The sequence below is a fragment of the Engystomops pustulosus genome, chromosome 3, assembly GCF_040894005.1.
Source record: "Engystomops pustulosus chromosome 3, aEngPut4.maternal, whole genome shotgun sequence".
In the NCBI taxonomy this organism is placed as follows: domain Eukaryota; kingdom Metazoa; phylum Chordata; class Amphibia; order Anura; family Leptodactylidae; genus Engystomops; species Engystomops pustulosus.
The window spans coordinates 79195708-79339886 of NC_092413.1; the positions used below are offsets into that span (position 1 = coordinate 79195708).

The following is a 144179-nucleotide window of genomic DNA, read 5'->3' on the forward strand; positions in this document are numbered from 1 at the left end:
CTATAGCAACTCTGGGATCCGACCTGGACCCCAGTGGGCAGATTGACTATACATCCAGCCACTCCATTCAATACTGTGAGAGCAGTGGGAATTACCAAGCAGAATGTCTGGTTATCTCCAGGCTTCTAACATACTGTGAATGGGAGTGCAGTACATACCAGAGGGCTATATGCAACAATTTTAGAGACGCCCTTAGTTATGAATGGCTTGGTTGGATACATGTTGCACCTGCCAATCTTGTGATTGGTGGGTGTTCCAGCAGTCCAACCCCCATAAATAGGTTTTGTTACTATGGCTATCCTGTGGATAGGGGATCACCATAAACTTAATGCAATCACTTAAATGAAAAAGACAAGAACAACAGCAAAATTCCCTTGTGAATTCACTGTGTGTAGATCTGTCCGATGGATGGACTGTGACCACTGTGATCAGGGATTGGCTGCAGCAATCACAGGATTGCTAGCACGTCTGGCACAGTATACAATATAGGGGCTGTGCTGCTGGAACTTTATTTTCCTCATGACACGGTCTCTGATGGGTTCCATTGAGAGTCTACGATGGTCATGTGGAGTAGAACACAGGTGTTATATAATATATACAGTATATATATTCAATATATGATGCTTATACTCTAAACTACACAATGAGTCAGAAGACAGTTCAACCACGTAAAATATCTTTTTTTTTTAATTCAACTTGGAAAGGGCAAATAACCTCATGTGACAGCAATCAGAAGGTACCACAGGGCGAGACTGATGAGCACAGATTTTGTTGTGACAGCATTTTATTTGTGCACAATCCATATATCAGTTTATAAATATTTGTGTTGCCAAATTTCCCATGATCCTTCATTGTTATAGTATAATTTTCTTTTGTAAATATCTTTTATCTTTACAGATTCCATTATTCATGAGCTTCCTAAAGTGGTTATAAAGCTGAAGGGTGTGAAAAAATAGACAAAAGGAAACACATGATCTAAAGAAACATAAAAATCACACTGCAATGTTTCAAGACACCTCATCTGTCGTATAAACAATAACAAAGAAATAGGTCATAACCACATATACAACAGGTCACAAAAATGCAAATTCCCTTTAAAATGATCAAACACCAATAAATATATTCTACCATGAAAAATGTACTGGACCAGCCAGTACCAACATGTTCAGAAAGAAAACTCTTTTACACTTAAAAGACATACGTTGTTATGAGCTTTTCTCATAAAATGTACAATTTTATCATTTTGTGTAGAAGTATCTTTTGGGTAAAATATTCTCTTACTCTTGTAATATCTAGTACCCATATAATGATGTCCTGCGTTAACAAAGCGAAAAATGAACCTAAAGCAAAAAAAAACTAAACTAAAAACGAATGTAAAACAAAACTAGAACAAATGTGCATTATTGTGAAGATGGAGAACGGATCCATTTTTTTTCTTTACAATGAAAGAAAATCTATAAATTTACATCATAATCTAAAGTCTGATTTATAAAGACACTAATGTTTCAGTGTACAGACCACAGAAACCGAAATACACAACACACAAAATAAAATACGATAAAAAATTCAGGGTTCAACTTTACAGACCATACATACATATTATATTAAAATGCAAATTGTAAAAAGAGTAGGTGGATTGTACATCTTCAGTGATCATGTCAGTGGGCACCTCCGCCTTGTCGCCCCATTGCTATAGTTTAGTTTTCCTAATATTATTTTAAAATGATACAACATAAACATCTTCTTTTACATCTTCGAACGAAATGTTTATAGAGTTTATATTGAAGGATGAAAGTCATGTAAGATTGGGGAAAGGGGAAAAGGAGGGTCCTTTCTGTTATGTGACAAACAGCCAGTGCTTCAATTCCTCCACTCCCTGTACGGCCTGAGTGTAGTAAAAGTCCATATTTGCGGTAAAATCTTTACATACAGAAGATTCCACGTCACCGAATGTGCAGTATAATGCAGTCCCGCCAATACTTAGAAACACAGTCGCAAGGCAAAGTGCGATTAGAAGAATACAGGATCCTCCACCCATTTCCTCTGTAATAAAAATATATTTAGATTTAGAATATATGATAATTCCTGTAGAACAATGTACATAACTAGCAGGAGCCTAGACTTACTATACAGTGGAATACCGAGCTGCAGATCCCTAAACATTCCTGCTGACCACATATGTATACATTTCTTCTAGATGCCTTTAGTAGCTACATAAAGGACATTGTCTAATACACAAAAGTAGGGAGCATGAACACTGTATCCATAAAAAAAAATACTATGAACACAATAAAAACCTGTCACCATGAAAATTCAGTCTGCAGGTAGCATGTAATAGAGCAGGGGAAGGGGTTTCCATCCCCTCTGTGCTGCAGATTCATAACTATTACACCATCATCACCCTCCCACTGTGTGCCGAAACTCTCCCTGCTTCAGGGAGGTTACAGCAGACAGGAGGGGGAAAGGGAAGCAGAGGGGAGGGAGAGACATGCTCCTATACAGTGTAACAGCTTGTGAAGCTACAGCACAGAGGAGCTCTGGTAAGGCCCCAAGAACAAAGATGGAAAATTAGCATAATTGATTTTAGAAGTATGGAGACCATTGATAACAAATATAAGAAGGCATATATATATATATATATATATATATATATATATATATATATATATATATATATATATATATATATATATATATATGTGGTTAGTCACAGAGTGTCCCTGGTTTTTCATGCTTGATTTTTATGTCCCATCATAGCGATACAGAATATAGAGAGTAGTCTAAAGAAATTTTGGAAAATAATTCCAGCAATAAAGTCATGAGATATTTTACCCATTCAATCACTACAAGTGTTACCATTCATACAAACCTTGGTCAAGAACATCTTCTGTTTCCAGGAATCTTACTTTCCTTTTTGTCTGCTTGTGGTTCTCCCCATCACTTCCATTGCGCTTCTTCAATATAGAGACTAAACCAGCAGCAGGGCTCACCTAGTCATAAATAGAAGGGAAAAGATAATTAACTGTATTTATAAGATATAGTGCTAAAATATGCAACTATAAGGGGTTCCCTGTACTTTACATGGCAAAGTGCCCTAGTCCCAGGATCTAATTTTAATACACTTGCCCAATATATTTTGTATATGCAGATATTTGATCATCCATTCTGACAAACCTATGAAAAACAACCCGACACAGAAAAAACAAGATTTTATTAATTCCTCAACTCTATCTCTATATAGATAATAATTAGAGAGTCAGCTCTGCTGCATGTCGGGGAAGCTGGAATTGAGTTTAGTCCCTGGCAGAGTGATCAGGGCCTGGCCATGGGGGTAATTTGCAGGGCCCCCTGTGATAAGTTATGACTGTGGTAAAAGACACTGAAATCCTAAACTTTTAAGGACTGTAAATGAAAATACAAACTGTTGTTTTTGGTCTCCCCTGCTTGTACACTATAAACTAGAGAGGAGGTGAACCACTGCCTACACCCTACGATCTGAAATAGACGGGATTTAGCTAAACCATCACAGGTGCAGTAAATGCTGAATAGGGCTTACAGGTTTATTTTAAGGTTACGCAGCATTTGAAGTTAGAGCCAGGACATCGTCTACTGGATATTGAAATGTGCTGCTTGTGCGCTCTGCCATGTATCCTACAGCCGCCATAGCTAGAAGGGTGCCTGCCACGTTCTGCTTTGTGTAACCCCTTAGTTTGCTAACAATTTTAGATAAAATTACGGTATGTAAAGGACTACATGGCTCATACAGCAGAATATAAGTTATAGACTTGCCAGATGCAAATCTGCTGCAATGTTCAGCAATAGAAAAATGTACGAGAATTCAACACAGATCATCCAAACATTGCAAAAAAAAAGCCACAGTGTAGATAAAGACATATAATAAATTCACATTTGCTTATGCTGTGGGTTTTCTCTGGCCAGCGGCACACGTAGCGTTCTGAACCCGTTTTTGGGCCGATTTTAAGCAGTCTGTTAAAAAACCGCATGCATTTAAAAACGCATCCGTTTTTGACCAGTTTTAATCAAGATAATTAGTTAAACCTGTCAAAATAGGACGCGTTTTTGAAAAATGCATGCGCTTTTTAACGGACTGCTTAAAAATGGTCCAAAAACTGGTTCAAAACGCCACGTGTGCTGCTGGCCTGTGGCAGTGCCCATACAGCAGAGAACATCCAGCACATTACACTACAACAAGCATGTAGTCCTGCAGCACACGTCTCATGTGATTCCAGAGGCCACATGTTTATACAGTCTCATGAGAAACAAACAGTCCCACATCAAGTGTCTAACGCATGCGGTTCAAAACACATTGCACCAGCTGTTAACACTTGTGTTTACAAATGTCAACACTTAAATTAACTCATGTGTTAACATTGCATAGACAAATTAATGCATTAACACAATGTTAACACACGTGTTAACAGCACATTAACGGTTGCATTTTGTAAATGCAAATGTTAACAGCTATTTAACAAAGAAAATCTCTCTCCAGCCGTTGCAATGAGTTTTGAAACGCATGTGCTAAACGCGACATGTGACTGCACCCTCAAGCTGCGTTCACACACGGCGTTTACATTTTTAAAGGAAATAGAACAGCTCACATATTTTACTAAATGTTATGAGGTTAAGAATTTGGGTGCCATTTTTTAAATTTTTTGGAAAATCACCAAACCCTGTATTTAGAGGGACCTGCTCAACTTTCAAATGAATCCAAGGGGCCTAAGTAATAGTAAGACTAGTAATTTACCCCATTGTGGAAACTATAACCCTCAACCAGGGTCGGACTGGCCCACCGGTATACCAATGAAAATACCGGTGGGTCCCGACACATTTCAGCCCTGCCCCCTGTTGTCGCCGACTTCGCCTTCCGTTTCCTCTGGCTCTGCCTCCCAACGCCAATCACTCCGCCTCCAGCTGCCGTGCTGTGTGAGCTCTCTGCATCCTTACTGGTCACCCGCTGCATCTGTGTGATGAGGCCAGCAGGCGCAATGTGATGATGTCATCACGTCTGCCAGCATCACTACATGCAGGAAGATGAGAGCTGCCAGGGAACAGGAAAGGCGAGTATGTGTTTTTTTTTATCACTGGATGAGCAGTCACAATATAGGGTTGGGGGGGGGGTGAGGGTAGCATAATATGAGGGGAACATCAGGGGTCAGAAGCTGAGTAGGAGATGAGATGCCACAATTGCTACAATATGGGGGCTGGAGGTTTGAGGGTGTCCACATATGAAGGGGGTATAAAGTGGCACATTAGGAGCTTGGGGATGAACTAATGGGAGGCCCACAGGATGAGATGGGAGGGGATGAGGAAGAGATGAAAGAAAGTTATATAAGGGGAGAAGAGGGCCCACAATATGAGGAGATGGGGGTCCACAATATGAGGGAGAGAAGATGGGGGCCCACAGGATGAAGGGGGGCCAAAATATCAAGGGGAGATGAGGGGGCCACAATATAAGAGAGATAGCAGGATCCACAAGATGATGGGGGCCCACAATATGAAGGGGAGATTATGGGCGCCACACGATGAGGGAGGCCAACATATAAAGGGGGGATGAGAGGCCACAAATTGAGAGGTAGGATGATGGGGGGCCACAAGATGAGGGGGGGAGGAGAGGCTGCAATATAAAAGGGGAGATATGGGGCCACATATGATGGGGTGATGATGGGCCCACAATATGAGGGGGAGATGAAGGTTCCAAAATATGAGGGGGAGATTATTGGGGGGGCCACCAAAATGAGGGGGAAGATGACGGGGCCACAAGATGATGGAGAGATGACGGGTCATTATATGAGGGGAGAGATGAGGGGCTACAATATGAGAGGAGGTGAGGGAGTACAAAATTAGGGAAAAATGAGAAGCCATAAATGTGAAGGAAGGTTATGGAGGCCACAATATAAGCGAGAGATGAGGGGTACAAAAAGACACACTATGAGGGTTTGAGTGGCCACAGTATGAGGTGGAGAGGGCAAGAATATGAGGGGCACAAGAGAGGTCACACTTTAAGGGGTTGAGGGGACACAATATGAGTGGGAGATGAGGGACCACAATACGAGAAAGAGTTGAGGGACGGGGGCACAATATGAAGGGCCACTTTATTAGGAGGAGGTGGAAATTGAGATTAATAAGAGGTCCTCATTGTGTCTATATTTACACAATGAGATTACACTATGGGGGGGGGGGTCATCTACTGTATCTTTAGTCAGGAAATTTGTGCGTGTCTTGGTTTTGCCAGGTTTTTAAACTTTTTTGATTTACCTTACAGGTAAATATATATCAATGTTGTGGGATGTTGTGAATTTTTTTTTTAAAAAAGTCGTATAAAAGTCACAAAAGTAGTAAATTATTCTGCAACCCCTTCTAAAGCATTTCTAATGCCTGTGCAGGACTGCTGTTTATTTGTGACTTTTTTTTAACCATGATTGGTAACAAAATTGTGACTTTGTCATAGGTCCACATCTGGATCTTAAAGTAATATCAGACTTTAAATGTGCCAAAAAATTTGGCAAAAATAAGAAAAAAAAAAAATCCTAAGATAAATGACCCCCTGTGTGTTTGAATTGCATTTTCTTGTTGTGTTTGCAATGTTTTAAAATGCAACTTAAAATACATATGCGTTTTACCATCATTAATACTAAATGGTAAGTTTTGTGATACATTGTGCATTTGCTGTGCATTTCAAAACTCCATTAACCGGTTAAGGACCAAGCTCTTTCTTGTTTTTTAATTTCCATTTTTCACTCCCCACCTTCAAAAATCTATAACTTCTATTTTTCCATGTACACATCTGGGTGATGGTTTGTTTTCTGTGTAACAAATTGAACTTCATAGTGATGGTATTGAATATTCCATGCCATGTACTAGGAAGCGGGAAAAAAATTCCAAATGAAGTGAAAATGGTGAAAAAAACGCATTTGCGCCGTTTTCTTGTGGGCTTGGATTTTACAGCTTTCCCTGTGCACCCCAAATGACATGTCTACTTTATTCTTTGGGTTGATACGATTATGGGGATACCAAATTTGTATAGGTTTTATAATGTTTTCATACATTTACAAAAATGAAAACCTCCTGTACAACTTTTTATTTTGCCATCTTGTGGCGATAATAACTTTTTCATACTTCGTTGTACAGAGCTGTGGGTGGTGACTTATGATAATGATTTCAATGGTATCACGTTTAGGACTATACGACCTTTTAATCACCTTTTATAGATTTTTAAAATATTTTTCAAAATGGAAAAAGTGCCATTTTTGACTTTGGGCGTTATTTTCCGTTACGGGGATAAATGCTGTGAAAACCCGTTATTATATTTTGATAGATCAGGCATTTGCGGACGCCGCAATACCTTATGCGTTTATAATTTTTACTGTTTATTTATATCAGTTCTAGGGAAAGGGGGGGGAATAATATTCCGCCACTTCCCATAATATTACACCTTCCCGAAGCAACTCCATTGTAGACACTAACGTGGTAGCAGGATCCACCCTGGGAGCCGTGTGTGACCTGGAAGCTAACTGTCTCTAGCTGGGAGCGATGTGCTGCAGCGCATCGTTCCCGCCACAAACATACAGCTCACAGGGACTGGGAAGCCTACTCGCGGCAGCATGATTGTGCAGCTAGCTGTCATTGCAAGCTGACTCTCCCTGCCTGGCTGGGAGCGATATGCTGTGGCACGGTCACTGTGCATCGCTCCCAGTTCCAGAGAGTGACAGTCAGCACACTGTCTGGCGAGGCACATGTCATATGTAGAAATGTCTGACTGACAGTGCCATTGGGTGGGGGGGCCTCCTGCGGGGGCAAGATGGTGGAGGCCCCGCCTATAATCTGGCCCTGCATATGCACATTTTAAAGGAAATCTACTACATGACGCAGTTCTTCTAAACCAAGAACCCTTAAATACTGGGGTATGCCAACTGAAACAGAATACATTGTTCTTTTTGCTTCTAATATCTTAGCTTTTGAGAATAAGGATTTTGAAAATTCTTCAATTGAGCTTGAGGGTCTCACTAACCTCCCCAGCCCAGAGAGCTGGTAACGTAAGCCAGCTCTGATGAGGGAACCAGAAGGGGCTTCTGTGAGGTAGACAAGATCCCCTGAGGCTAATTTGCATAATTTTACAAGAAGTTTTCTCTCAAAAACAAAGCTATTAAAAGCATAAAAACAATGGATCCTGTTGCAGGAGGCACATGCCAACATTCCATTAAAGGGGTTTTCCCACAAATCAAAGGGGGTAGGAGGTAACTTGCTGATTGGTTGGGGGTCTAAGTGATGAGACCACACAGATCACAAAAACAAGGTGTCCGATGGGGGTCCCAGTTACCTCAGTCAGACCCCTTGCCGCTCCCGGAGATTAATGGAGCAGGCAGCCGCGCGTGACTGTTGTGCTCCATGTATCTCAATGTAGCCGACGTAACTTGTCGAGCACCACCCTCGCGATCTCCATCAGCCCCAGGGACACACAATATAACAGCAGCAGTGGCTGACGTCATAGCCTGTGTGCCGCAACGTCGCATGAAACTGTTGCTGCCGGACGTAAGAAGAGGAGACCTGCAGGGGGGTGTTGGAAAGGTGAATATGGTCTTTCTTGTTTTATGTGCTGGGCATAATGTGGATGGCTGGCTGGCTATATACTGGTGTGCAGGTGGCTGAATAGCTCTATACTGGGGGGTGTGAGCAATGTGTTTCCCACCCTAGGCTTATTCTTCGAGTCAATAAGTTTTCACAGTTTTTTTTTGTGGTAAAATTAGGAGCCTCGGCTTATAGTTGGGTTGGCTTATACTTGAGTATATGCGATATACCCTTTTAGCTCTATGTGCCAGAAACACATGAACAGCAGTGTATGTGAGCATGTCATTATTTAAAAATTATTCAAAATTATGTAGATTTACTTCAATTTACATTTTTTTTGCAAAAACAAGGACATTTGAAGCTAAAAGAAAAGTGTATTTTGCCAGAAGGGGAACACAGCATGTACGTTTACTTGCTTTACAATCCTTCATCCTGGTGGTAGATTAACTTTAAACTAAGCCACACCCCTTGTTCAGTACAAAAAATAAAAATTACCAAAATACATAATAAATCTCTTGCATGGTTTCTGGTGAAAATTTTGCCACAACATACACTCACCGGCCACTTTATTAGGTATACCATGCTAGTAACGGGTTGGACCCCCTTTTGCCTTCAGAACTGCCTCAATTCTTCGTGGCATAGATTCAACAAGGTGCTGGAAGCATTCCTCAGAGATTTTGGTCCATATTGACATGATGGCATCACACAGTTGCCGCAGATTTGTCGGCTGCACATCCATGATGCGAATCTCCCGTTCCACCACATCCCAAAGATGCTCTATTGGATTGAGATCTGGTGACTGTGGAGGCCATTTGAGTACAGTGAACTCATTGTCATGTTCAAGAAACCATTCTGAGATGATTCCATCTTTATGACATGGCGCATTATCCTGCTGAAAGTAGTAATCAGATGTTGGGTCCATTGTGGTCATAAAGGGATGGACATGGTCAGCAACAATACTCAGGTAGGCTGTGGCGTTGCAACGATGCTCAATTGGTACCAAGGGGCCCAAAGAGTGCCAAGAAAATATTCCCCACACCATGACACCACCACCACCAGCCTGAACCGTTGATACAAGGCAGGATGGATCCATGCTTTCATGTTGTTGACGCCAAATTCTGACCCTACCAACCGAATGTCTCAGCAGAAATCGAGACTCATCAGACCAGGCAACGTTTTTCCAATCTTCTACTGTCCAATTTCGATGAGCTTGTGCAAATTGTAGCCTCAGTTTCCTGTTCTTAGCTGAAAGGAGTGGCACCTGTGTGGTCTTCTGCTGCTGTAGCCCATCTGCCTCAAAGTTCGACATACTGTGCATTCAGAGATGCTCTTCTGCCTACCTTGATTGTAACGGGTGGCGATTTGAGTCACTGTTGCCTTTCTATCAGCTCGAATCAGTCTGCCCATTCTCCTCTGACCTCTGGCATCAACAAGGCATTTCCGCCCACAGAACTGCCGCTCACTGGATGTTTTTTCTTTTTCGGACCATTCTCTGTAAACCCTAGAGATGGTTGTGCGTGAAAATCCCAGTAGATCAGCAGTTTCTGAAATACTCAGACCAGCCCTTCTGGCACCAACAACCATGCCACGTTCAAAGGCATCAAATCACCTTTCTTCCCCATACTGATGCTCGGTTTGAACTGCAGGAGATTGTCTTGACCATGTCTACATGCCTAAATGCACTGAGTTGCCGCCATGTGATTGGCTGATTAGAAATGAAGTGTTAACGAGAAGTTGGACAGGTGTACCTAATAAAGTGGCCGGTGGGTGTATATCTGACCACAGCATTCCCGATTATGGCTGGTATACTTGACAAACCAAATAGAATATTCCATGAAATGTATAGTGATGGGCCATATGCAAGAGAAAAACAGATGCTTGGCACATACCAAGCTCTATCACTACTATGGTATGAAGTTATCTTACAAGTCTATTGCTTTTACTATAATACTCACACAAAACCAGTGACTTACCCCGGCCTTGCACTGCAGGTCCTTTCTCATGCTGTAATGCACTAGAACATATGCAGGGCTCTATATGGGGGAATAAGTATGACAGGACAGGGTGTCCTTCACCCACAGGAGGAATAAGAGTAATATCCTTGGAGGGCGGAATGTTGACTTATTGTTGCATGTACAAGTAAGTCATAAAGATCAGACTTCAGACACTGTGCTCTGTAACCCTTTCATTGTCAAATTATATGAAGTCATTGTTTGATAAAATTTGTCAACTCTAGTCAACACTAAGTAGTTTTATGTGTTTTTCCCATAAAAGTTTTGGACTATGGAAAATACTCTAAATCTGACTTTTATCCATTTTAGTGGATTTATTTTCCTCTAACAGCACTTTAAACAAAAAAAAAAAGAAATGTCTCATCTTTGGCAGAAAAACCCAAGAACATTCTTCCTGAAATGCATTAAGAGCCAAGAGAAATGTGCTGCTCCAAAAGGACTTCATACAGATTGTGAACGTTTTGGTTTCCTTTAGAGGGGTTAGCTCACTGCAAGTCTAGGTTAGGCTGTATACCCAGCACCTAGACTGACACTGCGCCAAACCCTATTATGTTTAATTGCTGTATCTGTGATCCTCACTAACATAACATAAAAAAAAAAATAAAAAATCATTCACTATTTTAGTATCTAAAATCCTCTTAAATGTTTATAATGTAAATAAACCTAATTTTCCATTTGAACCTTAGTAATTAACTTTTTCTGTAACACAGTAATATTTTTATTCATGCTTATTTAATTTTATGTCCCGTATATATTCGAGTATAGGCTGAGTTTTTCAGCACAATTTTTGTATTAAAAATGTTACTCTTTAAAAAGAGTACTCACCTTTCCGACACCCTGGGCAGGTCTTCTTACTTAATGGCACCAGCTCAGCGACAGGTCCATGCGCAAGGCCTGGCTGGCGCACAAATTATGTCAGCAGCATTTTTTAAGAAAGGGAGGTGACCTCACACCTGGTGGCGTGAATAATAAACAGCCCGGAGCGCCAGACATTCTGTCCCCGCACTCTGCATTTTCTAACGCTATTCTGACCCAGCATGTCAAGATTAAAGACGACCAGGATCAGGATTGGGATGAATGAGGTCTATAGGGAAGTATGTTCAGTCACTGCAATATATGTACAGTATTTCACCAGAAATTACTGAATATATGGTAATATCATAATGTCCTGATTCATAAAAAAAATGTCCCATAACTGAAACTCAAATTACTGGAGCAAAGCCTGAACCTGTCCTACGTGTACACCAGTTTGTGCCACTCCTTCTGTACACAGATAGAACTACACTTTCCTACAGATAAGACATTTTTGAGATAAGTAGTAAATTTATATTTGCTCTGTCATATTAATAAGAGGTCCTCTAAGAAATGACAAAAAGAAACACTATGATACATTTCCATGGTGCATCCACAATTTCACAGGGAGACATAGTAGGGGGGTGTAGCTGTAGCTGTGAGTCAGTAATGTGGACAGCTCATTGTCAGAAGTCACACTCCCAACCCCGCCCCCCACCCCTCGATCATAATGTAATGACATGTACCAGAAAATTGACATCACAACAAGAGCCATCAACATAAATCTATCTTGGACGTAATATGTCCGCTATGTCAGTTCCAATAAACTCTCTAGGAGCTGCTTACTAAAGTAAGCAGCTCCTTAGCCCTACCCCAGCAATAGCAGTGTTAAACTGCTAGCTTTATCGGAACATACCAATAAAGCTAGCAAGCTGCTTTAGCCCTCTGAACGCCAGACCAAGCTTACAGCAGTATGTTCCGATAAAATGAGTGGTTTAATACTGCTTTTACTGAGATAGGGCTAGGGAACTGCTTACTACAGTAAGCGGTTCCTACAGAGTTTATGGGGGGGGTCCTCTTTAAAGCAAATCCTGCCAATGCCATCATTGGTCCATGTCCAGCTTTAGAAAACTGACCCTCCAGTGAAAGGAACAAGACTGACAAGAGTCCAGTTAGACGGACATGCCAGTCACTTTACAGATGGCAGACTGATACATCTTCCATCACATACAGTATGTGAACAATTAAAGCTTGTTACGGTGCAGCACCAATAATTAGATATACATGATGAAAGAATTAGCAATATGTTATTCTGAACCTGTGCCCATCAGCTGAGGACACGCCATAGGTAAACCTCCCAGAATAACAGCATGGCACCACAAACTATGTGCCCCCCGCCAGCGCTCATTTCTAAAAGAAACCACTGCTGTACTGAACCTAACACATTAGTATAATAATCAGCACAGATATATTCTTACCATCCTGCATCTTTATCACACAATACACAAAGTATCTAATATCATGAAGGTCCAATACAGAAATATCCATTGCTGCACATGAATTTTTCCATGGAGGTTTTCCTGATATGAATCCACTCAGGGACAAGCTCTTTTATGGCACCCTGAATTCTGCTGACAGCCCAGTAAACCAACCATGGGGCAGTCACACATGGAAGTGCGAAATACATTGTCTAACACCGCTAACAACGCAGAGGACATGCTAACCTGTAAATAATGCACTTGTTTATATATCTATAAAGCTTGTTGCTTTTAAATAAAAGATGAGCATTCTACTTTACATGTTTTGGAAGTTTCAGCCATCTCTTCTCGCCTACACTTTTTTACCCTTTCATGCCACTCTTCTAAAAAATAGGCCAGGGCTTGGGTTTTCCTATATTGACACCAAACGAGTATAACATCAAGCTCACATCAGCAGTAGGCACAGAGAAACGTGCCTAAATTTACGTAGGCATGTGTCCAGAGATCGCATTAACGCCTCACCACGCGTCATAGACGCGTGATGAGGCACCATTACCCCCCAAAATAATTGCCATGCGTAAAGATACGCTTGGCAATTATTCCGTGTAGCGCGCAGGCAGAATGGCCCGGCGCGCACTGTACAGGAGGGGAATGGCAGTAGAGTGATTGCATCGTGCGCGGGACCGCTCAGCAGGATGCAGCGATCTCTGGGATCTGTGAGCGCTGGACCCAGGGGAGACATGTGAGCCGCTGCTACTCGTCCTGCTCCAATTCTCTCTGCCTGCAGCAGCGGCCAGCAGTTATGTGATCCCGGGTGAGTGTGAGCCGCGGTACACTGCACTCTATGTGTATGTGAGTGAGTGCTGTGTTGTGCCAGTGCAGGGCCCACTTAAGGCGGGGGAGGTGTGTGACAGGGATATAATAATGATACAGAGAGCGGTTACTCTCTGCATCCTCAGTATCTGCACTGCACTCCCGTACGGGCCATGGCCGAGCCTCCCACTGTGAGCACTCAGTGCCTCCAGCCACCAGCGCTGCTCAGATCGGCCTCAGCATTATCAGCGTTCAGGTAGAAACAGACAGGAAGCAAAGCCCACTACTGTTTGATGTATGGTGACCCTGTGACCTAGCTGAGGAGGACAGCATGGTAGGAGTCAAGCCCTGTGTGTGCAATTAACCCTTTCAGTCTTGACTCTGACAGAGTCGGTTGTGGTTTTTTTATGCCCACTTTCTGCCCCCTGCAATGTTACCTGTGTGCCACCTGTTCCACCACTCCCTTCCTCTTGACCTCCTATCTCTTTGCCATGTACAACCACCTAACTATATTTGCCAGGTCACCTTGCCTCCAAATTATGTCCCTGCTGCCATTCTATCAATGCTTCTCACATTAACCCTGATGGTGCATTCACACAAGGCACATTTATTAAAGTGTCTGCGACAGTTTTCTGTCTGACTTTGCACTGAAAAGAAGGTGCAAACTGCTTGTACATGTATTTATGAAGTGTCTGCGACAGTATTGTGTCACGGCAGCTGTGTCCGCTGTACCACAAAATCCTGCACAAAACAGGGTGTTCTGGTGCAGAGTCGGACCGTGCTCCATATTTTTTTACTGCGTCTTGACCGAATTATGTCAAAGGTGCATAAAAAAAAGTTGTTGACACTCCCCGAGCAGTGCAGGGGGCGTCAGATTCATGAAGAACGCGCCCCAGTTTTGATGAATCTGCCGCACTTGTGAGGAAACTGCACATAGCACAGGCTTCTCTACTTTTGATAAATGTGGCCCACAGTGTTTGGACATATGGGTAAGAACGCATGTGTTTCTAATGTTACCATGTGTTTGGATGCTTTCAAATCGTATTCTTTCATTGTTAGAAATGTATGCAAATGTGAAAGTGTTAACACAGCTGTTTACGTGTCCAGCAATGAAGAAAAAGGCTTTCAAAGCAGCCAAACACATGATAACATGTAAAACACATAGTGGGGTTAGGAGAGGGGGCAAAAGTGGGGCCATAGGACACGTTATCTGCCACAAAATTTGGGAGCTATAGCAAAGGGGCCCACTGAGGTTCTGTTGCCCAGGGGCCTACTCAAACCTAGAGCCGGCCCTGTGCCGTTGTGTGTGTGTGCGCTGTGTTGTGTGTGCGCTGTGTTGTGTGTGCGCTGTGTTGTGTGTGTGCGCTGTGTTGTGTGTGTGCGCTGTGTTGTGTGTGTGCGCTGTGTTGTGCCAGTGAGTGTGTGTGTGTGTGTGCGCGCGCGCTGTGTTGTGCCAGTGTGTGTGTGCAGTGAGCAGACAGATGATTCTTTTTGTATAAATAGCATCTATTAACATTATAAACACCTATGAGATGTGTATATGTATTACCAAAATTTTCATACTCCTCATCGGCTAAAAATACTCCTCAAAAATGGTAAGAGGAGTATTATTACCCTTCAGTAAAAATGTTAGTGCGACCTCTGCATGTGTCTTCAATGGTAAAGTTCAGGCCTTTACAACAGAGATTCAGGCAGGCACACAAAAGTCTAAAATCACCCCCATAGTCTCTTGTCAGGTTGGAAAATACCTCCATCACATGAGGGCTAGGTATGTAACAGGAGATAGCCATACAAGAGAACCCTTTCATGCCCTTTTACCACGCGAGTATCACCATCATCAAAGTCTTGTGTCACTGCTGCAGTGGATTGTGGTGGTTGTGCCTTCTGGCTTCTCAGCTATATTTGGAAAAACCATGGAAGAGGGAAGTTTTTTGACGGATATAAAGCTCCTACCAAAAGAGCGCACTCTATTAGGTGAACACTAGGTGTCCCTGTAGGGACCCGATGGCTTTCTTAATTCTATTACCTTTATGTTTAACTGCACCCTAATTAGGTTATCTATGCCTTTTTTATGTTAAAAAGTGGCATAGAGGGGCTTAACCTACTCAGATGAGACTCCCTACAATATATTTAATAGGGAGCCGTTCAGAAGCCAGAATACGGTCTCTTTTACTGAGCTGAATCTAATGATCCAGCTCCCTAAATAGAGTTGGACTTCGAACACTACAACTGGTTACTGAGGGTATAGTATTAATGCAAAGAGAAGTGACTACAGCAGACTACAGCAGTGACTCATAGCAGAAAGAGGTCCGTGCAATAACCCATACACCACTGAACAATCCTGGAATATTTTTTCCCCCACAGTTCTGCAGCTACTAACAACATACACATTGGTATGGCACAGCTCTAGTGGCCCAGTACCAAATACGGTCTGTAGATTTGTATGGTCAAAAATGCTGACAAATTCTTTGTGGCCCTTTATATGGTTACTTGTTAAATCTTCTAGATATATAGATAAAAACCCCTGCTGTAACAGCAAAGAGTGTGATATTGATGTTCAGAGACAGCCGGCATGACACGAGAGGGGTTCATTTTACACTTATGTGTATCATATCTACAGGTGTGAGCATCACAAAATATACGTCCTGTTCCACAAAGGCTTGGCAAAACCCATACAGACATTAGCATTATACAGTTACCATACCGGACACGTAGGATGACAGGGACTGTGTGATAATGAAAGCATCTTGTACAGAATATGTAACAGCTTTACATAAGTGCATTCCTAGGTCAAGCTGTCCACACATACAAATGGGATGAGATCATATGACTAGTAGAAGAGATGTTCTTCCACTTGTGTTACTACTTACACGTGGATGTGATCTGCTGAGCAATGACACAATAATAATACACGTCATGGGGAAATGTTCCAACTTCTCTTGTCAGAGAAGAACAGAGCATTTATAAAAGTTACACGCGGTACAAATAGTGTATTAACGGGGTTCTCTAGGATACTGATGCGGATGAACAATCCTTAGGATAATAAGATAATCTTAGCGCAGCCTTAGTGTGTGGGACGCAGTCACCTGGGGACAGTGATGACATGAAGTACAGGAATGGTGAGCAGTCTATCTGAAGTCACTGAAAGTCTGCATTATGTGGGTTGCTTCCCATTAAGATCAATGAGGTTTCTTATTAAGTAGTTACTGACAAAAGAAAAAAAAAATGTTGTTGGTCACTGGGTACAAAATGGCCACTAAGGAGTTCACTTGACTTACACCCCCTTGGCTTGTATCCTAAATGCTGGCATTATCCCTACAAACAAGACTGACAAGTGGCAATGATGTACAAATAGAAGTTATTTTTTTAGGTATGGGCACATCTGTGTACAACATAGTGATAAGAGACCCTCTTGTTTCCTACAGAGCACTGATAGAGGCCATCAAATAAAGAAGTGGTTCTTTATTTGGAGTTTCATTGTTGTTCCCTATCCAGTAAGGCTAGGATCACAGGGTGTTTTTAGTGCATGCGGAAGATACCCGCCGCAAAAAGCTCTTAAATGTATACGCCAAGAATTTAAATGATGCAAACAGTGTCTTTCTACCCCGCTCACTGCTGCGGAGGCAATGAGGTCTATGGCAAGTAAGTGATAGGAGCTAAAACAGCAATAAAACTGAGTAAAGTAATTTTAAAGTGGTTATTGTAATGGGGTTAAAATTATCTTTATTGTGTAAACATCACTAGGGGATTAAAATGTGAGAACTTTCTTTCATGGGCAAACCCCTTTAAGTCTGATGAAGAAGGACTATAGCTTATTGCAAGGCTATGCTGTTAGGAAAGCTAAATAAGGTCAATAAAAGATAGGCCGCTAAAAATAACAATGTGAAGAACTTTTGAAAGTCTATGGTAAATTCTGTGCACCTTCACACATTATTACTGTTACATCATGGATATCATCGATGACTATGCAGATACTATGCTTGAGTTATAATTAATTATATTGGCTACACACTGAATTTCTGGTCTGTAAAACATCTTTGTGTATATACAGACCTATAGTAACACATGTTTTATAGACTGTATAGCAGACATCATGGAATTGAGGACACAAATTTATGAAGGTCTCCTTTTCCATCTCCTGCACTCACATATAAAGACAACTCATAATTTTAATTCTTGATAAATAAAAAAGACCTGAGTGAATCAGATGCAACTTTTTACAAGTACATCAACCTGGCTGTAAATACAATGAATATGAACTCCACAATTCACACCAGAACACCAACAAAGCAAAGCAAAGGAATCAAGTTATTAAAAAATACCTAAATATTTTAGAATAATATGAGCAAGTACTCATTTTATTTAGGTCCGTTTTCTGCAAATGTCTCCAACTTTATGAAAATAAAAGTGTTGCCTGGACAAATTGGATCATGGACTTCTTAAAATCTATGTGTCCATTTCTTCACTTTACCAAAAACTAGAACTGAAAATGTACTAATGAACATTTAACAGCATACACAACTTTTTGTGGAACGACTGTTGTGCTGGATACAATAGTTTGGCCCATAATGTTCTCCAGGTGTAGAATCCATTCACCCAAGGTGCATTTTGCACAAGCATTAGGTAGACTTAAAAAGTTTATAAGAATAAAACAACAACCAGTGCAAGCAGAAATAAACCAAGAAACCCAACAACTTACCTCCTCTATCTCTATTCTTTTGGCCAGTTCGTCTAGCGAGAGGAGGTTATCCCCCAAAACAGACTCCCCTGGGCTTGGGGACATTTCTTCTTCAGAATAAGTCTCCTCCTGGAAGTCCAAGTGAGCCAGGAAATTCTCACTGTCTGTCAGGTTCCCGTTGAGGAGACTTGCTATAAACTCAACTGTTGCCTGACGCTGTGACTTGCTGATTTCTTCTGGGCATTTCTGGTTAGCACTTCCTTTTAGGCACAGTCCTGTGTCACCTACTTGGCTTTCTGTATTAACACTCTTTTTTGTGCCTCCATCTCCTGCGGATGAGTAGCAATCCTCTGAGCTGCTGCTGATAGTTTGGATGAAACTCGGGCATTCTAAGGAACTGCTCCCTCCCGTGCTGCCATCCTCACAATCTGGAGGAACTGGCGATGCTGTAATAAATTTGTCTACCATTGGGTTATCGGCTTGTTCTTCTGTCCTGTCCTTGGGGAGAGCTTCTATTTCTGACACATTATTGCCGCGTGGTGTTGCTTCTGGTTGCACAAGGTTGTTATTCGTCCCAGCATCCCCAGAAGGAAAGCTGCTACTAGGATTAGCCCTGCCTCCTGTCCCTGTAGACTGGGTAGATGACTCCAAGGTTGTAAACGGCTGCTCTTCCATGAGGCTCTTCCCGGGCACAGGCTGATGCTCTGCCACCCTAGTCAGGTTGCTTGCTGTGCTGACATCAGGAAGGGAGTGCTCTGTCATCTCTGCCACGCCAGGCTTCCTGCCTGCTGATGTTGAGCCAGATCCACTTTCTCTATCTGAACAGAAACAGGAAAAGAGTTTTAGTTTCTTTATAAAAGAACTCTGCCCAGCTGCACACCAAGTGCAGACCGCATTGTTTAGGGCACATTGTATCCCAAGGTAGCCATGACTAGACCAACGCTAAAATTAGAAATCAGACAATGAATAAATAATGAGTATCCTCTCTCTCCTCCTATGCTGGCACGTGTCATTGGTACAGATGTAAGGTAAAGTACAATTAGCAATGACACACTACAGGATCATCCCCGCAGCAGGCACTTGCTGTACAACAGCTGTAGAAAAATGTGCTCTGCCCTCCCACTGCTTTCATCATGCCTGCACTACTCAGTCCATCGGAAATCAATACTGCTGTCAGATGCGGATGGGGCACAGAGCAAAGGTCAAATTAAATGGAACAAGAGCAATATTATTGGTTCCATGTCAACTAATCATAGATCATAAGATAAAGCTTCATAGCACATGATATTAACCAAAACATTAACATTTTTCACTCTTCTTTTCTTTAGAATTCAGTACTTCAAATATCTCTAACTACTCTAACTAAAGACATTTAGAAAGCAGCAGATGAAGACAATAGTTTACTGGATTTAGGTTTTTATAGCTTTTCTTTTGCAACAAATTGTGATTTCTAGATTTAAAAAAAAAACAAATCTTTGCTTTTCAGATGAGTTTATGAATACCATTCTTCCCATTAAAGGGGTCTTTTCAAGTTTAAAGGAAACCTTTCACAAATACAGCTAGAACCCTATTAACGAAATGTCAATTATGTAATTTTTTTTTTTTTACAGCTGTCATGTGGCCAGGGTGATGTAATCTAAGGTACTTTTATCTTATAATATTTCCAAAGTCTACCCCATGTATGTATCTGATCACAAGATGTCAAAGCATGCCTCTATGGAAGCATTGGGAGTACTAGAAGTCAGTGGGGCATGTTGTGATTTTGTGTGATCAGAACATACATGGGATAGATGTTAGCGTAGCTGGGTAAAGCAAATGTTAAGGAGTAAATGACCTTAGATGATATCACACTGGTCATATAACATAAAGGGATCAATGATGTAACATAACTCTCTCTCTCAACAGTCCAGCAAGGCATAGTTTAAAACATGTGACAAAGCATTTTCTACATCTCTCTAATAATAAGTAAAACAGAACTGTAAATGTCTGTAGTCAAATATTAGCAGAAGCCCCCCCTCCCCAAGTACTAATTCATTAGAGTAGGGTATCATAGCAGTGAGACCTGTCAAGCAGGAACAGGGGGACACGGCAATGCAAGTGAAAATACTCCATTAATATCATTGGACTCACCTCATGTAAGTTGCATACAAGTATAGAATGCTTTTTAATAATAGTTTTTTATGAAGTTTTTATTTTGGGTGCCACTACTGTTTACTATGTAGTGGCAGCCTAGGTAACAGCAAGTCAGACCTCATTCACTACTAAATAAATCACAAGTAGGGGTGTAGTAGACTGCAAAAACCAGGGATAATACACACTTTACCACTCACCACACATGCGACTGTTAAGGGTAACTCTTCTTTCAGTTGTATTCACAAATGCTACCAATAACATGCTGTTATAAACACCATAATAAAAAAAAAACAACTTTATCAATTTGTAAATAAGTCCAAAGACAAATTAAAGCAGCATCAAAATTTGTGCCATGTTTGGAAGAGTGTGCTGTCAAATCAAGACAAATGGAGTCGTGCAGGGCAAGAGAACCACCTAATAGACACAGGTGGCGCAGTAGCCTATCCGATAAAAGTTAAACTACTGCTAAATCAAAAGAAGCGATCCTCTTCATCTTAGGATACTCCACTCTACTGACATTAAGAACGGTATTCTTTGCGCTCTTTCTGCACTTAATTGGACCATTTACCGGATTTGGTTTAAAGAAGACCGCTCACCAGAATTCTACCCCTCACATCAGAAATACCCGCTGTTAAAGGGTTAAAAGTCCTCTTGATGTCACCTAAAATTATCTGCCTCTGCGGACGTTTTTTTTCTGATATGCAAAAAAGCAGACAGAGTAAATTCTGAAGAGAAAAGTCACACTTTCTCCGGGCTGACAGTGAACCATGCCACTTCATTTTACTGACAGCTTTACGTTTCTTCAAATCTTACTCTGGGTAGACAGGAAGTCCTCTCTCTGTCCACTTCCTGTCCTTACCAGAATACGGTCCCTCTCACTGCATGGTAAATTTACCACTGGTGCTAGAGCAAAAAAGGAAAAAACACAGGCACTTCCTGGTGCAAATAAATATGGTTTAACGAATGTTTGTGAATTACAAACATATTGTGCTCACCTCCGGTAGTGCAGGCAGACACAACACATCAAATCGTGCATGGGATGCTGCCTCATACTTGCCGGAGGAGTTCTCCCAGGTATAGAAATGCCAGAAGTATATCCAGGGTAACAGAAGGGTTCCAGAGTGATTCTTTTTTTCACTTTGATATCCATGGGATGAAGAAACCCTTCCGCTACCCTGGATATATTTCTGAAATTTACCACTGAGCACCCCGTAATGGCGCCCATCACTGCACTGCACTTTTCAACAAAGGCTCAGTGGGAGGGCGAGTAAGGTTTATTGTGCGTACTCTTGATGACAGGTTCTCATTAAGGATACCTGACATTCAGATGACCCCAGTTACAAATGGACCTCTGTGGTCACTTAGACCTCTGAAATTTTGTTATGCAAGGTGTCTGCAAAAAAGTTATAGTTAACCCTTGTTCCTTTGACAGCCCAAAACTATGAAAATCCAATTATCACAGTGAGTGTAAAAAAATATACTTTGCCTGTAGTTACATTTAAAAAACATACCAGTTCCAACTTGCATACAAATTCAAATTAAGTACAAACCTACAGACCCCATCTTGTGTGTAACCCGGGGACTGGCTGTACGATATTAAAAAATATTTCCCCTGTAGTATTATAAAATACCAGTGATATTGTTTTTTCATCATATCCACTGTCTGTCTGAAACAATCTTTTAAAAACAGCAACCTTAAAGTGTAACTTATTTTTTTTTATTTCAGAAATGAATAGAGCAGGTGATAAAAGTAAACTTTGCAATATACTTCATTAAGCAAAGCAGCTTCACATTGTCTTTTCTACTTTTCCTCCTGCGGCGATCAGCCGAAAGCCTTTTGAGGTCCCTCCACTTCACATAGATAGAAGACCAACGATTAACTTTTTCCATACCTAGAACATAACTCCCTTGATGATTCAGCTCTGTAAGGAGATCTATCCAGGGACTGTCAAATCCATGTGTGTAGGACTGCTAAATAGGACCCTGACTGCCTCTTCTAGGAGTCCTGTTAAACTGTTATATCAAAGAGCTTCCAAGATAGGGGAGCACAAATTACCTAACAGGTTCACCTTCAATTCAGCAACACAGCATTTGACTGATACTTACCAGCTGACACCAGAACTGAGACAGAGGGACACAAAGACATATTCCACAGGTAAACACAGGTGCAGTAGCAACAATTCTGCGGAGATCCAACCTATGTCTGCTAGAACATGATTGATCAGGATCACCTATAGAGTTCATCTGGAGTAAACAGGGAAGGCAGAAGGCTGGGCATATGGCTCAATACATTCTGATGCCTCAATCTCAATGTATCATAGGGCCAGTGCCTTGACGGCAAAGATTATCGTTGTGACATTAACAAATACCAACACAATCCTGTTATTGCCAACCCCTTTTGTATTCAGGATACATTTTCAAGCAAGTCAAGGGGTCCAGACACAAGACACATGACTTGCTGCCCCAATCCTAGCAGAAACAAGAGCCTGTAGCACTAGTGTAGAGGGAGCTCAGGGCATGGAACCTGCGTGATTAATGTTGATCTTTTTAGGATTAGGAAGAAAACACCAGCTGCTGTTTCTGACTTTGTATCCAGTGTAGTCATGGTGTTAGCAAGCAAAAGCAGTTGCTGAGCACAAGAGATAGTAACAAATAAATTGATGCTTCATGTTGTGGAATAAGGTAATACAAATAGCTTAACAATGATTATTCGCTCTATAATTAAGAGGTGTAGAGATTTCATGGCTTCATTCAACAATTAGCAAACAACTAAATTTATTTAAGAACAGATAAAAGTAGACAATACATTGGGGGCATTCATTAAAAGAACTACTAATAATCTAAATTTTGTGGGGGGTGCATGTTGCCACTTTGTCCTTTTTCCAATGGTAACCAAACTTATGGAAAAAAGGGAGGAGCACAGTGGGAATAAATGTGTGGTAGGGCTCCCACAGATTTCTGTGAAACATGAACTAGTACGATTTGTGATTCACTGAAGAACCACTGAAAAGCCCTTAGGCAGTGCTCCGTGCTGCTAAACGGTCTAATCCTGGTGCATAGGACCTTCCAAATTGCAGAAGACGCTGGAGTCTGTCTTGCACCAGCGACAGATCTAATCGTACACAATTATCCTGTAATTTCATCTGCTAACCAATGCAAGATGGATAAGACATAAAATTTAAAGTGCAGAATTGGGCCACCCCCACTAAAATGGGCTCCAGCACCTCTCTGAACTTGTTGCATGCTGTTCATTTAATCCAAAAAGAAAGCAATTTTTAACATGTGAAAGGGTAAAAAAAAAAGCATGGACGAGAAGAAGCCTTATCTAGTCATTCACTCATTGCCCTAAATAGTGTCCTAGAAGGTGTGACAGACGTGTCTGATTTTCTGATGTCAGCCAGTAGGTTTCCAGAACTGCCAGATAAATATTGCTTGATGAATGCTGCTCCTGTTCCTCACAACTAGTTAAAGAGAACCCGTCATGCAAAATAACCCCCTAAACTAAATATATTTTCATAAACTGCCATTAGAAAGCACCTCTATCGCTTCATTGTCCCTCTACATGCCTGTATACTTAAGCAATGAGGTCCTAAAGCTGTGTGAAATGTCCAATGAGTCATTAGCATATTCAAGCTGTCCAGCTTATTCATGAGTGGGAGGCACAGCCACACCCCCAGTGACTGACAGCTGCTCCATGTAATGGCTGCTCCATGTGCTTGTTGGTGGCCACGCCCCCTGCAGCCTGTGTGTGCATGTGTATGTGTATGTGAAAGATACAACAGCTCCAGGATGCAGCCACGTTATAGCAGAACATGCCAGGTACTTGTGTAGCTGATGTCTGTGTCTCTGTGTATTAGGTGGATGCAGCATGTCAGCAGATGCAGCACAGACACTAGCAATGCTTTACTATACATTACACACAGACATGAGCAGCGGGAGGAGAGGAGAGGGGTAACAGGGGTGACATCACTGCCTCTGACCATGTGACCTGCCTCATTTACATAATAAAGAATAGATGATTTTATAATGATTAATGTATGAAATAACTAGATAAAGGCTGGGATGGGATCCTTGTGAGCTGCTCCAACAGGTAGTGGTGACAGAAATAGTGACACAGACCTGATGACAGGTGTCCTTTAACCAATTCCCCTCACCGTGCTGCCTTATCACATCATAATTCTCATGCTAGTCAATTAGTGATAATGCAGTGTCAGAAGTCCTATTTCTGTATGATGTAAAAACTTAAAATGCAATGTAATAATTTTGTAGGTTCTGACAAACATATGGGTCAGTTACCACTGGTTGAACATGTTAATGGGCAGCCAGGCCCAACTCTGCAGACACCCTGCATCATGCTCACTGGGATGTGTCTTCTTAGCACGACAGCTGGGGGCCTTATAATGGCTCCCAGGTCTCTCCTTAACACATAACTATTAAACACTGCCAGAGGCGGTCTGTCAGTAAGGTAAATTAGAGAAAAAGTAAAAAATAAATCCTCAAATAAATTAAAAAAAAAAAAACAACAAAAGTTTACAAATTTGTGGTCTCTAGACCTGTATGGAAAATGCTTATTTCATTTAAACTAGGAGGATTTAACACTTTCTGTGCATTTATTTATCAATTTAAGATTTCTGTTAGTTATTAGTTAATTGGAAACCAACATCCAGAAGCCTAAAAGGTCCAAGCACTAAATCTACAAAGTACATTACAAAATTCCATATTTTCTTTAGCGCTATGAATAATTTAATGTTCTGAATGTGGAAAACTCTGGATAATGAACACATCATTGTTGGAGGCAAGCCTCTGCCTGCATTGATTACCTTGTCCTCAATCATTATGTAATAGCCTGGAATGACATAGTGTACCCTCTAGCACACATACAATTTCAAACTACAAGGTAGAAACAAGTTCTGATATTACTCACTATTTCCTCAATCATTTCCATGAGGTTCACTACATGTGATGCTAGTAAATCAAGGGTATTAGGAACTGAGAGGGTTACACAGGCATTTGAGAGGTGGAAATTGTCCCACTGCTCTATTCAGAGGGAACGATTCCCAATTTTTAATCTTGATAAAATAACCCATAAAGATATAAATTTTAGGGTAGATTTGATGTATTAGTATTGATTACTATAAATGTGTTTTTATTACTTACGAAACTGTTGGTCCTTAGTACATCAGTTAGTATGACACAAACCCCCAGGGAGAGGCTGAATGATATTTCCTGATGTCCTGGTATACAGTGTTATATAATATAATGTTAACTGTGACCAATAATCCAAAATGGGTTTAAAACGTGAAAATGATATCTGAAGTCATAACTTTTGTTACATTCATTGTGAGATTATTTATATAGTTTGTCACAATTGTGTGATATTTATGTGTACTTTAATAAAAGATATGCAGAGTTGTATGTAAATAAATCTGTGCCAAATACAGATACAGGGAGTCCCCGGGTTACATACAAGATAGGTTCCTTGGGTTTGTACTTAAGTTGTATGCAAGTCGGAACTGTATCATTGTAGTTCCAAACAAATTTTTTTTGTCCCAGTGACAATTGGATTTTCAAAATTTTTTGCTGTAATAGGACTAAGGATTATCAATAAAGCTTCAATACAGACACTTTACAGCTGATAATTGCAGCCTGGGACTATAGTAAGCATCCATAAATCACATTGGGCAGAGGGGTCCCTCTGTAACTCGGGGGTCGTCTGTAAGTTGGGTGTTCTTAAGTAGGGGACCACCTGTACCTGCACACAAACCAAGTTTCTTTGCTATAGGAATGGAGATGGGGTTCCTTGAGAGCAGACTTTTTTTCTGGGGTTTCCCACGCAGCTTTATTATATCTGCACTGTGTTATCTGCTTCTATATCCAGATTTGCTTTGAGCATTAAAATGATTTCGCTTGGATGAATAAAAATCAATAAAAGCCAAGTCTTAATTTCCACTTTCAGAAAGGCATAGATATAGATCGTTTCTAACTCTCAATAACATTAACAGGCATCTGCAAATAGCCTGCCTGGAAGAGACTGCTGCTATCATATTGCACTTGGTGTTCTGTCCAAGGAGTTATCGGGGGATAGTAAGTCTAATCTGATGGGATGCTCAGTAAGGCTTCCTAGCTGTGACCTTTATAATAGAGACCTGGTTGTAACCTGGTCACTAAAATTCCTGGGAAATATTCTACCCATTATAGACCAGTACTAAAAGGTCCAGAGATAGAAATGGATTTGGAAGAGAACAACTAATCCTAAACCCTGCCCTTCTCTGTTACTCTTTCCAGGTCACCTCACAGTACCAACAGATCATAAATAAATGTGGTCAATTTATTTATTTACAGGCAGTCCCCGGGTTACATACAAGATAGGGTCTGTAGGTTTGTTCTTAAGTTGAATTTGTATGTAAGTCGGAACTGTATATTTTATCATTGTAATACCAGCCATAACTTTTTTGGTCTCTGTGACAATTGGATTTTAAAAATGTTGGGTTGTCATAAGAACCAAGATTAACACTAAATCTTCATTACAGAGACCTGTGATAACAGTTTTAGATGTTTATTGTAGCCTAGGACTAAAGTACAATAAATTACCAATATCCAGTGGTCCGTTTGTAACTAGGGGTCGTATGTAAGTCGAGTGTTCTTAAGTAGGGGACCGTCTGTATTTATTTCAATTTAGTGGATGATCATCGGGATTACAAGTCCTCTGCAGTGGTATAAAGTGTATTTCCTTTTTTGTGAAGTTATAGGATCTCTTTTTCATATGTTGCACTTAGTTCAGCGAGTTTGTTGAGTAAAGTTTTATTTTATCCAGGGGATAAGACACCATCACAACACCTAATCTTGGATTCTAGAATCAAGACCCCCCTGGCAGTGGTGGATTAAGTGTCCCATGGTCCCTGTGCTGTTCACACATCTAGGGCCCCCCAGCGTCCATACCAACCTTGTGCCCCAAGGCCTAATTTCCCCCGCCCCACGACACCACCACAGCCCGTACTGGCCCACCTTAAATGAAATGTCCACAGCAGAGCCCCCCTTCTCCTCTTGTGGCCTTCTACCCACCACGTCATAGTGTATGACTGTGAGGAGGAAAAGGAAAAGCCACAGCTGCTGGGCTGGGTAGATGAAGCTGAAAGGAGAGTACAGGAGGTCCCCTACTTAAGAAAAACCTGACTTACAGGCGACCCCTAGTTACAAATGGACCTTTGGATGTTGGAAATTTACTGATCTTTAGTCGAAGACTACAAAATTCAGCTGTAAGAGTTATCTTTGGTCACAGAGACCAAAAATTTTTTGTCTGGAGTTACAATTATAAAATATACAGTTCCAACTTACATACAAATTTAACTTATTAACAAACCTACTGAACCCATCTTGTACATAATCTGGGGACTGCCTGTATAGCAGTTTTTTTTTAAACCAGACAATCTTCATATAGAGCCCGAGTATGGGTGGATGTAGACCCCTGGGAAGCCGAAGGCCCGGCCGTCCACCTATATCCGCTATCTGAAGATCTGCCATTGCCCCCTGGCCTCTCATAGGTTTATCTCACAAGAACATGGACTGCTGTGCACAATCACTTGCAGAGTCATGTCCTGGCTCAGTAAGCTCTTGTATACCATCCAAGTCACATATGAAATGGAATGGTCATTCCTAAATTCCAGTGGTACAAAAAGAAAATGTGTGTTCTGGCATTGTGTGTGGTGTGCGAACAATTATTAGAGCCATCACAGGAACATAACAAAAAAATTGTATCCACTGAAAGTAAACAAAGGAGGCTCGGAAAGAAATCCAAGATCTCGAAAACAGTAAGGAATTGATAACGAAAGTGAACATTTTCAGTACACAATGAGGTAACATGCATTTTTTTTTAAAGAGAAAAACACAATTACAACAGGGTTAGTCCATTCACACTACTGCCACACCTATTGTTCATCTGCAGAATAACACTTGTTACTGCAACAAGTTATAGGTAAAATGTATACATACCTGGACATTCGCCATCTACATCATGTACATCTGATCCCTGTAATTGATTGAAGCTTTGAATTTTGTCTGAAGTAGGGAACTAGAACACAAATAAAAAAAGGAAATTCTGTCAAAAAAAACACGAATGGACAAGTAACTTGAAAATAGAAGGCAAAGGAGAAGTGCACTTACCTCCCAATTTGAGGCCTGAGGGCTGTAGGGGGGAGAAAAGATACAAACATTAATCATTGGATTTTCTAGTCTGCACTTAGAACATTGCACAGTAACTGGGACAGATACTACACATTCTCAATTTACCATCTGGGGTGTACACTGTAAAATTGTCTTGTGTTATTTGTTTCTCCCCACAAAAAAAAAAAACCTTTCCATCCATGAAGACAACATATTAATTTTGAGATCACATTTAACATTTCAGATTTATGAGTAACCACTGATTTCATAACGTTTTTACATAAATTAATGTTTGTGTTGTTTATATTTGTTAATTGCAAACATTGTAAGTATTTTTCAATAAACATTGTAGATACCGTATTTGAAATCAAAACATATTTAAAGGACACCTATCATCAGGTCTCTGCCACTATTCCTGTCACCACTACCTGTTGGAGCAGCTCACAAGGATCCCATCCCAGCCTTTATCTAGTTATTTCATACATTATTCATTGTAAAATCATCTATTCTTTATCATGTAAGTGAGGCTGGTCACATGATCAGAGGCAGTGATGTCACCCCTGTTACCCCTCCCCTCTCCCTGCTCATGTCTGTGTGTAATGTATAGTAAAGCATGGCTAGTGTGTGTATGTCATCTGCTGACATGCTGCTTCCTCCTAATATACAGGAGAGAGACACAGACATCAGCTACACATGAATCTGACATGTTCTGCTGTAACATGGCTGCCTGGAGCTGTTGTATCTCTCCTAAACATGACGGGTTCTCTTTAAATATGTTGTCCTGCTTTCAATATACAAATAGTGCTCCCTAATGTGCTGTGTTATATACATTGTAAACAGCACTAATCCAATCAGAGTACAGGTTACTACTAGATCTTGAGCTCTGGCTGGATAAGTGTGGACTACAGTCTATATGACACAATGGGGGTCATTAACTAAGGGGCCGATTCGCGTTTTTGCGACAGATTAACCAAATTTTTCTGTTTTGCGCCGATTTTCCCTGTATTGCCCCGGGATTTTGACGCAAGCGATCGGATTGTGGCGCATCGGCACCGGCATGCACGCGTCGGAAATCGGGGGGGGGGGGGGAAGGGGTTCAATGGGCATGAAAAAACCCGACGGACTCGGAAAAAACGCTGCATTTAAACATGCCGCTGGATCGCAAATGGACCATGTAAGTAAATCTGCCCCTATACCTTGGCCCCATGCACACAGCTCTATTGGGGACCGTGAACTAGCTGTACAAATTGTCTGCCCTCATAGAGGTCTATTTCATTGGGGTACAAAGTGTGTCACCGCACCGCGACCAAGCTATAGAGCTGTAAGAATACGTCAGGTGGATTCTTTACGTATCCTTTCAACGGAGGGCAAGGACATGTCCTCCTGTTCTGTCCCATCCCCCTTTAAGCGATGGTTGTGTCTCCTGAGTGCCTTAACTGTCCTTATATGGACAGAGGCATCACTGAGGGCGGGAAAGGACGCCATGCAGTTACATCTGTCCTCCATAAGCTATTATCCACTAAGTATAAACATTGCTTTGCAGTTGGAGTGAAAAGAACTGAGCATGTAATGTAGAAATCCTAGGCTCATGTACCCATTATACTTACTTTCAGGGGCGGACGGGTCAGGATGGACATACTCCTCAAAGGTAACAATGCTAATTGTGTGTCTCGACTACTTTCTAGCACAGCTTTGATTACATTTGTCAGCAAATTGTAGTACAGTAGGTCTGCTATAGACACTTGTCAATGCACACTTACTTACCAATGCTCTGACCCACTCCTCTAGTAATAAAAACCTTTTTACTTTTCTTGCTCCTATACACGAACTATAAGAATTAACAGTGTACTTGCTACCTTATATATACAACCCCTGGGCAGGTGCTGGTGTCACAAAGCAACTAATATTATTACTTCACTTACTTATAGACCACGATAATATCAGTACAGAGGTGATTTAACCTCAAACTGTTGTCCTACAGTAAGCCTGTATCTTGATGTAGTTTTCAGTAACATTGCACCAAGTGCCAACATATCCTTAATATACATCTAGTAAATATAAGTACAATCTAGTGAAGTTGGGCTCCCCACCTTGTTCAAATCTTACAAAATTGGTGTCAAACGTTTGTACTACGTTTGTGTTGCTTAAATCAAACAACATGGAAACTTTTATTAATATCTTAAAAACGATAGCGGCACAAACTAAAGTTTCTGCTGCACAAAACAGCACAAATGTAGCCCAAACGGTTTACACCAATTTTGGTAGATTTGAACAAGGTGGGGTGGGGGCAACTTCACTCAGGTCTATGCACCACATATTCAAGGGCTGATCTCACGTAACCTTAAAATGTAACTGTAAAGTTACTTGACAAAAAAATAGTTTTAGCACGGCTGGAGAGAGCCTAACAATTCCAATACAATACCTGTATCGTGGTTCTTGCTCCCTCCTATGCTGAGATATAGGAGGTATATGAGGCTATCGGTAAAATTCTCTCTGCTTTTCCTGAAGTGGGCGGGACTTCCTGGTCGTGACATCAGCTACAGGCAGTGATGCCAATAGCACTCAGAGCATGCGCAAAACCAGCCAATCAGGACACAGAATCAGTGTTACTGTATATACTCGAGTATAAGCCGACCCGAGTATAAGCCGAGACCCCTAATTTTACCACCAAAAACTGGGAAAACCTATTGACTCGAGTATAAGCCGAGGGTGCAGTATACAGCTAGCCAGCCCCCATGTAGTATACAGCCAGCCCCCATGTAGCCCCCCGGCTACAGAAGAGAGAAGAGGAGCCACCGGGACCGAAGCCCGGGACCTGCGCCAGCACTCCGGACACCGGAGGGTGAGTATTAAGGTTTTTATTTTTTACTTGACTCGTGTATAAGCCGAGTTGAGGTTTTTCAGCACATTTTTTGTGCTGAAAAACTCGGCTTATACACGAGTATATATGGCTTGTACAGAGATCTAATGCAGAGCAAGGCATGGAAGACACAGAGCACTGGAGCTTTGCATCATGCTGTAATCTACTATATCACAAAGAAAAATATATATTAAGGGTGGGTTCACACATGGCATTAACGCCAGCATTTTCAAACGCATTATAACAGCTGAAAGGAGGACATTTGCCCGATTACATAGCTGTTAACATTGCACTTGCAACATGCATGCGTTTATTTAAACAATGTTAGCAGCTATGTAATCAGGCAAATCTCCTTTTCTCAGCTGTTCTGATGCATTTGAAAACGCATGCATTACTGCCACGTGTGAACGCACCCCAAAACATGTCCACCTAAACAATAAAACACCTACATAGGATTAAAAAGTATGTGTACATATATGTATACACACAGTAAAATCTCTCCAGAATACCACCTCTCTCCTCCCTAAAAGACTTTTTTTTTTTTAATTAAATCACTGATTTTTTTTTTCATTATACTCTATGGAAGCTGCCTCCTATCTGCAGATCACCACCTTCCTGTACAAAGAGATGGGCTCAAAGAGGTTTCCCTGTATATACACTGTGCTGTATTGTGCAGGATCTGATACCATTCATTAGAACTGATGGGGAGCCTGAGCTTGGTCTTTATTTTTGCCCTCACAGTTACATACACACACACCTCTACTATCTCCAAACACAAACAGCTCTGCTACATACCATTCCTGGTATTTGATTGGATGACCTGAAACATGTGATCGGTCACATGCTTAATGACATCACGGCAGGTCCTAGAACTGCCTGGAGCTTTTACTGTTCAAGAGTGTGCATGTGCCAGTAACTCCTCCCCCCAGCTACGGATTCACATGGCAACCAACCCCCACATAGACAGTCAGAGAGATAAGGTACTGCTAGCTTCCAGCCTGCTAGCTGCAAATAGCCAATGAGTGTAAATTAGATAATTTCTTATTTTGGCTTAGTGCAGAGCTAGGAAAAAGTTTTTCTACTTTAAATATAACAGTATTTTGTTATTTTTCAATGGATGTATTTGGCATTCAGGGAATATTTGCTAAACTACCATTAAAAGGACAAAAAAAGTAAAAGCCATTAACATACTTCTTTACACATATATACAATTTTGAAGTGTACTTACTCTTGATGAGATCCACACATATTAAAAAGTGTTTCTATTTCTTGGCAGCTCAGACCATTCTCAGAGTTCTGTGGTAGCTGCACTGATGTACATCCGGCTGTCTTCCATTTTGTTTCTATATAACGAAATTGCAGAATTTTAGCATTATTATCTATACCCCCTAATGAAAGCAATGATTTCTAGGATTCCAGGAAAACTCCCTATGAGTTAGGACGGGTTAAGGGGGAAAAAAGGGTCCCAGTGGTTTTTCGGTTCAAAGTACACTCGTTCTATCTCCCGGCAGCCCTATGACCGTTGACATTTTCATTGGAACCTTCAGCCAGGTAACTTTCTTTTTCTTTTTTTTTTAAACACCTCCCCTGGACATGCAGGATTCCTGGAATAATTGCTTTATACCGTTACACTTCTCAGACACAATAATATCCATCAAGATTAAATATGTAGCTATCTGACATTTAGTCTGCTGCCCCTCTCTTCGATTGGGGCCGTTTAGAAACAGGTTAGTACTGTATTCAATTGTCACAATCAGTCTCATGCTTGACGGCTGCTCCATTCAAAAGCTTACTCTGGTGGTACACTGAGCAATGTGCGAGATGGGACCCATGAGATAATGTTATTATTACCTATGTTATGGAATCTTATGTTGTTTTCAATTATACAGGACTGACACAAGATGATACATGGAGGCTCAGTGTAGCTAGGCATCCAGAGAGAATTTTATTGAATAACACAATGTATAGATCCACATGAGCCATTCTTGCATAAGCAACATCTAATTAATGCATACTAAGTGTCAAGGAAAAAGATGTATATAGTAATCATCTACTCACCCCATTGCTCCTGGATAGCGGACAGATTTGCAAGTAACTGCTCGTGATAGACCCGTTCTAGCTGGATGAATTGCATTGCTTTCTCATCTGATTGAGCAGTCAAGAATCACTCAGTTTTGGCAGTAGAAATGATAGAACAGTGAGGATGGCAGGGGAGGGGAGGGGATGTGGCTATGAGAAAAAGCTTCTTTCAAATGTATCACCTAAACATCTAAATTAAATTGTTGGTTTATCTAGTATTTTACCAATTTACATATATCCAGCTACTTTGTATTTATGAGACAGAAGGGTAATGTCACAGACTGACAGCCTGAATGAGGTGTCAATCGATGATTTAGCACTGACTCTTGGCTTCTTGTGCTGTCAAATTTGCCAGTATATCTATTCCAGAAGACCTGGTTGGGTGTCTTCAGTATAATGTAGGGAACTGGAGTCAGAGGGTTTTGACTAGGGTCAGTAATTAAGAGTATTCCTTGCTCCACTAGGGGATTCTGGGAAAACTTGCAAATAAGTTTTCCAGGATGGAATAAGGTTTACAAGAGAAAGAAGAAGAGAGAAAAAAAATCTTTACTCAATGCAGTATATTACAAAAGTTTACTATTATTCTAAAATAAAACTTCCTCAAAATTATAGTTATGCTTTAATGCTAAATATTCCTTTCAAGGAGCAAGCCTGCTATTTCAAGGTTGGTCAGTAGCAGACAGCGGTAACAATAGCAATTGAAAATTTCCCAACCATGTTTGCCAAAAGATGTGCCTACCAGAATCCAGAATTTGTCCAGCTCAACCTCGCATGCACCACTGCATTAGATTTCATATAAATTAAAAGTAAAAAGGATACAATCTTCTTCCAGAAAATAGGTCTCTGCGATCTACAGAAGAAAAATATAGCAAGACATTAGATTCAATGTAAGGCGCCATACATGTTAAATGATAGATAGTATATCTGGTCCTGGTACAGGAAGTCCTCTGTTCATTGTGACCTCTGGTGATGCTCTTTGGAAGCTTATAATTTACTGAACTATAGCCTCAGGCTGTAAGGATCAACTTTGAAGAGTAACTTACACCACCTCACACATGTGGAGATAAACATACCCTGTTTCCCCGAAAATAAGACAGTGTCTTATATAAATTTTTGTTCCTAATGAGGAACTAGGTCTTATTTTCAGGGGATGTCTTATTTTTCCATGAACAAGAATTTACATTTATTGGTGAACAAAAAAATCAACTTCTCTAACCTTCTTATGACTCTCCAAACTCTGAATTTCATGGTGTATTTCTTAGAATCATTGTATTTATTAGAATCATTGGCCCCCAATCTCTCATGTTTAGTAATAGCACTTTCCATAAATGACCCTTCTTATCCTGGCAGCTGCTGGTATCACATTTGCAGCACAACAGTCAGTGATTTACTTCCATGAATTCTTCCCCATGTCACAACCTTCTGCAGCATCTAAAAGATTTCCTAATACTAATGTATGACTTGGGGGGAGCTCCTGCAATGACTGCCGCTAGGTCTTATTTTCAGGGGAAGCCTTATATTTCTAAGCCCGAACAAACTTGTACTACGGTAGGTCTTATTTTTGGGGGATGTCTTATTTTAGGGGAAACAGGGTACCATAATGTAGAGGCTAATTCGAATTTTCTTTCTAGACCCCACAGTTGCTGAGATATCAGTAAAGATATCTGACTATTATAATCCTCTCCACTGTCAGAGGAAGAGCTGGAAGCAGAGGTAGGAGCGTGTGTGATTATAATCTATTGGTCAGATACTGGGACTGATATCTCCGCAACCATGAGGGCTAGAAAGAAAATTCTAAGTGCCCCTTGAACTTGTGTAGCAGCCCCTGCTGCTAAATTATATATATTATATTTTATATCACCACATGTGTGAGATGTCCCTTTGAAGAGTTGTTAAAAGTGTCTGCAATGAAGCATTATTGTTAATCATTGTTCCCACGACAATGGAAAATGTTGAAAATCCAATTGTCACAGGCCAAAATACAATTGTTGGGCCTCATGCACACGACCATATGTTTTATTCACCGTTCTGTAAATACAGCTTTATTTTGGCTGTAAATACAGAGCGTTTTTCACCGGTTTTAGGCTATATATATACGTCCCCCATACACTTCTATGGCCTCTCAGCGCCGTACGGGAGTGGTACGGTGCTGCATACGTGTGGCACTGTACCGTTCCGTAGAAAGATAGGACATGTCGGAGCCGTGTGCTGTGTATTCCTATGGAGAGGGGCGGAGGTGAGCAGCGCTGCTCACACCGCCCCTCTACATAGGGATATATGGCGCACAGCGCAGTATGCCGAGAAAAGATAGGACATGTCCTATCTTTTCATGGAACGGTACGGTGCCACAAAGCTTCCGTATGGCGCTGCACACCAATTGCTGGCCTATGGGGGACGTATATGCAATGTATATACGTTCCCTGAACGGCCGTGTGAATGAGGCCTAAGCACGTATGGAACTGTATCTGTATAAAATACGGCGGGATGACAAATAATGGCTGGCTAAATGCACCTCCCACTGCTTCTGGTCTCCCTGAATACTGCACATATATATATTCTAGCATACCGTGCACAACTGTATGCAGCACTTATGCAAACCATATTTTATACATTCTATGGGGTGTACGGAATGGAAATAAATATAGGATATGCACTATATTTTTTACATCTCTCCTGTTTTATGGTACGGTACATTGCAAAATAGGGCCATTAAAATGGATGGCTGTGTTGCCCATTGTAATGAATGGGAGTGTATGCTACACGTATATATGGCCGTTCACACATTTGTGTGAATGAGGCCTTACAGTTACAACATTTACCATTTCCAGCTTCCAACAATCAGATAGTGACAATTAACAGTGGCTAAAAAAAGACAAAGGGGAGTGTGTATAGGCCAAAGATATCTATATACAAATCTTTATTTATATCACAAATGGTAAACACTACAAAACATGCTTATATATTAAAAACACCTAAAACGTACAAAAGTACATGCAGTTTGACCCATGCAAATGACCACAATAGGTCTATGCATAACACATAACCCTATAAAGGCAATATATCAATAGCCTGTTTCTGCCCTGTAAAGAAGGTATCTGTAAGAGGAAGCTAATGTGGCACAGTGAAAAGTCAAAATAGGTTGTTAGTAATTCCCCTAAACAACATGCAAAATGATGTAACAGGGACCAAAACAAGAACGGCACACTCTAGAGTAAACACAGATAAGTGGGAAATATAAGGTTACCCATCCAAGTGATAGACCAGGAATGCGACGTGTGCAGAGGGTCATATGGGCAAAGAGTCCCCACGCGTTTCGTCGCTACATGCGACTTCCTCAGGGATCCATATTGTATTGGCGGTCAATGGTCCGCCATATATACATAAGTGCCCCTCCCCAGGGTGAAAAATAGCCACTCACATGCCTCCCATTAATGTTGCAGCTGAGTGCTGAGTGCATTCCTGGTCTATCACTTGGATGGGTAACCTTATATTTCCCACTTATCTGTGTTTACTCTAGAGTGTGCCGTTCTTGTTTTGGTCCCTGTTACATCATTTTGCATGTTGTTTAGGGGAATTACTAACAACCTATTTTGACTTTTCACTGTGCCACATTAGCTTCCTCTTACAGATACCTTCTTTACAGGGCAGAAACAGGCTATTGATATATTGCCTTTATAGGGTTATGTGTTATGCATAGACCTATTGTGGTCATTTGCATGGGTCAAACTGCATGTACTTTTGTACGTTTTAGGTGTTTTTAATATATAAGCATGTTTTGTAGTGTTTACCATTTGTGATATAAATAAAGATTTGTATATAGATATCTTTGGCCTATACACACTCCCCTTTGTCTTTTTTTGGTTACATATTGTCAATCAGAGTGTGATGGCCTCTTGAGGCATACTTTAAGTATACATTTGCTGTGCGGGTTTCCACTTTTGAGGCAATTAACAGTGGCTGTGACTGTATGATATTTCTTTTAATAATGATATTTTTAGGTATTTAATAGATAATGTGCAGGTATTCTATGTGCCATTAATACCATATGTGTACTATATCCGCTTTTAGCTATAACATTAAGTTTTAAAGTTTTTATTGTTTATTAGTTTTATCAATGGACAAATACTAATGATTGGGGGAGATTAATCAAGCTGTCTGAAAGTCAGAATATTTCTAGTTGTCCATGGCAACCAATCACAGCTCAGCTTTCATTTTACCAGTGCTCATGAATATTTTAAAGAGGGGCTGTGATTGGTTGCCATGGACAACTAAAAATATTCTGACTTTCAGACAGTTTGATAAATGTGCCCCATTGTGTTTATTTACGTTATGACATCATGACGATGTCAGCTGTGTATTAACTTCCCACCAAGTGGAGAGGTTTATAAGCCAGACACACTGATTTTAATGTATGCTTCATGTAACTGAGGAAGAGCCCGGTCCAGGCTTGAAACGCGTCTTGCTCAAACCAATAAAGAAACCTTAATATAAGATAAAGGTTTTGTTCTTTGTACTTGGCACCGCAAACATCCCGGAGACACCTTACCTATCCATTGGTCAATGCCTGCCACCGTCAGCCCCTGCCCCCAATATATTGGCAGCCAGCCCCTGCCCCCAATATATAGCTAGCCAGCCTCCCCCCTATCCAGTATCTAGCCTGCCAGGCCCAGTATACAGCCAGCCCACTATTCACCCAGTATACAGCCAGCCCACTATTCACCCAGTATACAGCCAGCCCACTATTCACCCAGTATACAGCCAGCCACCATTCACCCAGTATACAGCCAGCCACCATTCACCCAGTATACAGCCAGCCACCATTCACCCAGTATACAGCCAGCCACCATTCACCCAGTATACAGCCAGCCACCATTCACCCAGTATACAGCCAGCCACCATTCACCCAGTATACAGCCAGCCACCATTCACCCAGTATACAGCCAGCCACCATTCACCCAGTATACAGCCAGCCACCATTCACCCAGTATACAGCCAGCCACCATTCACCCAGTATACAGCCAGCCACCATTCACCCAGTATACAGGCAGCCACCATTCACCCAGTATACAGGCAGCCACCATTCACCCAGTATACAGGCAGCCACCATTCACCCAGTATACAGGCAGCCACCATTCACCCAGTATACAGCCAGCCCCCTGCCCCCAGTATACAGCCAGCCCCCTGCCCCCAGTATACAGCCAGCCCCCTGCCCCCAGTATACAGCCTGCCAGCTCACGCCATTATACAGTCAACCAGCTCACGCCATTATATAGCCAGCCTGTCCCCCATATATAGCCAGACTTGTTTGCCCAATTCATAAAAAAAGAAATTCAATACTCTTTTTTTACTCATGTATAAGCAGAGTCTGTGTTTTTCAGCAAATTTTCGACTTATACTTAAGTATATACGGTAAGTCTATGAAGAGTACTAACAAGTACAGAAGTAATCATAATGTACTAATAATTAAAAATTAAATTTTTGGTAAGATAAATTTGAGGACTATATTACTACTTATCTGACCTCATCAGAAACAGCAAGAAACAATAATATCTTCTTTCAGGTGCAGACAGTTCTTATGCCTCAAGCTAATATCAGCTGATCTGTGGGGTGACAAATATGATCTTATCCTAAGAGATCATTTATGTACCAAGTTGCATTGATATACCTGATGAAGGCACGCAGGAAGCATTCGACCATCAGTCTGCTCAAGTCCTTCTCGAATGAGGGAAAACAGGGAATCTCGAAGTTGCCTCCGATTCTTGTGTTCCTGGAGAACATGTGAGTCAAGGTTTGCCATGTCATGAGCAAAATCCACACACTTGCTGTCTTCTGAAATCGATAAATCAGCTGAGGCTGAAAGCACTAAAGGATTAAGTACAGAAATAAAATGTAAACAGCAATGATAACTGTGCTTTACAATACGGGGGATTCATGTTTTGCTGATATAAGGCCTACCCCTAAAATAAGCCCTAGATTGATTTTTTTCAGCCTTTTCAGTGCAGGGTTTAAGCTACAGATCTACACTGAAAATACGCCCCAGGGGCACACTTCAAACAGCTATATCTCCTTAAAGGGAACCGGGGTGATAAACTAACCCACACTAACTAAACATATCTTTGAAAACTGCTGTTACACAGTAGTACAAGACCCTTTTGTCTGTGCCACTCTGTACACTAGGGGGGACCCAAGCGGTGCATAATGACAGAGACAGAGACGCGACCTAATGTATTGTTCTTTTTCTGAGAAGAAGAAATGGCAGCAGCGTGGAAACAGACAGGTAAGTATTCATTTTATTAATTGCCACATCATCCACATACATTTTCTAGGGGATTGTATAGGACTCTAGGAGAAAGGAGGGGGGACCTCTCTATATTACAGTCTGCATAGTGCCATCATTGTGCAAGGCTAAAGGGAGCACTTAATGTGAAGGTTCAAGGTTTTATTTTGGGGCCCCACTTTGTCTAAAACTGTCCATAGCAGCAGGTCGTGTACACGCTCACTGCTGTCATTTTTAGTAACCGTGTACATTTTATTAAGCACCTCCCTGCACATTTAATTAAGCACCTCGCAATAGATAGTAACAATCATCGGATGACTAAACAAGGAAGCAAATTCAGATAAATTACAGCAAAAGATAAATTAGCCATAAGGTTTATCGGCAGAGTGTGAAGCTGGGCTTATTGTCTACATGCAGTCACCGGTCTTAATGCATTATACACCTCCTCACTCACACAGCCTCGGTGGCACATGAATGTCAGACCCTGATCTTTGCGTCCTTCCCCCAGAGACAGTGTCCGCAATTAGAGGAGATGCTGAGCAGGAGCTAGAACCCTGCACAACACTGCAACATTACATTGACATTGAGCTCTGTTATCGGACATGTCAGTCCTAACACTGCAGAATTGCTCTATAAGCCTTGTGTACCTATGCATAAGATTACCTGTAAAATTGCCTGTTTCTGGGTGGTAGAGAAGGTAAAGCGGTATAAAACATGACCCCTTTCAGCCGGTCAGCTGAAGGCAGCTTAGACAAGGAAGAGGACGGAACTGCATGGAAGAGGGAGCTGACAGATTCAATATGCTACCAGCTGCTACATGCACAAGAGGGGCTCAAATAAGGAAAGTTCCATTGCTAGACCTAAGAAATTTGGTCCAATGGAAATATTATTATGAGAAATTCACAATGGAAGGGTTGAGACTTATGATGATGTTCCAAAAGATGATGATACGATTATATTTGAATAAATGTTGATTTGTTTTAGAAACAATGTGGATTTTTGCTCATGGAAAAAAAGACATACCCAGCAAAAAGCTGTAACCCATATTTCAGGGCAAAAAATAATTTAGAATGCCGCCTTACTTTCAGAGACACACGGTAGTATATAGAACCAAATTAGGTGAAAGTATGAATAGTTTTTTATTAAGTATCAGGATGTATTTGGACACATTATATAACCATTCGTAAAGCAGAGATGAATGGCTAAATGGTCTTAGATGACATATTTACCACACATCCCATATATACATGACTGCAGCCATTTCCTTTGTGATGCTCCAAATGCTGAAATATTATCTTACTAGAGACACCACTTCCTATCCTACTGACCATATTTTTTAGTCTCCACATACAGCAAAGGGGTCATGGACAGAAAATACTAATAAGTCTGTGGATGAGAACATATATGGGAGGCATGGTTTCCATGCACAGTGGCTAGCAATCCTTTTCCATTCCATGCAGATAAGGAGAAAAATGTGCTAATGTACACCTGGCCGGTTTTTATTGGCACAGCCATTTTTTTGTGGGGAACTAGGCTTCATTTTTTATATCAAAACTGTGCCTTTAGCAGCACCTTATGGAATCTGCATATCCCCGGCACACTGTGTTTGTAGCTCACAAACTTGCTTGCAATTACAACATTATAATACAAAGATCATATACCTCATTGGACAGATATGGAATTATACAGCAGTGGTCACACATGAGAGAAATAGAGAGGGACTTTAAAATGACTTGCTGGTCGGGGCCATAGACAGTGGATCACTCCCCTCCCAATGCTCTTATTGTGATGTTATGATAGCAGTTATGCTGGTGCCTGTTTTTTTTATTGTGTTATGTTTAATTTGGAAAAGCAAATAAAATGTAAAAAAAAACAAAACAATAAAACTGAAGCCATCTACATAATCAACATAACATGACACATTACATAACGTTGACTCTCATATAAATGAAAACAGTGCCGCATCCTGGTCACATCAGAGAAATGAAGAACTCCAGTAAGTGCAGGCTGAATACATATGCAAGCCCCAAATTGAAAGATATTGGAGGAGGGGAATGGGGAGACCCAGCTTTTCTTTACTCTCTTACATATTGTAGAGAAGGGTAGGAAATGGGGAGCAATGGCGACACTCAGTTGAGATTATTTAGGATAGCCAGATGGATGACCAAACTTGAGAAATCAAATGTTAGATGAAATGTACACTACCAGCCCGCTCAGGTACATTATTATATGTCCTTTCTAGAATTCCCTAGAATTTCTAGAATAAAAAAAAATCACTTCAAAGTCATGTGAAAAAGAGCAGCGAGAAGTAAAATGTGCCTGAGAAGAGGTGCTTTTAGAAACTCCTTCCTTCTAAAAGGAACTCTTCTCTGCCATCTTCACAGGACTATAGAGGGAACTTTTTATTGTTAAAAGAGTAAGGTTTCATATAAAAGAGGGAGTTCTGGACAGAACATTTCATACCCTACCAGAGGATGCTAGTGATATTGTTAATTTGACAGAAGTTTAAGAAGATCTACACATACAGAAGGGTCCTTTTCCTCATGCTTCCATAATTTATAACAAATAAAATAATCATGGCTTATAGCACATAAGAGCCATAGTTGTACTGGGCTTGCAGAATCGCTATAAAGTAATGAATGATGTTCAGCCAAATTGTGGGTGGTAAGCCCTTGTATGAGCAATTATACCTGGAGCCCAAATGACCACACCTGGTTGTTAGGCTGTATTCACATAGCATTTCTCTTTGTACATATACCACATGCTTCAGGAAAACCTGTAGCACACACACCAATTGTTCCCATTCACACAGAGAAGGATAGCATGCTGCAGTAGTCATTTGGGAAGTACACAGCTATACAGCTATAAAGTGGATTAAGTTGCAAGCCTTACATCAAAGATATATGCTCAGGCTATGGTAACAACCTTTTAGAGACTGAGTGCCCAAACTTCAACCAAAACAATGTGATTTGTCCCAAAGTGCAAACATGGCAATTTAATATGTAACTTATTGCTCCCTGCTCTGTCACAGCCTTCATTCACATTGGCATTCAGAGGGCACCAATGAGGTTGAAAAAAGTAGGAGAGATTTGGTTTATCAGTGTAGTCTCCCTCTAGGAATATGCCTCGAGTCCTGTACTCTGTGTTGGGATGATGGCACGAATGCCGACAGTGAAGGCTACGAATGCCACCTCTGGCACCTATGCCATGGGTTCATCATCACTGTGCTAGGATATATTCTGAATGAAAGTTCCTCATACAAGGCTTAGATAATTGTGAACATAGCTGAAGCTAGATTCACACATCTTATACCTGTGGTTTTTCCATTTTGAGTCTTCTTACTTCTATTGTTGCGTCTTCCGGCCACGCGTTTTGCTTTAGTAGAGGCACCATCCTTGGTTGTCAGAGGAGCAGAGGCCAGGCTTTCCCCCACCGTACGATCCTCTTCACAGCTCTGCCTGCAGCTAAGTTGACCACACATCAGGTTGCAGTTTTCATTATTATTAAAGCTATCCTGGGCATCTTGATTTTGAAGGCTGATTTCTGTGGTCCTGGTCAAAGATTGCTCTCTAGTAAGGTCGTTCTCATTCAGGTCAGAAGCCATTTGATAAGAGGTCTTCTTGGTTTCAGCAGTAGGACAATCCACCAAGCCATGCTCTGTAATTTCGGAGGTTTCTTTGTTCATTGTGGCAAGTATTAGATGATGCCTTAAGTAGAATGAGAAGAAATGAAATAAATTATTTATTTATTTATAGAGCACCATTAATTTTAATAAGGGATTCACATTATTAATAATCCTTGGTCCCATCTATTTTGTCTGGCGGTCCTCGATTTACAGGCAAAGTAGATGGGACCAAGGATTATTAATAAAGCTTCATTACAGACACCTTACAGCTGATCATTGCAGCCTGGGACTATAGTAAAGCATTCAGAGAACTTCACAGGAAGTAACAGTAGGCTGAGGGGTCAGTCTTTAACTGAGGGGTCGTCTGTAAGTCGGGTGTTCTTAAGTAGAGGACTGCCTTTATACAGATAGAATCTTTCTGACATTTTATAATGCTCATCATATACATGCTATGTAGGTATGTTACTTTAGATATAATATAATAATTGACCCCCAGTAGATAGGTAGCCCCAGTACACGCCCCCAGTAGATAGGTAGCCACATCACATGACACCCAGTAAATAGGTAGCCACAGCACATGCACCCAAATAGACAACTATCCCCAGCACATGCCCCCAAGTGGATAGGTAGCCACAGAACAGGCCCCCCCAGTATATTGGTAATCACAGCACATGCCCCCCAGTAGATAGGTAGCATCATCACATGCCTGCTAGTAAATAGGTAGCCACATGCCCCCATTAGATAGTAGTCATAGCACATTACCCCAGTACTTAGGTAGTCACAGCACATGCTCCCCAGTACATAGGTAGGCGATGGCACCTTGGTCAGACAAAGGACGCTGGCAGTGGTAACATCCCTCCCTGCATCCAGTGATCATCGCTGTGTGTGTCTTAGATTTGTCTGAGAGCCAGATGCTGCCATCAAAAGAGCCACATATGGCTCCCGAGCCATAGGTTCCCTACCCCTGCTTTAATCCATTCTTTTCAGTTTTTTAAAAAAAATTTCTTAATCATGTATGTAGACTTTTTCTAAATAAAGTATTTTTGTCCATATACTTGCAGTCACCGGATTACGTACAAGATAGGTTCTGTAGGTTTGTTCTTAAGTTGAATTTGTATGTACGTTAGAACTGTATATTTTATAATTGTAGCCCTGGACAGAAATTTTTGGGTCTCTGTTGCAATTGGATTTTGAAACTTTTGGGTTTTCATGAACCAGATTTTGATAACTCTAAGGCTACATTAACACAATGTATGCCCGCCGTAACATAGTACTGTGGGCATACATCGGTGCCGGCTAGAGGAGCAGTGGATAAGCGCTGTTCACCCACGTCACTCTTCATAGGAATACACAGTGCACGGTGCCGTATTCCATAGAAAGATAGGACATTTCCTATCTTTCTACGGGATACGGAACGGTACGGTGCCGCACGTGTGGCCATAGAAGTGTATGGGGGATGTATATACGTCCCCCGTACATTCGTGTGAATGTAGTCTTAGAGCTGATCATTGTATTTGAGACTAAAGTACAGTAAATTACCATTATTCAGAGGGCCGTTTGTAACTAGGGGTCATCTGCAAGTCATCTCTTTGTTCTTTGTTATATGACTTACATACGACCCCTACTTACAGATGCATTCTTTGCGCACTATGACTTCAGGTTGATGCTTTAGTTTAGTTTAAAAAAAAAATAAAAAATCACCTGTATCCACTTTGCCAGCAGCTTAAAAAATAAAATTTAAAAAAAAGGCAGCGTAAGGTCGATCAAAATGTAATATCAGTTTTTCATAGCGTTTAACCCTGTAAATGAAAATATCACTTTTATGCCATTTTGAAAAATATTAAAAAATTCTATAAAAAAAGTGATCAAGAGGTTATACAGTCCTAAAAATGTCAGCAATTAAAACGTCATCAAAAGTCGCAAAAATGACACCACCCACAGCTCTGTACACCGAAGTATGAAAAAGATATTAGCGCCAGAACATGGCAAAAAGGAGAATTTTTTTTGTACATGAGGTATGAAAACATTACAAAACCTATACAAATTTGGTATCCCCGTGATCACAACGACCCAAAGGATAAAGTAAACATTTGGGGAGTACAGTGAAATCCGTAAAATCAAAGCCCACAAAAAAACAGCGCAAATGCATTTTTTACCGATTTCACTGCATTCAGAATTTTTTCCTGCTTCCCAGTACACAACATGGAATATTAAATACCATCACTATGAAGTGCAATTGGTTACGCAAAAAGCAAGCCATCACACAGCTCTGTACATTGGAAAATAAAAAAAAAGTTATAGATTTTTGAAAGTGGGGAGTGAAAAATGAAAAAGCAAAATTGAAAAAAGGCTGCGGTGGGAAGTTAAAGGATAAGGCAGAGTCAAAAATGACAGCAAGGCAATGGACTTTAAGGACTGGGGAGAGAAATAGGAGGATTAGGCCAAGTGGGAGAAAAGATTGTGAATTCCAATGTGTCCGTGTTCAGTTTGGAAATTGGGAAGAGAGGAAGGAGAATATGGCCGAATTGTAGTTAGAACAAAGGTGATGTCGTAGCCAGAGATAAAGATGCTGTATGCATAGAAGTGGTTTTTGAAAATATTGTCCAGGATGGGATAAGGAAAAACATTTCCTCTTTTTGGCTACCTTGTAAGGCAGTCCCCGTAACATCAAGCATGACATTTAAGAAGCTTAAGACATGAAGCATGATTAAAGCGATACCAGTATATCTATTCCCAAGGAATGTTGCAATGTTCCTGATGCAATGTTTACGTGATGCGCTTGCTATTGCATTCATAAACCCATTTCAAGGGCATCAGGGTTACTCCTCCTATAACGCAAATGTTTAGACCTCATGTTGCCCCTGAATGGATGCAAGTGTAAAAGAGATTGGTCGCTAATCGTAGACTTATCAGTGTTAGGATAACAACCTAATAGGGTCCCCCATATTATGCTTACCCTGATAAAGTGCATTTGGATTTACTGCTCCCCGAATGCTTATGTATAAAGAACTTAAAGGGATTTGCCACTAACTGCATGTACGCTCCCTCATAACCTCTCCCATATCAGTAGTTGGAGGGACATGCCAAAGACAAATATGCATATGGATTAAGGGAGGAGTAACTATCTTGAATTGCCTTTCAAAATGTAATTCAAGCGCATCTTGTGAATACATCCCGCATGGACATAGTGTGTGCGCAGTGTATGGGAGAATTTGTGGCAGAGCCTGCTGAGAGATACTGCTAGAAATACAATCTGTATTCTAGGTTTTATATATACCAGAAAACAGAAGTTACTCACCGGTAATGATGTTTCCTCGTACCACGACGGCACCAACCAGAGAGAGGGATCCGCCCCCAGGGACAGGAAACCTGAGCTTAAAATCGTGCTCCTCCTATCCTGCCTCAGTGGGTTACAGAGACTTGGAAGAGATTCATCGTTAATACATCAGAAAAACATTTTCCATGCATGCGTAGTATGTGGATATATACCCATATACGTGCGTATATGAATATTAAACGTATATAAACACTTTTTTTTTTTTTTTTTTTTTTTTTTGCGACACCCAGTTGACCGACACCAAGAAAAAAGTAGGAAATAACACCCGGGTGGGAATATACCAGGTGCCGTCGTGGTACGAGGAAACATCATTACCGGTGAGTAACTTCTGTTTTCCCCAGCACCACGACGGCACCAACCAGAGAGATTTTCAGAGAAGAAAACTTTAGGGAGGGATAATAGAGGAGAGAACCTTCCTCCCGAAAGAAAGGTCGAGAGAACCCGCCACATCCAACCTGCAGTGTTTAAAGAAGGTGTGGGGGGAAGACCAACATGCAGCTTGACATATCTGTTCTAATGAGGCATGTCTGAACTCTGCCCATGATGTAGCCAGAGCTCTGGTAGAATGGGCATGAATATTTTCTGGAATAGCTCTTTCGGCTACTTCATATGCTAACTGGATGGTAGCCCTGATCCATCTAGCGATAACCGTTGATGATGCACTTTTCCCCTTGTTCTTCCCTGAAAAGAGAACAAACAGACTATCTGTCTTACGGAATGATTCTGAATTCTCCAAATATTGAAGTACACTACGCCTGACATCCAGATTATGAAAGGACTTTTCTTTATCTGACTTAGGCTTTGAGCAAAAGGAAGGCAGCACTATATCCTGAGATCTATGGAAGTCTGAGACTACCTTCGGAAGGAACTTGGGATCAGGTCTCAATACAATTTTATCTGGGAATAAATTAAAGTATGGAGGTCTACAGGATAGTGCAGCAATCTCGCTTACCCTCCTAGCCGATGTGATAGCTACTAAAAATACCACTTTGAGGGTAAGTAGTTTTGAAGAGAGTTCTTCTAAGGGTTCAAAAGGAGGACCTGACAGAGCCTTTAATACTAAGGATAAATCCCAGGGTGGAAAACTTGACCTAGCAGTAGGGCGGAGTCTTACGGAGGCCTTAACAAATCTAGACACCCAAGGATGGTTGGCTATGTCCTGGTCAAATAGAGCTGCAAGGGCCGACACCTGGACTTTTAGGGTGGACGGTTTCAGCCCCTTTTCTAGTCCTAGCTGTAAGAACCCCAGAATGTTACCGAAATCTGGCTTACACATATCAATTGGTCTCTGACCCATAAACCTAAAGAACGCTTTCCATGTTCTTAAGTAAATCCTGTAGGTGATGGGTTTTCTACTTTTTTGAAGGGTCGAAATGACTTGACCTGACAGACCCTTCTTCTCAAGAATCAACCTCTCAATAGCCATGCCGTAAGATGAAGCCCCCTCACTTCCGGATGACAGATAGGACCCTGGTATAACAAGTCTTTCCATTCTGGCAGGACCCATGGATCTGCTACTGTCATGTCTCTCAGACTCGAAAACCAGGCACGGCGAGGCCAAAAGGGGGCAATGAGGATGACTTTCGCCCTTTCCCGTTTTATTTTCCCTAGAGTCCTGGGAATTAAGATCATTGGGGGGAAAGCGTATAATAGGCGATGGTCTCCCCAATTTTGGGAGAAGGCATCTATTGCTAATGGACGATCCCTGTAATCTATGGAGAAAAAACGATTCACTTTTCGGTTTTTTCTGCTGGCAAAAAGGTCTATTTCTGGGACCCCCCATCTTTTGGTTATCAGGTTGAAGATCTCCCCATTGAGGGCCCATTCTCCCTGTCGGATGACATTGCGGCTCAAGAAGTCTGCTTGGGTATTTTCCACCCCTCTTATGTGTATCGCCTTTAGGGATGCTAGGTGAGACTCTGCTAGGTGAAAAATGTGAGAGGTTATCTCCATGAGTTGTGGACCCCTTGTTCCCCCTTGCTTGTTTATATAGGCTACTGCCGAAGTGTTGTCTGATCTTACTACAACGTTCTTGTCCCTCAGGAATGGAAGAGCTGCTTCCAGCCCCTTTAGTATAGCCCGTAATTCTTTGTTGTTTGATGAAAGGGTTGCTTCCTGAGTGCTCCAATGGCCCTGAAAAATTCTGCCTTCCATGTGAGCCCCCCAACCCCCCGGGCTTGCGTCTGTGGTAATGGTTTTTTCCGACTCTACAACCCAGGGGAGGCCTTGCTCTAAGTTTGTCCGATTCAACCACCAACTTAGAGATTCTTTTACTAATTCTGGAATGTGTATCTCCCTGTCTAAGGAAGAAGGATTGTTGTCCCAAACTTGAAGAAGGAAATACTGTAAGGTTCTTGTGTGAAACTGAGCCCAGGGAACTGCGGGGATGGTGGCCACTAGACTCCCCAGAAGGGGCATACCTTCCCTGATGGTTGTCTGTGAGGACCTTTTTATGTACATTATTCTTTCCCTTATTTTCCCCTGTTTTTCTCTGGAAAGAAAGGTTTTTTGATAATTTGAGTCTAGGAGAACCCCCAGAAAGAGTTTCTGTTGGGATGGGATCATTTCTGACTTTTCTACATTTACTAGCCAGCCCAGAAAATTCAGAATTTTTCGGACCCTGATCACTTGACCCTCTACTGCTTCTACTGAAGGCCCCACCAGAAGAAAATCGTCCAGGTAAGGTATAAAAAGCCCCTGATCTAGTCTGATGAAGGCCGACATCTCTGAGACAATCTTTGTAAACACCCTTGGCGCGATGGCGATACCAAAAGGGAGGGCTCTGTACTGGAAATGTATTATCTTTTGACCTAACTGAATCGCAAATCTTAGGTACTTCTGATAATCCGGGTGAATAGGTACATGGTAATAGGCGTCTGTAAGGTCGATTGACGCCATAAAACACCCCGGATATAACAGATTTACCGCAGATCTTAGCGTTTCCATCTTGAAGCTTGGAACCTGTAAGAAACTGTTTAATTCTCTCAAATTTATGATAGTTCTTAGGGCCCCACTTGGTTTTTTTACCCAGAATAGGGTCGAGTAGAATCCTATCTGTTCCTCCCCTAATGGGACTGGGCACAGTACCTTTTTGGAGAGCAATTCGGTTACTTCCGCCATCATCATGCTGCCTTTTTCCCCCGATGGGATTCTTGTTATCCTGAACTTCTGAGGAGGAAAGTTCTTGAAGTTTAGCTTTATCCCCCAGGATATGGTATTGAGAATCCACCGACTGCATGAAATGTGTTTCCAGGCAGGTAGGAAGTGGGACAATCTTCCCCCCACCTGGGGCCTCGCGTCATTGTGGTCGGAAAGTGGACTGCCTAGACTGCGAGTGCTGTTGTCCGAACAAATAACCCCTAGTTGGCTGAGTGGGTCTGGGTGGACCTGGTCTGCTTTCCCTATCCCTCCTTTGGTACCTTGATCTCCGAAAGGACCGAAAGGATCTGGGTCTATTAGGGGTAGAGGTAGTGGGAAAACCCTTCTTTTTGTCCCCTGCTTTTTCCAGCAAATCATCCAAGATGTGCCCAAACAAAAAATTACCATCGCAGGGAATGCCGCATAGTTTACCTCTAGAGGCCATATCCCCTGACCAGTTTTTTAACCATAAAGCCCTTCTGGCTGAGTTAGACAAGGCTGCGGATCTAGCTGAAAGTCTTAACACATCTACAGAGGCATCGGCCAGTAGAGCCGCCCCTTTTTGGATACCTGCTATTGAGGTTTTAAGGGATTCCCTAGGGACTTTGTTCTGGATATCCCCCCCAAGCTGGTCTAACCATAACAGGAGAGAACGAGCCACACAGGTTGCCGCCACTGCTGGTCTGAAGGAAGTGGTCGCATATTCCCATGATTTCTTGAGAAAACCTTCTGCTTTTCTATCCATGGGATCTTTTAAGGCATTAATATCCTCAAAGGGTAAGGAGGCACCACGAGAAATTTTAATAATGGAGGCATCCCCTTTTGGTGGAAGACCCCAGCCGGACGTAGCGTTCTCATCAAAGGGGTATTTCCTCTTAATAGCCCTAGGGATATAGGATTTTTTATCGGGGCTCTGCCATTCTTTTGAAATCAGGGAACGAATGGTATCATGGATAGGAAAGGTACGCCTTTTCCTCTCCGTCAGTCCCTCAAACATAATGTCTTGCACTGATTTATGAGGTTTTTTCTCCTCTATGTCCATGGAGGATCTAACCATCCTCAATAGCCCTTCCGTATCCTCTGCCAAAAATAAAGGACGCCCCGATAATTCTTCTTCTGAGGCTGAAGAATCATCTCCTTTTTCTCCTTCCTCTTCTGACACGGATAACATTTCCATGGGAGTAGCTGAGGAAGGACCTGGGAGGTCTTTACTTATGAAGGCAGGTTGTTGGTCAATGATATTTTTAACCGACACCTGCACTTCCTCTCTAATGACAGTCCGCAAAGATTCCAACCAAGAAGCAGACTCTTCTGCCATAATTTTTGAGATGCATGAAGGACATGTACTTTTCTCATGGTTCACAGGCAATTTTCTACTACAGATCTTACAATCCCTGTGGTGGGTTTTTTTAGTGGCTTTTTTGGGGACCTCTTCTCCCTAAAAGCAGTTTTTAGAAAATTTGCATCAGTGTCAGAATAATCACAGTACAGAAACAGTAAGAACACTCACCACCCTGAATTACCGGAGTCGGGGTCCTCAGGGGCTCAGGAGCATCACGTCTTTCCGCCATGTTGAAAGAGTGTCAGAGCGCCGTCCATGTGAAAGCCCTGGTCTTTTTATTCAAGAAGGCTCCGCCCCCCGCCTTCCGGCATGGTCCTGGCTCTTGTGGGTTTATTAAAACTCTTTAAGAGCCCCAAAACAAGGCCAAAACTAACTTTTGCCGGCGTTTCACTCACCCAAGGAGGAGTGCTACAATCCCTGGGCTCCTCCTGGATCTTGCCGCGTGTCGGCGAACGCGGCCCCGCGAACCGGAAGTACAACATCCTTACTTCCGGTCGCGCTCCATCCTGCACCAGCACATGCGTGCGTGCGCCCGGTCCCGGACGGGGATGAACAACCACGGGTGCGACTCCCTGAATGGAGGCCTCCGCTGGTAAGGAACTAAAAACTGAACCGCCAACCAGCGGTTCTAGAAAAAAACAAACAGAGAGCTCAGGTCCCTTCCAGGGACAGGAAACCACTGAGGCAGGATAGGAGGAGCACGATTTTAAGCTCAGGTTTCCTGTCCCTGGGGGCGGATCCCTCTCTCTGGTTGGTGCCGTCGTGGTGCTGGGGAAATAATGTTTCTCCACATACACTGTTATTAAGTTGACAAAGTTATCTGAAAGACAAGGTACACCTTAAATACCAAACAAGCAAGACTGTAGTTTCCAGTTGGAATTTCATTGGATTGATAAAACACATTGATAGGACATTTGCAGAGCTGCCTTAAATGGATATACCAACATGTCCAATAAATACTGCTCTCTGAATGTTGTGCCAAGAACCTGATCCACTCAAGCAAGCAATGAGAATCTTAGAAACATAGTTAACAATATATGTTTGGTCATTTTAATGCTAAGTTCAATGATCTTAGTACGCTAGCCTCAATAATATAAATGATCAGAACATACACAGCAGTGTTACATAGAAATGGTCTTCAAATGGTTTCTTTATACGTTTCTAGGAGATATAACATAGAAAATGCATAATACAAAGTTTTAAAAAGAGTTGCTCTGGGACTGATCATTTATGTGGAATACAAGTGATTACAAAAACAGACGTGCCAGTAAAAGGTTAAAGGGTTCTCTATTTTAGGAACCTGTCATGAAGGTGGAGCTGGAGATTAACTTACCCCGTCCTGTCGCGATCCTGTGGTGCGTTGTCTCATGAGGATTCGGGTCTGCCGCAATTCACTAAGATCGTGCGTCCAATTTCCTGTATGTGTTGCTTCCACGCTGAGATCCGCCGGAGTTCACCTTCTTCTTCCTGGTTAATGTGAGTGCTTGATCTTGCGACACAATTTCGTTTTTAAATTCCGTGGTTTGTCCGAATCTGTCGGGTTGTCCAATTTCTGTCGCATGGCAGTTTATGGGGATTTTCCACCTCATTCATTAAAATGTGTAAATCGCACATTGTAATAAAAAGGTTAAAACGAGACTCGGGTTATTTGGAAGACCCTAGACTGTCATGACGACCAATCGCCGCTCTTTGGCGACGTCACGGAGAGCAACGATCATCACCAAGATCGCACCCATGTGCCGCCATCTTTATGTAGCCGGCATCTTTATGTAGCCGCCGGCAGCTTTGCCGGTGACGATCGACAGCCAATTTGCAGCAAAGACTTACCGGCTATGGAGAGGGCACAGATCGATCAGACAACCTAGGGTTAATGTACCCTAGGGGGTCTGAAAAATGGTGAAAGTAAAAATAAAAAAAGAAGTTAAAAAAAAAAAAAAAGAAAAAGCCCTCTCCATGCACCGGGACCCAAACGTGTGCAGTTCTATTGCGGTGCGCATCGGGGAGGGGTTAAAATTGCAGCCATGGAAAGGAACCATTTAGGTGCCACTAGCGCATGGGTGGCGGACCTTGGCCCTATCGCATATGCGATTCACGTGAAACACAAGCAAACGGTAACCAGCACCTGGTGTATTGTATTGTGTATATTATTTAGAATCCATGGAAAAGCACATGTACTCTGGACGAGGCACTCCCCCATGCAAGAGCGTCTGGTTTGTAAACGCAGCACTTGCGGCATGTGTGACTGCACCCTTAGGGATAAGGGCAATGCTTTTTATTCATAGCTTTTATAGTGGTGGGTTACTTTAATCTCTCTTTAACGTATATCAGAAGACATGCAGTGGTGACTACTGCTCAGACATAGGGAAAAAAGAACACCAGCTGAAACCTATAGGCACATTTAAAGGGTTAAATGAAAAATGATGTGAGCACGTCCATACTCATATATACCTCTAGTGCGTAAAAGGGGATTGAAGATAAGTACACACCTATGTTGAGTTTCGGTTTTGGAAGAGAATATGGAAGAAAAAAAATGGAACCCAGATACTGATGGTAGAAGGAAGCCTGTCCATTTCCAGCAGTTTCCATAGACCTGCATGCACAAATGTGTCATATTTTCAATGATAAATAATGGAAGCATGACTAAAGGGAGCCTTAGGCCCTTATCACATGGATGTTGTGGGGAAGCATATTTGGCTGCAAATCTGCAGCCGGATATACATCCCCATAGACGCCTATGGTGCTTGGGCCGCGTTGTGTACACATTGCCACCGTACCAAACCATACAAGAAAAGAAGACAGTGCATAATCTTTCCTTTCCAGTGTTTATGGTCGGGTGCCATTCCTTGCTATGGAGAGGGGTTGAGCAGCCCTCATTGCTACACCTTTCCAGTGTGCGGTGGTATGTCCAGCCAAACATACTTCCATGTGAAAGAGGCCTTACTTGTATGTTGGTCTGTGGGAAGTGATGGTGTTGCCTCACACACATGCATGCAAGTAAGGCCTCTATCACATGGACGTATGTTCGGCCGTCCTTCCCGCCACAGGAGGGCTTCTGTTTACCATCAGTATTCAGTTATTCTCTCCTATAACAGAAGTGCATGATAAAAAAGTGTGATCTGGGTTAAACTTTGTCTTCTATCCTAGAGTGAAGATAGGGCTTTACTAGTTATCTAAATAGTCAACAGCTTTTACTTCGCATTTATATCTATTTTCCTCCAAAAAGGTAGTTTACTTATCAACTGTTTATATAGACACCTACCAAATTACACAGTAAGTCCAAGCCCTGACAACTATTCATAGTGCTTGAGGCGAGGGTGCTCCTACAGCTGAATGGAAAAACGTAATCACGTCAGCAAAAATAAAAAAAAGGCAACGATTTAGCTCAAGTTACGTAAATCCAGCAATATATATAGTGAACGGGATCCTTCTGTAGACTTGTAGTAGTAAACAGTCAAATACAGGCAGAAGTAAAAGCTCAAACTTGTCCAGGGTTGATTTAAGGCCTTAAGGCTACATTCACACAACCGTTGGGGGGCGTTTATACACTCCGTACCCGTTTTAGCCATTCATTACAATGTGCGATTTGCACATTTTAATGAATGAGGAGGAAAATCCCCATATATTGCCATACTGTAGCATGGCAGTACAGTATATGATAGTATCAGACAACCAAGGGTTAAAGTACCCGAGGGAGTCTGAAAAATAGTAAAAGTAAAAATTAAAAAAAAGTTAAAAAAATTATAATTAAAAAAACCCTAAAATTTCAAATCACCCCCCTTTCCCTACAACTCATATTAATATATAAATAAACTGTAAAAATCATAAACACATTAGGTATCGCTGCGTCTGAAAATGCCACACAATATTGCGTTTAACCCAGTAACAGAAAATAGCGCCCAAAATTCGAAAATGGCATTTTTTCCATTTTGAAAACTATAGAAAAGTTCAATTAAAAAATGATCAAAAGGTCGTACAGTCCTAAAAATGGTAGCATTGGAAACATCATGAAAAGTGGCACAAAGTGACACCACCCACGGCTCAGTACACTGAAGTATGAAAAAGTTATTAGTGCCAGAGGATGGCAAAAAAAAAAAAAAAAATTGTACAGGTGGTTTTTAATTAATTTTTGTAATTGTATGAAAACATTATAAAACCTTCACAAATTTGGCATCCCTGTGATCATACCGACACAAAGAATAAAGTAGACATGTCATTTGGGGCACAACAGTGAAAGCCATAAAATACAAGCCCACAAGAAAACGGCACAAATGCATCTGGAGCCCCCTGCACTGCTCCAACAGAGTGCACCAACCTTTTTTTGGTGCACCTTAAACATGGGGCATGTGCCACACTTCTGACACATATATGGCCCGTCCTCTTCTTAAATACAAATATAAAAGAATGTGCAAAGTCTGTGAGAAAACTGGCAGTAAATGTGCCTCATTATGATCCCTCTAGTGCTGTGTGAGATGCTGTGAGCTGACAATGTGGTTACAGTTTCAGAGTCCAGGTTTATATACACTTTCATTTAGCTTTTGGACATTCTACTAGCATCCGACACATAGGGGCACATTTACCTACAGTGTCGCTGGAGTTCACCGAAAGTGCATTGTCTGCCGATAATTCACTAAGATTGTGCGCGCGACATCATGTATGTGTTGCTTTCCCGCTCAGATCCGACAGAGTTCACCATCTTTTTAGTGGTGCATCTAAACCCTTGGGCTTGCGACACAATTTGAAAGTCAGAATCAGTCGGACGGCACGCCCCCTAATTTGTGTCGTATGGAAGCCAGTGCAGCTGCGCCACTAAAAGGGTTGCATGTGTCACAATCCCAGCAAACACACTTCTTAAATACCTGTGCAAGCAGTGAAATCCCTAAAAAAGGTGAAGAGTCCAACAAAAGTGAGCAGCACGACTCTTAGTAAATCAGCCCCATAGAAAGAGAGATGAGACAGATCAGAGATTATGAGATCCATGAGACGCATATTACACATGACATGCTCGGCTCTGCTATAACTTCCAGCTCTGCTCTATGCCTACCTCCCCCTCCCCTGGATAAAGATATTATCTGTCTGTAGTTGTAGCACGATGTGCTGCTTGCCGGCTGGAAGTCTCTGTGTGAGAGCTCGTCTTGGAATGCAAGAGTGGAGGCTGGAGTGCAAAGAGCAGAGAGAAGCTCAGCTCAGTGTAGCATCTGACAGGAAACCAATGTCTTTCCGACCCTAAAATCAGAAGATTCAGGGTTGGGTACAAAGGTAACCTAATTGTGTACACCAGGACCAATATAGACAAGTTGGAATTATATCTGAGAAATGCTGTATTTTTGTTAATAACATAGAATTAGAGAATGTGTTATTTTGTTATCCCTGAGTTTATTTAAGAATCTTGTCTCCGGGTGAATACCCCTTTAAGTTGAATGCAAATAACAGGACAATATGAACCTGGGTAATATTCACACATCCATTTGTTAGACAAATACATAAGTCTCCACTCAAATGATCATTTCACTAAAAAAACATGAACTGCACTTGACTTAGTACAAAACTGAATAGCCTACAAACACCTAAGGAGAAAAAATATGTCATATTACAAGATAACTGCAGAGCCAACCACAAAACACAAGTATATAAGCCTTATAAGTTGTAATAAACCCCCCCACCCCCCAATAATTGCAATGGACGTATGCACATTTTTCAGGGATCCAGTCCTATCCCTGCCCATGTGTGGGTTCAAGCTTCCCATAGAAGTTTATGGAAATGTGAAAAATACACACATTTTATAGGTACCACAATCCATCTGACCCATTAAAATGGGGTGGGACAAAATAAAGATATCATTTGCCAGCCTTCCGTTTTATTTTATTAGCAGATCTGCAAAAATGGAGGACATAAGGATGGAGAATATATTACACATAGACATTGTCTTTCTATAAAACTACTACATCTTACAGTTTCTTGTCAGCAGTGCAAGCTAAGGGTTTGAAATGCAATAAAGTTTTAAAAATAATAATTTGTTTTGCAACATGTGATAACTATATTACTTCACCAAAAAGGTCTGTAACAAAGGCAAGTTGGAAATTCTGAACCTGATCTGCAGTTTTATGAAAGGATCCGGCTATAGCTTATGCGCAGTAACAAGACTGATAGTAAATCGTATAAGTAATCCTAGAAAAGTCACATAATAATTATGTGAGGTGTTGCTCTCCAAGAAAGGAAAGAAAGAAACCAGATGCAGCTCCTGGAATAGAAACATAATAAGCTTCCTCACTGGTAGACGGATCATATGTGCAAAGGATACGCTTCACCAGCTTCAAGGGACTATAGTTACACAACAAGAAAAAAGTGGCCTCAACACAAGTGGGCAGACCTGCAGTATGATCTGATATCCCTCATAAATTCAGCGGTATGACTGCCATTCTGTGACATAAGATTCAGCTTTAAGAAGTAGACATGATAAATGCATGTCTGACTGGTTGCTAAGTATGCGCTGCCTAACAACCTGGCCAAAAAGGCTACAGCTGTTAAAAGAGGAATCCATAGAAACCAGTCCCCAAACACCACTGTCCACCCACCAGATGGATAACTCATCATCTGACAGGTTTATTGTACATTGTGCATTAGGTGGAGATGACTGTCTCCATCTTGGTCAGCCACTGCTCTTATCCACCCAGTATAGGTTTTAGAAGGAAAGCTACTACTTGGGTAGCAAGCATTTTAACAAAAGCCACTTACAATTAGGCGCTGTTGTTCTGATAAGGCGTCATATTTTGATGAGCTCCAAAACCTTTTACATTTGACCAAAAACATCTTTTAAATCAGTGTCTGGTGTTCTAGTAATCTCCTCTGCGCTATGGCCATTGATAATTATGCACGTCTCCTGCCTGCTCTCGGCTACATCCCCCTCCCTCTCATTTCCCTTCTCCGAGCGCCAGGGATGGAGTTCTATGTCGAACTGTATTTAGTGTAGTTGAGGAGCAGTCGGCTGCCTTATACAGAGCTCGAATGCGTAGGCGTGAGAACTCCCGTGAGTGGGGTGAGTACAGGCATGGGGCGTGCATAATTAATATTGGCCAGAGCTCCGAGGAGATTTCAGGATGTATCCCAGAGCGCCAGATTTAAAAGAGGTTTTTGGCAAAAGTAAAAGGTTTTGGAGCTCATCAAGATATGATACCTTATCAGCACAACAGCACTAAAAACAGTAAGTGGCTTTGGTTAAAATGCTTGATATTTGTACATTTATAATTTGCTGAAAGTTTTGTAATCTATAGGTCTCCATTATACTAGGCATCATTGTGCTAGATGCTTATGAGATCACTACAGATCTCTTAAGTAAACAAGCTGTCATCTCTTTCATCCAAAATACAATGAATTTATTTGGCCAAAACGCACACAGGCATTTCCAAAATAGCGTCAGGTTCAGAACGGCTGTTGCTAAGCACTCTGGGCAAGCAACCAGATATGTCCCTCAAGTGCCAGCTTAGAGGCTATTAAGAATTGCGGCCCCAACATTTAAAGCGATTTATTCAAAGTATTAGAAATATCAATTTTCTCAAAATCTTGCCCAAATGAAACATATTATATGTGTAAAATCTCAAATTTGGGGAACAATCGGCTAAATCTGAAAGGAATAGAACAAGATCATTAAAAGCATTCAGCTAACACTACATAAAATGTAAATCAACCGGCACAGTCCCCTGGAAATAAAAGGCTGCGCTAGTTAATGCATCTGTAAATAATTCAGTCCCACTTACCACGACTAAAACACTAGCACAGAAGAAAGGAAAGTTAAAGGATGGCTACATTTCATCATGTTACTATTTGATAAGTAAGGTCCAATTCAGACAGCAGTCCCCAGTTTGGTCTGCATGATGGCCGTATTCATAGGACTGACCACAGCTCGGCTGAAGAAGGTCGGGGACCACTGATCTAAGGGTTGCTGCAAAGAGATGACTGGATGACCGACAAAGGAAGTTCTAGATTTAAAACATATGCAGTGCCAATATGAGCGGTCACTAGTGCCTAGGCCAGTGATGGCGAACCTATGGCACTGGTGCCAGAGGTGGCACTCAGAGCCCTTTCTGTGGGCACTCAGGCTATCAGCCCAGGACAGAGTTCATGAAACAGGAACAAATCCATTAAATCTTCCTGCAGTCCTAGGCAACTTACGAGATGCTGCGCTCAGCAATATTTTACAGCAACACTTCATTGACTGTTTGGAACTGCTTGAAAAGTGAGAAAGTGTTGAATCTGCATTGTCTTTGGAGGTCCTCATTCTGGACCCACCATTTTTCCTAAACAGAGAGACCCTGAAGAGAAGCTACAATGATAGTCTGAATTTGCACACCTTGTTTAAACAGTATTTGTGGCCTCAGGCGGCCGATACAATTAAAGAAGTGGAAGAACAGGTAACTGCATAAAAATGGCACATTGGCACATCAGGGTAAATAAGTGGATTTTGGTTGTAGTTTGGGCACTCGGTCCTTAAAAGGTTCGCCATCACTGGCCTAGGCCATAAGAACCTGGAAAGTGCTGCCTTCCTGTGGATTTGTCCATAGATTTAGCTATACAAGTCTCTTTAAGCTTTGCTATGTTACTTAGTTACTACACCATAAATGTCTTATTTATCTCTGGTACCCTCAGAGTACGTTCACATGTTGCATTTACATTACCAACACATTTACACCGTATAAACAAACACTTGAACACTGCACCTTTGTAAACCTCGTGTTTACACATTTGTAACATTTACAAAGTGTAGACACAATTGGATTGTGTTTCCAGTGCATTACAAACCCAGCATGTGAACGCACCCTCACCCATGAAGAGAACAAGGGTCTCCTGTTGCATCTCCAGTAGTAAATACGCTGAGCTCAGTATATACGTATAAAACTACCCCATTTTACACATCTATTGTGGGAATATGTGAATTGTAGCTAGGAAAAAATCCCAACTAAGACCACCTACACATTAATGGTTCTATTGCCTGTTTTGGAGGACAGTGTCAACAGTATCTCTCCTGCGTCTGTGCAGCTTGGCCACAAAGTAGGTCTATGTGTATACCTTGTGTCATCCGTTTTTGTGTACTGCATAAAAAAAAAAAAAAAAAAAAGAGCAACCCACCCCAAAAACAAATGACACATTGTGCTCCCAAACTCAGGTGTGTTTAGACCTGGATACTTGCATACAGGAAATAGAAACATGTGCTTTACCAATTAATAAGGCAAAATAGGTTGCTAAATGCAATAATTCTGGGAATATTTATCATACACTATCGCATGGTGCACCAATGTATGGGGTTCTTCCTGCCCGCCAGATCAGGAGAATATGCCATAAAATTGCGCTTTTGCAGGCGACCAGGCGCAGGTTACAGCTAGTTCTTACCCGACCTGATCAACCCCATCATCCAATAAGGGAAAATAATCACCAGACGCAGTAAATATTTCAGGGCTTGCATGCCAAAAACAAACATACAAAACATACATTGAAAACCGAGTAGATAATATAAATGGTAGACTGGATTTACATATTGGAAACAAACTGGTGCCTGTCATACAATACGTCAGGCTCCTTGGTTTCACATACTGTATATGTACTGTATAGAGGGCAAGTTTAGACAGCTGCATGTGTATGTTCCCTAGAGGATATTTGGATCTTTTTTTAACACCTGTTCTTTCTACATCCCCCAAGAGAGACGTTGCCAGCATTTTAGTAAGTATGACTGCTAAAGCCAGAGACTACTGCCATAATGTAGATACAGTCTTTCTTCTTTTGCAACTTTTGTGCATTGTATTGTGTTGTGTTTCTCATTTCTGAACAAGCACTTTCATTAATACAGAAAGCAACTTGTAGAGTTGATCAGACATGTATTGCCAGATTGGCCAAACAATGAACGAATGCAAATGAACACCCCTAGTTACTTTCCATGGCCATGATTGGTCACGGGTACTCCCCTTGGCCAATATTAGCCGTGGCTAATGCCCCATTCATTTGCCGGATTGGCTGTTCAGACGCCAATATGTACAGGTAGGGTGGCCGAAGCTGAACCCATACGTGGACATTATGTCTGCTCTTCATTTGCTATTGGGCAAATGGAAAAACCTTGCAGACTGTAGCCAGCCATGAGAACGGATCAATGATACACAGCTTTACAAATAACAACTATAACATTTTGTTACATAAAACACACAAAGATGTGAAGACTAAAAATAACCAATTAGCTGGGCTTGTAAATAAGAAGGAACAATTAACATACCTAAGTGGATGATGACAGTGAGTGGTAATAAGGCAGACAAATGGAGCACACTGTCACACCTACATCATGTTTGTTAAAGTTGGCCTGTCACCTCTACAAAGATTTAGTCATTGCATTGTGCAATGTGACTAAGTACATAGTTTAAGCTTGCGTTCACACGTGGCATTTACATTTTCTTTTGAAACACAATACAACAACTGAGGAGATTTGGCTAATTATATTGCTGTTAACATTTGTGTTTACAAAATTTAATCTTAACTAAGTGTGTTAACATTGGATTAACATTGTGCTAACATTGTGTTCCAGGGAAACGCATTGAGATTGATAAGCCGATCTAGAGAAACGCATGTGTGTTTGGGCCGAGGACCACCCCTGTGCGCTAGCTCCGCGTTATGAACGGACTCCTAGCGGTATGCGTGACCACGGCCTTAAACATGACTCGTTTAGTGAAACAGACAACTTCAATATGCAAGCGATGAGTCTGGATTCCTAATCCAAGTGAATGTGCATTGAACCACTGAAATTGAGGACAGTAAATCTTGCATCTGAAGAGAAGCAAGATCTACTGTACTCCGCTTTACTATCAATCCTGTTGGAATGTGGAACTCAGCAGTAGCTGCTCCCCTACAATAGCATGTGAAATTTTCATTGTTGCCCAATTTATTTTGCAGCTATATATTAAAACAGATTACCTACATATGAGCTCGGCGTGCTCGCATACGCGTTTCCAGTGAAACGCACGTGATCAGTAACCAGCACCCGGCGTCTTCCAATTGACTAATACAAGACACCGGGTGCTGTTTATCGATCGCATGCGTTTTACTCCAGCGATGGAGGAGGCAAGTACACATTTATTTATTTTTCTTAAATAGCCCAGCCGTAAATTATTTCTTAAACTCAGATAACCCCTTTAACAATGAACATATAATATGAACTATAGTAGTATAGATTCTGTTCTTTAACTAGTCCAATTACATGAAATCATATGCAGGAATGCATCACAAAACTGTCATCCAGTTAAGAAAATAAATACACCAAGAGAATGAAAAACATAATGGTAGAGTAGAGCCGTCATCAGGCGGGTTCACCATGTACTACCAGAATCATTTGCATGCCATTAAAATCTCAATAATGGGTGTGTTTCCTTACAGTCAACCTAGTAACTACCAGAAATATGACACAGCATTTCCTGCTGTTACATAGAAGAGTAGATTGTGGTCATCCCAAATCACAGACTGGGAATAAGAGGGGATTTAGTTCAAAATTAGTAGCCTTTACTCAAAATATGTAAAGTATACAGTACATATTCCCTAATTTTCTACTATGTACTCTTGTGTTCTGAAATTTAGGCCTTCTGCACACAAAGGTTTTTTTCCTACAGGCACTGGAGGAGTAGATGGGCACATGGCAAGAACGTACTTCCTAAAGCCAAGAGAACTCTGGTTAGCAGTTTTCTCCACAAAACTATGACTGCTCCGACCTAACCGTGTTTTGCCAGGATACCATCATAACCAAGCATTATAAACCATGGGGGAGAGTAATCACTGCTTCTACCCCAGTTTTCTGGAAAAGAAGCAGTGGAACAATAGCAAACTTGTGCAGTACATGTGGGTGTGAAGGGGGCGTAGCGTTTGGTGGAGGGCTCTGTGCCTGCGCTCTTTTGCAAAAGCTGGTTTTTACGCAAAACTACACCATGTCCAACTTGGCGTAGTTTTTTTTGGCGTGCTAGTTACATCAAGAGGCCTAAGCTTCTTGATATATCCGGTGGTACGAGAGGGAAGTGGCCCCTGCGTCGGCGTATGATAAATTTCCCCCTGTCTCTGGTTTATGATGGCCTACAATGGTAATTATCCACAAATGTGTCACTAAGTCAGAAGATTGTAAGCTCTTATGAGCAGGGAGCTCATTCTTATTGTTTCATCTGACCATAGAAAGACAAAATAATGTCTCATTTTGTCTTTACATGAACGCCATGATCTGTAAAGCGGTGTGAAATATGATGGCGCTATTTAAAAATTTCTTATTAATAAATGGGCTTCACTACCAGTAGCTGACAGAATGGAGATATAGCAGCAATTATAAAGGAGCAGCAGAACTGTCATATTTTTGCATCTTTAATGTGCCACAGCTGATGCAACATGTAAACTGTACCCATATCTTTCCTAATATACAATAACAATTGGAGGAAACAGTAAAAAAAACAAAAACTAACTGAGAATGCTGAAAAAAATTGTCATATGAACAGGTAACAGCAAGCACAATACCAATGCATATATAGATTTCCCTGTCAGCACATGCATATAGAAGCTTATGCAGTTCATTTTGAGGAACAGCAAAAATGGAAAAACTAAATACTGACCCTACCATATAAATAAAGCAATTATTAATTAATTACCACTTCAGCTTAAGATAAGGTAGTACCAGTAAACATGGAAGATGGCCTCTGTAATGGACCTATCCGCCCGTTTCAGGTCTGGGGTCATCACTGACTTCATCTCTTAGAACATAGATCACAGGAACAGCCCACTGATTTGATGGGTGCTGTCTATGGGGGAAATTTCCGGGTTATTTACAGTAACCATTAAATAGAAGGGTGGGATGGGGGTTGTTCACTATTTTAAATAAAATTTGGTTGATTCAGAAGGACATCCTTCAAGTAGATAAACTATTAACCTTTTAAATTACACCAATATGCATTTTTTATGAAGACCATGAGTGGGGCTTATTCTGCACTGCCCTAGAGGTGAATGTATAATAAATGCCCCTTATGCTCGTCTTAAGGAAAGAACTGCCAGACAATGTAGGAAAAGAAACATTCAAATAAATAAATAAAAAATATAACAATACAAGGCCAAGATTTTATGACATAAAAGAGACAAAAAAGGGATTCCTGAGGATTTGCTGACGCATTTTCCATACATGATCCTACAGGGATCTCTCCCATTCGCTTATCCTGATGGCCCCACTATACATGACAGGTGAGCCGCTGCCCTGATGGAGCATCCTCCTCACCACCACCCCGCACACATCACATCATTCACCTACCGCCTTTAACCCCTTAGCTGCCCCTCATCTCCGATCTCATTCGGAAGTCTTCCTCTCCGGGTTTTCCGCTAGCCCAGTGTCAACTAGCAACCGAGATAACAGAGCACAAGCCACCGAGGCATCACGTGACACACCCGGGCCCACGTCACCCCAAGCCGGGGCATGAGCTGAGGCTTCAGGGAGGAGCCTAGAGCGGCCGCATTGCATGCTGGGCCATTACAGCTGGAACGCACACGCACTGCGAATGGAGGACACGTGACGCTCAGAGAGGAGATGACGCTGAAAATATTCGGCCAGCTTGTCACTCCTAATAGTAATAATAATAATAGATTTTTAGTATCATCACCAGTCATGGGAAAAACTTACCTGAATAATAGAGAAATGTTGGACTGGCCAGTTCAGGCCACTGATCTTCTCTCAAAGGGTGATTAATGCAACCCAAAAACGGATGGGAAAAGGATGGATTGTTATGTACAGAGGTTACAGCACAGGCCCCTGATCTTATAAGTGGTGTCCACATTGTCCTTCAGCGTGCGTGTCTGTGTGTGTGTGTTTGTCTGTGTGTGTGTGTGTCCCACTTTGATAAAAACTGTAGTGGTGGTCTGGGGGGGAGACTGTTAAAAAAATTAATATGTACTTGCTGTTAGGGATTTTTATGCAGGGCCCCAACAGCCCTCTTGACTTTTGTAAGGTGAGTCCTAATTAACCCTTTCATGATTGAACATAGAGACCAAGACATGTCAATCTCTTAGTCAAGATCTTCTCCCGTTTAATAATCAAAATGCATAATATATATCAGACAGAAAAGTCATCAAAGGGGTGTGAATAGTATACAGCAAAGCTATTGGACATCAGCATATTTTGGGAAAAAAGTTAATTAATTGTGTTCAGTTCTCAGAGACCTTGTACACAGATATTGTTTATACTAATTTCCTCTGCCAGAAGGTGATAAGTGGCTCCAGAATCCTAATATTATGCAGCTTCGAGGACAGACTGGCTTCTCATTACATGTCAAAGGGTATTAGCTAACAGGCGAGCAAACATGTTACATAAAATGAAGTTTGAATCATGATATTAACTTGACAATGGTCAGGGAACATGGCCGCTGTATCTAAGATGGCGGACAGTAGTCAAGATGGCGTCCGAAACCAGTGCGACCTCCTTAACAATTCCCCCTTTGAGCTTTGCTGGCCTGTAACTCCATCCTGAGCGACCTCCTCAAGCTCCAGGTACATACAGGTAGGCTAAGCCCGTACCTGCTGGACTTGTTACCTCTTCACCAGATCCCCTGTAGGCTGGTCACTCAGGGGTTACAGGACTGCACACTCACATCACATCACATCACTGAGTCCCCATAGTTCATAGGTTTGTAAACAGGCAGCATCATCCTCCGCTCCGGGCACTTCCCCTGTCCTGGTTCCTACCGCCTGGACGGCCATCTGGGACATGGTGGACTTGATGAGGGGGACCACACAACGCGCAATAAGTGACAAGAGCAAAATCACAATCCCCAATATCACCCCCACTTAAAGGAAACCCTTCCAATCCCCCAACCACAAAGTGAAGGACAGAGTGTCCACTCCAGAGTTTCTCTTGAGTTCCCTGGACAGTCCTTCAATCTATTCACGAGCATGGGTAATGGATCCATAGGGGGCGATGTCATCCGGGATGTACATGCGACAAGCCACTCCCACCATCTTACAGACTCCTCCCTTCTCAGCAAGGATCATGTCCAAAGCCGTGCGGTTCTGGGAAGCATCTCGGATATATTCCCAAATCTCTGTTGATTACAATAAAAATAGTTAACCCAATCCAATCAACATCTTTGCTCATAGCTCTCTGGGGAATAATGGACTCTAGACCTGCCCATATCTGATTGTGGGCCTTGTACTCATCTGGGACCCCCCCTTGGTGCTCCCACTGTATCCATATAAACATTGTCATTTAGGTGCTTCTCTCCGACCTCCAGAATGCTTTGGGATTCTCTACCTTTTCTTATGTGTCTGATCAACCTTATCCCTGGGGATCACGAGGAAGGAATGCACAAGTGTTATCACCGTACACTCACCTTCCCAGCCTCTAGGCCTGACCTGACTCTCCTATCCCCACAAATCCGGTACACATCAGACACTGCTAATACAGGGTTACCTGTGCTGTCAATGTTAAAGAAGGTCATTGTCTTGTTGCACCAACCGTAGGTAAAGTCTCCTACCCTGGGGGCATCCTGGTCACCCCTATAGATACAGTGATAGTCATGGTTGGGGTGTCCCTGAGCATACAGTCAGTCAGAAGAGACCAGCTAGCAAGAAGAATAAGTAAGTTTGCAATAGAAAGCGTGGAAGCGTGCTGACTTCCCTCTAGCTGCACAGGCGTGGCACTGGTCAGCAGGACTTGGAAAGGACCGTCATAGCGAGGCTCCAGACTCTCTCTCTGGTCTCTTTACCACCACGTAGTCTCCAGGCTTCAGGTTATGCGTCCTGAGGTCTCTGTCTGCATCTGAAAAAGGAATCAGAAACACTTTTGCTGACCTTTTCCAAGGCCTGGCTCAACTGTGTGGCATGTTCCACCTGGTTTCCTGCCATCAGCTGTAGGGTCTGTGGGAAGTAGGGGCCTAGCCTGGGTGCACAGCCAAAAAGTACTTCAAAGGGGACAATCCCATCTTTCTCTTGGGTGTGGTCCTAACTGAATAGTGGGCAGCAGGAAAGCACTCGCACCATGGTTTCTCTGTTACTTCCATGGCCTCCCACATCTCTAACTGCCATATAAAGTATCTCAAACGCACCACCAACTTGGGAAAGGTAAGGGGTGTTCAGGGCCTGTTCTACACCCAGGAGGGACAAGGTTTCAGGTCTTTACCTGTCCAGTGAAGTGGGTTCTGCGACCGGACTCTATGGTCTCTGGAAGTCCAAACCTGCAGAAAAATCTCACTCACCAACTTCTTGGCTGCGGCTCTGGCAGTAGCCTTGGTCATGGGAGAAGCTTCTGGCCACCCTGGAAAGAGATCAATGCACACAGGCACGTATTCCTACGTACCATTTTTTGGTAGCTGGATAAAATCCATCTGCAGTCTCTGGAAGGGATACAGCAGCTTAGGTGTCACCTTCTGTGGGGTCTTTACCACCTTACCCGGGTTGTGGCGGGCACAGACTATACAGGCTTTCACTAGTCTAGTGACAGGGGTAGTAATACCCGGGGCAAACCACTGGTGGTTTATGAGCACTAGCATGGCCATTTTGGATGTGTATGTGTCTGTAGGCGACTTGACTTACTGTCGGGTGCAGGGCTCCGGCCAGGCACACCCTCTCTCCCAGCATCCAGGTCCCATAGGCATCTGGGCTCCAGCTTTCCTCCACTCTTCCTTCACTTCTGATGACACTCGGGCCACCAGGGACTGGAACACCTGTGGATCAAACTTTTAGCTCAGAACTCACAGCTGAGACTTCAGGACAGTCTCCGGGCTCCATCTGTGCAGCTGCCTTCGCCATCCCGTCAGCCACATACTTGCCCTTGGCTTGTGGAGTTACCAAATTGTGTGTGCTTTTAGTTTTACTATCCCCACCTCTTGTGGAAGTAAGAGAGCATCCATGAGCTCTTTAACCAGCGTGCCATGCTTAGAGGGGGTCCCTGCAGAGGTGAGGAAATCTCTAGCCTTCCATATGGGTTCATAGTCGTGTTTAGACCCCAGAACTATACCTTGAGTATAGATGTTTGCCCTTTTACCTTCCACCAGCTGTAGCGCTTCCCTGAGTGCCGTCACTTCACCTCCTGCGCTGACCTGTGTGGAGGGAGTGGTTCTACTTGTACTACCTCATGTGCGCCACTGACCACTGTATATCCAGCATAGAACCGTCTGTCTTCTCCTGCAGACCTGGAGCCATCTATGAGAAAAAACTTAACATCTGGGTTAATCACCCTTCTCTCCCCCCCTCTCTGAATCCTGGAAGACTGGCGATAGAACGAAGGATTCAGAGCTGTGCACCTTATCAGTGTATCCTGGGGCATCAGGAGTGCACACTGGAGTCTGAGCTGTCTGGCCTTTGCTCAGATGCTTGGGCTGTACTTGGTGAGGACACTGTGCAAGGTATGTGGGGTTTGCACTGTAACTGAGTGATCTAGGGTCTAGGATCAGCTCACTGGCCTTGCTGAGCAGATTGCTGGCTGCAGCTACTGACACATGAGGGATCCCCACACGACTGAGTCTAACCGGGCCTAAGAGTAGGTCACTGGGGAGGCCACCACGTTCCTGGGCTAAGACACCTGTCTCCTAGATACTTAGTGCAAAATAAAATAAAAGGTCTGGTTCAGTGGCATGTGCCTAGGGCCGGGGCAGACAGGATTTGCCAGCTTAAGGCTATGGAATGCATCAATTGCCTCCTGACTAAGGGCAAATGGGGAAGAGGCAATTCAGTCAGAAAGGGGCAGCATTGGGCTGGAGGCAGACCTTATCCCAGGCCTGCAGGAACTGGCCAGTCCTAGAATCATGTGAAGAGGCTTAGGGCCTCGGGACAGGGGCATATTCTGGACTGCCAGCTTTCTTCCCTCTGTCAGGTGTCTGCCTGTGGCTGAGAAGCAGTGGCCTAGGAAGACCACCTTCTCCTGGCAGTACTGGAGCTTGTCTCAGGAAACTTTACAACCCTTCTGGAACAGAAAACACATAAGGTCAATAAATGCATCCTGGCAAACAAAAACAGTAGGTCCTCCGCATACTGAAAAGGAGAACATCCAGTAAGGGGCCAGTCTGTCAGTCTACTCCCTGTAGGGCCGTGGGGTATTGGCTGGGTGAGTTTTACCCCCCTTGTGGGAGTCTACATCAGGTATACTGGAATACTGAACTGGTAAAGGCAAATAGGTACTGGCAATCTTCATGTAGGGGCACAAAGAGTAAAACATTTGCCAAATCAATAACAGTGAATAATATGTCACTCTCAGGGACTGCTGCCAGTTTGGGCTAGGGACCACTGGGCTTCAGTACACTCATTGGCAGCTTAGAGATCATGGACCATCCTACATGTATCCGGATGTTCTTTCTGAGTCTTTTCTTGACCGGGAATGGGCTAAAATCATCATCGGACTAGCAGGGGAGAGTTCTACAATGCAAGGCGATAACTCTGTTTGGGGGGGCTGTTCTCGCTGACATCCTTGTCCATAACCACCCCCCCTTGTCTTGCCCTGTGGGGGCCGTCTCCGCCACTCACTACAGTAATGTCTCCTCCCAGCAACGCCCACTTGGGTTGGTCGGTTGAGACTTCCGGAGATGTTGTCAATCTCACTTTGGCGTGGTCTGTGAAACATCCTCTATTCCCTCTGAACGTCAATGTCAGAGTCCCTCCACCACATCTCCAGCCCAGTGTTCTGTGCTACCTATAAAGTTCTGGCCAGACTCCAACGTCTCAATAAAATCCAGGTACACTTAAGATGGTTTTTAATTAAAAAGGAACAAAAGTCAGTCATAGGCTCTGTAATACAGTTGGGGCTCGTTCTTGCTTAGTCTGTTCATGGGGTACACAGGAGGACATCACATCATACTGTATCCCTGTTCCACAACCAAATAAATTCCTTCAAGTCTTTTTTAGATTGTCAGGGAGAAGTCTAAACGCAGCGATCTACCCCTCCCAAATGTAAATGTTCTCACTAGCCTGTAAACCACGAGATAACAGAACACAGATTCCAAGCAACTCAATATTTCATAGAAATTCAGTTTTATGTGAACATCAAGGTCACTGTCTCTCTCGTAGATAAGACACAGCACATGTCAGTTCTTCACAAAACAAAACGCAGCTCCAACAGCCCCCACCCTTTTGTTAACCCCGTAAATGCCAGAAAGCATGTACCGGAGACATTGTAACACTTTTTCATAGTAATTTTTCTCTAATTGTCGGGATCAATAAATTTTAATAATACTCAAACAACCTCCATCCCTCACTCCAGGACCACTAGCAGACGCCCCAAGCATGGTCAGGTGTTCTCATACAAAGCCCCACAACAGCTTTTATGGCTGCCAACAGCAATCAACTTTCAGGGACTGAAGGGAATATAACTTAAAATGGCCGCCACTGAGAAATAAACTGACTTAAGATGGCCACCACTGAAGAATGGTAGGGCGTGTCATCTTCTCTAACCACCAGATACAGGGGTGGAGTCTGGATTACAGGGGCCATTTTTAACTCTAAGGAAAATATAATTAAATCTCTTTTTCTCAAATTCTTTCCACATCAAAAACTTTGAAATGTCCCTTATCGCCTGTCTCTTTCTTCAATGGGCACTCTGAAGGATTCCTGTCACTCTGTCCTGGTCCGTCCGTCAAAGTCAGAGGCTATAAGTGTCTGTTTCGCAAATCTGATCAAGTTTTCTCACTTGTACAATCATCAGATCATCTGACACATCCAAACCTTCAATACTACTTTTCATTTCAACACAAAACTACCAGCCCTTATGTCCGATCATGTCAACTTGCACTTTTCCATCAGTCCTACTTAACTCAACAACCTTCTGTCTCTGTGCATCTTCTTTCCCCTCCATGTGGGACACAATCTGAGTAGCTTTTCTAGGTCCGCACCCTTGGCTTACTTTACTTTGCTTACTTCCCATCACAAATGTCTACAACCGCAACACTGCCAAACCTGTCCCCCACAGATACAACGAATCCGACACCTTGTGTGACCGACCCCAAAGAAACCAGATACCAGATTTCCGCAGAGGACTCTTTACCAAGTCTCCCTTATTGACTCTTTACCAAATCAACTCTCTTTACTGAACTACTCTCTCCTTGACTCTTTACCAAGTCACTACTAGTTCTTACAGTCATCCACAAAGTCGTTCAGACTCCAAAATGAAGCTAAACACACACTTGATCAGAGTGGGTCTCCGCTGCACGTGCACAAATTGAGCTCTATACCTCTATGGGCAACCCTATTGACACTAGTCAAACAGTACTAGACACTATGATAATCTGACAATCACAACAAAGTATCTCCTACTTTAGCAGTGCGGACCTCTAAGGACTACTCCCTCCCGTCCCACAGCTTCAGCTAACATCACAGACTGTCTGACCATCTGTCACTGTCCAGTCTCTGTCCATCACCTTACAAAGTGGTTCTTTGCCAAAAACTCTGAGCTTAGGTTACAGTGAACAACAGTGGCAAATACATAACACAGAGACAGTCTTACCCGGTCCGTCCAACCAGTGAACCAGAAGTGACAAATCAAGGTAGACAAGAAAAAATTAATCTCTTACCCTGAGAGCGCTCTGGTCAGTTCTGTTCACCGAGCCGGCGGGGACTCTTCACGGAGGCTGTCCTGGTGCTGTTGTTGTTTACTCCTAAACCCACCCAGATGGACGCCAAATATTGTTAGGGATTTTTATGCAGGGCCCCAACAGCCCTCTTGACTTTTGTAAGGTGAGTCCTAATTAACCCTTTCATGATTGAACATAGAGACCAAGACATGTCAATCTCTTAGTCAAGATCTTCTCCCATTTAATAATCAAAATGCATAATATATATCAGACAGAAAAGTCATCAAAGGGGTGTGAATAGTATACAGCAAAGCTATTGGACATCAGCATATTTTGGGAAAAAAGTTAATTAATTGTGTTCAGTTCTCAGAGACCTTGTACACAGTTATTGTTTATACTAATTTCCTCTGCCAGAAGGTGATAAGTGGCTCCAGAATCCTAATATCATGCAGCTTCGAGGACAGACTGGCTTCTCATTACATGTCAAAGGGTATTAGCTAACAGGCGAGCAAACATGTTACATAAAATGAAGTTTGAATCATGATATTAACTTGACAATGGTCAGGGAACATGGCCGCTGTATCTAAGATGGCGGACAGTAGTCAAGATGGCGTCCGAAACCAGTGCGACCTCCTTAACACTTGCCTACCATGGCATCCCAGTCTCCTGTTGCCAAATGTTTGAACCGTAGCTGTTTAAAGGGAACCAGGGACCTCCTTTTCACCAAAGGCAGGTTGCAGAAGCCCATGACGCCTCCAGCGGAAATCTGCCTTTTCTAAGCATTTGCATTAGAATATAATTTTGTGTTATAACTTGCCATGCGCCCTGACAGAATCCTGGGGTAGTCACAGGGACGGCTTTGGTTTGGATGCATTTCAAAAAACAACATGTGACTTGTCTTTTTTACTCACTCCTCAGAGCGTGGACCCCACCTTTGTGCTCCTTGTACAGCTCCACCTCCTTCTCCTTCTTGAGGGACAAGCTGTACTGGAGCACAAAAATGGAGGCAGTCTGCAGCTCAGACAAGTCACATGTTGTTTTTTTGTAATGAATCCAAACCAAGCCCCAGCCCCTGTGACTACCCCAGGATTTTGTCTGGGTGTAAGAGTAAGTTATAACACGCAAATATATTGTTATGCAATTGCTTAGAAAAGTCAGAGGCATTTTTGCACGGCAGGTGTCATGAGTTTTTAAAATCTGTCTTTAGTAAAAAATGACCTGAGTGAAGTTGGCCCCCCCACCTTGTTCAAATCAAACGAAACTGGTGTCAAACGTTTGTGCTGGTTTGTGCAGAAAATTTTCGTTTGTGCCGCTATCGTTTTTAAGATATCAATGAAAGTTTCCAGAGGTCAACCAGCCCCCCCCCCCCCACACACACACACACATTGCCCAAACCAAATAGGTGCCGAACAATTCTGCTACGTTTGTGCTGGTTTGTGCTGCTCAAATTTTTGTTTGTGCTGCTTTTGTTTGAATAAATGAACAAAAAATTAATGCCCCCACCCCACATTAACCGAATTAAACAAAACTGGTGTCAAACGTCAGTGCTACGCTTGTGCAGCAAAAATTTTCGTTTGTGCCGCTATCATGTTTAACCCCTTAAGGACGCAGCCATTTTGTAGCTTAAGGCTCAGTACCATTTATTGTATTCTGACTAGCGTCGCTTTATATGGTTATATCTTTTGAACACTGTTACTTATCTAAACGATTCTGAGACTTTTTTTTTCCCCACATGTTGTACTTCATTTTAGTGGTAAATTTTGGCTGATAAGCTTTGCATTTATTTACAAAAAAAAAGAAAACATGATGAATTTTTTGAAAAATTTGCCATTTTCGAAATTCGAAAGCATCATGTTTTTAGGCAGATCAATTTACCACCTAAATAAATTGCTGAATAACATTTCCCATTTGTCTACTTTACATTTTCATAAATTTTTAAATGTCTGGATAATTTATTTTGATGTCGCGTGGCTTACAAATTGAATAGCGATTTTCCGGATTTTCAGAATTTACTATTTTGGGGCTAAATACAGTTTTGAATGAAGTTTTACATATTTAGCATCAAACCCCCCTATATAATCAATCCATTTTCAAATCTGCACCCCACAAGCTATCAGAAACCGCTTTTACGAAGATTGTTAACCCCTTGAGATCTTCATAGTAATTGAATTAAAATGGAGGTGAAATTTAGAATTGTCAAATTTTGTCGGTTATACTTTCATTTAGCCCTAAAATTTACACCCCCAGAGACCCCCCACATGTGGCCGTGACTTGTTTTATGGGCGCACAGCGAGGCGTGGAGGGAAGGAGCGCCCTGCAGCTGCCAGGATTTTAGTTTCCTCATTGGCCCCTTTTGTAGGCTATAAAATTTTCGGTTTTTCGTTATTGGGACCATGTGACAGCTTTTTTTTTGCGGGATGAGATGATTTTTCCATTGTTACCATTTTGGGGTTGGTATCACCTATTGTTGAAAATGTAGGAACTTTTTTTTAAGGGCAGGAGTAGAAAAGCATCAAGTCTGTACTGGATCTTTGTTGGTGTTCACCGTATAGCCTAATAATCCTGTTATCTTTATTCTATGGGTCGATATGATTACGGGGATACCAGACATGAATATTTTTTCTTATGTTTTACTAAATTTGTCAAATAAAACCCTAATGTGGGGGAAAAATCTATCATTTTTGTATTGCCATCTTCCAAGTGGCATAACATTGTTACTTTTTAGCTACGGAGCTGGTTGATGGCTTGTTTTTTGCGAGACATGTTGTACTTTGCACCAGTATCATGTCGGAGTACATATGTTTTTTTGATCACATTTTATAGCATTTTTGTGGGATTAAATAGGTAAAAATCATAATTTTTGGAGGGTTTATAAAAGTTTTTTTTTTTTACGGTGTTTATCGTGCAGGTTCAATAATTATTTAATGTTATTCTATGGGTTGTTACGGACGCGGTGATACTATATATATGGGGTTTGCTTGTTCATGATAATATTCTGCAATACAGAAGTATTGCAGGGTATTAGCAGTGTCAGCCTACACACTTGCATAGGCGTCACAGACGCCATCTTACTGGCAGTTCTTGCAGGTAACTCTGGGGTCCGATCTGCTATATGCAGAAAATGGTTCAGGGGGGGCCAATCGTGGGGAAAGACCCCCCAGAGGCATGTTAGATGCCGCGGTCGCGCTGACCACGGCAATTAACGGGTTAAGCACCCGCGATCGGAGACAACTCTTTGCCGGCATAGCCGGCACCCCGTGTTTCCCGATGCTGGTTCGGCTCAGATCTTGAGCTGAACCGGCATCGGCTCAGCGTCCAATATAGCGTCTGATATACCGGTTAAGTTATGTTCAGGTGTTTACATAGGTTAAAGGTGTTTAGGATGAACTGGTAAAGAACAAACTTAGTGACACATCCCTGGTTTGATCACCAGGGGGAGCTAGCAAACACATTGTACTTTGGAAGAAATAAACTATGATGACCTCTGGAAAAAAGTATGAATATATTAAAAATGATAGCGGCACAAACGAAAATTTTTGTTGCACAAACGTAGCACTAACATTTGACACCAGTTTTGTTTGATTCGGTTAATGGGGGGGGGGGTGTACTGCTTGAACTTTAGACCTTTAATTTTTTGTTCATATATTCAAAACAAAATCAGCACAAACAAAAATTTGAGCTGCACAAACGTAGCAGAATTGTTCTACACCAGTTTGGTTTGGGCAATGTGGGGGGGCTGGTTGACCTCTGATGACCTCTGGAAACTTTCATTAAAAACGATAGCGGCACAAACCAGCACAAACGTAGCACAAACTTTTTAAACCAATTTTGTTTGATTTGAACAAGGGGGGGGGGCAACTTCACTCAGGTGTTTAAATGAGGTCCCTGATGACAGGTCCCTGTAAAGGGGCAGGAAACCTTCCCTCTGACTGATTCCAGAGACCTGGCCCACCCATCCCCTGTCCCAGCGCTGTATCTGGCGCTTAGATGGGACCGGTGGGTGGCCGTGTCAGGATGCCAGAAGCAGTTGGAGCGGAGGTGCAGTACCCCTGTAAACAAACACGGCCGGGAGTGCCGGAGAAGGTAAATACAGATTTATTTTTTTAAATAGCCTCCTGTTTGAGATACAAATGCGGACAACCCACTTAAAGTGTATTGAGGGCCCAAAGTGGTGCCCCCCCATGTATCTTTGTTTTTTACTATAGAGCAGATGTTAGTGCATGCAGCCTGTACCCCATGTGTGTATTTAAATTTACTTGCCTGAAATTTTAATTCCCTGGAGTCCATAGGCAGCACATACAGTACACAAGGGTTAATGTACATCCACTGCCGCATAAAATATACAAGTTCATTCGAAATCCTTGTCAGTATCAGTGGTAGTGGATCCTCTGTACCACCGCGGTCGATGACATAAGCCGACACCTGGGACCTGGCTTTCACCAGAGCCCACCTTAATGTAGGTTGGACTTGTTGCGGCGTGGTACCACCAGGTCGTTCCATAGGCGTGATTTCGTCCGCGGTGGCGACCAAGGTGAAGTACAGAATCGTCAGCCAAACTCTTGGTCGGGGACAGGCAGGAGGTCGAGACAGGCAGCACAGGATCGGAGTTGGGGATGTAGCGGAATGTCAGGACAGGCAGCACTGTATCCGAGTCGATAACGGAACCGGGATCACAATCGGAATTTGGAAACGCAGTAAAACGCATTGAATAACTTTCTCACTGGTACTAGGCACAAAGATCCGACGGGCAATGCTGGGAGACTCCGGCTTTTATCAGTTTCCTGGAAATGGCCAGCACCAATTAGTGGTGTGCTGGTCCTTTCAATCTTTGAGGCTAGGAGGCGGGGACATGGCCACCGGGCTGCCGGAGCAGGAACGCGGACAGATAAGGCATGGAGTGGAGTTGGGGGGAGGCATGGGTGCGGGATGTGGGTCGCAGGGGCACCCACACAGCGAGGGGCATGGGTGTGACGGGCACGGGTGTGACAGGGGCATCCGTGTCATCCCCCCCCTTTGGCCTCCCTTTCTTCTTGGTTTGGAGGAAACTTTGCAGGAGGCCACGGTCCAGAATGTTATCCTCAGGCTCCAATGATCTCTCCTCAGGCCAACCTCTTCCAGTCAACAAGGAAGAACCACTTACCTCTTAATGTTCAGAACCTCCTTTACCACAAACACATCAGTGGAATCAGCCGCAGGAGGAGGAGGTTGCTGAGAGAAGCGGTTCAAGATGACAGGTTTCAGGAGAGTGACATGGAAAGAGTTAAGGATAGTGGGAGGAAGGCAGAGTTTAAATGCCGCAGGGTTTATGCGCTTCACCACCACGAAAGCCTACAGAAAAAATTGTCCAAGCTTGTAGCTGGGGATTTTCAGCCGGACGTATCTGGATGAAAGCCACACCTTGTCACCCAGTGAGAAGACTGGAGGAGACCTGCGTTTCTTATCGGCCTGGGTTTTGGTGTAGGAAGACGCCCGAAGTAGAGACTGACAAGTCTGTTCCCAGATTGATTTGAGGTCCTGCACCAATTCTTGCACCACAGGAACATCCGTGGGAAAGGACAGAGGAAAAGGTGGGCGTGGAATTCTTATGTATACAATAGAGAAAGGGCCTGCACTAGCACACTCAGAGTCCAGGAAGTTATAGGAGAACTCTGCCCACGACAACAATGTGGACCAGTCGTCCTGACAAAAGGCAAAATGACGGAGGTAACAGCCCAGAGTTTGGTTAACTCTTTCTACCTGTCCGTCAGACTGCAGTTGGTATGCAGAAGAGAAGTCCAAATTCACTTGCAGCTGATTACATAGAGAAACGGGAGCCATGCTGGACCCCTTGGTCCGAAGTCCATGTAGCTGAAAGATGTGGGTGAAGAAGAGGAGAGAAAGAGCATTGCCTTGATGTTCTTCTCAGCAGGACGGAAATGGATAAAAAAATTGAAACATGAAAAGAAATGGGACCAGCAGGCTTGTCATGGATTGAGACGCTGAGCAGTCTGGAGGTACAGGAGATTCTTGTGGTCAGAATATACGCTGACCGGGTGATGAGCTCCTTCCAATGCAGAAAAGGTTTTAGAGAAAAAGCTACAGGTAAGCTTTCGGCCTTTGGGTCCTTTCTGAGTGAGAACACCTCCGGCACCTACCGAGGAGGCGTCAACCTGAAGCTGGAACGGTTTCTCTAAACCTGGCCGTGTCAGAACAGGAGCAAAAGCAAAGTCAGACTTCAGTTTAGAAAATCCTTCCTCGGCTGCCATAGGCCACAATGCGAGATACGAGAGAAGATAAGTGTGGAATGAATTGCCGGTATTAATTTGCAAAGCCCAGGAATCTCTGTATGGCACGAAGTCCTACAGGGTGAGGCCACTGAAGTACCCATCTGATATAGCGTTTATTACTTACCAGGTGAGACAGAGGTCTGGTCCCTGCCCTCCCTTAATCTCTAGGTGTGTCGGGCCGTGCTGTGGGTGTGCCTGGCTGTGACGTTGCATGACCGCCCAAGTTGGAGGCAGGAGGATTGGGCTGGTCATGTGACCTCCCGGTGGGCGGATGCGCAGACGGCACACACAGACACCAAGATCCACCATATACAAGTTCACCCAGGTGAGCAATCACATCATATTTAGCATCATATACCCCTGAAGAAGCCACAAAGCTAGGTGGCGGAACACGTGGGGAGCCAGTCCCCTCCCCCGGTGAAATTTTTTCATTTATTATTCTATTTTCTTATTTCATCAAGCTGCTTGGTCTGTGGTATTGAACCATAGCCCTAGTAGGCAAGGAGTTAGCTATTATTGTTGGTCTATAACAGGAGTAGGGAGAATAGCAACCTTTGCCTATTTGTATAGATTTGTCAGACTGCTTTAGCAATTAGTACACAAATATTCCTGGTTGCTTTGTAAATAGACTTGTGCACATGCTATTAAATGTTTTTAATATGTTTGGCAAGTATTGTTATATAAATTTTGAATAAAGATGTATACATTTTTACACATTTATGCAAGTCCATCTGGGAGCAAACGAGTCATTCTCTACTTCAGACGTCTGTTCCCACCAAAACCCAGGCTGACAAGAAACGCAGATCTCCTCCAGTCTTCTCTCTGGATGATAAAGTGTGGCTGTCTTCTAGGTACAGCCGTCTGAAGATTCCCAGCCCGTCTTCCTCCCACCATACGCATCACGAACTCCTTCCAGGTCTCTCTCCTGAAACCAGTCATCCTGAACCGCTACTCCCGACAGGTACCTCCTCCTGCTCCTGAGGCTGATGCCCCCGATATCTTAGAGGTAAAAGACGGAAGCGGCTCTTTCTCATCAACTGGAAGGGGTTTGGCCCGGAAAAAAAGGGCTTGGGAGCCTGAAGACAACATCCTGGACCGTGCTCTTCTGCAGAGGTTCCTTTAGACTAGTGGTTCTCAACCTTTGTAATACTGTGACCCCGCAATACAGTTCCTCATGTTGCGGTGACCCCAAACCATGTGATTCTCTGCAAAAACGCAATAAAATCGTGGCCTTTGATGGCTTTAGGTGACCCCTGTGTTTTGGTCGTTCGACCCCCGCTGGGGTCGCGGCCCACAGGTTGAGAACCGCTGCTTTAGACCAAGAAAAAGGGGGGTACTATCGGTCACGGGTGCTCCTGCATCCCATATCCCGGGTCAGACACACGTGTGCCTCCCTGTGCCCCACCACGCTGGCGGCTTCTCTCACCTGTCTTCGGTCCAGCGGCGGAGGGAACACGTGCGTTGTCTCCCCAAGATTTAAAGAGCCAGTGTGGCGATGATTGCCGCCGGCCAGCTGCTTTCCTTGTTAAATATCCGTCCCCTTCCTGTGTCCCCTGCTTTTTTCCTTATGTCCTGCAATTGTATTGTGATTTCCTGTTGTTTCCTGCTTTGCCATGGACTTCAATCCTGTGCTGCCTGTCCTGACCTCCTGCCTGTTCCCGACCACGATTCTGCCTCACGATTCTGTACCTTGCCTTGGCAGCCACCGGGAGCAAAATTGCCTCTGTGTAGCGTCCTGGTGGTATCCAACAGCAGCAAGTCCAGCCCGCTCTGTGGCTGGCTCTGCTCCCAGGTATCGGCTTACTGGGTTTTTGGCAGGTCAATTTGGAAACTACATCCCTCAAAGAATTTATCTAGGGTTGTAGTGAGCATTTAAACCCCGAGATTCTAGCCAAAATGTAATGCAAAGTGAATGGTGCAAAAAAAAAAGTGCCATTTTAGTATTAAATATATTTTGGCTAACTCATGCCACTACAGACAAACACCACAAAAATCATTCTGCGGGTTGTCCCGAGTACCTAGGGTTATAAAAGGGATTTAGCTTTTGGAGCTCTGTTTTCACTGTTGGGGTGACCCTGAGGTACCAGTACAATCGAACCCTCCTAAGAAGTGACCCCCCCTTTTGGATAGGGCACCTCACAAAGAATTTATCTTGGATTGTATGAGCATTTTAGCCCCTAAAATTCTGGCTCAAATGTAATACAAAGTGAATGGTGCAGACTAAAAATTACATTTCCTCTCAAGTATGCAAGGTACGGCAATACCCTTTTGTGTCAATCTGCAGGGTGGGCACATGGCAGGGCTCAGAAAGAAGAACTGGCATTTGGAACAAAGACATTTTACTTTTTTTGGCATCATGGAGCAATTTTAGATGCCCTTAGGGATCAGTACAGTAAAACCCCCTGAGAACTGCCCTATTTGGAAACTACAACCCTCAATGAATCAATCTAGGGGTGTAGTGAGCATTTTAACCCCACAGGTGGATCCCAAGGAGCATAATGAATATTGCATAGTAAAAAAATATGCATTATGTCTTCTTGTTCCTAGCTCTTGCCACTGGAGACAAACACCCCACGAATCATGATGCAGGTTATCCAAGGTACGGCAATACCCCATATGTGGCATTAATCTACATGCTGGGCACACAGCAGGGCTCAGAAAGGAACGTGTGCCCTGATGTATAAGCTGTGGAGAGTGCATTGGGAAATTAATAAATTATATATCCAGGAAGGATATCCTAAAACAGTCCTTCATTTATAATCCAGGTTTATCTGTGTACGTCACACTGGTAAATGGATTGCCTCCTTATATCCCCTTTGGAGCACGCCCTGCACCATTTTTGTGTCCTTCCCTTTTTGATAGTTTGGGGAACTTCTGGAAAGTTCTGCCCTGGTACAATATGTGTGACATCTCTTCCAAACTGGCAATCCCTCCTTCCTGGTCTCCAAAAATAAAATTCTTGATTACCACCTCTTAAAATTCCAGGAAGGTTCCCCTCTGGCCTGCACATTGATGTAAGCATTACACAGTGCCATATGCATGATGGGCACGGCCAGCTTCTTGTACCACACGCTCATGGTGCATGGCGTTGTATGGCTGAAGCACCTGGTCAACCCTTCCCAAGTCAACCCCTCCCATGTGCCTATTGTAGTCCAAAATGCAGTCAGGCTTGGGGGTTTCTGTACCTACTGGGACAGAGGTGCTGATGTGCCCATGTATTGTTGTTTATACAAGGACGTCTCTCTTGTCCTTGTACTTAACATACAACACAGAGTTGCTGCATAGTGCCCTGCTCTCGTGCCTTCTTAGTTTTTCCCCTAACAACAATTTCGGGAGACCTCTCTGATTCCTTCTTACAGCACCCACGCGCCGCCATCTTTTTTAAGCCGGCGGCGGCTTTGTTGGCGGTAATGTGCGGGTTAACACCCTCGATCGGTAAGTCTATGCAGCAAAGACTTACCGGCTATGGAGAGGGCTCATTGACACATGCAGGAAATCGGGCGCACAATCTTCATGAATCGCGGCAGATGGGCATTCCGTCGGACAATGCACCTCGGGGATCGCGCAGGGACCAGGTAAGTAAATGTTCCCCATTATGTCGGTTATATATTTATTTAGCCCTAAAATTTACACATTTTGAACAGATAAAAAGAGAAAACCCATTTTACAATTTGTTCTGGGGGTACTGAGCCCCCCTCACATGTGGCTGCTACTTGTTTTATGGGCGCACAGCGAGACGCAGAAGGGAAGGAGCACCCTGCAGGATTTTAGGAACTTTCTTTTTGCAATTTTGCAGTCAGTGAGGGTCTCTGAAAAGACTGTTCTAGCTTCATTAAGCAAGGATACAGTGTTGTATATATCGGTTGATAGAACCCCTGCCATAAATAACTAAACAATTACACAAAATTCTCAAAAGCTCCAGGGCGCTTTCACACCATGCGTTGCGTCATGTTTTTTGATGCATTTTTGATGCATTTCAAAGGCTTTTGGATTTAAATAGTTTTTTATTTCAGTGAATGTGACCTCCTAATGCTGCAAATTTAACAAATTACCATTTTCAGTACTTTACAACCTATAAAATGTTTTGAAACTCTGCTGTGCATGATAATTTAGAACTGTGCATTTTGATTTTTTTTTATTTTGAAGAATATACTGTTATTATAGGGAGGTTTTTTTTCAATAAAATTAGATTTATACTCTTAACGGGTGACTTTTATTATACTGACTGTCACCCATTTAGGAAAATCGGAAATAAATATCATTTGCTTAATAATTTGCAACGTGGTGTACATCTCCCCCATAGTTGATGCAATGGGGCTTTACAGGCATTTAGAAGGGGATTTTGTTGCATGCGATCGGATTTTGGCGCATCTCTGCGATTATTATGGGACGATGCCACCCACTGTAGCATATCATGCTGCAAAGAATACCAGTGACATAAAGCTCAGCGAGTGATATATATCGGATGTGAGCGCTAGTTGCACTTTGGACGTCACCCTGTCACGTGACAGGGTGACCCCTTCGGTGGGACACCCCATTGCCAGCCGACACCCCTCTGATGACAGCACAGGACCAGTCAAAGCAGACTGCCCAATGCCAGTGATCTGTGACAATTTTTGGGCAGATCTTTCTAGCCCAACGCTCTCCAACATTGCCATTTTGTGATTGGTGGTGTTGGAGAAAGTTGTGCTAGTTTTCGGGGGCACCGATCGCTGCTATGGCATCTCTGGGGTCCGATCGTGACCCCAGAGAAGCCTGTAGGCAGTGCCTTTAAGATGGCGTCTGTGACGTCATCTTAAAGGCAAAGTGTCAGCCTATGCATCTGCATAGGCTGACACTGCTAATACCCTGCAATACATCAGTATTGCAGAGTATTATCATGAACAAGTAATCAGATGATTGCTTGTTCATGTCCCGTGTTGGATCAAGTAAAAAAAAAGTTTTTCTATAAAAAAAATAACTTTATAAATCACAAAAAATGCCCATAAGCCACAAAACATATAAAGAGACATAGAACGCTCAAAAAAGTCTAAATCATAACACAAACCCCACATATATAGTATCACCGCGTCCGTAACAATACAGCTAAATAACTATTGAACCCATATGATGAACGCCGTAAAAAAAAACTTTAAAACCCTACAAAAATTATGATTTTTACCTATTATATCCCACTAAAAATGCAATAAAAAGTGATCAACAAAACATATGTACTCCAGAATGATACTGTTGCAAAGTACAACATGTCCCGCAAAAAACAAGCCATCAACCAGCTCTGTAGCCAAAAACGTAACAATGTTATGCCACTTGGAAGATGGCGATGCAAAAATGATAGATTTTTCCCCACATTAGGGTTTTATTTGGCAAATTTAGTAAAACATAAGAAAAAATATTCATGTCTGGTTTCCCCGTAATCGTATCGACCCATAGAATAAAGATAACATGATTATTAGGCTATACGGTGAACACGAAAAAAAAAAAGAAAGTAAAAAATCCAGTACAGAATTGATGCTTTTCTACTCAAGACCTCAAAAAAAGTTCCTAAATTTTCAACAATGGGGGATACCAACCCCAAAATGGTAACACTGGAAAAAGCATCTCATCCCGCAAAAAGAATGCCATCACATGGCCCCAATAACGGAAAAGCAAAAATTTTATAGCCTTCAAAAGGGGCCAATGAGGAAACTAAAAATCCTGGCAGCTGCAGGGTGCTCCTTCCCTTCCGCGCCTCGCTGTGCGCCCATAAAACAAGTCACGGCCACATGTGGGGGGTCTCTGCACTCAGGAGAAATTGTAGAACAAAGTGTATGGTGGGTTTTCTCTTTTTATCTTTTGGAAATGTGTAAATTTTAGGGCTAAATGAATGTATAACCGACAAAATTTGACCATTCTAAATTTCACCGCCATTTTGATTCAATTACTATGAAGATCTCAAGGGGTTAACAATCTTCGTAAATGCTGTTTCTGATAGCTTGAGGGGTTCAGATTTGAAAATGGGTTGGTTATATAGGGTGGTTTTAATGCTAAATATGTAAAATTTAATTTCAAACAGTATTTATCCCCAAAATAGTCAATTCTGAAAATACGCTATAGGCTATTCGATTTGTAAGCCGCGTGACGTCAAAATAAATTATCCAAACATTTAAAAAATTATGAAAATGTAAAGTAGACATATGGGAAATCTTACTCGGCAAGTTACTTAGGTGGTAAATCTATCTGCCCGAAAACGCAGTGATTTCGAATTTCGAAAATGGCTACTTTTTCTAAAAATTAATCATTTTTTTTTCTTTTTTTTTTGGAAATAAATGGAAAACTTATCAGCCAAAAATTACCACTAAAATGAAGTACAACATGTGGGGAAAAAACAATCTCAGAATCGCTTTGTTCAAAAGTTATAACCATATAAAGAGATGCAGGTCAGAATCCAAAAAATGGGGTTAAAAACCCAACGGTAGGAACTCTGTTCTGGACATCGCTGTGCGATGAAACAGCAGTTGACATCCACATGTCTGGTATTGCTGTCCTCAGAAGAAGCAGGGGAAAAATTCTTGGGATGTACCTCAAATTCCTTCTGAATGTGTCCATTTTAGAGCTAAATGAGAATAATCTTATTCAAAATTTTAAATTTCAAAATGTTCAATCCATTTTTGCTTGCTTCCAGAGAAAGATTTAAAGGGTTAACAGACTTCTCAAATGCTGATTTGAATAGTTTGAGATGTTAGGTTCATAAAATGGTGTTACTTGTGAGGATATATAGTACATAAACCTTTATGGGACACTTCCAAACCGAATTGGTCACCAAAAATTTTGCATTTTTCAGATCTCTTGAAAATCTGAGATGTTGCTGGTAAAACTTGAAACCTCAGATCCGTAAAAAAATGGAAAAGTAAAACAAATGTGTGTGAATGTATCGGAGGTTTCCAATAACGCTACCATTCTAACACTGCGGTGTTTGTTTAAGCACTAGGATATATATATATATATATATATATATATATATATATATATCTATATATAGGGTTAAGGTGCTAATATAGAGAGATTCTCAGACTCTAACAATAATTTCCTTACTTCACAGTGTCTAGGTAATTAATATACCCATCACAAAAATGAAAGGAATACCAAAACTCCACCAATAGTGTGCAATCACTCTGGACCGGGATAAACCTAAGATTGGAAACACATTTTAGGCATTTTTTTTAAGTTTTTTACAGTGAGGGAGCACTGTGACAATAAACAGCGCATTTACACATTTCACGGGGATAACCTCTGGAGTCATCTGCTGCGCCTGCTGTATCTGAACTCCTGCCCTCAGCTAGGCTTCCTCAACGATTCCTCTCAGACGCCACAGGCTGGCGCGCTGACGTCACGTGACTGATGTTATTACGCGGGAAGTGTGAAGCTGCTGAGGAGACATGGCGGTGACGTTCCCGGCCAACTTTTCTCTCACCAATCTTCAACGCAGATTAGAACCCGGGATAGTGTATGTGTGCGGCAGCTGCAGGCTGCCCATAGGAGACCATAACGACTGGAGCAGCGATCATGTGGGCGATAACGTCATACTGATGAAAGGTGCGGTTCTAGCTGTAGCCTGCCTGTGTGTACAGGGCTAAAGGGTTATTGGAGGTATTGTGCACCATAACGTCCCAGGTGTGCTGTGCAGTTTCCTCAGAGCTGATAGCCGGACACTTCTGCTCTTCATGAGGGAACGATAGAAGTGCCCGGGAATGGGGGAGGCAGACGCTGTCCAGTCACTAGTGGTAAGGAAATGTCAGTGCAGGATGGTTGCAGTCACATGTTCTAGAAAGGTAGTCCATAAGGACCTTTTCTCCCCTTTAGCCATGTTCAAGGAGGGGGAAGCTCCCAGATATGTGTCCCTGTGTTGGGGATGTAGAACACCAGGATCTGCCCAGAATCGGGTCACTTGATTTATAAACATCATACATTTAAGGGGTTTTTCCCACAAACTAAAGTTGGGTCCTATCCCTTGGTAGGGCTTTACTTGCTGATTAGTGGGGCGTTGCTCCATTCTGCTACATTAATCTCTATGGAGCTGACGGAGATCGCCAAGCACTGAAAGTTCATACTTGTGTTTGGAAGGTCCCATTTTAAGTGCAGATTTGTGTAAATCACTTCAACTTTTCTGTGTTGTTTACATGAACATCTTGTGGCGCTTGTTATTGATCACATGCGTTTCGTTGAATTGAATATGTGATTGTCCCAATCCCCTTCATGTTCCAGTTGAATTGATTGTGTTTGATTCACTGTGGTTTAGGTTCAGACAATTTTACTGTTGCTAGTTCATTTTGTATGGCTGTGTACAGATGGGATGGGTTCAGAGCTGAACCAGTTTACTAATCTACCGTAATATGTATCATCTGCCCACTGGCACAATCACCAGGTTTTCATGCCATTGTTCTGCTGTTTTATTCACAGCTGTTTCTCAGTTTGTTAAAAGTGGAAAACTGACCACGTCTAGTGATCCCGGTGATGCTGGCAGGTACGTCTGTCTGGGTTTTTTTTCCACCATGTTTTTCTTTTTCTCCCCATGTGGCTACATTTTTTTTTTAGATGCGTCTTATGAGAGTGCAATCGCACTAGGTGCTAGTGTTGCATTTCCTAACACAATGCTAGTGGGAGGGAGGAGGTCTGATCGCATATGCGTTTCTGGTGACATGAATATGATCGGTAACCAGCACCCGGTGTCCTGCATGTAAAAAAAAATATATATACAGGCAGTCCCCGGGTTACATACAAAATAGGGTCTGGAGGTTTGTTCTTAAGTTGAATTTGTATGTAAGTCGAAACTGTATATTTTATAATGGAAGTTCTAGACAATTTTTTTTCTTTTGCCCCGGTGACAATTGGAGTTTCAAAATTTTTGGTGTAATTGGACCAAGAATTATCAATAAAGCTTCATTACAGACACCTTACAGCTGATCATTGCAGTCTGGGACTATAGTAAAGCATCCAGAGAGCTTCACCAGAGGTCACATGGGGCAGAGGGGTCCGTCTATAACTATGGGTTGTCTGTAAGTCGGGTGTCCTTAAGTAGGGGACCGCCTGTACAGGACACCGGGTGCTGGTGGCGAGAGTTTCACTGGAAACACACTTATACGATGTTTACAACACTTGTGGTACATGTGAGCACGCACACCCTAATACGCTATTATTTTCTCAACTGGATTTTTTTTTTATTAACGCTTAATTTTTTTGTTAATGCATACTTATACTTTTTCTGTATAATACATGAGCCGTCTATTGCATATGGAAGGAATTCTGCTCCTGAGCCTTCAGTATACATTGTGACGTACAGTTATGTCACTTGTCCACAACAGGTGCACGTTCTGAAGCCCACACCCTCTTGCCAGGCAGCATCAGTGATGGAAATTCTCATTGGTGCAGATGCCCGGACCCATAGAGGTTTATGGAACGGAGTCCCCAGTTTGCCTCTCTGTTTGTAGGGTCTCATAAATTCATATTTAGTTCTTTGTTTTTAAGCTTAGAAAACCCATTGTATACACCCTATTCAGGAATTTGATTAAATGCCAGAGTGTCTTCCGTTAAGAGGGCAGTACGGTGATGAAGAGCGGCTGGGGATTCACACTTTATAACCTATAGCTGAGGATTATAGAAGGGTGACAATGGTAATAGGATTATAGAAGAGAGATTTTCCAAACACACAAGAATTGTGGAGAACCCCTTTAATTCCTTTGCAGTGATGGATGAACTGAGGAAGCAGAGGGAGAGAGACCGATTCCCTCTAAACTGTCGCACGCATAATTTTCAAAGCTGAAGCTTAAATTAGACTCTTCTTACAACAGATTTTTCTTTCTTTCACAGCCAATATCAACCCCTGTCATGCAACAGCTGCCACAATGTCCTTGGAAAGTTTTACTCTTCTACACCCGCAAACCTGAACTACAAACTCAACCTGTATAACATAGACAAAAATGTTATTGACAGGTAAGTGATATTACTGTACGGCATTAATGCCGCAGCCCTATTTCACCGCTCATCTTTTTTTTTTTTTTTAACCCCTTCACGCTCCGTGACGGATATATCCACCACAGAGCTATGAAGGGTGTATGAAGAGGGCTCACGGGCTGAGCATCGGTGCTTGCACCGATCGTGTGTGTTAACCTTTTCTTTGCCTCCAGCAAAGTCGCCAGCTGCACTGAAAGCATGTTACCTGAGATTGTCGCTCTCCCGAATGTCATCGTGGGGCGTCGATCGGTTGCCATGGTAGCCTCGGGTCTTCGTTTGACCCGAGGCTGAATGCCATGTACTGCAATACAGTTGTATTGCAGTATATGGTAGGAACGATCAGACCATCTAGGGTTAAAGTACCCTACATGGTCTAAGAAATATATATATTTTTTTTTTAATGTAAAAAATTGCCTCCCTTTCCCTAGAACTGATATAAAACATAATAAACGGTAAAAATCACAAACACATTAGGTATCGCCACGTCTCAAAATGCCCAATCTATCAAAATATAAAAATGGTTATAACCGGCGTTGACCTCCGAGACAGGAAATGGCGCCCAAATGTCCAAAACGCGACTTTTACACCTTTTTTTTACATGACATAAAAAATGTAATGAAAAGTGATCAAAATGTCACAGTCCTCAACATGGTAGCAATGAAAACGTTGACTCATTTCGCAAAAAATGACACCTCACACAGATCCGTACACCAAAGTATTAAAAGGGTATCAGTGTCAGAAGATGGCAAAAAAAATGTTTTTTTTGTACACATTCGTTTAATTTTTGAAAATGTATTAAAACACAGTAAAACCTGTATAAATTTGGTATCACCGCGATCGTAGCGACCGAAAGAATAAAGCAGAGGTGTTATTTGGAGCGATGAGCGAAAGTCGTAAAATCTGAGCCCACAAGAACATGTGTTTTTTTTTTTTTTTTCCACATTTGGATTTTTTTTCGAGCTTCTCAACACTTGGCGGGAATAATAAATAACGTCACAAGAAAGTAAAATTTGTTACCCACAAAATAAGCCCTCACACAGCTCTGTACACGGAAAAATGAAAAAGGTATGGATTTTTGAAGATGAAGAGCGAGAAATGAGCGAAAATACCCTGCGTCCTTAAGGGGTTAAATTACAGAGCTGTATGACGTTTTTCAAGATGTGGGATACATTGAACTTCTTGGAGGCAGCATTTTTTTACAGGCTCAATTTTTATAGCTTTTCTCTTTGCATTCCCAATGACATATCCCTTTTATTCTTTACAATGGAAGACATTACAAAAGGTAAATTTTGAATGGTTTAACCCTTAAACTATCTTTGACGTATTAGTACATTTTAAGTCCTTTAAGGGAGTATGGAGAGGGCTCAGCAGAGGCCAAGGTACATATTGGCCAAATATTGCAGCAAACACCCACCGGAAACACCAGTGATTATTGTGGCAGTGATCATGGGTTTTAACCCTTGATAGTCGCTCCATGTGACATCACTTTTTAGACCTTGGGGGTCTAAAAAATATTTAACTCCTTAACGCTCTGCAGCTGATATATTGGACGCTGAGCTGATGGCAGCTCAACTTGAGATAGGAGCCAAGTTGGCATCTGAATACACTGGGTGGTAGCTGTAACTAATAGCTGACATCAGTGTTTTTTAACTGTTAAATGCTGGGGTCCGTGCACCGGCAGCACTTAACTTGGCTTACAGGGGTCTCTCCCCCACCATCAACAACCCAACCCCCCCGTGCCATCTTTGGGGGACGCCAATCTCTGTCGTGGAAGCCTGAAGGTCTGTTATTCGATCTTTAAGGCAAAGTGTCAGCCTATGCATGTGCATAGGCCGACAGAGCTAATACCATGCAATACATCAGTATCGCGCAGGGTATTATCATGAACAAGCGATCATACGATTGCTTGTTTATGCCCCATAGTGGAACTAGTAAAAAAGTTTAAAAAAAAATTGTTCTTTAAGTTAAAACTAAATTAATAAAAATGGCCTTAAGCCCTAAAAAACATATAAAGACGTATAACACAAAAAAAGTGTAAATCATATCACAAACCACACATATATAAGATCAACGCATCCGTAACAAGCCATAGATTTAAAAAAAGATTATTATCGAACCCGCTTGATGAATACCCCAGGGAAAAATGTTGAAGACCCACCAAAAATTTTGATTTTTACCTATTTTATTCCACAAAAAAATGCAGCACAATAGGTAAGTAGACCAGTCAATTTTACAATAAAAAAAAATTCACTTATTAAATAATCAGTTAAAATATGTACACTGGTTAGTGCCGACCCAACCTGTGTCATACATCTATACAGTCACATAATGATAACCTTGCATGAATCTTCTTAAGCCAAAGAGTTTCAATAGAATACTGATAAACTACTATATCCAGAAAATATATGGAAACGAGATAGATGAAGGTAGGATAAGAAGCCAAAAAGTCTTAAAGGGCACGTGTGACAGAATAAGAACATGGAAATGAATCAAACATAGATTCTAGGTCCCATATACGGACCCTAATAAGCCCTAAAGATCAAATGCTATATTGCCCTATTGTCTCAACTCGGGGCCGCTGCTCCAAACAGCTGCCACCTAAAGAAGCAACAGCCCAATCCGCCAACCTACAGCTTAACAATATGACAAAAGAGTATGCATTACCGGACCTCAATCTACAAGCCTGGAAAAAAGCTGGAATCCACATAATTAGACAGATTAATGGAGAGAACGGCATTTTAACATTCCATGACATTCAAAAACAATTTTCCCTACCTAATAATGCACTGTTCTCATACCTTGTTCTCAGGCACTTCTTTAACAAATTAAGAGATCTGAACCCCAAATTTGACTCTCGATTAAATGCATTAGTGCACCACCCCACAAGGGGACTGCAACCCACATACTCACATTTAACCTCTCATTTAAAATTCCAGAACAGCTATACATACAGTCTTTGGGAAAGAGATCTTGGATACAAAATATCTGGAGACGAATGGGAGAAAACAATCACCACTCTACACAAAGCGCTCAAATGCACTACCCACATAGAAAATGCTGTAAAGGTCCACATGAGATGGTATTATACCCTAGATCGAATCCACCAAGCATACCCAAACTCGTCGCCAATGTGCTGGAGGGGATGTGGAGCTAAAGGCACCCTAATACACACCTTTTTGGAATGCACAATAATAACACCGTACTGGACTAAGGTATATGAAATGCTCCATAGAATGATAGGCCAGTCAATTAGAAAAAATCAAGCAACGGCCCTCCTAGGCTTAGGTCTTCAAACTTTATCTTGGAAACTGAAAATACTGAGTTGCAAAATATTAGCTATAGTCAGAATTTTAATAGCGAGATATTGGAAGACCCCCACCTGCCCCCCTATCGCTGAATTTGTTGCAAATGTAAACACTACAGGCGGTCCCCTACTTAAGAACACCTGACTTGCATATGACCCCTAGTTACAAACGGACCTCTGGATGTTGGTAATTTACTGTACTTTGGCCTCAGGCTACAATAAAGAGCTGTAACAGTTATCACAGGTGTCTACAATGAAGCTTTAGTCTTTATCCTGGTTCTAATGACAATCCAACATTTTAAAAATCCAATTGTCACAGAGACCAAAAAAAATTTGGCTGCGGGTTACAATGATAAAGTATACAGTTCCGACAAATTCAACTTAAGAACAAACCTACAGACCCTATCTTGTATGTAACCCGGGGACTGCCTGTACTTATGAATATGAAAAACACTCAGCATACGGATTACTTAATAAGCAACCGATCGAGGATATATGGGCATCTTGGCTTAGTTCTAGACCATGTAAAAAGAAAACACCATAAGGTGACATGACAATATAGCAAAATGCGATAATATGAGATATTCTTTCGGGAGACTCTTCAGGACATGAGTAGAAGTATTCAATGGAGTAGGGAAATTCCACATATAACACTAACCCTATGCCTATACACAAATTCTTACCTCATGCTTATGTTAATTGAGCCTATGTTCTTCTAATGTTGTTTATGCATTTATGTTCATTTTAATTAATATCCAAATATTATTATGCTCAGAATACCAGTACATGCAAGCCATAAACATCGTCAAGATATTTGCAGAATATTGTATTTTTATCATGGTACTATAATAGCAAGTTATTATATTTAAAACGGTAACTAATGTTTGCATGTAACAATGATGTATAATCTTGTTTCTTTGGAAAAACTCAATATAAAAAAATGATTTAAACAAACAGCTGCCACCCTGTCCCTGGAATAGAAATTCCCTATTATCCCCCATATATGGGATCAGGGTATGCCACACACATGAAGTATAAAAGTATATGTAAAAAAAGTCAAAAAATACATGAAGACCTATTCATGCAACCCTGACATGCCATGTTTCCCCTCAAAGAATTGTTTAAAGGGCTCATCAGGGGAGACAATTTTTTAAAATGCCAGAAAATTTATACTTTTAGTACAATGCCAACAAAGCTTAAAAATTCAAAGTATAGTGTGTAATACCATATTAAAAACCAAGGCCTTACCCCTGATCATGTATGATGTAGTACAACACAAAGAATAAGGAAAATATTGTTTTTTTTTTTTTTTTTTTTTTTTTTTTTTTAAATTGTTTTATTATTCCATATAATAATACAAGACATTGTTTGCAACAGAATCCATAAAACATTAAAACATTACATGTCATGTTGTTAATAACATCCTATACATAAACTCCATCTACAAGAAACAACCATCCTATTGCAAAACACAGAATGTCCAAATCTTAATACGGATATTCCCCCCCCAAACCCCCCTCCCTCCCCACCCTCTACCGATGCTGGAGACGCTGAATGGACACAATCTATACACAGTGGGTTACAGAGAACCCTCTATAACCTCCACTGATTCCAACTCTCTTTAAGTCTGTTGCCCTTCCTATATCGTTTCTCGAACGCACATTCGTATGCTTTTATGCGCTTAACTAAATTACTCCATTCATTCACATCTGGAGGCTTCTCATCAAGCCAATGTCTAACTAATACTAATCTTGCGAGAAAAATGGTCTTCAGGGCCAAATCACTTTTTAATCTGTCGTCTAAAGAAATCGGTATCAAGCCCAGGAGCCCAAAGGTGGCAACTCGCGGGAAAGAGCATTGGAGCTGGGCCTCTAATCTCATAAATATCTCCTCCCAATAAGGGTTGATCTTAGGACAATCCCATAGAACATGTAAAATATCTGCTTGTGAACAATTACACCTCCTACAATTCGCATTTTCCCTTAAACCAATTTTAAACATTAGATCTGGTGAAAAATAAATTCTATATAAAATGTATAATTGTGTGCATCTGTGATTTAGATTAATTGTTGCTCTTACCACATTCTTATAAATATCACGCCATTGTGCCCCAGTGATAAAACCGACCTGGTTTGCCCATTTCAATTGAGATACGTGACTAAACTTCTGGTCTATAGTATACCTAAGAAGCCTATAAATATTTGATAGATTAATTCGTGTTGCATCTAAATCTAATAGATCCATAAATTTACCCCCTATGTGTATCCTAAACCTCTCGTGCTGTGCCTCTTTCCTATAAGCGTGCTCGATTTGACGGTACCTAAAAAAATCCCTTTCCTCAAGCGTATCCCTCAGACACCAATCCTGAAAAGAGGGCAAGGTCCCATCTTCTTCCAACTGTTCCAAGGACGTAATTCCCTTTCTTTCCCAAAACCCAACATCATCCATCTTAGCTAGTTCCGAAAAGTTGAGATTACTCCACAGCGGAGTAAATTTAAAACCTCCAGTAATACCAAATAACCTCCTAAGATCTCTCCAGATATACAACAATAGCCGAGCCAGAGGGAATCTCTTAGCGTTCAAACGCTTCAGTTGGCCTGACTCTAATAGTGTCAGCATTGAATCAAATCTACGCTCCACCAGCGAAGTGAGCGCAAAAAATATATTAGACTGTCTATTTTCCAAAATAAACTGGGTCTGGGCTGCCAAAAAATAGTGATAGAAGGAGGGAAGTGACAGCCCGCCCCTTTCCTTATTAATCATTAGAGTTTCTTGCTTAATGCGAACCCTTTTCCTCCCCCACAGTAACTTGTTTATAATAGCACGAATAAACCCAAACCATTTCTTGCCTATCCAACATGGAGCATTAGATATTACATATAGAATTTGGGGAAGCAAAACGCTCTATAAGTATAACTCTCTCAGCACGATTTAATGGTAGCGTATTCCAAGTATTCACCTTATTTTTAATTTTTATTAATAAGGGCACTAGATTCAAAGTGATGTAGTCGTCAACCTTGGCCGTGATCTTTAGGCCAAGATATTCACATGAAGAGGAGATCTTAAAGGGGTATTCTCGTCTGGGCACTCACATTCAGTTTCACTAATCTTCCATATATAAACATTCCTTCAATTGGATGTTATTAAAAAAAATGTTCCTGTGTGAAGATAATTTCTCATAAATGTAGTCATTTTGTCCCTTAGAAACGAGATAGCTTCCTCAGATACGACCACGTCACACTCTGGCAGCAGTGGTCAGACATGCGCTATAGAGTCATGCCGGACCACCTGGCTTCAGTAATCATTACCAGAGGAGGGCTGTGGGACCTGCAGTAACTCCCGGACATTTTATATACAATAAACTTTTTGTTTATTTGTGCAATCTCTCCAGTAGAGGTGGCCGTATCCGAGGAAGCTATCTTGTTTCTAAGGGACAACATGGTTACATTTATGAGAAATTATCTTCACACAGGAACATTTTTTTTAATAACATCTAATTGAAGAAATGTTTATATATGGCAGATTTATCAAACTGAATGTGAATGCCCAGACGAGAATACCCCTTTAAGTCCAAAGAGCGAATAATTAGGATGAGGGTCCTCATCCAAAGGCACCATGATCGACTTATGGGTATTTATCTCAAAACCCGAAAACCTACCGTATTCCTGAATAACCTTTAGGGCCTTTGGGGCCGATATATCAGAATCTTTGAGGAAGAGAAGGACATCATCAGCATATAACATTACCTTATCCTCAACACCAGCTATTCCTCCCCCCTCTATTACACTGTCTGCCCTCAGTTTTATTGCCAGGGGCTCTATGAAGAACGCAAATAGGAGCGGGGACAGGGGGCAACCCTGCCTTGTACCTCTAGACAATGTAAAGAAAGGGGAGAAATCACTATTAACCCTGATGCAGACCCTCGGGGATTTATAAAAGAGTTTAACCCAGTTCAAAAACAGGTCGCCCAACCCAAATCTAGACAGTACCTCCCAGAGGAAGTCCCACTCCACCCTGTCAAAGGCCTTAGAGGCATCCAGAGACAGGATGGAGCGAGACCCCCCCCGGCCCATCTGGAGACCCGCAAAGAGCCTTCTTATATTAGTCTTACTCTGTCGCCCAGTCAGAAAGCCACATTGATCTTCATGTATCAGTAGTGGAGCATATTCTTTGAGTCTATTTGAAATTAACTTAGCCATCAGCTTGGCATCTGCATTGATAAGTGAAATCGGCCTATAGGATTCCGCCTCCAAAGGGTCTTTATTTTTTTTCCGAATCAAGACTATGCTGGCTTCATACCACGAGTCAGGCAGCCTGCCCTCCCTTTGCGAAGATTCCCAGGTCTCCACCAAAACGGGTAAAAGAATAGCACCAAATCTACTATAAATTTCTAAAGGAAGCCCATCCAAACCCGGAGCGGATTTACGTCTAGAGGAAGCAAGAGCCTCCTCAAGCTCTTCGATCGTTATCGGGCGCGATAGCGCCTCTACCCCTTCCCTCGAAATGGCGGGTATTTGAACCTTACCTAAAAAGGATCTTATATCGTCTATTGATACCTCCAAATCTGAGGTATATATGCCCTGAAAAAATTTTAAAAAGGTATCTCTAATCTCCTCAGCATTAGTAGTTGTATCCCCAAAGTTGTTTTTAATGGCTGTTATTCTATTATCCTCTTGTTGTTTTTTAACTTTCTGCAAGAGCCCCTTTGAAGGCACACCACTCTCACAATGTGCCCTTTGGTCCAAAAAAAATAATTTCTGTGTCGCCTTCTCTGCCATGAATCTATTATATTCCTCTTGTGCCCCAATAAAGCTATTGCGCCGCTCCCTCGAACCACTCTCCAAACAGGCCCTTTCTTTTTCTTTCAGCTCTTTATTTAAGAGCCTCTCCTTACTAGCCCATTGCTTACGCAAATAAATGATTTCTGAATTTAATATCCCTCTAAGAAAGGATTTCAGGGCATCCCACATTAGCCCAAGGTTAACCCCGGCTCTGTTTGACACAATAAATCTATGAAGCTCTTCCTTGATTTTATCCTCATCTGACAATAACACTAACCAATGCGCATTGAGCTTCCAAAACTTAACGGGCGCATTCCTTGATCCGAACAACTCGAGAACCATTGGAGAATGATCGGAGATAGAACGGTTATCATACCGCATCTTCCCTACCCAATCGATGGCCAAATCATTAGCCAACACTAGGTCAATCCGGGAAAAAGTGTTATGAGAACGGTTGTAGCATGAGAAAATCTGCTGTTCCCCCTTTAAACTTCTCCAGACATCTCTCCAGCCCACTTCCTGGCAGAACCTAGCAAAGGGGGTGTCTCCCTTCTCTATACTTCCCGGGTTTTTTTTTCCACCTGTGCGATCTTTCTCATCAGACATTACAGCATTAAAATCGCCCAGGATCAAAACCGGGCAGTCACCCACCCTTTCAATAAACCGCAGTAGCTTTATCAGGACCTCGTATCTAAAGGGGGGAGGTATATAGACTCCTGCAAGAACGCATTTATTGCCATCTAATATGCCTGACAGGAATACATATCTTCCATCTGGGTCACAACTTACATCTAAGGCTTGAAAGGCAACAGATCTGTGAATCAAGATAGAGACTCCTCTAGAGAATGATGAAAAAACAGAGTTGTATACCTGACTGGCCCACCTCCTTTCTACAAGAGCCAAAGATTCCCTATCAAGATGTGTCTCCAATAAGATAACAATCGCAGGAAGTTGTTTAACAATGTAATCAAAGATAATGCAGCGTTTCAGGCGATCTTTAAGCCCTCTTATATTCCATACTAAAAACCTAATACCCATTTATATCTGGACAAAAGACACGAAAAAAGACACAACGACATGCTCTAACCAAACAACATCCCCAGCATCGGCTCATCCCACCCCCCCAAATCCCACCCCCAAATCCCACCACCTGTTCTACCATAGTACAACTCTTCCTACTTCAGCCACTTTCCCGCCCCCCCTCCCCACCTACCCCCCATTGCTGACCCGAAATAGATATAATGGCCTAGATATTCATATTCAAAGACCTTTTCGATCCAACCAGTCTGAAACTTGTTCTGGAGTGCTGAAAAACTGGGACTGGCCTTGAAAGATAATTTTTAGTTTGGCCGGAAACATTAACGAATAAATAATACCCTTGTCTCTCAACCTTTTTTTTACCTCCAGAAAACTCTTCCTCCTCTGGAGAGTGTCCTTAGAAAAGTCCGGGTATATTGCTACTTTAGCCCCTTGTATTGTAAGATCTTTTAGATCACGTGCTCGTTTCAGTATCATATCCCGATCTCTCGAGAGTAATGTTTTGCATATAAGGGTACGGGGAGTATTCCCCGGAATATAGGGGCCTGTCGGAATTCTATGGGCCCGCTCAATATCAAAGTGCGGGGAGAGATGCTCCTTCCCTATTTCCTTCAAAAACCATTCTTTAATGTAGCTTACAGGGTTATCCCCCTCAGCTTTTTCTGGGACCCCTATTAATCTTAGATTCGCTCTTCTTGAGCGATCCTCCATATCCGCAATTTTCCCTTTCAGGGCCTTATTCTCTACCTCCAAACGTGAGGTGACTTTTTTGAGGGTGCAGACCTCCTTCTCAATATTAGTAATTTTTTCTTCTGCCGTTTTTTGCTTATCTCTTAGCCTGTTCAGCTCTTCTCTCATAATGGAGACATCTCCTCTCAAGGCCCCAACCTGGTCTGTCAGCCCCAGTATTGCTGAGTTACAGGTTTTTATGGAGTCTAAGATCTCTTTTAACATTTCATTTTCACCTCCCATGTTTGCCTCACCCCCGTCCCGATCCTCCCCCTCTACAGGGCCCGATCTCGAGCCCTGCGGTTTGGGATCTACAGTTTCATTTTCCAAGTTTTTCTGAATCAATAATCCTGTCCGTGTTTTAACTGGGGGGGATTTCCATAATTTATCCAACTTTGCGGAGTTCTCACCTTTAGCCCCTCCTTTCTCTTTCTCCTTGGGGGAGGATGTCCCCAAGGACTTCCTTGCAGCATTTTTAGGAGGCATCCCAGCTACAGTGAATATACCCTAAGTCACAATGTTACAAAGCTAGGAAAACATTCGTGTGCCCAAGTTGAGGAGCCTATAAATCGGACCAAATATGCTACCCAATTGACAGTGAGCAATATTAACTTATTACAGTAAACAAATCACTTAGACAATAGGAGGAAAGGTCGAGGATTAACACAAGAACCACAAACTGTTCTGTAAGCCGAAAGGGCTGATACTAAAACAGAGACATAAACAGAACCGGAACCAATCACCCTAAGGGAAGTAAGACAGTTTTATGTCCAGAGATAATATATCACAAATATTCCGTTGTAGCTCTCCTATAATCTTGAGGATATATTGTCCCCGTGGACACCGGGTTATAAAAATCCGAATTGCCCTAACAAAGTTCAAACGGTTACATAATAGATGCAGATAGTTGAAATCGAACGGTCAGATCACAAACAAGTAGCAGGCAGATGTCAATCGGATGTTAATATAGTTAGCAACAAAACAGAGTTAGTAGCGTATGCAAGCAAATGTCAGGCCGATGTTAGCACGATTAGCAATAAGTCAGAGTTAACGCCATATGCAGATGAATTAGTACATGGGTAAGGAAAATTAAGGCCAGGTACATCTCACCCATCTTGACGAACCGCTACGCGCAGCTGGCCAGTCAGGCCAGGTACAGGCACATCTCACCCATCCTCGACAATTGCATCAACACGGATTCGTCACCGACTTGCGGCCCAGGGACCAAACACGATGAACTGCTTACAACCTTTATCTCCGGTCGCGCCGTCATCCAGGAAAGCTCTCCAACCCCGCCGCCTCGGCAGCGATCTCAGAATGCACCCCTCCAGGTCAGCGCGTTTCCGGCACCAGGCATCATCGTATCGTCTAATCCCCCGATCGTCTTCATCACGTTGCCAGCTCACCTCAGGGCAATACAATTTTCAGCGCCCGTGCGCCACACTTGCGCCACAATTGCGCCACACATGCGCCTGAAACGGCCGGCCTCCTTCCACAGTGAGCGGGGGCTCCGCTGCAGCCGCTGAATAGGGTGCCCGGACCTGCGCCCGAATCCTCCGTTCTCCTCCTCGGACCAGGACCGGGACCCGCGGCTCGAGTCAGGTCAGCGTGGAGAGCGGGGGTAGGGAGGACGGCGGTGCAGCGCGACGTGCACGTGCTGCGTGCTACGTCATGCCGTTACGCCCCCCTATGAGGAAAATATTGTTTTAATTTCCAAAAGGTCATAAAACCTTCTGCAGGGGTTTTATCCACTGAAGCAATTGCCACTACAGGAGAATACACAAAATATGTCCAAATGTCAGAGATACCGCTATGTATCCTACATGGCCAAGATCCAAATAACATCTCCTCTATACATTCCAACCATGCATAATTTAAACACAGCAGCTATATAATCGGGGTGTCAGCCATGCTCAAATAGTACATTAATACAGATAATGCTTACCCTCATACAACAAATTGGCAATGGTTCACTCATATGCTAGGTTATGCATGTGGCCAGGTTGATAACGCCGCTTTGCCATGTATACGGTGGGGAGCCTATTAAGAGTGCTATCCTCTCCCTTCGGGTCCAGGTCGATGAGTCAGTGGACTGCAAGTCAGATGCCTGCTTCTAGTGACAAGCCACAAGAAAATGGTGGCACCTCTGAGCATGAACGAAGCGCACCACAACTATGCGTGGCTCAAGGGACGCCCAGAGCGCGCAGGCGGCTGTCATAAGTGCCTGTCTCTAGAGCTGAATCACCAGAGCCTGCCTGTCAGAGTAACACTGGGTCACGCTCATGGAGGCTGGGAACCAGGCATACCTCAGCTTGTATGCATAGGTGTAAAGTGTGGGGGAGGGAGTGAGGACAGAAGAGGGTCACATATAAGTATATGTGTTTAGAGGGCCCGCTTGATGTGCCAGGGAAGAGAAAGGACAGATTACTTTTCTACAGCTACAAAGAGCTTTTCAACATAAAAAAGGGGGATGTACTGTGATGATTGCAGGACTCAAATGACACAAGTAACAAATGAGCCCTGAACACAAATGGTTTAAGTATAGAGTTAAATAATAAATATACATATATATGCTGATGTATGAGAATCTTGAAGAGATTATGAATACTGTCATGTATCACAAAGACTGGACCGGTGATCTCTGATCGGTGGTGACATCGATCCAAATGAATTGGCGTCGCATAAAACAAGCAAAACTGATTTGCTCATTAAGGCCCAAGGGAGCCACAGTTTTATGTCTATATGGGGCGTCCTTTTGTAAAGTCTTAAAAGATCATTGGCACATTTTGAAAATGGATCTGGATTTATTTCTAACCGAAGTCCCTTATGTGACATATAATAGAATTCGGAACATTAGAGATCACATTGTGCAAAGCCACTAAACCTATTTCTCCTACATCATGGTTTAACAGGGAGATACATAGGTGTTATTGGTGTAGTGATTGTGTAGCATGTGGGGTTCTCACCAGTGCAAAAACTTTTACTAGCAATGTCACAGGTAAAACATACAAGATCCTCAGTTGCTTGACAAAAAGTAATCTAGAAATCATGTGGATGTGGCGAGGAATATGTAGGGAAAATTTACCGTGAATTTCGTTGCTGCATTGGAGATCATCTTGCAACATCAAACATGAACGTGACAAGCCATTATCACGACATATTCAAAATGATCACAACGGAGATTCTGGATGCCTACAATTCATTGGGATCGATGTCGTAAAGCAACCGATCAGGAAGGGATATTGGGATCCTATTTTGTTGCAAAACGGGGCCCAGTGGATCTATACACTTAAAACTCTGGCTCCATTGGGCTTCAATGAGCAACTCAGTTTTTCAAGTTTTATGTGACGCTATTTCATTAAGGGTCAATGTCGATATTGTCACCGATCATTGATCCAGTCTCTGATACATGATACTTGACGTGACAGTATTCATAATCTCCAAGATTCTCATACATCAGCATACGAGGACGGCTCAATAAGTACCCGTGTTACCATTTTAAAAAAATAATTAGGATTTTGTCGAACTCTCCAAAATAAGCCTCTGTCCCGAGACAGAGGCTTATTTTGGAGAGTTCGACAAAATCCTAATTATTTTTTTAAAATGGTAACACGGGTACTTATTGAGCCGTCCTCGTATGCTGATGTATGAGAATCTTGGAGATTATGAATACTGTCACGATGACTTCTTCCTTTGAGCTAATTTTTTTTTCCTTGCGAGCCATTTCTTCATGTTGGGGAAGATAAAGTCACAGTGAGCCAGATCGGGTGAATACGGGGGGTGCGGCAGCAATTCATAACCCAATTCATGCAGTTTGGATGAATGTGCTGGTGCGTTATCAATTTTTTTTCTCAAAGCGGTCCAATAACTCACTGTAGCATTGTCTAGTGATCGTTCTTCCTTTTTCTAAAAAATCCATGAGGGTGACGCAGTTCCCATCCCAAAAAAACGTCCGTATGACCTTTCTGGCCGATGGGACAGTCTTCGCCTTCTTTGGAACAGATTCACCGGGAGAAATCCATTGCTTTGATTGTTGCTTAGTTTCTGCTGTGTAATGATGAATCCAGGTTTCATCAACCTTGACAACTCGATGCAAAAACTCCTCCGGATCTCTCTTAAATTGCTCCAAACACTGCTTCGAGGTTAACAGCCGCATTTGCTTGGCCCATCGGGCCAACAATTTTTTTTCGTCTCCAACTTATCATGTAAAATATTAATTGCTGTTCCAGTTGACACCCCTACAGATTTTGCTTCTTCGTGCACTTTCGTTCATCGATCAGTGAGTATCATGTCGTGGACTTTTTGAATAATTTCCTCGGTAACCACATCTGTCAGGGGTCCTGTTCACTCCTCATCAAAAACGGATGTTCGCCCACGTTTAAATTAGTTGAACCAATATCTAACTGTGGTCATAGATGGCGAAGTGTCCCCATAAACAGCATCCAACTTTGCTTTTATTTCCTCGCGTGTCTTACTCAAATGGCTGCCAAATCCAAACTAACCAATCAATAGGTCTGCAATTTGTTTTACCATCGTTTGATAGATGGCAGCACACGATGATAACACCAACTTCCCTCGGGAACGCCCTCTGTCCTCAAACACGGGAACTTATTGAAACCCCCTCGTAGATAACTATATTTACTATTTAACTCTATAATTTAATTATTTGTATTCAGGGCTCATTTGTTACTTGTGTCATTTGAGTCCTCCAGTCATTACAGTACATCCTCCTCCTTTTTTTATATACCGAGATAGAGAGAGATATATATATATATATATAATTTATTTTATTTTTTACATTTCTACAATGAGCTTTTAATCTGTCCATATCCCTTGTGTTGTACTACATCATGCATGATCTGGGGTAAGGCCTTGTATTTTAATATGGTATTGCACACTATACCTTTTAGTACAATGCCAACAAAGCTTAAACATTCAAAGTACCGTATATATTTTCTTTAGCATGTTAAAAAAAATTGTCTCCCGAGGATCCCCTTAAATAATTCTTTGGGGACAAACATGGCATGTTGGGATTGCATGAATAGATCTTCTGGAATTATTTGACCTTCTTTCTACATATACATTTATACTTCATGTGTGTTGTATACCCTGATATAATAGGGGATAATAGGGAATTACTATCCCAGAGATAGGTTCCGGTCAGGGTGGCAGTTGAGGCAATATAGCATTTGGTATTTAGGGTTTATTATGGTCAGTATATGGGACCTAGAATCTATGTTTGATTCATTTCCATGTTTTTATTCTGTCACACTTGCCCTTTAAGGCCCCTTCCACACTAGCGTTGCATTTCACGTCAGGGTGCAATGCTTGAAAAACTGACGTTTTTGGCTGAGTTTTTGTTCCATTTTTCCTTGGAGTCATTAGCGTTTTTGCGTGTTGTTCGCAGGTTTTTTTTTTTTTTTTGGTGCGTTTTTCACGTGCGTTTTTTAAGTCAATGGGACTTTTTCAAAGGGACCATGGTTCGGGAATAAAATGTTTTATTTAATTGAAAAAGAATGTCTTCTGATAAGTTAGCCGATGTATACAAACATCTACAATCTTTTCTTCACTGTTCCGCGCGTATATTATCTCCCGACAAGTTAGCAGATGTGAAGAACAGTGAAGAATAGAATAAAAACAGTGAACACAGTGAACACAGGATCATTTAAGTGAAAAACACAGTAAAGAACACAGTGAAGAATAGATTACAGATGTTCGGCACATCTGCTTACTTGTTGGGAGACACGCATGGAACGGTGCGAACAAAATAGCATGTGAAGAACAATATATATGTGTGAAGAAGACATTGCAGATGTATGGAAACATCTACAATGTGTTCTTCACACACATATATATTGTTCTTCACATGCTATTTTGTTCGCACCGTTCCGCGCGTATCTCCCGACAAGTAAGCAGATGTGCCGAACATCTGTAATCTATTCTTCACTGTGTTCTTTACTGCGTTTTTCACTTAAATGATCCTGTGTTCACTGTTTTTATTCTATTCTTCACTGTTCTTCACTGTGTTTTTTTAATTAAATGCTCGATCTCGAGCAGGGGAATTATTCATGTCACCTAGCAAGCCATCCATTTAAAACGCATTGCATTCGCATTGCACTTGCAATGCTTGCGAGTACAATGCATTTTTGAATGGGGACTTGAATGGGGCAGGAAAAACGCGTGTGAAATGCAAAAGTAGAGCATGCTGCGATTTTGACGGGCGTCATAAACGCAAGCACGCGCGTGAAAAACAACGCAAATGAGGAAAGGCCCATTGGAAACAATGGGACAGAGTGCAATGCAAGTTCTGCGCGTCAAAAACGCTAGTGTGGAAGGGGCCTAAGACTTTTTGGCTTCTTATCCTACCTTCATCTATCTCTTGTTTCCATATATTTTCTGGATATAGTAGTTTATCAGTATTCTATCGAAACTCTTTGGCTTAAGAAGATTTGTGGAAGGTTATCATTATGTGACTGTATAGATGTATGACCCAGGTTGGCTCGGCACTAACCCGTGTTAATTAGGCGGTCCCCTACTTAAGAACACCTGACTTACATACGACCCCTATTTACAAACGGACCTCTGAATTTTGGTAATTTGCTGTACTTTAGTCCCAGGCTACAATAAAAAGCTATAACAGTTATCATAGATGTCTGCAATGAAGCTTTAGTGTTAAACCAACATGGGGAGAGAAAAAGAACTGGACCGCACATCCACACATCACACAATGATCTACTGCCACTAGGCTACATTATATAACAAACTTGAGGTTTTTAGTTACATTTTTTGCACAAATTGTATAAGCCCACCAACCACTTCACGGTGACCTCTTTATGGTGGGTCCCTACGCTATTATGTGCGGCATCACATGGCGTCCACCACCGCTGCAGCACAGCGCCGGCAGGGACCAAGACCCGGTTGCCCTCCAGCACCCGTACTGGCAGGCATAGCCCCCATGGCTCCCACAAGCGCCGCACCACAGAAGAGGCGGACGCCATGCAATACCGCACCATGTGAACAGGAAAAAAGGCTCACCATGTGTGAACAGGTGTTGAATACTCACTGTTCCATGTGGTCTCAGACACTAGCTGAGGGGAAGCAGGCGCCCCCTATATGCAGTCTCCTGCTAATTTAAAAACACCTGGGTCGAATGGGGCTGAGTGCTGGTACCAGGAAAAACAAAATAAATGAAGGGATAGAATGTACTAAACCAACATGGGGAGAGAAAAAGAACTGGACCGCACATCCACACAATGATCTACTGCCGCTAGGCTACATTATATAACGAACTCGAGGTTCTTAGTTACATTTTGACCAACGTCGCAGCACAGCGCCGGCAGGGACCAAGACCACATATGTGGACCAAGACCACATATTTGGCAAATTTAGTAAAGCGTAAGAAAAATTGTGTGGTATCCCTGTAATTGTATTGACCCATAGAATAAAGATAACATGATTATTAGGCTATATGGTGAACACCATAAAAAGTCCAGTACTGAATTGATGCTTTTCTACTCCTGACCTCAAAGGGGCCAATGAGGAAACTAAAATCCTGGCAGCTGCAGGACGCTCCTTCCCTCCTCCTGCGCCTTGCTGTGCCCCCATAAAACAAGTAACAGCCACATGGTGGGGGTCTCTATACTTGGAAGAAATTGCATGACACATTATAAGAAGGGTTTTATCTTTTTTGAAATATGTAAATTTTAGGGCTAAGTGAACGTATAACCGACAAAATTTTGACCTTTCTAAATTTCACCTCCATTTTTTTATTTAATTACTATGAAGATCTCAAAGGGTTAACAGTCTTTCTTTCTAAAAGCTGTTTTTGATAGTTTGAGTGGTGCAGATTTGAAAAAGGGTTGATATATAGGGGGGGTAATGTTCTGTATTTAAAATTTCATTTAAAAACCAAATTTTACTATTTTCAAATTTTTTTTTTAATAGATATAATAAATTAACTTAACACTTTATATTATAATCAAAACTTCTCAGCCAAAATTTAGCACTAAAATGAAGTACAACATGGGAGGAAATAACAATCTCATAATCGTTTTGATAAGTAATAGTGTTCTAAAGTTCTAACCATGTACACATGTCAGAATACAAAAAAGGGGGCTGAGCATTAAACTACAATATGGCTGCGTCCTGAAGGAGTTAAAAAGTAAATTTAAAGGGAAAAAAAACAAAAAACTTGATAAACGTAAACAAAATCATAAACATATTTAGCTTTTTTTTCCGGCGTTCAACCCTGTAACAGAAAATACCGGCCTAATGTAAGAATCGCCACTTTTTTGCCATTTTGCAACACATAATGCAGTCCCTTAACCCCTTCCCGTACCAGAACGTACTGTTACCGCGGCAGGGCTGTTGTGTTGACTGCGGCACTTAACTTGCCCACTGATGGGCGCCCTCCTGACACCCCCCTCCCCCATTAATGAAATGTTCACAGCGAGGGCCTGATTAAAAAAAAACAAAAGAACAACAAAGAATACAGTCCCCTTCGCCACTCCTCTTCACCCCGCAATGACATCATATTTTGCGGATGCGTGCGGCAGAGAGCGTAGACGTGCCTTTGCCCGCACTGACGGGAATCTGAGATATGAAGTCCGTTCGGCCGCGGAGGTGAATATCTTTTCCCTTTTTTTTTTTTTTTTTTTTTTTACTGTGACACATGTTGTATTTGGTATAATACTATTTTTAAGCTATGCTATACCGTTTATTTATCCCAGTTCTGTTATTTTTATGCTTGCTGAATAAGTTTACATACAAAAATAAATCTTCATTATAGATACAAATTTGGAGAGAAACTTCAGCAGATAATCCCTGCATCTGAAGCCCCAATTACCCTCAAGCAATGTCATTTTTATGAAGAAGAATTTCAAAAGGTAATTTTAAGTGGTCATGTGTCACTACCATCTCAGGCAACAAATGTCACCTTAATGCATTTATTCAGACCCTCCACAGGATCTTGCTGTATTTTGTGGAGTGCTGTCGTCCAGTGACTGCCATTAAACTCACAGGCATCAGACGACACATGTCTGTAATATTAGAGTGCTCATATGCCCTCCATGAGGAATATTAACTCTCCACTTATGTTCTATAAGGATATGATTTTGTGTTCTAAATGATTGCTGGGAAGTAACCTTCTTTTAGGGCAGTGATGGCAAACCTTTAAGAGACCAAGTGCCCAAACTACAAACCAAAGTCTATGTAATTATTGCCAACATGGCTATTTAGCCTAAAATCACACCATACCACTCTATAAGGGACATATAATACTGCCACATGATTACCATTACCAGTACAACAAGATAAACACCACCATACTGATAATAAACAGACCACTAAAAAAAGTCCAACATTGCCAATTATATAACAAAGCAGGAGAAAATACAGTGGGTGACCCTAGTGAGGGTTGGGGGCACTGAATAGCAAAGTTAAATGGAACCAGGCAGGTGAATTTACCATCAAATCACCATATGACACATGTCTGTGGCCACACACATATATATACACACCTCCGACGTATAGAATGTAATTGGGCCGTGGCTACCAATAGAGCGCACTGTTTGAGATCAGAGTTCCGGGATGGTCAGGAGTTGCCATGTTGCGGGCTGGGCTCATACCGGCTGGTATAGTGTGCACGGTGATGTATTCCCGCACGGGCGTGCAGCCGTCAAGAGGAAACCACCCGCGACTAATAATAAACCTTTTGGCAGAGTTTCTGTGGCTGTTAATGACTGCTGCCAGGAGGGGGTTAATATCACCAGGGGGGGGACTGCAGCATAAAACTCCCCTGCAGTCAGTTGGCCTTTGCTACAGCAGTCATCCACACATTTTTTCCAGAAGGGTAATATTACTCCTCTCACCATTTTTAAAGTGTATTTTTAGGCGAAGAGGAGAATGAAATTTTAAGTAAATAACTCTTAGGCGTGTATTTATGCATGAAAATGATTGCAGCCAGTGTTTTGTGTGCTTAAATAGCCAATTGAGACAATTCTATTAATTTGACATCATGCATTAAACAATGGAGAATAAGCTCTTTTTTTCTTTTGTCTCCATAAAAAATTTTAACCTACAGACCAGACTATGGCTGACGCCCCAGACCCCCCCCCCCTCCTTTTTCCAGACCACTGCTGACACCCAAGCCTCCTTTGTCCAGACCAATGGCTGACGCCCCAGACCCCCCCCCCTCCTTTTTCCAGACCACTGCTGACACCCAAGCCTCCTTTGTCCAGACCACTTCTGACACCCAGTCCCCTTTGTCCAGACCCCCACCCCCCCCCCCCTGTCCATGGCTGACCCCCAAACCAACCTTTTCCACACCTTGGCTGACAACCCAGCCCACCCCTCTGGACCATGGCTTACGCCCAAGACCTGCCCTTTTCCAGACCACCGCCCGCCCTTTTCCAGACCACGGCTGACACCCCAGACCACCGCCCGCCCTTTTCCAGACCACGGCTGATGACCAAGCTCGCCCCCCTCCCCGTCCAGACCGTACATGACGCCCAGCACCCCCCTTCGACCACGCATGGGTGGTGATGCTGGTCACGCAGACCTGATTAGTGGTCAGAGTTGTCCACAGAGATTAGCAGTCATGATGTCCATGTTCTGGTTCTACCCCAAGTTCCAAACCCAAACAGCCAATGCAGCAAATTGAAGCTCCTTGCTGTGACTATGTATGGCCAGGGGGTTTCCATATCCACCAAAAATCAATATGGTCTCTGAAACTGACTGAAAGTAGGAGGCCACTATCACCTTACATGTACATTGTGTACATGATATATGCACCTCCCTGTATAACCCTGTCTGGGCAGCAGGCTGCCGCAGATGTTACACTCATGTGATTACTCGCTATGGAGTCAGACTCCAGGTCCCTGGTTGATCTGTAGTCAAGGTTTTCATCTGGTACAACCCCATTTCATATCTGCCACAACCATCACTCACAGACATCGGCATGTATAGTGGGCATGGCTTTCGGTAGCTGCGCCCACTTTGACCCGAAGCCGTATCGGGGAGGGGCTGCAGGGGCTTTGGGCTCACACACAGACAGGTCAACTGTGCCTCCACAATAACTCCACAGCTCCTCCATTTCCTCTCAGCAGCAGCTGTGCGTGTGCCGAGCTGTCAGGACAGCAGGACATAGCAGAACTACTGCTGCTCCTTAGTCTCTCCAGTCACAGGGAAAAGTCAGTGCATGTTTAGACGCATGGGCTACTTATCAAAGAGTAATACTGCATGTGGAAGCGCCTATGACGCTTGTGGAGGGATAATCTCTGCATCCAGATCTCCACGTGGTACAGTGTGGATCTCCTTTATGAGCACAGATGTTGAGAACCGCAGGAAAGACCCCTTTGAAACCTTGCAGCAGACCTCTAAACCAGTATGGGTGGCCTAAACTGGTGAGTCTGGTCTGTGGGCTAATAGGTTCCCCTTTATGTATTTTAGGGGGAGGATGAAAGACCACCTGTAAACACCTGCCATAGGGAATTTAGAGTGTAAAGGGCTAGACTTCCCCTTTAATTTATCCAAATCTAACCTGTGAGGCCTGTTTGGGAGGATTAAAACCTAGGAGTCAGCAGACTTGATAGATTCTAATGTTGCAGGGTGTTCCTCTACAGCCCAGGTTAATAGTGACTTGGAGGAGGTAGGTCATCTGAGTGGTAGCCATCCCTCCGCCGTATCTGCCATGTCAGTAGAAGATGGTTCAGGAAAACCAAATTTTCTGGCAGAAGAAACATATCATCTGGTTCGGTTAGTTCGGGCCACACTAGACGTTGAGGTTAAAGAACCAAAATGGGTCCAGGATGTAATGTTTGAGGGGCTGAAAGTTAAACAAAAGAAACTGTTTTCCATACATGACTATCCCAGCTTAAAAATGAATAGAGGAGACCTGATTTACGGATGTTTATTCCTAGGGTTATTAAATGGAAGTACCTGTTCGCAGAGGAAGATGACGACTCCCGGCAGGTGGTGCCCAAAATAGTTGTTTCTATTTCAAACATTTCTAAGAAGGCCTCTCTCTCAATTTCGAGGACATGGGGTTCCTTAAGGACCCCATGGACAAGAAGGTGGAGTGGTTACTTGGGAAAACGAGGCAGTCTCATTTAACCCCTTCGTGTCTATGCCATTTTAGACCTTTAGGACCAGGCCTGATTTTTAAAATTTGCCCTGTGTCATTATAGGAGGTTATAACTTTTTGACACTTTAACATATCCAGGGGATTTTGAGACTGTTTTACCGTCACACATTGTACTTCAAAGTAATATTAAAATTTTGATGATCTCTTTTGTGTTAAGTTATGAAAAAAACTTACATTTGGCAAAAATTTCTAAAAATTCTTCATTTTCATAGTTCAAAATGTTCTGCTTTTCAGGCAGATAGTCATAGCACCCAAGTAACTTTATAACTAACATTTCCCAAATGTCTGCTTTATATCGGCACAGGGTTTTATGCATCTTCTCTCTTTTCTAGGTTGTTAGGAGGTTCAGAATTTTGGGAGCAATTTTTCTCATTTTTATGAAAAACGCCAAAACCCTTATTTAGAGGCTCCTCCTCAGCTGTAACTGACTTTGAGAGGCCTAAATAACAGTAAAACCCCATAAATCACGCCATTTTAGAAACTACACCCCTCAATGTGTAAAAAAAAATCAACTTTAAGAAGTATGTTAACCCTTTAGATGCTTCACAGTGGTTAAAACAAAATGGAGGTCTAATTTACAAGCTGTCATTTTTTTTAGACAATATATTAATTTTGGCCAAAAATTAAACCGTCACAAAGTATTAAATGACAAAAAACTCCACAAAGTTTGATACCCAATGTCTCCCGAGTATAAGGATGCCCCATATGTGGTGGTGGAAGAGCCCGACGAGAGGTTCAGGAAGGCGCTTGGTGCAAACAGCAGACGTAGAGATCCAATGGATAAAGGAATCTCTTTTATTATTGTTAAAAATATTTATCTCATAAAATGAGCATATGCATAACGTATTAAAAATACAGTGCGACGCGTTTCAGCTCTGGACTAGAGCTTTCATCAGGCACCCAGGCTTCCACTCCATATGTGGTGGTGACTGCTGTACGGGCGCACAGCCGGGCATAGAACGGAAGGAGGCGCCATTCAGAGCAGATCTGCAATGTCACATCTTACAGGCTATAAAATGTTTATTTTTTTGTAATTTGGACATATGGGGGATTATTTTTTGTGGATGAGATCCACTTTTCAGGTACATCATTTACGGGGGGGCTCAATAGCCAATAATCATATTTTATTAACTCTTTCTTGGTGATGGTTAAAAAAATCATTAATTCTTGTTTATGGTTTTTAGCATTTTTTTCCTCGGACGTTCACCGTACCATAAAAATAATGTGTTATCTTTATTCTACGGATCATCACGATTACGGCGATACCCCATTTATATTGCTTTTTTATGGTTAACTTGTTTTGCAGAATATAGAACTAATTTTGTGAGACATTTACTTGTTTTTTTATCGCCATGTAACAATGGGCAGAACATTTATATTTTTTTTGTTTACAGAGCTGGTTTATAGCTTATTGTTTGCGGGACAAGCTGTATGTTTTCTTGGTATCATGTTGGGGTACATTTTACTTTTTGATCACTTTTTATGCACTTTTTATGCGGTCAGATGTGAAAATGTAATAATTTTTGTGAGGTTTTTTGGTTTTTTTTTTACGGCGTTCACCGTACGGGTTCAGTGACCATTTTATTTTATTTTATTTGACGGGTTGTTACGGACATTGTGATACCCAATATGTTGTGGTTTTTTTGGTGATTTTCACTTTTTTTATGTTTTATATGATTACTGCATGGGACGGGACTTAAGGGGACTTTTATTCTTTTTAAATAATTTTTTTTTTAGTTGCACCTTTTTTTTAAACTTTTTTTTTACTCTTTTATTTTGTCCCAGGGTGGGACATGAACAAGTGATCATTTGATCACTTGTTCATTGTAATATGCTGCAATACTAATGTATTGCAGCATATGACATAGTCAGCCTATGCATTCTGCATAGGCTGACAGCTGCACTGTTAGATCGTGCACAGTGCACGATCCTAGCAGGCAGCTGCCATAAGCAGCCCAGGGGACCTGATCGTGCCTCTGGGTTGCCATGGCAACGATCGTCACCTCCGTGCCCTGCACGGAGGATGCCGATCGTCGCGCCAATACACCATAGACGCCTCGGTCACTATGACCGCGGCGTCTATAGGGTTAAACAGTCGGGGTCGCGATCCTGGCTGTTACTGCGGGATCCCAGCTACTGAGCCCGGGCGATCGCCATGACGTGATTCTACGTCAAGGTGCGGGAACTACCGAGTCTTAACAATGATAGCCATGAAACCGTCATCAATAGTCGCAAAAAAATGACACCACCCACAGCTCCATAAACCAAAGTATGAAAAAGTTATTGGCGCCAGAAGAAAACATTTGTTGTGCAGGAGTACGGTAAAACTTTTTTTTTTTTCATAAAAATGGCAAATTGCACCCACAGTTCTAAGCAGGGGCGGACTGGCCATATGACCCACCGGGATTCAATGGGGGCTGGGCGGGCTGGATAGTACAATGGGGGCTGGGCGGGCTGGCTGGATAGTACAATGGGGGCTGGGCGGGCTGGCTGGATAGTACAATGGGGGCTGGGCGGGCTGGCTGGATAGTACAATGGGGGCTGGGCGGGCTGGCTGGATAGTACAATGGGGGCTGGGCGGGCTGGCTGGATAGTACAATGGGGGCTGGGCGGGCTGGCTGGATAGTACAATGGGGGCTGGGCGGGCTGGCTGGATAGTACAATGGGGGCTGGGCGGGCTGGCTGGATAGTACAATGGGGGCTGGGCGGGCTGGCTGGATAGTACAATGGGGGCTGGGCGGGCTGGCTGGATAGTACAATGGGGGCTGGGCGGGCTGGCTGGATAGTACAATGGGGGCTGGGCGGGCTGGCTGGATAGTACAATGGGGGCTGGGCGGGCTGGATAGTACAATGGGGGCTGGGCGGGCTGGATAGTACAATGGGGGCTGGGCGGGCTGGATAGTACAATGGGGGCTGGGCGGGCGGGCGGGCTGGATAGTACAATGGGGGCTGGGCGGGCTGGATAGTACAATGGGGGCTGGGCGGGCGGGCTGGATAGTACAATGGGGGCTGGGCGGGCGGGCGGGCTGGATAGTACAATGGGGGCTGGGCGGGCTGGATAGTACAATGGGGGCTGGGCGGGCGGGCTGGCTGTATAGTACAATGGGGGCTGGCTGTCAATATATAGTAGTTTTTTGTGTGTATATAAGGCAGTATTAAGTTGTGTTCCTTTTAAAAAGAAGCTTTATTCCTAAATAAGGGAGGCAGTATTAGTCTCTTTTGCTGCTCTGTACATGTTGATTTAGCACATCTATAAACAGTTATTGTGGAGTTTAGTAACTCCACCCACATCACATGGTCACGCCTACTTGACCCCGCCCACAGAATGGGGCCTCTTTCATATTCCTTTAACAGGGCCACTTTAAATTCCCAGTCCGCCCCTGGTTCTAAGGCCCATAATATCCTAACCGACATCCTAAGGGGATACATAAAAGCCATGCCAAAATAAAGCAAAATCAAATAACAAAATTTCTACATTTTAACTTTCATAATTAAACACAAATGATTTCATCCAAGTGTTTCAACTCATTTGAAGTACAATGTGTGACAAAAAACCATCTTAAAATCACTAGGATATGTTGAAGCATTCGAAGATTATAACCGCTTCTAGTGACACAGGGCAGATTTAAATATTGGGGCTTGGTCTGAAAGCACTAAAGTGGCTTGGGCTTTAAAGGGTTATTCCCACGAAGAGAAAATTATGAAATTTACTCTGAATTAGAGAATGTGTTATTTTGTTACCCTCTGTTAACAAGAATACCAACATTTCACATTTATAATTTCAACCTGTGTCTATCAGTCCGGGTGTATACAATTTTGGTTGCCCCTGGATCCAACTGTAACTACCGGTTTCTGACTCTGGGTCGGGCAGAGCAGATTCTTCTCTTGAATAGTTTCTCTTGTCTGCTCCTTGCAGTGTGTCTGCGTCACACCTCCCCCCTGCATTCACATGAGCACATCTTGCTGGCAAACTACATTGTGAGGAGTCTAAATGCACAGTCCTATTCTATTATATACAATAATGGTGATACCTCATTTATATTGTCAGTTAATTTGTTTGTTTTTTAAATTTTGTTGCTCAATTTTGCTGAATAAAAACTAAATTGGAGAAAATCTCATTTGATTTTCAGTTGACACAGTTGTTTAAGGGCTTCATTTGTTTCAGTGCTATCAATGAGCAATGATTATTATCCTTGCACCATTTCCCCTTTCTCTGTTTTGTCTGCTTAGTGAATACATTTGTTTTCTTTTGTCTTAATATAGCAAAATTTACTCTTGGGCATGTTGCTAAAAAGACTTTCAAGGCTGGAAGATGAAGTTTTTACCACTTCTGTGCAAGATTCGTCATAATGGAAGAGGACTTGGACTTCAGCGCTTGCATCGGCATCTACCATAGTTTGGGGTGGCAAATTGTTAACCAGCCCATCGAGGATTGTACAGATCAAGTATAGTGGACAAAGTCTAGTATCTTTTGGAAGTTCATCATAGTGTCATAGTTTATATAGTTGAAAACAGACACATGTCCATCAAGTTCAACTAGGGAAGGGAAGTGAAGTTGTATTCTTTATAAGAATGAAATGTCTCAATATTATAGGTTTGTACTATGTTCAGATACTGTGTCTAATATTCATATCTTGGTGAATGTTCCTGATTGTTTTGTTCTATCATAAAATGGATAATAAAAAAAAAAGTTAAGTATTTGCATTTTCTAGAATGAGTTGGAAGTTCAGCTACTTTTTCCCCTCTTGTTCCATAACGACCAACTTTTGGGCTAGAGAAAGAGGGACAAAAAGCAGATCCCCTTTTTTTTAACCCACGCCCATTGCCTAACCCATTTCCGCACCCCAGACATATTATAATGTCGTCCTTTATGGCCCCCACGTAGAATAATGCCCATTCCTGTGGCCAATCCCTAATACAATTCTGCAACATACAATAGCACCTTTTTCTATTTTATTGTGGCCCCATATCCTCCATCCTTCCTATTGTGGCCTCCCTCCTCACTCATATTGTGGCCTCCTGTCCTCCATACTCTTCATATTGTGGTCTCCCTCCTCCTTTATAATGTGGCCTCCTGTCATCCTCCACTCCTCCTTTCATATTGTGGCCTCCTGTCATCCTCCTCTCCTCCTTTCATATTGTGGCCTCCTGTCATCCTCCACTCCTCCTTTCATATTGTGGCCTCCTGTCCTCCATCACCCCTCCCCCCCCCCCCTCTTCCTGGTTAATTAAAAAAACCCTTACCTTTCCATTGTTCCCCCGCAGTCCTGCTTTCTCCTCTCACTGGGGCTCTGAGATGACAAGGGGGCAGCATGTATGTGCCTGCTCTCTGCTTGTCCCACCCCCTTTTCCTCACCCTCGCAGACCCCACTTACTCTCCTCTCCCTGGGGCTCAGTTGGGTGGGAGAAGCAGAAGGGAGGCGAACACATGCTGCCCCTTCATCATCTTTGAGACCTGAGGAGAGGAGTCAGCAGGACTGCGGGTGTAAGTAAAGTTTTTTTTTATTATTATATAAAATATATATATATATATATATATTACTAGAGAGGAGCAGCAGCAGCTGGTCTCACTCTGCTCTTCTCCCTTAATGTGCCGGGGGCATGACAGCACGGAACATTCTCTCTGACGCCCTTGACTGTGGGACAGTGTCCAATACCCGGGACTGTCATGCTGAATCCTGGACGGTTGAGATTCATGCAGTTTGGCGGCAACAACTCCGGATGAATGTGCTGGTGCGTTATTGCGGTGAATCGGCACCTTCTTTTTGCCCAATGACACCGTTCGCATCACAAAAAAAATTGTCACCATGACCTTTCCGGCCGATTGGACCGGCTTTGCCTTCTTTGGAGCAGATTCACCGGGAGAAATCCATTGTTTTGATTGTGGCTTAATTTCTGGTGTGTAATGATGAATCCAGGTTTCATCAACAGTGACAACTCGACACAAAAACTATTTCGGTTCTCGCTTAAATTGCTCCAAACACTGCTTTGGAGTTAACAGCCGCATTGGCTTGTTGTCCACCGTGAGCAATCGCCGCACCCATCAGGCCGACAATTTTTTTCAGCCTCTGTTACTTTGCGCACTTTCGTTCATCGATCAGCGAGTTTCACGTTGTGGACTTTTTGAATTATTTCCTTGGTAACCACGTCTGCCGGGCGTCCTGGTCGCTCCTCATCAAAAACGAATATTTGCCCACATTTAAATTCGTTGAACCAATATCTAACTGTGGTCATAAATGGCGAAGTGTCCCCATAAACAGAATCCAACTTTGCTTTTATCTCCTCTCGTTTTATCCCATCCAAAAACAAAAAGTGAATTACCGAACGATGCTGCTCTTTTTTTCATCTTGGCGAAAATCACGAAACATGTCGTTTGTTTTGCCAAAGATTGATAGATGGCAGCACACGATGATAACACAAACTTCCCTCAGGAACGCCCTCTGTCGTCAAACACGGGAACTTATTGAACAGCCCTCGTATTCACAATATATTGTAATGCAATTTTATTGTAGTATACTGCATGAGTGATAAGACGCTCAAGTTAAATTACCCTAGGACAGTGATGGCGAACCTTTTAGAGACTGAGTGCCCAAACTGCAAAACAGACCCACTTATTTATTGCAAAGTGCCAACACAGCAATTCTAGCATTAAATTATTAAAATCTTCTTGCTCCGTGCTATACCACAGCTTTCAAAGGGTCCCGAGGACACCGATATAGTTGACAGAAGGTAGGAAAATTCAGATTGCCATTGGAGCTTCCCTGAACATGAAAAATTGTGGGGCCAAGAGCAGGAGCTTCAATGGCGCCAATGATAATCTGACCATGTCCACACCTTCTCTTCCTGCTGTCTCAGGTAGACCCAGATACCTCACGTCCTGGGCCTGCAGGAGGATCCCTCAAGTCCTGTCTGTTGAATTCTGTGCTGGGGCAACAGCCCAGTGCCCACTGAGAGGGCTCAGCGTGCCACTTCTGGCACCCGTGCCATAGGTTCGCCACCACTGCCCTAGGAGGTCTGAAATAATAGTAAGAAAAACAACTGGTCCTGAATGAATTCCTTAACGGAAAATGAGGTCCAATTGCCTAGGTCGCCACTTTTTAGCATTTTGTAACGCATAAAAAAAATGTAATAAAGGTTGATCAAAAGGCCGTACTGTTCCCAAAATGTCAGCTTGTCCCGCAAAAAATTACACTGCACAGCCCTGTACACCATAGTATGAAAAAGTTATTGCTAGCAGAATATGGTAAAACTATGAATTTTTCACAAAAAAGAAAAATTATTTTTTTAGTATTAAAGCATAATAAAACCTTTTATAAATTTGGTATCATTGTGATTGTCCCGACCCAACAAATAAAGGTGATGTTTTATTTGGACCACATAGTAAAAGTTGTAAAAAAGAAAAAGGTGCACCTGTGTTTTTTGGCAATTCTACCGCATTTGGAATTTTTTTTTCCAGCTTCCCCTGTACAATGCAAAACTGGAAAATTGCCCGGTAATGAAATGGTGAAAACAAAAAGTCAAAGTGCACCACGGGTTTCACAGTCTCCAAACCCCATTTTAAGTGCATATGACTTTTCCTTGACTTGTTCTGTACACAGCCAGAGTCACTCTAAAATGATCGGTCACTGCAAAGCAGGAAAGGAATTTCTGGAAAGCTGATAAGGTGCCCCATACAATATTATTTATACTCCTGGGGTATCAGCAATTTGAGAATATTATCTATGTGCTCCAAGTCCAGGCACAGTACCAGAATATAAATCCCATTTATCACAGTACTGTTGCTATCAACACACACACAATGGTGTAAAATTCTCAAAATTGTCTTAGACTGTATGCTGCTCCAGATTTATCACTGTTGCTGATGCAAGATGATAAATGTGGCAAAGTTTAACCCCTAGGGGACACAGCCTATTTTGGCCTTAAGGACGCGGCCCCATTCTTCAAATCTGACCTGTGTCACTATAAGTGGTTATAGCTTTGGAACGCTATGAGATATCCAGGGGATTTTTAGATTGTTTTCTCGTGACACATTTTACTTCAAATTAGTTTAAAAATTTGGATGATATCTTTTGTGTTTAGTTATGAAAAAAAAACAAAATTTGGAAAAAATTTGGAAAAATTCTTTATTTTCAACGTTCTAAATTCTCTACTTTTGATGCAGATAGTCATAGCTCCCAAATAAATTCATAACTTACATTTCCCAAATGTCTGCTTTATGTTGGCATGGTTTTTTAAGATTCCACATATTTTACTAGAATGTTATGAGGCTCAGAATTTAGGTATCATTTTTCACATTTTTTGTAAAATCACCAAAACCCGCATTTAGATGGACCTGCTCAACTTCTAATAGACACTGAGAGGCATAAATAATAGTGAGACTCGTAAATTACCCCATTGTGGAAACTACACACCTCAACGTATGAAAAACCACTTTTAAGAAGTTTGTTAACGCTTTACGTGTTTTATAGGGGTTAAAACAAAATGGAGGTGCAGTCTGCAAATTGTAATATTTTTTCACAATACACCCATTTTGGGTGGAAAATTAAACATTTACAATGGATTAAATGAATAAAGGCTCCACAAAGTTTGTTACCCAATTTCTCCCGAGTACACGGATACCCTATATGTGGTGGTAACCTGCTGTATGGGCGCACGGCCGGGCATAGAAGGGAAGGAGGCGCCATCCAGAGCAGATTTTCTATGTCACATTGTACAGGCTATAATTTTTTTCTTTTTTTTAATGTGGACCTATAGGGGCTTATTTCTTTTGCCACATGAGATGCACTTTTCTGGTACGTAATTTGGGGGAATCTATAGGCTAATTGGTGAGATTTTATTAACTCTTTGTTGGTGGAGGAAATGAAAATCATCACTTTTCAGGAAGATTTTTATGGGGTTTTTTTTTTGCCCGTTTACCATACCATAAAAATAGTATATTATTTTTATTCTATGGGTCGCCACGATTACAAAAAGACCTCATTTATATAGATTTTTTATTTTTTTCCCATTTTTACTGCATAAAAAGTAATTTGGCAAAAATGTTGTTAATTTTAGCATCACCGTCTTTCATATGCATAACTTTTTTATTTTTTGCCTCACAAATCTGTTTAAGGGCTTATTTTTTGCGAGAAGGATTGTTCTTTTTAGTGGTCTTATTTTAGAGTGCATAACATTTTTTAAATCCCTTTTTAGAGCATTTTTATAGGGTATTAATTGAAAATGATCTTTTTTCTGGAGCTTTTTTTTGTTTTGTTTTTTACGGGGTTCACTTTGCGGATCTAATAACGATTCTGTTTTATTATGCAGATTGTTACGGACGCAGGGATACCAAATATGTGGGGTTTTGTGTATTTTATTCAATTGTACTGAATAAAAACCAATTTGGAGAAAATCTTGTTCATTTTAGCATCACCATCTTTTCATATGCATAACTTTTTTATTTTTCGGCTGACAAATCTGGTTAGGGGCTTATTTTTTGCGAGAAGAGTTGTTCTTTTTAGTCGGCTTATTTTGGAGTGCATAACATTTTTTTAATTACTTTTTAGAGCATTTTTTGATAGGGTATAATTAAAAATTATCTTTTTTCGGAACGTTTTTGCGGTTTTTTTTTCTACGGCGTGTACCGTGCGGGTCCAGTAACGATTCTGTTTTATTATACAGGTTGTTACGGACGCGGCAATACCAAATATGCGGGGGTTTTTGTGTTTTTTATACTTTATTAAGTGTTTTTATGGGAAAGTGACATTTTAGGGGCTTATATTTTTATGTATTTATTTTTTATTTATTATAATGTGTAGTGTTAAGTGTTTTTGCATATTTTTACTTATACATACTTGAACTTGCTCTGATCACTGGTTTAAGTTCAATACACTGCTCTACAATACTATTTTATTGTAGAGCAGTGTAAACTGTCTGAGCAAGCTTGCGCATGCTCAGACAGTTTACAGCCAGACCCGGAAAGGGTCTGGCTGCCATGGAGACCGGGCAGCTCCGGGGCACATGCCAGTCCTCGGAGCTGCCCAGAAGTGGATCGGATCCCCCGTAAGCGGCACGGGGGATCCGATCCACAGCGCAAACACCCTTACACGCCGCGGTCAAACATGACCGGCTCCGATCGCGGGTGTTAGCGCAGGCTGTCAGCTGTACTAGACAGCTGACAGCCGCTGCTTCTGGTACCGGCTCCGTTCGTGAGCCGGTGCCAGAAGCAGGACGTTATAGAACGTCCCCGTGCGCTAAGCATCTAGCCCCGGGGACGTACTATAACGCCCTGGTGCGCCTAGGGGTTAAAGGAAATCTACCACCAGGATCAAGGATTGTAAACAAACAAACTGACATACTGGTGTGTGCCCCCTAGAGGCATGATCTCCTCTTCTTTTAGATTCTTATGCCCTGGTTTAAAAAAAAGCTTTTAATATCAAGCAAATAAGCATGAGGGGCTGCAGGCTCCATTCACAAGCTCGTGTGCATTTTTAAAACCTTTTTTCTTTAAATCTTTAATCAGTCCGTTGATTTCCTCCACGCGGAGCAGACACAGGACAGAAGATGGCCACTGGTCACATGTCCTGCACCTGCCTGGGCAGGTCATGTGATCACTATATTTGGCTGTAGTCGGTTGGTTGCAGCGCATCCAATATGGCCAGTGTTTTGATATCCCAGGATGGCAGTTACACACATCATTACTATGGTAACAGAGCAAGAAATTCTGCTAGATCATCACTGGGAGCAGAGCATAAGAGATAGGAGGAGTTACTGAGAACTAAAGGATCTTGGGACTTATAGTTTTAAGGCCCCTTTCACACTTGCGTTTTTCACGCGCGTTTTCTGCGCGTGCTTTTGACGCGCAGAACTTGCATTGCACTCTGACCCATTGTAACCAATGGGTCTTTTCAGACTTGCATTTTTTTTCACGCACACATGCGCGTTTTTTTAACGCGCATTTAAATCTCGACATGCTCTACTTTTGCAAGTCACGCGCGTGAAAAACGCACCATACAAGTCTATGGAGATGCATCAAAAACGCATTGCACTCTGAGACACTTGCAAGTGCAATGCGTTTTTCACGCATCAATTGCCATAGAAAAGATAGAGCTCAGTCCTGAGTCCATTTCACGCGCATTTTCTGCGCGTGAAAAACGCATTGAAATTTCATCAAAAACGCGCATGAAAAACTGAGACACTGAACAAACACTGACTGAAAACTGATTGCACTCTGATGCAAAATGCGCGTTTTTCACTGACCAAAAACTGATTGCACCCTGATCAAACTCTGACGTGAAATGCAACGCGAGTGTGGAAGGGGCCTAAGTGGCGGCCATCTTGGTCATTACTCTGCATACTTTAGAGAGGCAAAAAATTTTCTCTTCCCCTGTCACCCAGCGTGTCAAGAAGAGACAAGTGCTGGGATCAAGATGAAGCGGAACCTAGGTGAGTATATGTAGATGTTATTTATTTAAAATGGTAGATTTCCTTTAACAATTTTTCCTTTTGCAGAACGTTTATGTTAACGCAATACTAACCAGTTCTGTGGAGTGGGTAAGGATGCATTTATATGTTCAGTTTTTCAAATGCAGTTTTTGAAGCTAAAAGCAGGGGTGGATCATTAAAAGATAAGAGAAGACTTTATTTGTCCCCAAAGGAAAATTCAAATGTCTTGACTGTCTTGATTTTGGGTGAGCACATATTGAGAGAAGCTGTTTCCCTTCCTTTTTCACTCCACTCCTGGTTTGGACATTTAAAAACTGCCCCTAAAAAAATGAACGTGTGAACGCACCCTAAGCCACACTTTTAAACCCTTAATTTCTTACTTTGACTGCAGCGCCACCAAAATTTTACAAACTCCTCATTCCTGTTTTCCTGGTCACTCTAGCAGGTCTGACATAAATGTGAAAACTTGTCATGAATGCACTTGCAACATCCCCCACCGGCTCTTAACCATTTCTTGGTGGCCTGGAGGCAGCCAGGGCCCAGAATACCAGAGTGGCTGGCTAGTGCGGCCTTGGGCACGCTGCGGTGACGGTGCTTGGTATGGGGACATGAGGGCTGACCTACATGGAGGGAGAGGCTGATGCAGTGGTTTCTCCCTAGGGCAACCCCTGAGGTGTCTGTAGGGTGAATCCCTGGGTGATGGAAGGGGAAAAACCCGTGGTGGTAAGCAGCCGTATCCGGGGATCATACGGAGGCAACGTTGTGCAAATCCACTTACAGTTCTTTATTGAACAGCAGGCAACGGCCAAACGGTTAACAGCAGATTCTCATGCTGGAAGAGTCATGAAGAGCCAGTCCACAAGAAGGTTACACAGAGCCTGGTAGTAGAACCAGGCTGGGCTGGTGCAGATGGAACAGAGTCCGGGTGGTGGAGCTCAGTTCTGGGCTTAAGTCAGGAGACTTTCCCTAGGCAGCCGTCTTAAGGCACCTGGAGTTCCCGGAAACTAGGACAGTGGCTGCAGCAGCACTGACTTATGCTGTTCACTCTGGCTTGACTCTGCAGACTGAACCATGTGCTTCAGCCCAGCAGTGGTTCATATATTCAGGTGGTAGCACCTCTCCAAACACCTTCCAGCTTGGATTACAAGAATATCATTGGGCAATCATGTCACGTCAGAGACGCCATCTTACTGGCAGTGCCTGCAGGCATCTCTGGGGTCCCGATCAGACCCCAAAGATGACATAGCAATGATTGGGGCCCCTCGAAAATGGTTCAGGGGGGAAGATCATGGGGGAAAGACCCCCCCCAAAGGCATGCCAGATGCCGCCGTCACGCTGACCACTGCATTTAACAGGTTAAACACCCGCAATCGGAGCACACTCCGACCGCGGGTGTTACACTGGGGTGCCGTGTTTCCTGATGCCAGTTCGGCTCAGATCTCGAGCTAAACCGGCATTGGCTCAGTGTCCGATATATCGGATGCTGAGCGCTAAGTCACCGGGTTAATTGAATAAATCACATTATGTGAATTACAGGTATAATAGCCACGTATTTTAAACGGCTGTCCAGTTTGCGGATGATACAACGTATCTCCTCGTAAAACGTTTGAACACTCAGAACAACCCAAACAGAAAAACTTGTTGTGGAAGTTTATGTCCCCCTCCCTTATCTGCACGTATCAACTTGTTATGTAGGCTAGGTGCCTTCTTATTACAAATCAGTGTGGGGGGGGGGGGGGGTCCTAAATTCTTCCATATCTGGAAAAGATATCCAAAGAATATCCCAGTGTTTCCTGTTGTTTTTCCTACTAGGCTGATGATCAATAACAATACTTAACCCTTTGCATACATCCTTCACACAACATGTGAAGGGTGTAGGGAGAGAACCTAAAGGACATCAAGGTCAGATTTACTCAAGGTAGATGTCCAAAACTTAAATGCCTGTTCGTCTGTCTAGGGCACTGATGGCGAACCTTTTAGTGGCCGAGTGCCCAAACTGCAACCCTAAACCCCCCTTATTTATCGTGAGTTACCAACCAAAAATTAAAGCAGTAACTTTTTGCTCCCTGTTCTTCAACAACTTTCAATCATATTGGCCTCCTGAGGACAGCAACACAGTAGAATAAATGGCTGGAAAATTTGCATCATTTTAGCTACTTTCCATTGTCCCTCTGTACACAGAGAATCGTGGGACCAGCAGAAGGTCTTCCAAAGATAATTCAGCCCTATTTACTCATTCTCCCTCTCCCTACAGTTCCAAATAGTGAAGTATCACTTTAATATATGACTTAAAGCCACATCTTTTAAGTTGCTTGGAACTGCAGGAAGATTATTTGAGTCCTATCTGGTGTGCTGGGCCGATGGTCCGGGTGCCCACAGAAAGGGCTCTGAGTGCTGCCTCCGGCACCCGTGCCATTGGTTCGCCACCACTGGTCTAGGGCATGTCATTGTTTTTTTTTATGTCCGTGAACGGGCAGAATCTCATAAAAAAGACTTTGCTCCGGCTTCTGATAATGTATGCACTCCCCTTTGTGATCATTGCAGCCTGGTCCCCCGCGTCGGTCTCCAATATTAATAATTTCAGTGAAAATACTTATGCCGTTAAGCCAAGCCCTTCCCTGTTGTGCCTGAATTGCTTTTAAAACACAGTTCATACTCAACATTTGAGCTCAGGCTTGGTACACACACAGCATTTAGGGTGGATTTTAAAACACAACTGAAAGGCTGCAGGGAAGGGGCTTGTTACGTGAATTAAAAAAAAAAGTTTAAAAAGATAAAATGGCGACTATGCTCACTCCTCACCCAGTACTTTCCTTTTACGTGCATTTACCACTCCCTCCAGCTTTGCCCATTTTGTATGATGTTACATAATTCAATCCTCTGCGCCTTGTTTTTTGTTATATTTGTTTTTACACTTTTTATTCTGTTAGTGCTCACCACCCTTTTTTTGTTCTCCATTTCAACAAAAGAGACCTCTGTTTAAAAAAAAAAAAAAAAAACTAAAAGTTAACGCTCAAAATTGTTTTGTGGTCTCAGACCTGTGAATCTCTATTGACCATATTCATGCTTACAGGGCAGGGCCGGCTCCAGGTTTCAGTAGGCCCCTGGGCGACAGCTGCTGCAGAACCCCATAATACACGTCTCAGCTGCCGTGTGACCTCATAATACACATCACTGCTGACGCAGAACCCTCTCTACTTCTCAAGTATGTTTGAGATGATTAATATCATTCAAAAATACACACACACACACAGACAGACAGACAGATCAGTAATACACATCAATACATGTCACATACCATCACACACCCTGTGATGTCTGCAGCAAGCCCTGGTGTCACACAGAGGAGTCTTCACACTTCTCCACCTCTTCGTCCCGATTTCTGAGCTGCCAGATTTCTGCCTTATCTGCAGTCAGATAAGGTTGGTAGGGGCCATGAATGTAGTCCAACAGCAATCGCTATAATGAACAAAAGGAAAAAATGTATCATCGGCAACAGGCGGAGGAAAGTGTAAAAAAGGCAAAACTTTATTTCCCCAGCACCACGACGGCACCAACCAGAGAGAGGGATCCGCCCCCAGGGACAGGAAACCTGAGCTTAAAATCGTGCTCCTCCTATCCTGCCTCAGTGGTTTCCTGTCCCTGGAAGGGACCTGAGCTCTCTGTTTGTTTTTTTTCTAGAACCGCTGGTTGGCGGTTCGGTTTTAGTTTACTTACCAGCGGAGGCCTCCATTCAGGGAGTTGCACCCGTGGTTGATCATCTCCGTCCGGGACCGGGCGCACGCACGCCTGTGCTGGTGCATGATGGAGCGCGACCGGAAGTAAGGACGTTGTACTTCCGGTTCGCGGGGCCGCGTTTCGCCGACACACGGCAAGATCCAGGAGGAGCCCAGGGATTGTAGCACTCCTCCTTGGGTGAGTGAAACGCCGGCAAAAGTTAGTTTTTGGCTTTGTTTTGGGGCTCTTAAGGAGTTTTAATAACCCACAAGAGCCAGGACCGTGCCGGAAGGGGGGGGGCGGAGCCTCCTTGATAAAAAGACCGGGGCTTTCATGTGGACGGCGCTCTGACACTCTTTCAACATGGCGGAAAGACGTGATGCTCCTGAGCCCCTGAGGACCCCGACTCCGGTAATTCAGGGTGGTGAGTGTTCTTACTGTTTCTGTACTGTGATTATTCTGACACTGATGCAAATTTTCTAAAAACTGCTTTTAGGGAGAAGAGGTCCCCAAAAAAGCCACTAAAAAAACCCACCACAGGGATTGTAAGATCTGTAGTAGAAAATTGCCTGTGAACCATGAGAAAAGTACATGTCCTTCATGCATCTCAAAAATTATGGCAGAAGAGTCTGCTTCTTGGTTGGAATCTTTGCGGACTGTTATTAGAGAGGAAGTGCAGGTGTCGGTTAAAAATATCATTGACCAACAACCTGCCTTCATAAGTAAAGACCTCCCAGGTCCTTCCTCAGCTACTCCCATGGAAATGTTATCCGTGTCAGAAGAGGAAGGAGAAAAAGGGGATGATTCTTCAGCCTCAGAAGAAGAATTGTCGGGACGCCCTTTATTTTTGGCAGAGGATACGGAAGGGCTATTGAGGATGGTTAGATCCTCCATGGACATAGAGGAGAAAAAACCTCATAAATCAGTGCAAGACATAATGTTTGAGGGACTGTCGGAGAGGAAAAGGCGTACCTTTCCTATCCATGATACCATTCGTTCCCTGATCTCAAAAGAATGGCAGAGCCCCGATAAAAAATCCTATATCCCTAGGGCTATTAAGAGGAAATACCCCTTTGATGAGAACGCTACGTCCGGCTGGGGTCTTCCACCAAAAGTGGATGCCTCCATCATTAAAATTTCTCGTGGTGCCTCTTTACCTTTTGAGGATATTAATGCCTTAAAAGATCCCATGGATAGAAAAGCAGAAGGTTTTCTCAAGAAATCATGGGAATATGCGACCACTTCCTTCAGACCAGCAGTGGCGGCAACCTGTGTGGCTCGATCACTCCTGTTATGGTTAGACCAGCTCGGGGGGGATATCCAGAACAAAGTCCCTAGGGAATCCCTTAAAACCTCAATAGCAGGTATCCAAAAAGGGGCGGCTCTACTAGCTGATGCCTCTGTAGATTTGTTAAGACTTTCAGCTAGATCCGCAGCCTTGTCTAACTCAGCCAGAAGGGCTTTATGGTTAAAAAACTGGTCAGGGGATATGGCCTCTAGAGGTAAACTATGCGGCATTCCCTGCGATGGTAATTTTTTGTTTGGGCCCATCTTGGATGATTTGCTGGAAAAAGCAGGTGACCAAAAGAAGGGTTTTCCCACTACCTCTACCCCTAATAGACCCAGATCCTTTCGGTCCTTTCGGAGATCAAGGTACCAAAGGAGGGATAGGGAAAGCAGACCAGGTCCACCCAGACCCACTCAGCCAACTAGGGGTTATTTGTTTGGACAACAGCACTCGCAGTCTAAGCAGTCCACTTTCCGACCACAATGACGCGAGGCCCCAGGTGGGGGGAAGATTGTCCCACTTCCTCCCTGCCTGGAAACACATTTCATGCAGTCGGTGGATTCTCAATACCATATCCTGGGGGATAAAGCTGAACTTCAAGAACTTTCCTCCTCAGAAGTTCAGGATAACAAGAATCCCATCGGGGGAAAAAGGAAGCATGATGATGGCGGAAGTAACCGAATTGCTCTCCAAAAAGGTACTGTGCCCAGTCCCATTAGGGGAAGAACAGATGGGGTTCTACTCGACCCTATTCTGGGTAAAAAAACCAAGTGGGGCCCTAAGAACTATCATAAATTTGAGAGAATTAAACAGTTTCTTACAGGTACCAAGCTTCAAGATGGAAACGCTAAAATCCGCGGTAAATCTGTTATATCCGGGGTGTTTTATGGCGTCAATCGACCTTACAGACGCCTATTACCATGTACCCATTCACCCGGATTATCAGAAGTACCTAAGATTTGCGATTCAGTTAGGTCAAAAGATAATACATTTCCAGTACAGAGCCCTCCCTTTCGGTATCGCCATTGCGCCAAGGGTGTTTACAAAAATTGTCTCAGAGATGTCGGCCTTCATCAGACTAGATCAGGGGCTTTTTATACCTTACCTGGACGGCCACTGGTCACATGTCCTGCACCTGCCTGGGCAGGTCATGTGATCACTATATTTGGCTGTAGTCGGTTGGTTGCAGCGCATCCAATATGGCCAGTGTTTTGATATCCCAGGATGGCAGTTACACACATCATTACTATGGTAACAGAGCAAGAAATTCTGCTAGATCATCACTGGGAGCAGAGCATAAGAGATAGGAGGAGTTACTGAGAACTAAAGGATCTTGGGACTTATAGTTTTAAGGCCCCTTTCACACTTGCGTTTTTCACGCGCGTTTTCTGCGCGTGCTTTTGACGCGCAGAACTTGCATTGCACTCTGACCCATTGTAACCAATGGGTCTTTTCAGACTTGCATTTTTTTTCACGCACACATGCGCGTTTTTTTAACGCGCGTTTAAATCTCGACATGCTCTACTTTTGCAAGTCACGCGCGTGAAAAACGCACCATACAAGTCTATGGAGATGCATCAAAAACGCATTGCACTCTGAGACACTTGCAAGTGCAATGCGTTTTTCACGCATCAATTGCCATAGAAAAGATAGAGCTCAGTCCTGAGTCCATTTCACGCGCATTTTCTGCGCGTGAAAAACGCATTGAAATTTCATCAAAAACGCGCATGAAAAACTGAGACACTGAACAAACACTGACTGAAAACTGATTGCACTCTGATGCAAAATGCGCGTTTTTTCACTGACCAAAAACTGATCGCACCCTGATCAAACTCTGACGTGAAATGCAACGCGAGTGTGGAAGGGGCCTAAGTGGCGGCCATCTTGGTCATTACTCTGCATACTTTAGAGAGGCAAAAAATTTTCTCTTCCCCTGTCACCCAGCGTGTCAAGAAGAGACAAGTGCTGGGATCAAGATGAAGCGGAACCTAGGTGAGTATATGTAGATGTTATTTATTTAAAATGGTAGATTTCCTTTAACAATTTTTCCTTTTGCAGAACGTTTATGTTAACGCAATACTAACCAGTTCTGTGGAGTGGGTAAGGATGCATTTATATGTTCAGTTTTTCAAATGCAGTTTTTGAAGCTAAAAGCAGGGGTGGATCATTAAAAGATAAGAGAAGACTTTATTTGTCCCCAAAGGAAAATTCAAATGTCTTGACTGTCTTGATTTTGGGTGAGCACATATTGAGAGAAGCTGTTTCCCTTCCTTTTTCACTCCACTCCTGGTTTGGACATTTAAAAACTGCCCCTAAAAAAAATGAACGTGTGAACGCACCCTAAGCCACACTTTTAAACCCTTAATTTCTTACTTTGACTGCAGCGCCACCAAAATTTTACAAACTCCTCATTCCTGTTTTCCTGGTCACTCTAGCAGGTCTGACATAAATGTGAAAACTTGTCATGAATGCACTTGCAACATCCCCCACCGGCTCTTAACCATTTCTTGGTGGCCTGGAGGCAGCCAGGGCCCAGAATACCAGAGTGGCTGGCTAGTGCGGCCTTGGGCACGCTGCGGTGACGGTGCTTGGTATGGGGACATGAGGGCTGACCTACATGGAGGGAGAGGCTGATGCAGTGGTTTCTCCCTAGGGCAACCCCTGAGGTGTCTGTAGGGTGAATCCCTGGGTGATGGAAGGGGAAAAACCCGTGGTGGTAAGCAGCCGTATCCGGGGATCATACGGAGGCAACGTTGTGCAAATCCACTTACAGTTCTTTATTGAACAGCAGGCAACGGCCAAACGGTTAACAGCAGATTCTCATGCTGGAAGAGTCATGAAGAGCCAGTCCACAAGAAGGTTACACAGAGCCTGGTAGTAGAACCAGGCTGGGCTGGTGCAGATGGAACAGAGTCCGGGTGGTGGAGCTCAGTTCTGGGCTTAAGTCAGGAGACTTTCCCTAGGCAGCCGTCTTAAGGCACCTGGAGTTCCCGGAAACTAGGACAGTGGCTGCAGCAGCACTGACTTATGCTGTTCACTCTGGCTTGACTCTGCAGACTGAACCATGTGCTTCAGCCCAGCAGTGGTTCATATATTCAGGTGGTAGCACCTCTCCAAACACCTTCCAGCTTGGATTACAAGAATATCATTGGGCAATCATGTCACGTCAGAGACGCCATCTTACTGGCAGTGCCTGCAGGCATCTCTGGGGTCCCGATCAGACCCCAAAGATGACATAGCAATGATTGGGGCCCCTCGAAAATGGTTCAGGGGGGAAGATCATGGGGGAAAGACCCCCCCCAAAGGCATGCCAGATGCCGCCGTCACGCTGACCACTGCATTTAACAGGTTAAACACCCGCAATCGGAGCACACTCCGACCGCGGGTGTTACACTGGGGTGCCGTGTTTCCTGATGCCAGTTCGGCTCAGATCTCGAGCTAAACCGGCATTGGCTCAGTGTCCGATATATCGGATGCTGAGCGCTAAGTCACCGGGTTAATTGAATAAATCACATTATGTGAATTACAGGTATAATAGCCACGTATTTTAAACGGCTGTCCAGTTTGCGGATGATACAACGTATCTCCTCGTAAAACGTTTGAACACTCAGAACAACCCAAACAGAAAAACTTGTTGTGGAAGTTTATGTCCCCCTCCCTTATCTGCACGTATCAACTTGTTATGTAGGCTAGGTGCCTTCTTATTACAAATCAGTGGGGGGGGGGGGGTCCTAAATTCTTCCATATCTGGAAAAGATATCCAAAGAATATCCCAGTGTTTCCTGTTGTTTTTCCTACTAGGCTGATGATCAATAACAATACTTAACCCTTTGCATACATCCTTCACACAACATGTGAAGGGTGTAGGGAGAGAACCTAAAGGACATCAAGGTCAGATTTACTCAAGGTAGATGTCCAAAACTTAAATGCCTGTTCTTCTGTCTAGGGCACTGATGGCGAACCTTTTAGTGGCCGAGTGCCCAAACTGCAACCCTAAACCCCCCTTATTTATCGTGAGTTACCAACCAAAAATTAAAGCAGTAACTTTTTGCTCCCTGTTCTTCAACAACTTTCAATCATATTGGCCTCCTGAGGACAGCAACACAGTAGAATAAATGGCTGGAAAATTTGCATCATTTTAGCTACTTTCCATTGTCCCTCTGTACACAGAGAATCGTGGGACCAGCAGAAGGTCTTCCAAAGATAATTCAGCCCTATTTACTCATTCTCCCTCTCCCTACAGTTCCAAATAGTGAAGTATCACTTTAATATATGACTTAAAGCCACATCTTTTAAGTTGCTTGGAACTGCAGGAAGATTATTTGAGTCCTATCTGGTGTGCTGGGCCGATGGTCCGGGTGCCCACAGAAAGGGCTCTGAGTGCTGCCTCCGGCACCCGTGCCATTGGTTCGCCACCACTGGTCTAGGGCATGTCATTGTTTTTTTTTATGTCCGTGAACGGGCAGAATCTCATAAAAAAGACTTTGCTCCGGCTTCTGATAATGTATGCACTCCCCTTTGTGATCATTGCAGCCTGGTCCCCCGCGTCGGTCTCCAATATTAATAATTTCAGTGAAAATACTTATGCCGTTAAGCCAAGCCCTTCCCTGTTGTGCCTGAATTGCTTTTAAAACACAGTTCATACTCAACATTTGAGCTCAGGCTTGGTACACACACAGCATTTAGGGTGGATTTTAAAACACAACTGAAAGGCTGCAGGGAAGGGGCTTGTTACGTGAATTAAAAAAAAAAGTTTAAAAAGATAAAATGGCGACTATGCTCACTCCTCACCCAGTACTTTCCTTTTACGTGCATTTACCACTCCCTCCAGCTTTGCCCATTTTGTATGATGTTACATAATTCAATCCTCTGCGCCTTGTTTTTTGTTATATTTGTTTTTACACTTTTTATTCTGTTAGTGCTCACCACCCTTTTTTTGTTCTCCATTTCAACAAAAGAGACCTCTGTTTAAAAAAAAAAAAAAAAAAAAACTAAAAGTTAACGCTCAAAATTGTTTTGTGGTCTCAGACCTGTGAATCTCTATTGACCATATTCATGCTTACAGGGCAGGGCCGGCTCCAGGTTTCAGTAGGCCCCTGGGCGACAGCTGCTGCAGAACCCCATAATACACGTCTCAGCTGCCGTGTGACCTCATAATACACATCACTGCTGACGCAGAACCCTCTCTACTTCTCAAGTATGTTTGAGATGATTAATATCATTCAAAAATACACACACACACACAGACAGACAGACAGATCAGTAATACACATCAATACATGTCACATACCATCACACACCCTGTGATGTCTGCAGCAAGCCCTGGTGTCACACAGAGGAGTCTTCACACTTCTCCACCTCTTCGTCCCGATTTCTGAGCTGCCAGATTTCTGCCTTATCTGCAGTCAGATAAGGTTGGTAGGGGCCATGAATGTAGTCCAACAGCAATCGCTATAATGAACAAAAGGAAAAAATGTATCATCGGCAACAGGCGGAGGAAAGTGTAAAAAAGGCAAAACTTTATTTCCCCAGCACCACGACGGCACCAACCAGAGAGAGGGATCCGCCCCCAGGGACAGGAAACCTGAGCTTAAAATCGTGCTCCTCCTATCCTGCCTCAGTGGTTTCCTGTCCCTGGAAGGGACCTGAGCTCTCTGTTTGTTTTTTTTCTAGAACCGCTGGTTGGCGGTTCGGTTTTAGTTTACTTACCAGCGGAGGCCTCCATTCAGGGAGTTGCACCCGTGGTTGATCATCTCCGTCCGGGACCGGGCGCACGCACGCCTGTGCTGGTGCATGATGGAGCGCGACCGGAAGTAAGGACGTTGTACTTCCGGTTCGCGGGGCCGCGTTTCGCCGACACGCGGCAAGATCCAGGAGGAGCCCAGGGATTGTAGCACTCCTCCTTGGGTGAGTGAAACGCCGGCAAAAGTTAGTTTTTGGCTTTGTTTTGGGGCTCTTAAGGAGTTTTAATAACCCACAAGAGCCAGGACCGTGCCGGAAGGGGGGGGGCGGAGCCTCCTTGATAAAAAGACCGGGGCTTTCATGTGGACGGCGCTCTGACACTCTTTCAACATGGCGGAAAGACGTGATGCTCCTGAGCCCCTGAGGACCCCGACTCCGGTAATTCAGGGTGGTGAGTGTCCTTACTGTTTCTGTACTGTGATTATTCTGACACTGATGCAAATTTTCTAAAAACTGCTTTTAGGGAGAAGAGGTCCCCAAAAAAGCCACTAAAAAAACCCACCACAGGGATTGTAAGATCTGTAGTAGAAAATTGCCTGTGAACCATGAGAAAAGTACATGTCCTTCATGCATCTCAAAAATTATGGCAGAAGAGTCTGCTTCTTGGTTGGAATCTTTGCGGACTGTTATTAGAGAGGAAGTGCAGGTGTCGGTTAAAAATATCATTGACCAACAACCTGCCTTCATAAGTAAAGACCTCCCAGGTCCTTCCTCAGCTACTCCCATGGAAATGTTATCCGTGTCAGAAGAGGAAGGAGAAAAAGGGGATGATTCTTCAGCCTCAGAAGAAGAATTGTCGGGACGCCCTTTATTTTTGGCAGAGGATACGGAAGGGCTATTGAGGATGGTTAGATCCTCCATGGACATAGAGGAGAAAAAACCTCATAAATCAGTGCAAGACATAATGTTTGAGGGACTGTCGGAGAGGAAAAGGCGTACCTTTCCTATCCATGATACCATTCGTTCCCTGATCTCAAAAGAATGGCAGAGCCCCGATAAAAAATCCTATATCCCTAGGGCTATTAAGAGGAAATACCCCTTTGATGAGAACGCTACGTCCGGCTGGGGTCTTCCACCAAAAGTGGATGCCTCCATCATTAAAATTTCTCGTGGTGCCTCTTTACCTTTTGAGGATATTAATGCCTTAAAAGATCCCATGGATAGAAAAGCAGAAGGTTTTCTCAAGAAATCATGGGAATATGCGACCACTTCCTTCAGACCAGCAGTGGCGGCAACCTGTGTGGCTCGATCACTCCTGTTATGGTTAGACCAGCTCGGGGGGGATATCCAGAACAAAGTCCCTAGGGAATCCCTTAAAACCTCAATAGCAGGTATCCAAAAAGGGGCGGCTCTACTAGCTGATGCCTCTGTAGATTTGTTAAGACTTTCAGCTAGATCCGCAGCCTTGTCTAACTCAGCCAGAAGGGCTTTATGGTTAAAAAACTGGTCAGGGGATATGGCCTCTAGAGGTAAACTATGCGGCATTCCCTGTGATGGTAATTTTTTGTTTGGGCCCATCTTGGATGATTTGCTGGAAAAAGCAGGTGACCAAAAGAAGGGTTTTCCCACTACCTCTACCCCTAATAGACCCAGATCCTTTCGGTCCTTTCGGAGATCAAGGTACCAAAGGAGGGATAGGGAAAGCAGACCAGGTCCACCCAGACCCACTCAGCCAACTAGGGGTTATTTGTTTGGACAACAGCACTCGCAGTCTAAGCAGTCCACTTTCCGACCACAATGACGCGAGGCCCCAGGTGGGGGGAAGATTGTCCCACTTCCTCCCTGCCTGGAAACACATTTCATGCAGTCGGTGGATTCTCAATACCATATCCTGGGGGATAAAGCTGAACTTCAAGAACTTTCCTCCTCAGAAGTTCAGGATAACAAGAATCCCATCGGGGGAAAAAGGAAGCATGATGATGGCGGAAGTAACCGAATTGCTCTCCAAAAAGGTACTGTGCCCAGTCCCATTAGGGGAAGAACAGATGGGGTTCTACTCGACCCTATTCTGGGTAAAAAAACCAAGTGGGGCCCTAAGAACTATCATAAATTTGAGAGAATTAAACAGTTTCTTACAGGTACCAAGCTTCAAGATGGAAACGCTAAAATCCGCGGTAAATCTGTTATATCCGGGGTGTTTTATGGCGTCAATCGACCTTACAGACGCCTATTACCATGTACCCATTCACCCGGATTATCAGAAGTACCTAAGATTTGCGATTCAGTTAGGTCAAAAGATAATACATTTCCAGTACAGAGCCCTCCCTTTCGGTATCGCCATTGCGCCAAGGGTGTTTACAAAAATTGTCTCAGAGATGTCGGCCTTCATCAGACTAGATCAGGGGCTTTTTATACCTTACCTGGACGGCCACTGGTCACATGTCCTGCACCTGCCTGGGCAGGTCATGTGATCACTATATTTGGCTGTAGTCGGTTGGTTGCAGCGCATCCAATATGGCCAGTGTTTTGATATCCCAGGATGGCAGTTACACACATCATTACTATGGTAACAGAGCAAGAAATTCTGCTAGATCATCACTGGGAGCAGAGCATAAGAGATAGGAGGAGTTACTGAGAACTAAAGGATCTTGGGACTTATAGTTTTAAGGCCCCTTTCACACTTGCGTTTTTCACGCGCGTTTTCTGCGCGTGCTTTTGACGCGCAGAACTTGCATTGCACTCTGACCCATTGTAACCAATGGGTCTTTTCAGACTTGCATTTTTTTTCACGCACACATGCGCGTTTTTTTAACGCGCGTTTAAATCTCGACATGCTCTACTTTTGCAAGTCACGCGCGTGAAAAACGCACCATACAAGTCTATGGAGATGCATCAAAAACGCATTGCACTCTGAGACACTTGCAAGTGCAATGCGTTTTTCACGCATCAATTGCCATAGAAAAGATAGAGCTCAGTCCTGAGTCCATTTCACGCGCATTTTCTGCGCGTGAAAAACGCATTGAAATTTCATCAAAAACGCGCATGAAAAACTGAGACACTGAACAAACACTGACTGAAAACTGATTGCACTCTGATGCAAAATGCGCGTTTTTTCACTGACCAAAAACTGATCGCACCCTGATCAAACTCTGACGTGAAATGCAACGCGAGTGTGGAAGGGGCCTAAGTGGCGGCCATCTTGGTCATTACTCTGCATACTTTAGAGAGGCAAAAAATTTTCTCTTCCCCTGTCACCCAGCGTGTCAAGAAGAGACAAGTGCTGGGATCAAGATGAAGCGGAACCTAGGTGAGTATATGTAGATGTTATTTATTTAAAATGGTAGATTTCCTTTAACAATTTTTCCTTTTGCAGAACGTTTATGTTAACGCAATACTAACCAGTTCTGTGGAGTGGGTAAGGATGCATTTATATGTTCAGTTTTTCAAATGCAGTTTTTGAAGCTAAAAGCAGGGGTGGATCATTAAAAGATAAGAGAAGACTTTATTTGTCCCCAAAGGAAAATTCAAATGTCTTGACTGTCTTGATTTTGGGTGAGCACATATTGAGAGAAGCTGTTTCCCTTCCTTTTTCACTCCACTCCTGGTTTGGACATTTAAAAACTGCCCCTAAAAAAAATGAACGTGTGAACGCACCCTAAGCCACACTTTTAAACCCTTAATTTCTTACTTTGACTGCAGCGCCACCAAAATTTTACAAACTCCTCATTCCTGTTTTCCTGGTCACTCTAGCAGGTCTGACATAAATGTGAAAACTTGTCATGAATGCACTTGCAACATCCCCCACCGGCTCTTAACCATTTCTTGGTGGCCTGGAGGCAGCCAGGGCCCAGAATACCAGAGTGGCTGGCTAGTGCGGCCTTGGGCACGCTGCGGTGACGGTGCTTGGTATGGGGACATGAGGGCTGACCTACATGGAGGGAGAGGCTGATGCAGTGGTTTCTCCCTAGGGCAACCCCTGAGGTGTCTGTAGGGTGAATCCCTGGGTGATGGAAGGGGAAAAACCCGTGGTGGTAAGCAGCCGTATCCGGGGATCATACGGAGGCAACGTTGTGCAAATCCACTTACAGTTCTTTATTGAACAGCAGGCAACGGCCAAACGGTTAACAGCAGATTCTCATGCTGGAAGAGTCATGAAGAGCCAGTCCACAAGAAGGTTACACAGAGCCTGGTAGTAGAACCAGGCTGGGCTGGTGCAGATGGAACAGAGTCCGGGTGGTGGAGCTCAGTTCTGGGCTTAAGTCAGGAGACTTTCCCTAGGCAGCCGTCTTAAGGCACCTGGAGTTCCCGGAAACTAGGACAGTGGCTGCAGCAGCACTGACTTATGCTGTTCACTCTGGCTTGACTCTGCAGACTGAACCATGTGCTTCAGCCCAGCAGTGGTTCATATATTCAGGTGGTAGCACCTCTCCAAACACCTTCCAGCTTGGATTACAAGAATATCATTGGGCAATCATGTCACGTCAGAGACGCCATCTTACTGGCAGTGCCTGCAGGCATCTCTGGGGTCCCGATCAGACCCCAAAGATGACATAGCAATGATTGGGGCCCCTCGAAAATGGTTCAGGGGGGAAGATCATGGGGGAAAGACCCCCCCCAAAGGCATGCCAGATGCCGCCGTCACGCTGACCACTGCATTTAACAGGTTAAACACCCGCAATCGGAGCACACTCCGACCGCGGGTGTTACACTGGGGTGCCGTGTTTCCTGATGCCAGTTCGGCTCAGATCTCGAGCTAAACCGGCATTGGCTCAGTGTCCGATATATCGGATGCTGAGCGCTAAGTCACCGGGTTAATTGAATAAATCACATTATGTGAATTACAGGTATAATAGCCACGTATTTTAAACGGCTGTCCAGTTTGCGGATGATACAACGTATCTCCTCGTAAAACGTTTGAACACTCAGAACAACCCAAACAGAAAAACTTGTTGTGGAAGTTTATGTCCCCCTCCCTTATCTGCACGTATCAACTTGTTATGTAGGCTAGGTGCCTTCTTATTACAAATCAGTGGGGGGGGGGGGGGGGTCCTAAATTCTTCCATATCTGGAAAAGATATCCAAAGAATATCCCAGTGTTTCCTGTTGTTTTTCCTACTAGGCTGATGATCAATAACAATACTTAACCCTTTGCATACATCCTTCACACAACATGTGAAGGGTGTAGGGAGAGAACCTAAAGGACATCAAGGTCAGATTTACTCAAGGTAGATGTCCAAAACTTAAATGCCTGTTCTTCTGTCTAGGGCACTGATGGCGAACCTTTTAGTGGCCGAGTGCCCAAACTGCAACCCTAAACCCCCCTTATTTATCGTGAGTTACCAACCAAAAATTAAAGCAGTAACTTTTTGCTCCCTGTTCTTCAACAACTTTCAATCATATTGGCCTCCTGAGGACAGCAACACAGTAGAATAAATGGCTGGAAAATTTGCATCATTTTAGCTACTTTCCATTGTCCCTCTGTACACAGAGAATCGTGGGACCAGCAGAAGGTCTTCCAAAGATAATTCAGCCCTATTTACTCATTCTCCCTCTCCCTACAGTTCCAAATAGTGAAGTATCACTTTAATATATGACTTAAAGCCACATCTTTTAAGTTGCTTGGAACTGCAGGAAGATTATTTGAGTCCTATCTGGTGTGCTGGGCCGATGGTCCGGGTGCCCACAGAAAGGGCTCTGAGTGCTGCCTCCGGCACCCGTGCCATTGGTTCGCCACCACTGGTCTAGGGCATGTCATTGTTTTTTTTTATGTCCGTGAACGGGCAGAATCTCATAAAAAAGACTTTGCTCCGGCTTCTGATAATGTATGCACTCCCCTTTGTGATCATTGCAGCCTGGTCCCCCGCGTCGGTCTCCAATATTAATAATTTCAGTGAAAATACTTATGCCGTTAAGCCAAGCCCTTCCCTGTTGTGCCTGAATTGCTTTTAAAACACAGTTCATACTCAACATTTGAGCTCAGGCTTGGTACACACACAGCATTTAGGGTGGATTTTAAAACACAACTGAAAGGCTGCAGGGAAGGGGCTTGTTACGTGAATTAAAAAAAAAAGTTTAAAAAGATAAAATGGCGACTATGCTCACTCCTCACCCAGTACTTTCCTTTTACGTGCATTTACCACTCCCTCCAGCTTTGCCCATTTTGTATGATGTTACATAATTCAATCCTCTGCGCCTTGTTTTTTGTTATATTTGTTTTTACACTTTTTATTCTGTTAGTGCTCACCACCCTTTTTTTGTTCTCCATTTCAACAAAAGAGACCTCTGTTTAAAAAAAAAAAAAAAAAAAAAACTAAAAGTTAACGCTCAAAATTGTTTTGTGGTCTCAGACCTGTGAATCTCTATTGACCATATTCATGCTTACAGGGCAGGGCCGGCTCCAGGTTTCAGTAGGCCCCTGGGCGACAGCTGCTGCAGAACCCCATAATACACGTCTCAGCTGCCGTGTGACCTCATAATACACATCACTGCTGACGCAGAACCCTCTCTACTTCTCAAGTATGTTTGAGATGATTAATATCATTCAAAAATACACACACACACACAGACAGACAGACAGATCAGTAATACACATCAATACATGTCACATACCATCACACACCCTGTGATGTCTGCAGCAAGCCCTGGTGTCACACAGAGGAGTCTTCACACTTCTCCACCTCTTCGTCCCGATTTCTGAGCTGCCAGATTTCTGCCTTATCTGCAGTCAGATAAGGTTGGTAGGGGCCATGAATGTAGTCCAACAGCAATCGCTATAATGAACAAAAGGAAAAAATGTATCATCGGCAACAGGCGGAGGAAAGTGTAAAAAAGGCAAAACTTTATTTCCCCAGCACCACGACGGCACCAACCAGAGAGAGGGATCCGCCCCCAGGGACAGGAAACCTGAGCTTAAAATCGTGCTCCTCCTATCCTGCCTCAGTGGTTTCCTGTCCCTGGAAGGGACCTGAGCTCTCTGTTTGTTTTTTTTCTAGAACCGCTGGTTGGCGGTTCGGTTTTAGTTTACTTACCAGCGGAGGCCTCCATTCAGGGAGTTGCACCCGTGGTTGATCATCTCCGTCCGGGACCGGGCGCACGCACGCCTGTGCTGGTGCATGATGGAGCGCGACCGGAAGTAAGGACGTTGTACTTCCGGTTCGCGGGGCCGCGTTTCGCCGACACGCGGCAAGATCCAGGAGGAGCCCAGGGATTGTAGCACTCCTCCTTGGGTGAGTGAAACGCCGGCAAAAGTTAGTTTTTGGCTTTGTTTTGGGGCTCTTAAGGAGTTTTAATAACCCACAAGAGCCAGGACCGTGCCGGAAGGGGGGGGGCGGAGCCTCCTTGATAAAAAGACCGGGGCTTTCATGTGGACGGCGCTCTGACACTCTTTCAACATGGCGGAAAGACGTGATGCTCCTGAGCCCCTGAGGACCCCGACTCCGGTAATTCAGGGTGGTGAGTGTCCTTACTGTTTCTGTACTGTGATTATTCTGACACTGATGCAAATTTTCTAAAAACTGCTTTTAGGGAGAAGAGGTCCCCAAAAAAGCCACTAAAAAAACCCACCACAGGGATTGTAAGATCTGTAGTAGAAAATTGCCTGTGAACCATGAGAAAAGTACATGTCCTTCATGCATCTCAAAAATTATGGCAGAAGAGTCTGCTTCTTGGTTGGAATCTTTGCGGACTGTTATTAGAGAGGAAGTGCAGGTGTCGGTTAAAAATATCATTGACCAACAACCTGCCTTCATAAGTAAAGACCTCCCAGGTCCTTCCTCAGCTACTCCCATGGAAATGTTATCCGTGTCAGAAGAGGAAGGAGAAAAAGGGGATGATTCTTCAGCCTCAGAAGAAGAATTGTCGGGACGCCCTTTATTTTTGGCAGAGGATACGGAAGGGCTATTGAGGATGGTTAGATCCTCCATGGACATAGAGGAGAAAAAACCTCATAAATCAGTGCAAGACATAATGTTTGAGGGACTGTCGGAGAGGAAAAGGCGTACCTTTCCTATCCATGATACCATTCGTTCCCTGATCTCAAAAGAATGGCAGAGCCCCGATAAAAAATCCTATATCCCTAGGGCTATTAAGAGGAAATACCCCTTTGATGAGAACGCTACGTCCGGCTGGGGTCTTCCACCAAAAGTGGATGCCTCCATCATTAAAATTTCTCGTGGTGCCTCTTTACCTTTTGAGGATATTAATGCCTTAAAAGATCCCATGGATAGAAAAGCAGAAGGTTTTCTCAAGAAATCATGGGAATATGCGACCACTTCCTTCAGACCAGCAGTGGCGGCAACCTGTGTGGCTCGATCACTCCTGTTATGGTTAGACCAGCTCGGGGGGGATATCCAGAACAAAGTCCCTAGGGAATCCCTTAAAACCTCAATAGCAGGTATCCAAAAAGGGGCGGCTCTACTAGCTGATGCCTCTGTAGATTTGTTAAGACTTTCAGCTAGATCCGCAGCCTTGTCTAACTCAGCCAGAAGGGCTTTATGGTTAAAAAACTGGTCAGGGGATATGGCCTCTAGAGGTAAACTATGCGGCATTCCCTGTGATGGTAATTTTTTGTTTGGGCCCATCTTGGATGATTTGCTGGAAAAAGCAGGTGACCAAAAGAAGGGTTTTCCCACTACCTCTACCCCTAATAGACCCAGATCCTTTCGGTCCTTTCGGAGATCAAGGTACCAAAGGAGGGATAGGGAAAGCAGACCAGGTCCACCCAGACCCACTCAGCCAACTAGGGGTTATTTGTTTGGACAACAGCACTCGCAGTCTAAGCAGTCCACTTTCCGACCACAATGACGCGAGGCCCCAGGTGGGGGGAAGATTGTCCCACTTCCTCCCTGCCTGGAAACACATTTCATGCAGTCGGTGGATTCTCAATACCATATCCTGGGGGATAAAGCTGAACTTCAAGAACTTTCCTCCTCAGAAGTTCAGGATAACAAGAATCCCATCGGGGGAAAAAGGAAGCATGATGATGGCGGAAGTAACCGAATTGCTCTCCAAAAAGGTACTGTGCCCAGTCCCATTAGGGGAAGAACAGATGGGGTTCTACTCGACCCTATTCTGGGTAAAAAAACCAAGTGGGGCCCTAAGAACTATCATAAATTTGAGAGAATTAAACAGTTTCTTACAGGTACCAAGCTTCAAGATGGAAACGCTAAAATCCGCGGTAAATCTGTTATATCCGGGGTGTTTTATGGCGTCAATCGACCTTACAGACGCCTATTACCATGTACCCATTCACCCGGATTATCAGAAGTACCTAAGATTTGCGATTCAGTTAGGTCAAAAGATAATACATTTCCAGTACAGAGCCCTCCCTTTCGGTATCGCCATTGCGCCAAGGGTGTTTACAAAAATTGTCTCAGAGATGTCGGCCTTCATCAGACTAGATCAGGGGCTTTTTATACCTTACCTGGACGATTTTCTTCTGGTGGGGCCTTCAGTAGAAGCGGTAGAGGGTCAAGTGATCAGGGTCCGAAAAATTCTGAATTTTCTGGGCTGGCTAGTAAATGTGGAAAAGTCAGAAATGATCCCATCCCAACAGAAACTCTTTCTGGGGGTTCTCCTAGACTCAAATTATCAAAAAACCTTTCTTTCCAGAGAGAAACAGGGGAAAATAAGGGAAAAAATAATGAACATAAAAAGGTCCTCACAGACAACCATCAGGGAAGGTATGTCCCTTCTGGGGAGTCTAGTGGCCACCTTCCCCGCAGTTCCCTGGGCTCAGTTTCACACAAGAACCTTACAGTACTTCCTTCTTCAAGTTTGGGACAACAATCCTTCTTCCTTAGACAGGGAGATACACATTCCAGAATTAGTAAAAGAATCTCTAAGTTGGTGGTTGAATCGGCCAAACTTAGAGCAAGGCCTCCCCTGGGTTGTAGAGTCAGAAAAAACTATTACTACAGACGCAAGCCCGGGGGGTTGGGGGGCTCACATGGAAGGCAGAATTTTTCAGGGCCATTGGAGCACTCAGGAAGCAACCCTTTCATCAAACAACAAAGAATTACGGGCTATACTAAAGGGGCTGGAAGCAGCTCTTCCATTCCTGAAGGACAAGAACGTTGTAGTAAGGTCAGACAACACTTCGGCAGTAGCCTATATAAACAAGCAGGGGGGAACAAGAGGTCCACAACTCATGGAGATAACCTCTCACATTTTTCGCCTAGCAGAGTCTCACCTAGCATCCCTAAAGGCGATACACATAAGGGGGGTGGAAAATACCCAAGCAGACTTCTTGAGCCGCAACGTCATCCGACAGGGAGAATGGGTCCTCAATGGGGAGATCTTCAACCTGATAACCAAAAGATGGGGGGTCCCAGAAATAGACCTTTTTGCCAGCAGGAAAAACCGAAAGGTAAATCGTTTTTTCTCCATAGATTGCAGGGATCGTCCGTTAGCAATAGATGCCTTTTCCCAAAATTGGGGAGACCATCACCTATTATACGCTTTCCCCCCAATGATCTTAATTCCCAGGACTCTAGGGAAAATAAAACGGGAAGGGGCGAAAGTCATCCTCATTGCCCCCTTTTGGCCTCGCCGTGCCTGGTTTTCGAGTCTGAGAGACATGACAGTAGCAGATCCATGGGTCCTGCCAGAATGGAAAGACTTGTTATCCCAGGGTCCTATCTGTCATCCGGAAGTGAGGGGGCTTCATCTTACGGCATGGCTATTGAGAGGTTGATTCTTGAGAAGAAGGGTCTATCAAGTCAAGTCATTTCGACCCTTCAAAAAAGTAGAAAACCCATCACCTACAGGATTTACTTAAGAACATGGAAAGCGTTCTTTAGGTTTATGGGTCAGAGACCAATTGATATGTGTAGGCCAGATTTCGGTAACATTCTGGGGTTCTTACAGCTAGGACTAGAAAAGGGGCTGAAACCGTCCACCCTAAAAGTCCAGGTGTCGGCCCTCGCAGCTCTGTTTGACCAGGACATAGCCAACCATCCTTGGGTGTCTAGATTTGTTAAGGCCTCCGTAAGACTCCGCCCTACTGCTAGGTCAAGTTTTCCACCCTGGGATTTATCCTTAGTATTAAAGGCTCTGTCAGGTCCTCCTTTTGAACCCTTAGAAGAACTCTCTTCAAAACTACTTACCCTCAAAGTGGTATTTTTAGTAGCTATCACATCGGCTAGGAGGGTAAGCGAGATTGCTGCACTATCCTGTAGACCTCCATACTTTAATTTATTCCCAGATAGAATTGTATTGAGACCTGATCCCAAATTCCTTCCAAAGGTAGTCTCAGACTTCCATAGATCTCAGGATATAGTGCTGCCTTCTTTTTGCTCAAAGCCTAAGTCAGATAAAGAAAAGTCCTTTCATAATCTGGATGTCAGGCGTAGTGTACTTCAATATTTGGAGAGTTCAGAATCATTCCGTAAGACAGATAGTCTGTTTGTTCTCTTTTCAGGAAAGAACAAGGGGAAAAGTGCATCATCAACGGTTATCGCTAGATGGATCAGGGCTACCATCCAGTTAGCATATGAAGTAGCCGAAAGAGCTATTCCAGAAAATATTCATGCCCATTCTACCAGAGCTCTGGCTACATCATGGGCAGAGTTCAGACATGCCTCATTAGAACAGATATGTCAAGCTGCATGTTGGTCTTCCCCCCACACCTTCTTTAAACACTACAGGTTGGATGTGGCGGGTTCTCTCGACCTTTCTTTCGGGAGGAAGGTTCTCTCCTCTATTATCCCTCCCTAAAGTTTTCTTCTCTGAAAATCTCTCTGGTTGGTGCCGTCGTGGTGCTGGGGAAAACAGAAGTTACTCACCGGTAATGATGTTTCCTCGTACCACGACGGCACCTGGTATATTCCCACCCGGGTGTTATTTCTTACTTTTTTCTTGGTGTCGGTCAATTGGGTGTCGCAAAAAAAAAAAAAAAAAAAAAAAGGTGTATATATACGTTTAATATTCATATACGCACGTATATGGGTATATATCCACATACTACGCATGCATGGAAAAT

The 144179-nt window shown here is 42.9% G+C and overlaps 2 protein-coding genes across 2 annotated transcripts; one reads left to right on the top strand and one right to left on the bottom strand.

Moving 5' to 3' along the window:
• Positions 1–659: 659 nt before the first annotated feature.
• On the bottom strand, positions 660–64808 carry CNST (consortin, connexin sorting protein). Its single transcript, XM_072141187.1, has 11 exons — positions 64608–64808; positions 43181–43575; positions 39257–39453; positions 34411–34441; positions 33571–33657; positions 32741–32855; positions 28653–28674; positions 28482–28560; positions 18381–19177; positions 2870–2990; positions 660–2043 (listed from the first exon to the last, which is right to left on the bottom strand). Exons 2-11 carry the CDS (start codon positions 43551–43553, stop codon positions 1838–1840), a joined length of 2028 nt encoding a protein of 675 aa, XP_071997288.1. The 5' UTR covers positions 43554–43575; positions 64608–64808; the 3' UTR covers positions 660–1837.
• A 20608-nt stretch (positions 64809–85416) lies between these two features.
• LOC140121507 (protein Mis18-alpha-like) lies at positions 85417–114805 on the top strand. The gene is made up of 5 exons (XM_072141188.1): positions 85417–85679; positions 86544–86607; positions 87951–88073; positions 106735–106831; positions 114352–114805. The coding sequence occupies exons 1-5, from the start codon at positions 85523–85525 to the stop codon at positions 114436–114438; spliced, it is 528 nt and encodes a 175-aa protein (XP_071997289.1). The 5' UTR covers positions 85417–85522; the 3' UTR covers positions 114439–114805.
• Positions 114806–144179: the final 29374 nt, after the last annotated feature.

Coding starts and splice junctions, on each gene's coding strand:
- CNST (XM_072141187.1), bottom strand. CDS start 43,553: ATGAACAAAGAAACCTCCGAAATTACAGAGCATGGCTTGGTGGATTGT. Junction 32,856..33,570: donor CGCTATCCAGGAGCAATGGG/GTGAGTAGATGA, acceptor TTCGTTATATAG/AAACAAAATGGAAGACAGCC. Junction 28,561..28,652: donor CTCAGGCCTCAAATTGGGAG/GTAAGTGCACTT, acceptor TTTGTGTTCTAG/TTCCCTACTTCAGACAAAAT.
- LOC140121507 (XM_072141188.1), top strand. CDS start 85,523: ATGGCGGTGACGTTCCCGGCCAACTTTTCTCTCACCAATCTTCAACGC. Junction 85,680..86,543: donor TAACGTCATACTGATGAAAG/GTGCGGTTCTAG, acceptor TTTTATTCACAG/CTGTTTCTCAGTTTGTTAAA. Junction 106,832..114,351: donor ATGAAGAAGAATTTCAAAAG/GTAATTTTAAGT, acceptor GTCTTAATATAG/CAAAATTTACTCTTGGGCAT.